A 141,181-nucleotide genomic window follows, 5' to 3' on the forward strand; every position below is an offset into this window, starting at 1 on the left:
ATGAGGCCAGCCAGGCGTGTCGTCCGCCTCGCCGCCAGAGCTTCCGCCAGCCGCCGCCAGGCAGCGCTGCCGTGCCGCGGCGGCGGCTCGCCCCGAACGCGATGCGTCGGTGTGTGACGCGCAGTGCTTTCAGCTAGGGTTAAGCGGTCGGAGGGGACGCGCCGCTTCTTCGGAGAGTCGGCGTGCAGAGCCGGGAGTCGCCGACTCGCGGCAGCCGGGATGCAGTGGCGACGTGTGTTTGGAATGGACTTGTGGCTGGTAGTCAACCCCTCATAAATTAGCAGATGCAGTGTGTAGGTCGCATTTTGGTGTTGCCAATGTCCTCGCAACTCGCAAATACTCCTGGACAGGAATGTTTGGGTCTCGTGGTAACTGTGGCAGTCCCCCCCCCCCCCAGCGCAATCCGTGGCCTCTGTCTCGCAATGGCTGCCTCGCCCAGCGACGAAGTGACGACCGTCATCTGTTGATCCCCCCTTTCCCCGTGTGAGCTGAGCCGACGCCGCTCGGTCGGGCGCCAGTTGACGCGCGTGTTAGCCGCCGCCGGCGGCGGACTCGCCCAGCGGCCAGGCTCCACCTGCGGCGGGGGGGGGGGGGGAGGGGAGGGACCTGCTTCCGCGAACTACAGCACCGCAAGCCGAGTACGAACTCCTGTGAGCGCTGTCGAGAGGTGGCGCTGCCCGGGCCGCCGCCTATGCCGAGCCGGGCTCCGGCCGTTGGTTACGTTTTGCTCCGCTGCACCCCGTCCGTCGCGTCACGTCCTGGCGCATTTGACGACGACCCGCGACGTCGCGCCGCGGTGTGTCTGCGAACTGTTGTTGACGAGCGCGGAGGTTGACCTAGTCACGCTTGGGGCCCCCGGCCCCCGCCCCGGGCTTCCTGTCTGCCTCCGTGGACGTCTGTCGTCGCAGCCCGCTCGTGTTTGCGCCGGTGTGCCCTGTGGCGGCGGTCTCCTAGGACACCTGCTGACGTGTGATCGGCGCGGCGGCGGACCGGACGGCGATCCGGTCGCCGGGCCAGAGCTGCTTGACGCGGTCGCCTCCCGCTGCTGCGCTGTCCAGCCTATAAACGCTGTCGTCGGAGACCAGTGTCTGCAGAGCGGCGGAACGGCCCGAAGGCGCGACCGCCCGTCCTTGGTCTGCCTCGATCCGCCCCTGACAGGGTCTGCCCTGGTTCGCTCCGGACAGGGGCGGATCAGGGCAGACCAGGGCGTCTGTCCATCCTGGACAAGGTCTGCTGTTGTCCACCCCTGATAGGGTCTGCCCCCGTTGACCCCTGGGCGGATCAGGGCAGACTAGGGCGTCTGTCCATCCTTGACAAATTCTGTTATTGCCCGTTCCTGATCGGGCCTGCCATTGTCCGCCTCTGGCTGGGTGTGCCCCGGTTGACCCCTGGGCGGATCAGGGCAGACCAGGGGGTCTGTCCATCCTGGACAAAGTCTGCCGTTGTCCGCCCCTGATAAGGTCTGCCCTTGTCCGCCTCTGGCTGGGTCTGCTCCGGTTCACCCTTGGAAAAGTCTGTCCTGATCCGACCCTGGCAGTAAATGGTCAGAGATCACTCTGGGACGGGTCTGGTGAGGGTCCACTCTGGACAGGCTCAGATCAGGGCTCATTCTGGGCGGGGTCTGGTCAGGGTCCATCCCAGGCGGGGTTTGGTGAGGGTCAGGTCAGGATCCACTCTGGGCGGGATGTGGTCATGTCCACCCTAGGCGGCGTCTAGTCTGCGCCTAGGATCAGGAATCCCCAAGGATCAGGGATGGTCAGGGATCACTCTGGGACGGGTCTGGTGAGTGTCCACTCCGGGCAGTCTGGCCAGTTTCCACTCTGCGCAGGGTCTGGTCGGGGTCAGGTCGGGGTTCGCTGCGGGCAGGATCTGATCAGGGTCAGGTCAGGGGTAGGTTAGCTGTGGGCAGGGTCTGCTAGGGTTCACTCTGGGCGGGGTCTGGTCAGGGTCCACTTTGGTCAGGCCCAGGTTGGTCCGGCCGAGTTCGGCTCGTGTCCAGACCCCCTTCAGGGCGTCACGCTGCCCCCTCCCCCCCTACACCCCTCCCCGCCGACGTCCACTCGAGGACGCCACTGGTGCGGCGTAATCTGTGCACTGGCGGCCGAAACCCACTGTTCGGAGGGACGGCCATCGGCTGTGGGCCACCGAGACAGTTTGGCGGATCTAGCCAGAGGATGTAACCAGCGGCTGAAAGGATGATTGCGAAAACAACCCAAATGCATTTGACAAAGCTTATACGCGTCATGCATGAATGAGGGGACAGGTGGGAAAAACCCTCTTCATCGCACCGTGTTTTTTCTACGCGGCGGGTAGCTGCCGATTCTGGCCCGCCCCCGCTCCCCCCCCCCCCCCCTCCCTGCGTCCGAGCCAGGCACAGCGGTCCAAACCGAGGCTGACCTTGTCTCGTCCTTGGGGCCGGAACTGCAATGGGGAAGGGAAGCGCTGATCGAGTGAACTGCCTCAGCTCATGAACGTGTTCCCATCGCGGTGCTCGTATTCGGTGTTCCGGCTCCCAACGTCAAAACCGCCGGCCACCAAAGAAGGCTCAAGTCTCAGTGACTCACAAGACTCACAGCTGGTTGCGCTGTTGCGGTGGCGTAAGGCCGCCAGTACACGCTAGGGGGTCGATTCCTCGAGATGATTCGGGGCCAAAGTTTGGAAGTAGCCGGCCGGGAAGGTAAGGTACCGAAACGGATTCTAGGGGTGGGGCATCAGTTATGGGGAGAAGGGAGAAGAGAGGAGAGAGAGAGAGGGGGGAAGGAGAGAGAGAGAGATAGAGGGAGGAGAGAGAGACAGAGCGAGAAGAGAGGAGAGCGCGAGGAGAGGAGCGCGAGCGCGCGCGAGCGAGCGCGCGCGAAGCGGAGAGAGCAGAGCGCGAGAGAGAGAGAGGAGAGAGAGAGAGCGCGAGAGAGAAGAGCGAAGAGAGAGAGAGAGAGAGAGAGAGAGAGGCTCTATCTCTCTCTGCTCGCTCTCTCTCTCTCTCTCTCTCGCGTCTAGCTCTTCTCTCTCCTCTCTCTCTCTCTCTCTTCTCTTCTCCTCTCTCTGCTCTCTCGCTCTTCTCTATCTCTCTCCTCTTCTCTCTCTCTCTCTCTCTCTCTCCTCTTTATTATTATTATATCTATATATCTATATATATATGTTTATATCTACATATTACTAACCAACCAATTACTACATTGCTTTCCAAAGAGTTCATGTGCGTACCACAAGGATAAGATTATGAAGCCTAGCGGTTTGGCATCAGCTTAGAAGCGCACACTGTTCTGGTTGTAGTGAGAGGGTGAGTTAGAAGTTAACATATCTTTTTGCTTGTGGAAGAGTAGAATCTGCGCGTAGTTTACCATTATGTGCTTATGGTCATTTGTGGTGCATTTATCTATGCATTCACAGGATAAGTGTCCGCAATTCATGTGGCTATCGCAACCTTTTTACGAGCAGGCTCTCGACCACACCAAAGTTTCGGTGATAAAATATATTAATTTCAGTCAATGTAAAACAAAACATAAACACTCCTTATATCATCAGTTCAGAAGATGACCCTCAACCTATCCCCAGATGGCAGGAGCAAATGCTTTCTTGTTGAGAACGCCTTTCCACGATCATTTCATTACTCACACAACTTTGCAAGCCTGCTGTGGTTCTGGGGTACGCTGTGCCAAGCCTTCGCGCCTCGAAACAGGAAGCGACCGTTGCGCTTCCGCTTGAATGTGTGGCAGATGAAACCCCTGCGGTGTCACTGTCATGCGCAATGCAGGCTAGATATGAAAGTGTTGCTCGTTGAGATGGCTATTCAGTGGCCATATGCGACTATATTGATGTACACGTACTCGTTACCCAATGAGCTCACCTACGCAGGTGCGCAGCCAGAATTTTGTAAGGGCAGAGGGACGCAGGGTTGACGAAGGGCCCCTCGTGGTCAAAGACCCCCTACCCCTAAAAACGTCGCACATCACCAGATATGACACACTTGATTTGGAGGAAAAGATTTGATTTGTTGTTGCTAAATGTTTACCATTTTTACTGAAACAAGCCAGATGGCACCCAATGATACAATTCTGGATGTACTTTAGTCAATTTCTGAAGAAACCAGACCCCAAATGATTGGATGAAATAAAACGCCGTCAATTTTCTATTCGTAGTAGTTCAGTAGACTCTTTTTAATTATTACACTCAGGGGCTCCGGCGGAATTTTTTGGTGCTATGCAGACATTGTGAATATGTACATGACGTGGACGTAGATGATGGTAAACGTAGGTTGCGGATCGAACTTGGGTCATAAATTTGTTTTGACATGTCCAGCCCATGCTTATCTCAGAATGTACCTTTGTCCAAAAGCAAAATTCACATACTTTTTGACCATGTGCGCTCGCAATCCTCACAGCAAAAATTCTTATTCTCAGCGTTGCAATCTCCGTAGTCCGTAGGACGCTAAAAACACGATAATCGGCCGTCGGCCCCCCCGTGGCTAAAAACCTCCCAAATAGTTGATATCATATGGATCCCCCAATTTTCATGCCCTGCTTTATTTAGGCGCCAGAAGGTTGGGGGCCAAAGCCACCGTTCGGGAGAGGGGGGGGGGAGGGAAAGTGATAGCCAGTGGCCCACCCAAAACACAAATCGACACTTATGCGTCAACATAGATAAGACCATGTGTTCTGTCAGGATAGGATGTCATGCTTTATTTTATATTATGTTTTATATTATATTAGTAGGCATTATGATTTGCATTATAGGATATATGTTCAGGGTGTTCTCGGCGACTTTCAGGTAGAATGTTGGAAGAAGTAAAAAAGTCTAGAGCGCTTCTGGGGATGGGTGGTAGGAAAAGCAAACACGTCCTATCGGAAGGCAGATTATTGACGCTACCTTGCATAGATGAGCATTTGCTTTGGAAAATCAAAGGCGTTGTTAAAATATCGGAACTGCGCGTACGCATAGCTTGGAAAAATGACAAGAAGCTTAAAAAGTCTCTGGTGAAATCTTCCATCTCGAAGCCTGACTGCCCGGGTGACAACAGATGTTATTTATGCAGTTCTGGGTTTCAAGGGGTTTACACGCAAACAACGAGGTTTACGAAATCATGCGTAAACTGTGGAAAAACATGGGAGGGACATAGTCTATGTCGGGAAGTCCATGCACCCTATTCGTTTAAGATGTAGCGAACGCCTGCGAGACGCGAAAAACAAAACAGGGAATACTCCTTTCGGTGACCACTTGTTTTTGCAAAACACATCAGTCTGAAATCGAGGGAGGCATAGACCCTCATGCCCCGTTTGGAGCTCAAAACCATCTACAGAGCACAGGACCACCCTGACAGGAAAACAAGTGAATACATTCTTATAAAAAGTCGGCGACCAAATCTTAACACCCAGGGCTCATCATGGCCAATTATGCGAACGTGTGATGTGTTATGTGCCTCTATATGTGATATGTGCTAGCTTAATATCGTTCACGTGTGTCAGTGATGCTTGTCGCGTGATGTGCGATGCCTGTTCGGTTGAAATCGTTTGCGTGCATAATTGGTGCGCGGTGTGTGATGCCTATTTACTTCAGCTCGCTTGCATGTTCGAATGAAGCGTGATGCGTGATGCCTATTTGCTTGAATTCATTTGCATGTACGCGTATGTCGGGGCATTCTAATTCTTAGATAGCCACTGTATCTTGGTAATGGCTGGCAATCGCTATTTGTTCAATCCCCTGCATGTTGGTGTCCAGTAAAAACTGTAGCTTGTTCTTTAAAAAAACCTGAAAAATCGAGTAGGAACATCGGCAGGCAATTTTGAATTCACTTCTGCTATTGTTTCGAGAAAGGCATGTTGCCGAAATATCAGCCTCACTATATCTCTACTCTTCTGGTTTTTCCGAGGAATAAGGCTAATACTACTGTCTTATCCATATGACTAATGTTCCTCGCTAATGCACTGAACAACTTACTTATGTGTACACCTATACGCACGCGTACCGTATACGTCACGCCACCATCAACAGGTCCCCACGCCACCATCAATAGGTCCCCGCGCCACCATCAATAAGTCCCCACGCCGCCATCAATAGTATTTAATTTGGCAAACTAGCGACGGCCTGGCAGACGCATAGTTGTTTCCACCGCCATTTAAATATTTTGTTTGTCGACGATGTTTAGCATTTGAATGCGAACTACAGATCGTATGAAAAATGCGAGGGTGGCGCAAGATAGCCTTCATATTTTGCCGCTGGATGAATGCGTTCAAGCATCTTTTCTTGAAAAGATGCATCCGCATTTTTTATAATTAAACATTTGCAGCGGCCAAAATGCACTAAACGCATCGATTATTTAATTATGACATAAACGACTCATTAAAAACTGGATAGTGCCGGCGGTTATTGGGTGCAGTCATTTGACGGCCGCTTCCTTCGGCTTATTTACTTCAAAATACAAACAGAAAGAATTTTCGCGGCGGAGTCTTTGGCTTTTATTCCAGTCAAGAAGCTAAAAATGAAATCAAAATTAAAACGAAGAAAACCGTGTCCCCTCGAAATCAAGCGGGAAAAAACCAGTGACTATTTTCTTCCGGGGGGGGGAGGGGGCTTTTACTATCCTGGAACCTCCGTCAACCCTGTCCCTGCCCCTTCCCCTCTGCCCTCTCAGGGTCCCGACAACGCCCTTGGCTCTAATCCATAGTAAAACATCCCGCTCTAATCAACACGGGAAAACCTCCCGCCCTTATCAGCTGAAATAAGCGGCCATCTATGTATCGCTGCAGCCCTTCGAAGATGCCAGTGCGCTCATCGCTTTGTTTCGGATCGGAGGGGAAGCTGTGTGCGTCGTGATGGCGTGTACGGTGAAGCTCGCGGTGCATGCCATCATCTCCGTGAAATTGTTGCTTTCTCTGATTGGTCTGCTCGTGGGACTGCTGATCACAGGCAACCCCAACTACGTGGGAAAAAGCTACTGCGGATTGAACCACATCAAAAAGCAGACACTAGGTTTGAAGATCCTGATGATCAAGAACGACACGACCACGCGACCTGACCTTCCGTGCAGCGGGCCGTTTGTGCTAGCCTTCCAAGTCCAAGATCTGGCGGATGCCTTGGAGACCAGCGCGGCGATGCTCGTGACAGTCGGGCTCCTGACCGCCGTCTTTGCGGCCATCACGCTGCACAAGCGCAACGAGGCCGAGTCCCTGCTGATCTGGGGCATTGGCAGTATGGTCCGGGCCGCGATGGTATTTTTCGGCGGCTTGGTGAGCCTGACCTACAGCTGGAGCAAGTTCACGGTGCTCTTCATGGACGTGCCCCTCGGCCTGCCACTCACGTTCGCCTGTGTGGCTGTCGCGGACCTTGGGACCGAGCTGCCCACATATTACCTCTACAAGAGCATGGCTCGCGAAGAGGCACGTGACACGGGCGGTCCGCACGTCTCGCCGTCGACCGCCGCCGCCACCGCCGCTGCCGCCGAACCATCGGACCAAGGCCAGAGTCTCCTGCCGCCGTCCACCACCGGCCGCGCCGCCACTTTTTGATTCTGGACGGAGGTTTGATTTTTTTAATTCGCGGAAGTTTGATTATTTGACCTTGCGACGGGCGGGGGGGGGGGTCCTGTTTCCCCCTATTCGCCTCCCTCCCCCCTCCCCGTTCCGTCCCCGTCGCCTGCACATGATGCCGAGCACAGGAAGCTTCACGGCCATCCGGACCAGGACACCGCTGCTTGGCGCAAGGGCGCTCTTGAGGTCTCGCGCGACGCCCACGTCTCCTGGGAAAACCCAACGGTGTCCCCGACCGACTCGAGCGGGCGACAAGCGTCCCAGCGCGTGTCGCCGAGCGGTGGAGCCCGACGTGCGACTGGAGCGACACAGGTGCCGCCGGGGACGGCGACCTCCGAACGTGAAGCGATCAGTCACCTGGGACGCGATTGCTTGTTATGAATTACGGGTGATACGCCGCTTCCTTGTGACAATGCATTACTCTGAAATACTCTGATGATAGCCGAAAACAAAATTTTACAAGAGATCGTATATTTAGTACAATCGTAGTGTAATGTGTCATACGTGTTTCAATATCCAAGGATTTAAAGGGCATCTCACACACACACATATATATATATATATATATATATATATATATATATATATATATATACACACACTATATATATATATATATATATATATATATATATATATATATATATATATATATATATATATATATATATATATATTGATATTGATATTGATATTGATATTGAGGCAAGCATTAGGTGTGATGAAGTTGTTGTACTTAGTACTATTGCTATACTTTTGAGTGCAAAAGACCGCTCTAAACAACAAAATTTTGCTATCTAATGAGCACGTTCCCCAACACATCATTATTTGATTGCGTCATGGAGCGTTTATATGACGTCAGAGAGGCTGCCAAACTGGCCGTGCGAAATTGCCACCCTAACGGACGGACTGAATCACTTGTAGCACTTCAACTCTCCAAGAGGTGTCGTGGAAATGATTGCAACGCTTCCAGAACCCAAATATTGTTGGGTGCGCGCGTTTTGGCCCATTGTCGTGGTGGTCTTGCGTATTAATTCGTGATTTTGTATGCTTGTGTTCACATGCTTGGTTTCGCCGTTATTTGTTAGTTATTCGAATACAACTCTATTCCGTAGTGACTGGTGCCACTGTCCAACTTGCTGTATTATGCAGCACAAAACGTGATTCGTATTTTAAGCTTGCGCTAAATACACAATATTGATAAAGAGCCAATTGTAGTCCTTTGGTCCCATTAATTATGCTCACGTACGCCAGACGCGAAAAACTCGACGATTATGCTTGTCTTGGCCTGGCACGCCGCCTGGCTTATGGGATGGCAGTATTTCAGAGACGTTGCTATGGTGGCATGCATGCTTGGAGGAATTTAAAAAAGTGTGCGCGAAATAATCTGCGCAACTTCGCAGATGTTAAATTCAGAAATCAGAGTACGCAGAGGCGTGGTTTCATAGAATAAGTTTTGAGGTCTGAACGGTAATAAATGACACAACGTAGCGCTAAAATATGCCAAAAGACAGCTTTCTCTCCAGATTTGGTCCACTTGCTTCCAAAAGCTAAGTGGATGAGGACCGCAGCCCAAGTTGCAACTGAGTAAGAAACCACACCCCTGTTTTTACGCCTCAAGAAAGGCAGGGATGTGAACCGTACCGAATGATTTCAAAATGGTTATCACAGTTCAAAACCTCATACAAATGTGGAAACTCCCTTCATGCCCGTGGAAAGAACCAAGTCGTACGCCACATCATATGCGCCTTTGATGTCCAAGAAAGAGCAACGGTGATTAATATTGTCTTTGGCTTTCAACGCCTGTTAGATATGTTTTCAATGGGATTGAGTGGTCCATGCCGCGATGTTTCTTTGCGAAATTCAATTTGAAAATGCTAAAAATTTGCTGTGTTTCGAAATCGCACGAAAGACGTGTACCAACCATGCATTCAACAATGCCATCAGGCGATAATTATTTGGGTTGGTATTGGGTAGTTAGAATATGTCATAAAATGTCCGGGTAGATATGGGACTAATACGCAGCAGACCTTAAGTAAATTCAGTCGATTTGCTTTGCCAACCAGGTGATTAATTAAACTCGTTTCGGGTGCAAACGTGTTTCAGTGCATAGTATGGGGCGGTATATCCAAATTTGGGATGGGGAGGGGCAAAGACTTAAAGAAGGTCCCCCGAACCGATGAGCCCCTTTGTTTCAGTGAGGCTATTTATGCAGTCGTAAATGTGTGTTCTTATGAATGTTCTCAAGCCTAAGACCAAAAAATGATCCTTTCCGGACTTGGCCTGTGAATTTCTGGGTATGAAAAACGACACTTCCCAACCCTAATGTGGGCCATTTCTCAGTTTAGCCAGACGAAGGTCCATCCTGGGCCTGGTAGAGGAGAAGTGCTTTTTCGGCACATGAGATGTTTACTTTCTTAAGCCAAACTAGACGGTCCCCTGATGAAGGTAAGCCCTTTTGAATGTAATATGGCTTTTCCATACCTGAGGGGCCCTTTCTGGACTTACCTTGGGTCCCCCCTCTTTATAAAAAAATGGGCCCTTTCTGAGTCTACGATTGGTCTTTCCTGATCGGAGATGGATCATTTCCAAGCCTAAACTCAATGGGCGTTTTGAAATAGGCTCTCTTCAGACCTGGAACGGGCCCATCCTAAGTTGAAGGCGGAACGCAGGCGGGGGGGGGGGGGGAGGACACCGGGAGCACACATGTCTCTCCTTTGGTCCACACGGGCCCTTAGGGCTCCTCAGGACCGACGATCAAGAGCCCGACAAGGGAGCCCGAAGAGTTGCCCAGAGGCTACACCAAGGAACCCCCGGCCCGCAAATGTCCGTCAAAGGGCCTCTTGCGTCGATTGGGGCCTCTGGGGCAGTGAGGGCCCGCCAGTCGATCCACGACCACGAATTTCGAACAGTCTGCTCCATGGCAGCCTAGGACCCATTTCCAAAGCACGGGCCAGGGCCGGCGATCGTCAGTGAGAGGACCCTTTGCATCGGTCGGGATCCTGAGGCAGTGAAGGACAGCTGCGTGGGTCAGAGGGCGGTGGCTACAGTACGCCTAACAGGGGACCCTATGTCGGCAAGGGCCCTGAGTCGGCCATGGTTCCGTCTTCCGGAAAGAGACAGGAACGCGACCCCGAATGTCAGCGAGCCTCTTAAGTTGACCGGGCCCGCTAATACTGAAAGAAGATAGGCTAAATGACAATGAAAGGGTCCATAATGAGACAGTGAAAGGGCCCTGCGTCAGACATGAGCCTAATAACGAGCGTGGCACCGGCCTCCATCCCATTTCGATTAGGGACCTAATAAACCAAATTAGTCATCGGCCAATTCCTGGACCCCCTGTGTCGGCAAGCGATCCTTTGACGTCAATGAGGCCCCCACGTCGATCCGGGATCAGCCGCTCCGGTCTGAGGGCCTTCCGCGTCAGGGCGGGAACCGATGCATGATGCATCCCTCTACGGTCCTTCTCCTCGACCTGATCGACCGGCCGCGAACGAGCTGGAGCGAGAGGGTTGCACAGCCCCGCTATATCTGGGGTCCGGAGGTCGCGCGCGGGCGTTGGCGGGGGCGGTGCAGTCAGATAGTACCTGACTCTGGTCGTGTCGATGACAATAGCAAGCAGATTAGTGAACGCCTCTGATAGCGGTCATGCAGATTGCAGCAGTCGTGTGGGCGTAGCACCCCCAGCTTCTCAGGCCAGTGAGAATCGCCTCGTCGTGCGGGCGTAGCACCCCCAGCTTCTCAGGCCAGTGAGAATCCCCTCGTCGTGCGGGCATACCACCCCAGCTTCTCAGGCCAGTGAGAATCCCCTCGTCGTGCGGGCATACCACCCCCAGCTTCTCAGGCCAGTGAGAATCCCCTCGTCGTGTGGGCGTAGCATCCCCAGCTTCTCAGGCCCAGTGGAGAATCCCCTCGTCGTGCTGGGCATTAGCACCCCCAGCCTTCTCAGGCCAGTGAGAATCCCCTTCGTCGTGTGCGGGCTATAGTAATCCCCCAAGCTTCTCCAGGCCAGTGAGAATCCCCTCGTCGTGTGGGCGTCCGTAGGCACCCCCAGCTTCTCAGGCCAGCTGAGAAGACTCGCCTTCGTCGTGCGGCATTCCGTATCCCCAGCTTCTCAGGGCCGAGTGAGAATCCCCTCGTCGTTGTGGGCGTAGCACCCCCAGCTTCTCAGGCCAGTGAGAATCGCCTCGTCGTGCGGGCATTACCACCCAGTTCTCCTGCCAGTGAGAATCCACTCGTCGTGTTGGCGGAGCATCGCCCCAGCTTTCTTCAGGGCCAGTGAGAGAATCCCCTCGTCGCTCAACAAACCTCATTCTGGGCTGCAGAAATCATTTAATTGATCGTGTTTTGAGTGTGCGACGGCCTACAGAGAGCGTGTGACGGCCTTATTCTGCAGTCTCCTCTGAAGACTATAGCATAACCCCGTAGTCTTCAGAGACCGTGTGGTGAACCTGAGAATATGCTCGCATTTTCAGCACGCATGGAGTTTGACCTTATTTTCACTCACTTCTCAGTGTAAGTGCGCCAGTTACTACCTGTTATTAGTTGACCACACACTTGTCGCGTCGTTGCAGAGGTAGATAGACGTCATCGAGTGGGCGCAAAATGGCCCCGATGCCGGCGCGCCCTAAAAAACCAAATCACCACCACCAGAGAAGCCTTAGTCTGGGCAGGGGCCTGAGCCTTGATGACGAATGAGCCTCTCGCTGGAGTTTCGATTTCTTGGTTACATGGATTGCAGACGACCTGAATTCGCTTCGACCGCCAACGACGCTGATTTTCTGAATGAAGCGTGCTGGTCCTGTGGCGGCACCGGCCGGCACGAGCCGGACGAGCCGTACGTATATTTAAAGGCGCTATCAGAGGACCGGCGTGACGTCAGCGTCAGCGTCAGCAATGGAATCGGCGGGCCGTGGATCAGAACTGCCTTGAGCCTGAGGCAGGCAAGGCTCAGCAGGGCCGGCAGGAAAATCAGGCGCGCGCGGGCCACCAGATGTGTCGTCGATCAAGTCTGAGCACAAAACGTCAGCGACCGAGTTTTGAACAGTGTTAAACCCGTAGGGGTTAACAAACAAAAAACAACAACAAAAACAAAAAACAAAACAAAACAAAACAAACAAACAAATTTGTATTTACTACGATTCACGCCCCAGGCGGTAAACTATAAAACCAAGGACATCAGAAGGGTAAAATATGGCTTGAAAACGAGAGCGAGAAAACGTGACGACAAAGTGTGAGCAGTGACGGCGAGGAAAAGGGGAAAACCCGGACACCCAGGCAAAACGACTGCTTGGCCAAAACCACGATCATTTTATTTTCTGCATCGACGTTCAATAATGAAAATCCAACGCACACGTACGCTTGCCACCAAATACAACCTGATCGTTGATCTAAGTTTATATCGCTCGGATGTTGATAGCAGTCACCCCGGACGCCGCCGGTACAATTTATGATAAACACAATTACCCGATGTTTGCCCTCCCCTGGCGTTGCTCGTCTCGTATCCAGCTTCAACTTGTTCCGACCGAGATACGCCGAGATAATTTCATGCTGACCAATTTTGAAAGCAGTCCAAACAAATGAAAAAGGACTTGTAAGGCTTCTATAAGTTTTCTACCCTTTTCTATCCCAATAATGGCATCAATGAATTATTTCGCCGTTGAATCCTGTTTCCATGTTGAAAGACAAACTACCCAAATGTACTGTCTCTGCAGCCGTTTATAAATATTGGTGTGCTTCGCGGGGAGCTTCGTACGTGGGCCAACCCAGCGCAGCCTGTACTGCAAAGCAGTGAGTGTAGACATTTTTTGGGGTCTGACCATCCAGGAAACATCCTCTCCAACACAGACACTCGGCCCATCCGGGATTATTCATCTGTTCGTGGCACTCACTTAAGCACTGCCAATTTTCCCGTCTTAGAGCAACGCAGCAATTATCTAGATCTCAAGGTTTTAGGACCACTCCATATACACCAAAAGAAGTCTCCGCTAAATATCATGTGCTTTGCATATCCCATGCAAATAAATTAGGACTTTCATATTTTTCTCCAGTATGGCGACCAGGAGATCTTTCGTTGCGCGACTCTGCACTATTTCAAGCTGCCCTGTTTGCATACGCATCTAATTGTGCCAACGTTTTATCATGGTCCTGATGTATGTGCATAAATGCCTGAATACCACATATCTTGCCTGGCACAAGCACTATAGGTACCTATGCAATGTCTGCCTAATTCGAGACCCCTAAACGGCAGGGCAGATGACAGACACCTTTAGAAAATTGGAGTAGGCTTCATCCAAGTTCTACGCTGGTTACAACAAGGATGTCTGCTTGCACGCAACGGAGGCTACAGGTTAGCACATATCGGCGCCCACATCACCCCTTGCGTCGTTTTTTGACCAATTAAATCTGGCCAGATCGCATCGAACTGGAAAAGCCGCAGTTGGAGACTCAGCCGCGATTCCTTTTTTGAGACTAAGTCCGGAAGAACAAAGCGGACGCACAATTGTACAGAAAATCAAGCCTTTCTCCACTAACCACAACGCAAGTTATTTGACCAAGATGACGGCTACCACCTGTCCGTCATGTCACCTGTCTGTCTGTCTCGAGCTCCACCTTTGTCGCTCGTCTCCCCCCCCCCCCCCCCCAGTTCAGATGCGGCACTGAGCTCCACTGGTCAGCTCAGTTTTTGAAATTAAAGTGACGCAGCGCGCGACGCCACGCCCGGAACGCCAGCATCAACACTGACATGGTATTGGAAGCCGACGTCAGCACTATGGTATCGGAACGCCAGCGTCAGCACTGATGACGTCATATCAGCGCTCAGGGCTACAGCGCAAACGGGTTTCGAGACCGGGTCTCCCCGTGGGGGCCCGGTTTAAGGCGCCAACCACTCGATCATTGTCCCCACGGCCGACGCACCCTGCGGGCACGCTGCTGGTGGGACAGCTCCGCTGCGGCGTCGAGTAATGTGTCATCGTAGTGTATCCGGATGAAGCTGAACGCGTCAGAGTCTTAGACGAAAGCGGTAACTTGATGTCCGATTTTGATCGCATTTTCCAAATCGCAGCAGTGTCTGCTGCGATACATTGTGCGTACTTAACGCTATAGAGCCCAAATTATTACCATTTCGACAAAACCGAAATCAAACGCCGCGAAAAGGCCTTGAAACCGATAGAAGCCGCGTCAACTTGCAAATGGAATGCTCTTCTCCTTGTGATGCGAAGTACGCAAAGTGTGTTCACGAGATGAAAATGAAACACCACAAACATATTCGTAAAATACATTTCACCATCAATGATCCACCGCCCACCACCAGAACTGCCACGCCCATGAATCGATACACTTCCGAGCAGTGGCACCATAAAGCTTTTTCAGACGACGACTGTAGCAGCACCCACAGAAACACAGCGGCTTACACGATAAGCTCAAACACATTCTCCCAGGACCGTATAGCACGTCGAGAAAGCACCAACATTGATACTCAGAATGGAATGACAAAGAAGAGCGAGTTCCATCGCAGTGCCTTCCTATCTCCCAAATCCTTGCCATTAACATACGATGAGAGTTTATCTGACTATGATGAAACCGCTGCCTGCTAGCAAGCATTCAACTGACCATCCACGGAAAAATATAACAATATTTAACAGCTGTCATAAAACAAAGAAATAAGTGCAACGAGCACCGCCGGAGATCAATCACAACAGGAAGGAACCGGATACAACTCTTCAACTATCACGACTAGCGGCCACTTAAACAGTCCTCACATAAAGCAGAGGCGTTCAGCCCCGGGCGACATCCATCGGCGACCAGACCACACCCGGTCCAGCGCACCAGCAGCAGTCGGTAGGGCTACACAGAGAGCCGGCCGGCCACAGCCGGACCCTTCTCCCCCCTCCCCTTCAGCCGTGCGCTTGGACTCAGCCTGGCAGCATGGGGAGACCCGACCGGGCAGCACCGGGAGACCGGGTGGCATCGGGAGACCCCACCTGGCGGCATCGGGGTACCGGGTGGCATCGGGAGACCCGACCGGACAGCATCGGCAGACCCGGGCGGCATCGGGAGACCGACAGCATCGGCAAGACCGGGTGGCATCGGAGACCCCGACCGGGCCGGGCCGCGCGGCAGACCGGGCCGGCAGCATCGGCAGACCGGGCCGGGCCGCGGCGGCAGACCGGGCGGGCCGCGGCGGCGGCAGAGCCCGCGTCTCTACATCCGCTGGATCTCGAACAGCTTCACCTCCGTGTCGAACCAGATGGGCGGCTCGACAGTTCCTGTGCAGAGCGCGGACAGACGAACGTCAGTGAGAGTGCTCGCGCCATGGAGTGCGTTCAGGCTAGGCTGACGACGCGCGGCACCGGGCGGGGCGGACGCGCCTTCTTAGCGCGGCCGTCAGCGACCCCCCCCCCCCCCCCCACTGCCATCCCTCACACGTCAAACGGCTCGGCTCGTGCCGACGCGGCTCCAAAAGCGCCGAATGCCTGCCGGCAATGCAGCGGTCGCAGCCCGTCCCTGATTTCTGTTCGCGCGGGTGTCAAGAGCTCGCGCGCTGGCTCCGAACACGCGCCCCGTCACGGTCATCGCACACACCCACATGCACGGCGAAATGGGTCATCCCGTACGACTCACGCCTCGCAGCTCCTGATCCGCAACAAGAAACAACGCCTACCGCCGACGTGCTGCGGCAGCATACACCTCATTCAACACAAGGACCGGTGTGCGACGCGCCGCCTCCGCGCACCGCAGCGCGCCGCGCCGCCGCGATAACCCGACGGCCGCGGCGGCCGGCCGGCGGCTCACCTGAGGTAGATCACGCCCCACATGTACGTGCGGAACCAGAGCGTCGTGCCCGAGTTGGCCTGGTACTTCCTGATGAGGATCGGGTGCGGCACGGGCAGCAGGCCCACCAGCGTGCCGTGCTGCAGGAACTTCAGGATCTCGCTCTCGTCGGTCAGGCCCCTGGCGCGGGCCGGCCCGTCAGGCTCACCCGCCGGCGGGTCGCGGGCACGCGCCGGGCGGCCGCGGTGCGGGGTCGCCGCGGCGGCGACGGCGGAGACGGCGCACGACACCGCGGCACAAGCGGCCGGCTCCTCGCCGCAGCGGACGCGGCATCGGGTCCTCAACACGCGCGAGGGTGGATGCTGGGTACTCCCGCTTCTACACAGATCGGGACGACGGGCAGGGAAATTATCTCTCCCCCCCTCCTCGCAGTTAACTGTTGTTCCTGCTGCTCCCGACCTTGTATGCGGTTTCCGGTCCCGTATTACATTCAACATAACATTCAAATCTTATATAATGTAATTATTGAATAACATACAACACAATATTTGAATATGATATAACATCACAGCTGAGTAGCATATAACATAATATCGGAACATTCTACTGTTTAACATACATCTTAATATTTTTCGACATAATATTGGAATATTGTGTGTAATATAGTCTTAAATATGATGTTACCCATATTACGCATATTACTTCCGGCCCCCAACCACGCTCCAATTGCTTCAGTCAGCGAAACCATGGTCACGCCCCCCTTCCTATGAGCGAGACCAAACCCGCGCAGCCCGCCTGTTTAACGGAACGGTCGGGCGTCCGTGCGATAACACATGGGCAGGGGCCGCATCAGCCACCGGACCATCCCCCCCCCCCGTCCTCGCGGCGCTGCCTGCTGTGAATCATGCTTACTCACAACGTGAGCGGGGGTCGCGACAGGTCCCCCGCCCTCGCGGCGCCGCCTGCTGTGAATCATGCTTACTTGTCGATGCAGATCTTCTCCACCTGGGGCACCAGCACCTGCAGCAGGCGCATGATGGTCTGCAGCGGCAGCTTGTTCTTCCACGAGTTCACCCACTGGCCGGAGGGCGTCCAGCGCTCGGCCGGCGGCCGAGCCGCCGCACCGGCCGCCGTCGTCACGGACGACCGCTGACTAAGCGGGGAGCCCGGCTGTGGGCGGAGACCGGGGCGTCAGAGGGGTGTCGGAGGGGGTGTCAGAGGTATCAGGGGTGTCAGAGGTGTCAAATGTGTCAGAGGGGGTGTCAGCGCAGGTTATTGACGGCCGCCGTCTGCGTGGGGAGCCCGGCTATGCACAGAAATAGGGGTATCGGGGGGGGGGGGGGAGTCAGGGGTCGTAGGTGTCAAGGTGTCAGAGGTACCATGAGGTCAGAGGTGTCCGAAGGGTCAGAGATGTCAGAGGGTCAGGGTGTCAGGGGGTCAGAGATACCAGGGGGTCACAGGTGTCAGGGGGTCAAAGGTGTCAGGTCAGAAGTGTGGGGATCAGATAAGGCAGAGGGCCAGAGATGTCAGAGGGTCAGACGTGTCAGAGGGTCAGATGTGTCAGGGGCCAGGGGTGCCAGGGGGTCACAGGTGTCAGGGGTCAGAATGTCAGGTCAGAAGTATCAGGGATTACAGGTGTCCGAGGTGTCAGAGGGTCAGAGGTACCAGGGGGGTCACAGGCGCCAGGTGGGTCAAGGGGGGGGTCAGAGAGGATGTCAGAGAGGTGTCAGGACAGGTTACCGACACGCGCTGTCCACGTGGAAAGCCCGGCCGTGGGCGGAGACAGCGGAAATTACCGCGGACTGCCCCGCCCCGCCGCTGGCCCGAGGGACCCGTCAGTCCCGGCGAGCAGGGTCGACGCGGGTGACCTTTCAACCGGAACCTTGCATCTAAACCAAGCGTTTTTTGGATGGATCCCAGCTCACCTGCCAAGCTGAACAGCCCTTTATTTCTCCAAACTTTCCCGCAGGTTGTCAGCCGCCACAGTCGTGCAGCGTGTCTTGGGCCATCGTACGTGCACAAAGACTCGGAGACAGTAGAACCCCCCCCCCCCCCCCTACAAGGAGACCCGAGTCAGGGCGATCGCCTGCTAGTTGAACCATCCTGTGATTTAGAGCGAGGCCCGCGTGCCTTGAACAGCCCTGACGCAGCCGTTTGTCCACAGCACGACTGTAGCATTCCCCAGCGATTCCCGGTCTGGCTCGCGTAGCACGTCTAACTTAAGCCTAATGTGCGTGATACGCGTGTGATGGGTATACTCACACCACCCGACATCTTTACAGCAAAAGGCATAACCGGCGCATGCGTGCACAGACCACAGGGCGGCACGCGGCAACCCGTCAACACGCCTGATGCGAAACACCAGCATTCATTGAGAAATATGTCAGCCTTGGACTGGGTTCGCTGTCTGCGGTATGCTTTGACCAGGCTCAGGTTCAGCGTTGTCCGCGGCCCCTGACCGGGCCCTTCGAACACGTCACCGGGGCTCATGCGTATCCGGCTCTGTCCGGCTCTATCCGGTGTCATTGGCCACCTAGGTGAGCTACATTGGAGCAGCCGGGCGGGCAGCGTTTAACACCAGCGCTGATTGTATGAAGGCGGAAAAGAACGCATGGCGAATGCGATATGAATTATAAACAGAGCGCATCACAACCGGTAGCAGTTAAGGTGAGCGCTACATTTAGCGAACCGCTTTCCCTCAGGGCATCCCTGACCCGACATTATGTCGTCCGTTGGAAGAGGTCATTTTGGTGACTATCTGAGTCAGTTCTGCTCACGCCAAGGCCATGTCTGGTTACGGGGATCTGTTGCCGGACACGAAAGGGCGCCACGCCGTCTGCGACCACCGTATCAGTCCCAGGCTGAATGCTATCAGCTGTAGTACATAATGGCTCTGCTCAACCCGGAGCTCGGGCCGCACGCCTGATACGCCGGAGTGCGACCCAACGCTGCCGAATAGCGCCTCCCGGGCCGGCATTTACCCTCGCAGCCGGACCATTGCGGTCATATCGCGTTCAGGCTACATTCCGTTGGCATTAAACGCCCGCCGATGATCCGGGGAGAGCCCTGCACGGTTTCGCACGCGAATAACGCGGCTACGCACCGAATCCGATTACCTTTGGGCTCTGCATTGCTGCGTTATGCATACAGCGAGGAAGCACTGAATGCGTGGAGACGCAAAAGCTGCAATGACGAGTAGTTTTGTTCCGTTAAATGCTGTGCCTCATTTTGGACGCGCTAACTAGCAGGCTGTAGTCACGGCAAGTTCCTTAAGAGAAATGCTTGTCCCAGCTAGATGAGAATGGACGATGACGCCCCACACCTGGCATAACGTGCATATGGGTTTATGGTATGAACGCCGACGCGCACCGAAAATGTAATACTGTTCCCAACAAACAGTTCAGATTGGTCACCAAGGTGAGCTGCAATAGAGCAGCCGGGCGAACAGCATTTTAACACTGGCGCTAGTTGTTGTGCTAAGGCGGATAAAACGCGTTGCGAATGCAACATGGATTATAAGCAGAGAGCAACATAACGTATTGCTACATTTAGCAAGCCACTCTCCTTCAGAGCATCGCTGAACATATTATATATCCTATTAAATTCCTACATCCGTCAGCAGAGGTCATTTCGGTGACAATCTCCGCCAGTTTGCCTCAGGCCAACTCCCTGAACGTCACTCGGGTCACTGAACAGTTGAATACACAAACATTAGTCGCCAGCTGGTGAAACCACCGACGCTTCAGTTCAAAAGACGGGGCATTTATCAGTTTTCCGATGCGTTTTGATTAACTGATCCACCTTTTAGCGAAGAACAGCCCGGTATGGTAGCTACCGTGGTGTTGTGTTGAGTTGGTTGGGCAAATGACGCCATTCTATGGATAATTGGTTGCTGAAAAGTCATTTGTCGTATTTATCCCTCGCACGTAAATCCGTCATATGCTGGTACTGATGAATCTTAGTGCCGGGGGGAGGGGGGGGGGGATGAATCAAGTATCCATCTCTGCATTCTCCCCTTCCGAGATCCAAGATCCACCAACAAAGCACTCGGGCACTTCTAATTCCAGGTTTAAATCGTGCCCGGTGTGCAACAATTCATGCACACTAAACAGCATTGATTTCGCGAGGATCTGGTAAGGTCTGGCTGAAGACTCCCGCAATGCAAACCGGAGAACAGGACCAGAGGGACGTGGCAAGCGAGGGAACGCCGTCGCGTCGCGGCGGTGTCTGGCTGACCTGCGCGGCGGACGAGGAGGCGGCAGACTCGGCCGGCGCGTCGCTGGCGCCCTCCTGCGGCCGCGAGACGGCCGCCGGCTCGCTCAGGGTCAGCTCAGCCAGGTTAGCCGGCTGCGGGTGCGCCGACTCCTTCTCCGTCATCGAGTCGATGCCTGCGCAAAGCAGCACGCGGACTGGGTCAGTGGCAGTCCCCTGATCAGAGACTACGCACAGGCAGGCGAATACTCAGAAGTTTACGACGGAATTGGGGAACGGGGCAGCTGAAACCCGTAAGTGCCAGCGCGCGCAGTTCGGGCGTCGACATTGGACCTACCTCCTGCATATCGACCTAGGTCAGCCTCCGGAGGCTCACACCACCGTCCGCGGCCCAAGCACACGAAGACGTGCTCATCGCAATCCCAGGGAAACGGACCCGCACCACACCAACCCCGTCAACGTCCCGTCCACGCATCCCACGAAGACGTGCTCATCGCAATCCCAGCTTAACAGATCCGCATCGCACCAACCCCGTCAACGTCCCGTCTACGCATTCCGCGGCATGCGCCTTCACCAGCTCCGCGTCAGGACCCCTCCATCGCAGACCGCGTGAACTTCGAGTTCCCCAGCGCGTCCACAGATGGCTCTGCGCGCACTCACGCGGCGTGGCGGCCAGCGTGGCTTTGAGCAGCGTCGGGTCTGGCAGCAGCCCGTCTGCGGGCGGCGCGCGCGAGCCGTCCAGCGACGCCTGCCGCGACGGCTCGCTCTTGGACCTGCACGGAGAGCGGCAGAGGAACAGGGTGAGGGCGAGAGGACGGACGGCCAGCGCCGGCCTCATCCACAGACGCGAACAGCCCAGTCTCAGCACCGACTCGTGACCTGCTCTCCCCGCCAAACGCGCGCGTGATCCACCCCTCCTGACGCGACAATCAGTCGCGAACACTGACGACGTCCCGCTGTGGACACACCGACTCGGTCAACACACGCCTGCCAGGCAGACGTACCAGTAAGAGCACACCTTGAACACGCCGGGCGATGACCATCCAGGCCAGGCATGCGATGCCGCGGGACTGGGCCGGTATCTCAACGTCCGCGCCGACAGACCGCGACACGCGGCAATGAGCGGCACCCTGAAGCGCACACGCGGCGCACAGCCTGCCACGCGGGGCAACATCGCGCCCAGCCCTCCGAGCCCACCGCCAGCGGGCCTGCACTGCGACTCTGCCAGCGCCGGGGCTCGCAGGGTTGGCTCTCGTGACGTCACAGCAAGCCTCAGCGGCCAACCCGCCCCCACTCGTTCCCTCGCTCCCCCTCCCCCCCCCCCCCAGTCCACACGCGTGCGTGCTCCAGCCGACCAGCCCACGGCTCGCTCGTGCAGCGGTGTCCAATCCCTACGGCAGACCCCGACCGTGGAAGGGGGGGGGGGGGGGTACAGGTGCATCGGCGTCGAGGCCATTCCGCAAAGCAGCGGCCGGTCTATCACCGACTATGCTCCGCAGGAAGGCCGGCACATCAGCGCATGAAACACAGGGCTACGGTTCAAACATCCGTCTTCGCTCCGCCGCGCGAAGCAGACCGGGGTCGGCAACGCGGTCGGCAGAGCCGACCGCGACACGTACCGCTTGCTCAGGGACTTGTCGATGGCGCCGTGGTCGGTCGGCAGGTTGGCCAGCGCGTGGAACACCTGCCGCTTCCTGATGATGGTGTACACCAGGTTGGAGTTACCTGCCGGGGAACGAACCACGTCATTCGCAGGAACGCGGAGACCGAAGAGCGACACGCACGGGCGGGTTCCGGGGAGCACCTGCCGCGCCGCGGCCGGCGGTGAGCACACGTGACCGTCTGCGCAGCACGTGAGCCGCGCCGCCCAGCGCTGCAGCGGCGCGGCTCCTCTGCCGGCCCGGCGCTGTAGCGCCGCCCGGGGAGCAGCCAGGTCAGAGTGCAGTCAGACCAGGCGACCTTGCGGGGCAGCGACGGCACCCGGACCGGGCGCCGCCCCGTCGCCGCCCCGGCCTCGACGCTTGGATTCGGTGCGTGAGATACACCTCACGTCATTACGCCTCCCTCGCCATCCCCCACCCGGTGCAGGACGACGGTAGTATTACCACGTCCGCGCCAGCAGACTGCGACACGCGTCAATGAACGGCGCACTGAAGCGCACACGCGGCGCACAGCCTGCCACGCGGGGCAACGCGACAGGCTGTGCGCCGCGCCGTCAGATGCCGTAACGACACCGACGCCGCTTGTGTCGCCACGGCGGCTGGGAAACGGTCCGACCCCCTTCACGCACGGCCCGCTAATGATGGCCACCCAGGGGTGATGACCAACACGCTGGCCCGACCCGAGCACGGGGGTCGGGTCAGCACTGAGATGATGCACGCGCGGCTGCACCGGTTCTTGGATGGCGCGTGCCAACGCGCATTTGTACGCATCGCAACTCTACGCAAATCATATGCTACACGGGGTTGATCGAAGCAACAAGCAGCGCGCGAGGCGCCGGGTCGGAGAGCCGGAGGACCAACGCACGAAAGGCGCGAGGGAGTGAACTCACCGTCGAATTGGTACTGGATGATGTTGTTGAAGATCTCCAGCAGGAAGAAGACCAGGTGGTGGTTGTTGGGCGCCGAGAACAGGAACCAGGGCGTGGTGAAGGCCTCCAGCAGGTGCAGCAGCTTGGTGGCCGACACCATGGACAGCGTCTTCAAGTACGGCGATACTGCGGTGACGGACTCTGACGTCAGCTCCGAGGGCGGGCGGAGTGGCGCGCCGCGACCGACGCCGGGGTCGAAAATCATCGCCAGGGATAGCGGCGCAGACCGAGAGCGTCAGAATCGCACGCAGGAGCTCACAGCGTCGAGGGTTTCGGCTGTAACAGCTTTGAGCGGCTGCGGCTACCTAGTTCGGCGCTCTCACGGGACCCAGCGGCGCTTCAGTGACGGTCACACAGCGACACCTGCGTCACGAGCGACACCAGACTGGCCCTGCTCGCGGTCGGAGCCACCCCAGTCGCGACCCCAGCTCGGTGGCCACCCCAGTCCGGCGGCCACCGAGCTGCGACCAACGCTGACCCGAGCGGCGCGGTAAGGCGCGGCACCACCTCCAGCCGCACCGTTCCAAACCAGGCAACCCGTCCGGTACGAAAACATGGGGACACCGTCCCAGGGATGGTCTCCACACAGGGATGCACGCGAATGACGGCTGCGGACGTCTTACGCGTCAGATTAACGACGCTACAACACTATGTGAATCCCACCAGGGCTTCATGTGAGCACGAAATGTCCACGTCTCTCCCGAGTGCTTGTTTGTTTGTTCATTGGAGTTTTCGGGCGCGTCGACTGCAGTCCCTCCCGAGTGCGTGAATTCACGAGGAAGTGGGGCGCGTCACGTACCGTTAACCAGGATGGTGAGCAGGCAGTCAAACAGCGGCTGCAGCCTCTGGTGGCCGGTGGTGATGATCTTGTGGAACACGATGATCAACAGGTCGCCATGGGTGCCTGCCACGCCAGGACGCTCAGACACGCACGGAATGACAACAGAGGCAGGTAGGTCTTGGTCGCCGCAGAGGCACACATATACTTTATACAGCATGACAACTTACGCTGAGTTATGAGTGGTATCGCGTGCATTCATAAGCCCTGCTTACAACGCAGGGCAAATGCAGGTTCAAGTGAATGTGACACCACCAGCAAACATGCCATGCAACTCTTTTTTACAATGCCGACCACGCGAGTGGAACCTGTTGTAACATCCCAACTCCCAGACCCGCAAGTGGATCATATCTTTCCTAAACCGCGTTAAAACCATTGCCTTTGCATTCTTTTAGGATTGCTTCCGTGCCACGCTCTGCTGCTGACAACACTGAATAAGATTCTGCAAGAACTTGGATAGAACATTACGTGTTACCAAGCGTTAAGCCAAATACTCTTGAATCATTCCCGTTGGAAAGCAAACTTTGTCAGTGTTTATCACTACAACCTCACCTATAAAAAAATGACACAAAGTTATCAAATTGGGGACGCCCACCGAAAACAAGCCTCCAAAAACGCCTGGGGCGGACCGCACGGCAGCGCACCCCCACCAAACACCGTCCACAAGTGGCGCACCGCCTGCACCCCAGCCCCCCCCCCCTCCCCCACGCACGCACGCGGCCGGCGACATCTACCCCACGACACCCGCTCGCGACGAGCAGAGCCCTTTCACAACGGCTATCACCGCAGAACTCACACCTGCTGCACCTCGCATCCCCCCCCCCCCCCGGAGACAGGATGCGGCTCCCCTCCCCCGCGCGGCGTCCGCGCCGCGCCGTCCCCCGCAGCGAGGCCGCCACCTCGCCTCGCCGCGCTGCCCGCCGCCGGCGCCCCACCCACCGGAGAAGACCGGCACGTCCATGGCGACGGCGGCCGTGTACGGCTTGTTGAGCCTGACGCCGAAGTTGCGCTCGCCGCTGAGCAGCAGCAGGATGAAGACGCCGATGTGCATGAGGCCGACGCGCGCCGGGTCGGCGCGGCACTCGTTCAGATGGTACAGGATCGGCACCGTCACCTGCAGCACCTCGCTCGACTTCAGCACGAAGAACAGCAGCTTCTGCGGGCGAGGGAGGGCCGGCGGTCAGGGGGCGATTGGCGCCGCGCGAGGGGTGGGGGCGGGGGGAGGCTATGGGGGATGACGATGACGACGACGATGACGATGATGACGTTGAGATGAGGCTGGGAAGGAGCCACGTTCTGGACACGAGTCAAGAGGGCCACACTGACGACGACGATAACTGGGGGGTTTGGGGCGCACCGACCATGATGGTCACTTCGTGCCCGGACTTAGGACAAGGCGTCTGTCTCCCACTCACTGTGCAACAAGAACGGTGTACTCATCACTGTAACAACGGAACACAGTTAAGGCGAAAGACATCTCCTCTTTTGATGGGCTAGGAAAATACGCCCGCACCAATGCAGAATGCTCAGCTCTCCGTTATGCAATCACCGTTTCCAGCATCAGACATAAACATATCCGTAGATACCAGTGTTCCAATTCTGCCAAGAGAAAGCATCACAGTTTCCCCACGATGAGTCACGTGATCGTCCCCCATCAGACACTCAACCATTCGTTAACATGTGCTATTAAAAGTAAACATGAATACCCACTTTTGATGGGCAACTGGCTGCGATGTGGGCGTGGGGCATCCGATAGTCGGGCAGTCGGGCCTGTTACCGGCGCCGTTATGTGCACTGGGCAGGCACGCCTCCAAACGTAGTGCAGGGCTCACGTCTCCCACGCGCAATCGTAGTGCGAACTCACCTTCCCCAAGGTGCGAACGTAGTGTGAGCTCGCTGTTACCATAGTGGCAATGATTCTACGATTGTTTCGACTTTTGCATTTGAACAAGCGTCAAAGGTTACACATTTTCCTGAAAATGAAGTAGTGGCCTGTGTCATCGTAGGGCAGTGATCTGCTCTGACCTTTAAGAAGTTCATGAGAGGTATTTGTTGCAGGCCCTGATATTAATAAATTCGAAAAGAGCACCAGAAAATACCCCGTACAAGCTCTCGAGTAAAAAGGCAAGCTAATTTTGATTTCGGCCTGACCTTCACAACTGACCCTAGGCCATTGGAACTTGTTATTCCATATTCAGTGGTTTCATTGCATTAAAAACACTCCGCTGTCGTATCAAATTGAACGATTTCCCAGATTGCCTTCTTTTGGCCTGTCATAGGTCAGCGACCTTATCACTTACATATAATTTCTTACGCCAAAAAATCCGCTATTCAGTTGCTTACAGCTATGCAGAGGTTGGCGCGGCTACGCCCTGCTCTTCAGAAATTATTCTGTAAAAACCTTCGGAGGGTCAATTTGGCCCATGGGCGCATGGTAAGGCACGGGGAGGATGAATCCGAGACTGATCAGACATCCATATGCGGTAACAAGCTGTGCATCCTACGCTATTTCTTGCACGTGCTGCTCTATCTACATGATATCATGATCACCGGTAAGATCGGACGCCATCGGACTGTCGATGACGTCACACTGGGCACGCTGATATGGTATTACGTAAAGCGCACATGCAACTGTGGAACTTTTCTGGTACTTCATTTGTTTGCGTAATGGTATTCGCCCAACCATGGCTACATCATTTAAGGGGCGACATGCATATGTACGGAGGGTCATATAAAGCTTGCAGATATATGCCTGGATCCCCAAGGTGGATCCAGAATCTCACATAGTTCCATGTTTATGTAATCGTGGGAATGGATCCTGGGTCTTTTTTTTTGGGGGGGGGGGCTTCAAGCGCATGCCTGATGGCCTGATTATGTTTCATCATTCGAGGTCTGGCATTGCATTTACAATGTCTAAAATAGTGAAAAGGGCCGTATAATACAACACGTATCACCGATGAAATCATGTAACGTTGCACATTTAAACAAAATGTCACAAAAAAACGTTTCGCTCCAATACCATGTAACTCCTCCCGTGTCTCCAAGCGCCCGGCATAAGATGCCTCTCGGTGCGCCCAGACCCGCTGAAACGTCCGAACATCGCGTGACCACTAAAGTATTCGTAAACATACGTGGTGTCATGTTCGTCCCCATAGCCCAGTTGGTTAGAGCGCCTGTCTTCCAGTCCACCCACCTGTAGCGGGTGGGTTCGAATCGCTATAGGGGCTCGCTGTTTGCCCCTGACAGATATGACCTACGGACAGTGACAGCGGCCACGCTAAAGGTCAGGTGGGGTCAGACGGAAGGACGGACATTGCGGCGCGTTAAGCTTTCGCCACCAAATTTGGTCGTTAACCTGGGATTGTATGGTTGAATGATAAGAGTCGGGGCTTACGCAAAAAGCACTGCTTAGCGTGTGCTCTGATCCCAGAAATCCATCCATTTCAAAGGTTCGGATTAAATATTCAAAAACACGCCCACTGATTATGAAACAAAATGGCCATGTCTCACCTTATACCGACACAATTATGCGGAAAAATGCTTCAAACCCACGCGCGTTTGCTCAACATTGTATTACGACTCAATACAACTGGCTTATGCTGCAGCCTGACTCCGGCTGAGGTACAAAGCCACAACCAACAGCAAACTTCGCACATGTACATACGACACAACAGCAACGTAGTCAGCTGCATTGAAGCATCGGCAATGACTCGGACAACAAAACCAGCGTCAACTTTTATGTAACAATGCCACTTATCAATCCACGCTGACCATCCAAAACATCCTCAATTCCAGTACCGCCGACTTCATGCGCAGCCACGTAGCCTTGGAGGGCTTGCGTTCTCCGCGGGGTCCGGCCTCGGCGTCCTACAGTCTCCCATTCTCCAGCGCGCCCTCTTAGCACAGCGTGGCGCCGCCGGCCCGCGTGTCGGCTCCCTCCCCTCCCGTGAGCCCCCACGCCGCTAGAACTGGAGGTCGGGGTGTCGAGGCGTAGCTAGTGGCCGGCCGGTCCGAGACAGCCCGCCGCGCCACACCCAGCTCGCCGCGACACGCCGGCTCCGCCCATCACCCGCAGCCGTCCTGCACGCCGGCTCCGCCCATCACCAGCAGCCGTCCTGCACGCCGGCTCCGCCCATCACCAGCAGCCGTCCTGCACGCCGGCTCCGCCCATCACCAGCAGCCGTCCTGCACGCCGGCTCCGCCCATCACCAGCAGTCGTCCTGCACGCCGGCTCCGCCCATCACCAGCAGCCGTCCTGCACGCCGGCTCCGCCCATCACCAGCAGCCGTCCTGCACGTTCTCCTTGTAGTCGAGCTGGTGCGTGTTCAGACCCAGCTGGTCGGCGAACTGCCGCAGCTCCTGCAGCCGCTCGGCCGGCAACTGCGGCGTGCGGCTGATGAAGTGGATGCAGTAGTTGACGCCGAACAGGCCGGCACTGCAGTCGTACTCGATGGCGGCGTCCTCGGCCAGCAGCACCAGGTTGTAGTCGGTCACAGGGAGCGAACGGAAAGCGGAACTGCTGCGCGAAGTTGCCCGGCGTGCCGGCGTAGCGCAGGTCGGCGGTGATGTTGGTGAAGGCGCCATCTACCGTCTTGTGTCGGCACGTGTAGGTCACCTCGCCGTCGCCCAGCTGCCGGCGGCGGGACGCGGTCAGCGGGCAGCCAGCCGCGGCGGTGTGAGAACGACAGAGCGCCGCGTGGCGCGAGCTCGCGAGAACGACAGGAGCGTCGCGTGACGAGAGCTCGCGAGAACGACAGAGCACCGCGAGCTCGTGAGAACAACGGAGCGCCGCGTGACGCGAGCTCGCGAGAACGACAGAGCGCTGCGTGACGTGAGCTCGTGCACGCTCCTCACCGACGATGAAGCGACTATGCCTACAACTTCACCACACTATATGACCGGTGAAGTTGACTTATTCACGAGGCACGGAAGAGCAGTATTACGGAAAATGAACTACACTACATTCATTTGCTGCTAGACTGCCACTGAAGAGCACCACAAACATCCGTGTCTAAAGGCAGAACATCGTATTTTGGCCAGACGGTCGGAACAGGCAAACCCGCTGAAGCTTACCACCATAGTGAGAAACACCATTCATAAACGTGCCTAGACAACTCTGTCAATATATTAAGACAAAATTCCGGACTAGTTACCTTTAAAATCACACCAATAACTCAAAAACCTAACAAAACAAAACAAAAAAAGACAAGAAAGAGCCTAACGAAGATTCTTACATCCACACCAGCCACTAAATATAACGCGGACCTGACCATCACCCTGACGCACCTGCGGCTCATCCGAGTGGAAGTTCAGCGCGTCGCACACGCAGTCCTTCTGGAAGGCGGCGCCGCCCGGCGTCTGGATCTTCCCCACCTCGTACCACATGCCCTCGTAGCCGGCGTTCGTGAAGTTGGCGTCCGTCACCGGGTGCATGCACTGGTCGGCCGTCGCCGCCAGCGGCAGCAGCGGCAGCAGCAGCAGCACCAACATCGCGAGGCGGACTCGGTTCGGCAGTGGCGCGAGACGCGGCGGCGGCGGCGGCGGGTGGGAACGCGACGCGCGAGGGACGGCGGTGGAAACGGCGGCGGTGGCGGGCGGCCCTTATACACGAGCGGCGTTACGTAACGGCCGATAGGCGCGCCGCCAGGTGGCCGACTCCCGCCGCGGCCCGTGGGAGCCGCGCCGGTGCTCGGCCACCCCCAGCGCCCCCTGGCCGGTGCGCACGGACGTGCACGACACGACCGGGCCGCCCGCGTACTGCGCGAGGTCAGGGTACCGGAAATGCGTCTGAGCGTCGGGGCTCTCGTGCGTGATGGACGCTATAGCTTGCAATGTTTGTATATGTTATAAGCTCTAAGGAGCTGGCGACAGGGGGAAAACAAGACGGGACTCAAAATACGCCGTTTTCCGCGTGACGACTGCGTGTTTCATCAAAAGCTTTCTGGCCACCTCTGTTTCAATCGCAAGTTATCACGGGAGGCAGATCACAGTTGCCATCGATTAACTGACGATACTCTATGCCCACAGAACTTAAAAACCGCATACGCCGACTAGAAAAATTGCCAAACCGACTGGCATCACTGAACCATTTTGTTTGCATGTAAAATAACGTTGGATATTTATGTGGTATATTATATGGACCCTCCATTTGTCAACTTACCCTACAGCCTACGTGTACTAAGTTGTAATTGCGCCGAGGCACTAAGCCACAGCCAATAGCAAGCTCGACACACGCATCACTCGCTTAATTGAGGTACTAATGACAGCAATTCCACGAACTGGGGCCATAGCCATAAAACCAAAACGTCGTCAATGACGGCACTTCGCCTGAAATAACAATTAATCGCCATCACACGCAAGCTGCAAAAATACATCTATAAAAGGACACAATATCCAAAGAATATACCCACCACGCAAACTGTTCCAAACAGTCTGCCATCACGGATGTCGGAGACTCGTGTGAACAGCGTGTCCAGCGACGGTACCATACGCTGTACCCTAACGACCTCGGGTCACGCGGGGCTTGACATCGTTCAGCGGCCCACCGTGGATAACTGACCAGCCAGACCACGTCACAGCAAGGCACTCATCCGTCACTATGACGAATGGAGCGCTTTGAATGCGTGCTTTTCTCGCGAATCTTTGTTTACGTCGACCACGAGCATCGTTCTGCATTTGAATGAGTTTTTAGTGCACAGCACAGGACAGTTAGAAAGCTTTGTGGTTCAGGAGCACATAACCGTTCATACCGAATGAAGCTCAAGAATACCCCTGCATTTGAATGGGTTTTTAAGCGCGCAGTACAGCATAATGAGGAAGCTTTATGGATCGGAATCACACAAGCAGTTAATCGCATGCTGATATTTCTCACAGCTTTCCGAGGAGACAATTGCCGACTGCGCGTCCAAGCCCGGTGGGTTCACGTTCATTTCTTAGATCATTCAACCGATAGCCAACCGATTACGGTCCACAGAGCGTAAGAACAAATACAAACTTGGCATTCTCAAGCGTGAATTCCACATCAGCTCCCAGAACGCTGCGGACAAAAACAGCCACTTTTCTCTCCTCGATGGGATTACTTTTAACGTTTACTTGTCCAAAAAGAAATTGTACCGTTCTTATCGAAACGAAAGTGAGACGGTTCTGGTGGACGAGTCACGGCACACGTAGTAGATGCCACGAAATGTGGCCGAGCCAGATAACAGCATTCGTTTTGCGGGGGACTGCTTTGAACCACCGCTGACTCCCACTGCGCGGCTGCAAGCTATCACACTATACTTAACGTTAACCGCTGACATACCGTGAAGGTCAAAGGAAAAGCCACGTCCTGATACACAGAGCCTAGAAGGGCGCGATTTGCTTGCATACCGCTGACTCATGGCAAGATAACACTACTTGCTCGTAAAATATGCAATATTCGCGAATGTACATGAAAAGTTATACGGAAAATGCAATACATGCTTACCTGTTAACTAGATGAGAAGGCTCAGGCACGCCACGTCAGTTCCAGTGGATGTACACGGCATTGGTCCCAGCACCGTGACTGTCATTGACATACCAATCGGTCACGCAATGCGTTGGGGACCATCAGCACGCGCGCTGGGACTCCATCGGACAAACGTTGTTAAATAACACAAGGCGACTTCTCGGCTGTGCGAAAAAGGCGCTGGAAAAAGCAAAAGAAAATACGCCACCTCCACCGAAGATCCATTCTTCAAATCCCGTCCCAGCTCGTCCTTTCACAAATATGGCACATCAAATGCACCGTGAGTGAAATAAGTCACGTGGCCGTAGCCCGTTGGTGGCTCATTGTTGTCTTTCTCGGTTTGGTTGGAGTAAGAGCCCTTCGGTCAGCACTGACCATCTCAGGGCTGCGCGGTTAAGAGGAGAGGTCGGCGATGGGCCAAGACTACACTTATCTAGGAGACACCAGTTCCGAATCGGGACGGTAGTGGTGGTCACACGGCACATGGGGCGGTGCCGGAATTCAGCGTGAAGCGATGAGCGAGTATAACACAGTACGGACTGTTCGCCCGGATCTGAATATGGAGCTGGGGTCATAAGCCCGGACAGGAATATAGAGTACCGGTTATCGGCCCGAACACTAATAAAGAGTGCAGATTACTGGCCCCGGTGCGAACAAAGAGTCGGATTTTTGCCCCGGATACGAATGTACAGAACGGACTATTGGTCCGGATACGAATATAGGGTACAGATTACTGGTACGGGTACAAATAAAGATTGCGGATCATTGATCCGGATACGAATAAAGAGTACGGATTATTGGTCTGGATACGAATATAGAGTACGGATTATTGGTCTAGATACGAATATAGAGTACGGATTATTGGTCCGGATACGAATATAAGTACGGATTATTGGTCCGAATACGAATATACCGCATGGGTTATTGGCCCGGATACGGATATAGAGTACGAATTATTGGCCCGGATACTAATAACGCGTGTGGATTATTGGCCAGATACGAATATAGAGAACGGATTATTGGCCAGGATAAGAACGTACAGTACGGGCTATTGGCATATGCCGACGGCCGGGAGCAGCACGTGAACACGAGTCATGCGGTCCCACCACCCTAAGACATTCACAACGCCCCGGCCTGCCATCAGCAGTCTCCGAGTCAGCGCCCGCTCCACATCCACCAGCCTCAGTCCCGCACCCTCTCCCAGCCGCCGCCCGACCCAGCTGGCTCGGCGGCGCTGACGGCGGCGCACGCCGGCCGATCGGCGCCGAGCGAGCGGCATCGGTGACTTCTGTCGCAGCACCGCGGGCGGCACGGCCCAGGCCACCGACTTGAGACGGCTCACGGCAAGAAACTCCTCCGACGCCCGGTCAGTCGAGGGGAAGTCATCCACCATCGACAGCCGGCAGCGAGGCCCCCCCACCCGACAGAGGCCACACCCCGTCCCTGTCCTAGCTCGGCGCGCTCTGCCGGCCCCGGAGCCGGGCCGGCCCCGGCACCGGCCTCGGCTGGGCCCACGCCCCGGCCGGCCGGCGCGCGCGTACCTTGTTGTAGTCGCAGCACTTCCAGAAGAACACGAGCAGCTCCTGGTGGGCGTGCACCTTCTTGGTGGAGTGCGGCAGGTAGGTCTGCGTCAGCGGGTTGTTCAGCAGCCGGGTGAAGCCTATGGAACGCCACGGGACGCAGCTCAGCGGCACCGACGGGGCCTGCCTGCCTGCTTGTCGTACAGGCGGCACAAGGAGCCGGCAGACGAACGCGGCGAGACAGACAGCACACGGCTGTAGGGAACCAGGAGCGCTTCACCGAGCTGAGAGTAGCGTGAGCATTGAATGGCATGTGTGTGTGTGTGCGTGTGTGTGTGCGTGAGGGGGCGGGGGGAGAAGGGTGCAGCAAGACGCGATAGTAGCGTCTGAGGTGGGAACCGTCTGCCGACTTTCACAAGCCAACCGCCTGAGACCCGGCCACCCCATCGCCTGCAGAGACACCCCAGCGCGGTCGCGACCGAGCCTGAAGCCCGAGCCAGTACAACGAGGCCAGCCACTCAGCGCCGACGAGACACCGGGCAGCACGACAGCGAACGTCTCGGCCACGGCTTCCCCGCGGGAGATATCGATACCCGCCCGCTGCGGCACACCGCAGGGTATCCGGAGGCGTCAGCGCCCAGGACGACGGCACGAACCCACCAGACACTTGGCAACATGACGCGGCGCGCGGCCCAGCCCCCACGCACCCTTCAGGATGAAGTCGAAGTCCTCCTCGCGGTGGATCCTGGACAGGTAGTTGATGAAGAGGTTGTCTGGAGAGCCCTGCAACGCCGTCCGTAGGCACGTGACCCGAGGGCTGAAGCGATTCGAAGGTGTGCAAAGGTGAAAACGACGGGTGGTCACGTGACAAGACATAGACGCACGTGGTGTTTACGCCCACGTTCGGTGTCGCGGACGCTCAAGTGCTCAAACAGCACGTGAAACGGCGCTGAAGCCAGCTGTCGCCTCTGACGTAGAGCCCAGCTGCGATTCTCCACTAATAGCCCAATATATGGGCCCCATCGAGGTCAAGACATCGCCTACAGAAGGTCACCCCCGCAGAGACGCCATTGGCAGAGCCCCAGCACTAGTCCAAGCCTTCCACACGAGCCGACCCACCGACAGAGCGCCGGCGATCCCCGACCTCCCGCCGGCCCGTGACGTCACGGCCGACGTCACACAGCAGGGGGAGGGGGAGGGGCTGACCTCGTCGTCGGCGCGGCCGGCGGCCGAGTCGTGATCGAGCGTGACGATCAGGATCTGCAGGGCCGTCTCCATCAGCGCCTCGCGCTTGTCGTTAAACAGCAGGTGGTTGTAGGGTAGCCCTGCGACGGCGCCGGGACGTCAGCGTCACTCTCCACGGGAGGCGGATCATGCTCGCGCGCGCGCGCCGCGCACCACCGGCCGACGTGGGATGCACGAATGCTGACCAGAACACTTCTAAACAAAGATACATAGCGTGGTTGCGTCAGCCGTTTGAAGACCCCGGGAAGTAGCGTAATAATAATCATTGTCGCTTTACGTCTCACCGACCGCCGGCCCATTTCAAGACGGGATGGAAGAAGCACAAAGCATGATGATCCAAGTACGCTAAGAATCAGCCAAAGGTAACGAGAGCCAGCATCCAGCACTGTGATCAAATGACGCCGACCAAGCCTGACACGCTGTCGCTTGGCCCGCCACCTGGACAGCACCGGCGTGAAGCATCGGTAATCTCTGCACGTCACCATCTGCGCACATCCCACCACCCCACAACCACAACCACCCCACCACCCAACGCCGCCCCCCTCTTCCCACAGTCGCGGCCGGAGGTCTCTCCACGCTCGTCGCTCCGGTCCTACCGATCCCGACGGGGTCGTAGGCGCAGACGAGATTCAGCAGCGAGGTGAAGAGCGGCAGCGCGTGTCGGTTCTCCGACGACGTGAAGAAGCGCACCCACCGGTTGGGCCCCGCCTGGCCGGCGTCTGAAGCACAGCAGCGCGCGCGTCACGTGCGGCTGCGACCGGCTGCGGCCGGCTGCGGCCGGCGACGGCCGGCGGCGGCCGGCGGAGCGGCGGAGGAGCGGCGGCGGAGCGGGGGAGGAGCGGTGGCGGAGCGGTGGCGGAGCGGTGGCGGAGCGGCGGAGGAGCGGCGGAGGAGCGGCGGAGGAGCGGCGGCGGAGCGGCGGCGGAGCGGCGGAGGAGCGGCTCGGAGAGCGAATGAGAGGGAGAGAGGGAGCGGCAATCTCTGAGGGAGCAGGTCACTGAGGGAGCGCTGAGGGAGCTCCGCAGGTCACGGGCGGCGGTGGGCAGCTCTGCCGCTAACCTGACCTGACCGGCGCCGGCCCGGGTCAGGCCTCACAGGCAGAGGACGAGGAGGCACTCAGACCCGAGAGGTGGCGAGACCCAGCAACGGCCAGCTGGATGGTGCACGTCCGCACGCGCGTCGACACCGATAGATCGCGACCAAGCAACAACGTCAGATGCAAATACTGCGTAGCGCGCTCGATACACCGTCACCGCCTGGTTCAGGATCCTCCCGTAGCTTGCAAGAATCCCTGAACACGCACTTCTAGCTTTACTGAAATTCCTCCCGAATGCAACCTATTCCAAAAATAATGACCGAAACCCGTGACCGCAGGCGCGCGCAACACCCTCCCTCGGTCACTCCATACCCTACCGCCTCAGTCCCTACCACATCCCGCACCTCCACGGCCACACGGCCGGCGCTCGGTCGTGTCCCGCCGCGGTGCCTGGCCTGAGCCCACCCCTCCGGCCACCCGGCGCCGGGCCCGCTCACCGGTGGGGGGCAGGTACATGGTCTGCGAGAAGCACGTGAGCAGCAGCTTGAGGATCTCGGTGCGGTTGGCGTCGTGGCTGGAGTTGTGGGTGACGGTGCTGGAGAAGCCGACGCCGGCCTCCCAGATGTACTCGCAGCTGTCGATCGACTGCACGTCCTCGTGCTGGTCCTGGCGGTCACGGCGGCGCCTGTCAGCCGCTGGCCGGGTCGTCCCACACGACATACAGACGCAGACAGACACGCACGCACGCGGCACCGGCCGCCAGGGGCCAAGGGTCGAACAAGGGGTCAGAGGTCAGACGGGGTCAGGGGTCAGACGGGGTCAGGGGTCAGACGGGGTCAGGGGACAGACGGGGGTCAGGGTCAGGGGTCAGACGGGAGTCAGGTGTCAGACAAGGGGGTCGGGGGTCAGACAGGGGGGTCGGGGGTCAGACAAGAGGGTCGACAGGGGGAGGCAGGAGTCAGACAGGGGGTCAGGGGTCAGACGAGCGCGACGCGCGGCAGCACCGAGACCAGAAACGAACACCGACGGCCTCCGCGCACAGCGGCCTGGAGACCAGCTGGGAGCCTCCGCACAGCGCGCCACCATAGAAAGCCACCGACGACATCGCAACGCGACCACCCGCCGCCGACGCCTCGCCAGCGAACTGGTCACCCCTCCGCCGCCGCCACCCGGCGGCCGCGCGCCACTGACCGGGCCGGCGCCGGTGCGACTAGGCGTGACTGTGAAGTCGGGGCAGAAGAGCAGGTCGCAGAGCGCCACCGTCAGCGTCTGCGCCAGCGGCGGCGCGTCGGCCACGCCCTCCGGCTCGGCCGGCCGCGCGCTGCTCCAGAAGAAGCCGCTCCAGTCCGAGTCCTCGAAGATGTACGGCAGCAGCCGGGTGAGCACGCGCACGCAGTTGAGCACTGCCGGCCGGGGGAGCCGTCATGGCTGGGGCGCCGCCGCCGGTGACGCCTTCGGCACCCGGCGCTTCGCGCAAGCGGGCGCCCGCCGCATGCGTGACGCCGGCGAGCCTCCCGGACGGGGGAACGGCGCGCCAGGGCCTCACACCGTCGCTCAGCCAGACCCCGCGCGCTGCTCTGGTCACATCGACACAGCACCGGCGCCACGCCCCCCCCCCCCCCCCCCTCTTCCGCCCATCCCCGGCACCACGGCACCACGGCACGCCCTTCCGTGATGCCCTTGAGGAGGTTCGGCGGGAGTGTCTGCCGCTTCAGCCGCGTGGAGCTGGTTACAGCTGTGTTGTTTTTGCCCGAGATCTGTTTACCAGCGTGATGTTATTGCAGCTGTGTGGAACTACTTACGTAAACACCCGTGTTCCATTACTGCTAAATCTAACTGCCAGTCGGTGTTTTCTCCGTTAGTCAGCGCACTGCTCCTCACTCCTTCAGTTGTTCTGTTAAGAGCTATCCCAGTCCTATCCCCGGGAAGCAGACTGCACCCAGGACCTCCGTGGAAACGTTCACCAGTTGCCGTTGCCGGCGAGCGGCGCTGGTTACCTGTGTGCTGTTCCTGCTGCGTGGAGCAGCCCGTCTCGGAGGCTTTGAGCAGCTTCTCGACGGCCTTGAAGCAGACAGTGGCCATGTTGGAGGGCATCTCCTCACGCAACGCGCGGATGTCGGCCGGCGGCGTCTGGGCGAATACATCCTCCACCGACGTCACCGACTCGGACCAGAACTGGTCCCAGAACCGGTCATCGGAAGGGTCCACCGGCTGCCGACGCGGGGCATCGGGTCAGGTCACCAGGCCGTCAGGACAGGTCACCAGGTCACCAGCAGAGCATGACAGACACTTTTACCGTCCTCTTGCATGGCAGACACTGTTACAGCTCTGTGCAGACACTGTTACCACTCTGTGTGGTAAGGAAAACACTTAAAGCATCCTGTAGCATGGCAGATGACTGTTACCACTTGACCATTATTTCTTATGATTAAATATTCATTCTCATAACCAATCTACTTACACTGCAGGCACATGGTTGCACACTAAAGCTCTGACAAAAACACTCGGTCTACTGGGCCTACAACCAAATGATCAAAACTTGTGTGGATTTTGCCTAGCACTATGCACTATTTTTTAAACAAAGTTGTTGTTAGACAAGGCATGGCAATGGTGGTGAACAACCAACCTTCCTAGATTTGTGGACAAGCCAATTACACAGGTCATGCAGAATCATCCACCATCAGACACTCCTGTTTTCATCTGCTTTCTAGTTAGTGTAAAAGCAGAGACACCAAGCTTTACCTGAGCCTTGGATGTTAACTGCATCAAAGCCTGGCGAAAACTGGCCTTTGAGTCTGCATTACCCATGATTCTTACACAGAAGTGTCAACAACTTTCTTGGCTATCAACACTGAAAGGAGGTAGACAAATGAACATTAGCTTAATGGTTGACAAACAGAGGCCAATTTCATTAAATACCATCATTCATGTTAACATTGTTTTCCCATTCATGCTCAGTGGCACATAAGGGGAGAGCTTATAGAGGCTACAATGCCTTCCTGAACAAATAAAAAACCAAGCCCCATGAAAAAACAAACCTCTTAAGCGGCCTCTGCCGATAACTAATGCACGCAAAACAACCCTGCTCATGTGGTCCATAGCATACTTAAGTGAAGGGGCATACTTAAGTAAAACAGGAGACCTGCCCCTGGAATGACAACTTGGCCCCTATGGGACTATATGTGACCCAGCTGCCCACATCACCCCTTGGGTCACATGGTACTATATGTGACCCAGCCGCCCACATTATTACTGGGGCCACATGGGACTACATGTGACCCAGCTTCCCATGTCACTATATGGGCCATTTGGGACTGCATGCCACCTTTGGAAACATGAACATAACTGTTGGCTCTCTGATATCTCCATGGAGTTGAAATGGCACCTATGACATCACCCACAAGTTTCCTAGATCTGACAAGACTAATGAGATAAAGTCTCATGTTTTCACCAGAAGACTAGATGAAACCTGTGATAAAAAGGGGCCTTGGATGCAGCAAGTTCATGGACTTCCAGACAACCTATGCAGCTTGAGCCCTGGTGATGACAGAAGCTGTTAAACTGCACAGGGCCTGAAAGACTGAAAACCACAGGGCAAACTGACTGCAAGGAACACAACAATAGTGCAGTCACCATCACTGGCATATCATGACTTAATAATCAAGAAGCTGCTAATGGGGTTTGGGTTCACAACCTCCCAGTTCTAATGGCTTCTCAGAGCCATCACCTCCCCTAAAGCTATGGGATACAATCATGATAAACTTGCTCCAGCCAAAAGCGAGGCAGACCAAATTATGTAATTTTACATAAACTATGCAGCATAAAATATACCTTGGTTTGTTAGGAAGGTCTTGGTTGTTAACCAGTTGCTATTAGAGTGCCTGGGATGGGGTAACAAGGCATCCTCTAAGAGGGCTGCTGGTGTCACAAATGGTGACTTGCCTAAAAAGGTCTAATAAAACAGGAGACTAGGACTTAGGAGATCTAGCAAGGCAATGTCAACTATTTCCACAGCAATGCACAATAGGCAGATACTAAAATTCTGAATGCTGACACCTCCAGTTTTGAAGCAAAACATTCATCAAATTTCATGATTGCATCTTTCAGTGCAAGTCTGTCTGAAACTAGCAACCATCTTTGTCTTTGAAGTGAGATTCTAGAATTGTTGCATATATATATATATATATATATATATATATATATATATATATATATATATATATATATATACATCAGTGACCAATCAGGACATGAGTTTCATGTCACAAGCCAGCAGACATGAAAACATCTTGACCAGAAATCCATTGAGCACAGCAAGACAGGTGGATATATCAGGAGATAAAACAGTAAGGTAAGGAAAAAGCTCGCTTATGACCTGGACAAATTGGTGCCCACCAGGCACTACCTACCAGTATACATATTACTGTTGCAATTTGGGATGCTTGACATCTACCTGTGGTTTCTTAACACAAACAGATATTATCCATGGCATTGCCCATATGGACCAAGCAGGGGGAAAGCCTTTGTTGACATATTTGGGTGAGGGGAGCTAACCCCATATTTGGAGGGGTGGGGGGGTGGGGGGGCACCAGAATTTCTCCTGGCCCCCTCCCATGTTTTAGCATTGGGGTCAATATGTGCTTAAGGGCATGAATGAATAAAACACATGCAGGGGGACAGCCCTCCCACAGAATCCAATTCCCACGCACGGTGCAAAGTGCGAAGTATGTCTTGACACCCATCTGGCCTATTGGGAGCGCCGGCTTCCGCCTCAAATTGCGTTAGGAGCCCCGTTCCAGTAGTACATCACCCTTCTCTAGAGCCCACGTCTGACACAACCGCCGTTCCACCTAACTCGCAGAAGCTACGGATGCACCCAGTCACACACGGAAAGTCAACACGGCCTTGTCTCCACGAGCAGGCCAACAGCAGAACAAACGCGGCCTTGAACACAGTATGCGAGCGTATGGTACGAATTTCTTGCACTGCCATCTAGCAACTGAAGAAGAAGTTTGGCTACCGATACCGGCCAACGCAGGACACATCGCCTTATTAACAACCATGTGGCGGGCCAGCATTGCGTGATACGTAATTCGTTTCCAAGTACCTTTTATGGATTTAGGTCATTGCTTGGCTTGCAGTTTTAATGCCCTTGTGTTTTTATTCCTTGAGAAGCAATCTTGACGTGAATCTTTTATAGTCTGCGCGTATTTTATTTCTAACCACTCTGCCTGCAGTTCCGGAATTCCTCTGTGGAATGTGCTACATTAGCCGATTTATGCCAGATTTATACCAGGGCCGATTCATGCCAGCTGGGTCATGCATTGTCTTAGTTCCCTTAGATACACATTGCACTTTACGGTGTGTAACAGCCGCGTACCAGACCGGATTGCGCCAAATGTCATCACAATTGCAGATGACGTCTATCTGGCTGCCAAATGCCCAATCGCGCGTCCAGGGAACAGACGAGCTCTCCTCATCCGTAATACGCTTAAACATCGCTGCACGCGTCATGTGCGAAAATTTGTCAATCCACCCATCGCAATCCACAGCTCACGGCCGACTGAATAACAGCATATGGATATGGATATGGATATGGATATACAAATAATAACGGATATGGGCGCGCGCGCAACTGCTTGATTCGCCTCAGCCGAGCTGTTTCGACATTATATGTTGAAGCAATAGCTGAACGCGCGATTCCAATTCAAATGACTGACACACTGGTGTGAGATGTTGCGGCATGTCGTGCGGGCGGATTATAGTAGCACCCTTTTAACACGCGCTCGGGCGGGAGTCAAATTGCCCCCCCACCCCCGAAGGTTTTTCCGAAATGGTTTCCAAACAGCGTGGCGTAGCAGCGCCAAATTTTGCATAACTGTACACAGTTGAATAGTGGATCGTCTGAAATTTAGTCAAAGCCTGGCGTCAAAAATTTAGATCTACCTTCTAAGGTTGCCGACCTATAGCAGGTCAAAGTCAGTTCATAGTTTCAGCGAACGCAACATCTAGGGAATCGTTCAATCTGATCCAACAACAGAATGCTAGACGAAACAATACATCTCTGAAATACTTTCCTAGGCAACATAACAATTGAATGAACAAATTACATTGACCTATGGTCAGGTGTGAAGGTTATCCCAAGGTCAAAATCAACCTGTTTTATTACTGTAGGGCTTGCTGTATGGGGTAGTTCCTGGTGCTCATTTCATATTCATTGATGACAAGAACCACATTATACACCTTCCATGGACTTCTTAAAGGTCAGAATAGGTCACCGACCTTAAACGACCTAGATCAAAATTTTGCTTTAAGGAACATACTGCCTAGCGTAATCTTTGTTGCCTATTCAAATGTCAAACTCCGAGCAGTCTTGTATGATTTCAGTCATCATGGCCTTCAAAAGATCAAGCAAGGTCACTGAGCTTAAACGAACATGTAAACTTTTGCTTAGGGCAGTTACCTAGGTTCTAGGGGCCTTTAGAAACCAACCTGGAATTTGACCTTGTTTTACCTTATTAGAGACCCGAAGGTCATAACCTAAGAACCTCAAACTTTGACCTGAGTGATTTCACGTACAGATCAATACACCCTATGAATTTCGGATCTCTAGCTCTCTTAATTCCTAAGATTTCAGGGGGTCAAATTGACCCCCCACAAACCGACCACCCGGCGTGCGTTGTAGTTGTTGTAGTTGTTGTAGTTGCGTTGTAATGTAGTGCACCCCTTGCATTACTCCAACTGGCGAGAGAGACCTGAATACCATTCTGACATCTGAACACATGCTGTACTGAAATAATGTGCAAACAGCTATCTGGAGGAAATGAGCCAAGCGCCAGAAACCAAGGACCGAACTGAAGCTCAAGTTTTTGATCCGATACATTTACGTTTACCGATGCAGCGTACCTCAGACACCAGTCCGGATAAAGTGACACACACTTATTAGATATAAACACACTTTGCCGAGAATATCGGTTAGGCTCCAACACCTTAATACAATTAATAGAGTCATAAGCTGCTATGAGACGCTGCGACACTCGAACAAACGCACTGTAGTAGTGCCCTCTTAAAGTAGTGCACCTTTGGTATTATTCCGGCTTGTATGGCATGAATGCTTCGCTAAAATCGAAACATATACCATACCAATATGACATGCGAACACATCCGAACAGCTTACCTAAGAAAAGCAGCTAAGCATTAGAAAACGAATACCGAACCAAAGCCCACGTTCATCGTACGATCCACGCACCTCATTGGTGCAGCACATCTCGGAAGCGAGTTCGCATAATGCGATTCACAGTGCTTAGGTGTGAGCGCATCGTGCCGAGAATGTCTTAAAGGCAGTAGCTTCAGCACTTGAATTTAGTTAAGGGAAGCGTGCCACATTTCTACGAGTTTTGAACTGAAACAGTCATCTTGAAAAACTTTTGATGCAGTTCACAGTCCTGCCCCTCTTTAGACCTAAACCCCTCTAGCTTCCAGGCTATACGCCTTAGAAAATAGGCGTACATCGTCTTGCGGCGATCAATGCTGATAATGGTATGATGGTCGAGTCGTTCGTATCTGGCGTTCGTGAGCACGATTTACAGATATAAAGGACGTCAATTGACTCTCGATCATTGTTGTGTAAGGTGCAATGACGCAAAGTGTACCAACACTTATAAGTGAGCTTGCTTCATCATATCTGATGCCTGATTCAATATCTTCAAAGTGAAACATTCCGTTGATATGACTCATACCCTGGCGCGAGATGCACCAGCATGTCATACTGTCGGACTGCGGTTGTGCCCTCTTAAAGTAGTGCACCTCTTGTGGTTAGCCGATTCGTCAGACTTGGAACATTGTTCAACCATGATAGCAACTCTTTGGAAATGTATCCAGGTCACACAACCTGAACTGATACAAGAGGCGCGTGGCCCGCGGCGTGTCTATCCGCCGCGGTCCACGTACCGTTGGGTTTTTAGTGCGAGTAGGGTATTCTTTTAACGTGTGTGCTTTTGTAATCTCGGGTACGGGACTGAAAAGGTCAGCTTCAGATGCGGCGCGCGGCGTATCAATCCGCCAAGGGCCACATGCTGTTTTTTCGAGGTGTGAGTACGGTTTTTGTTTGTTACGTTTGGCCCGAGCACTTGCTCTGGACATGCGCGCCAGGACGATCAACAGGCCCTTTAAAACGCCCACCCCGTCGGAGCAGACACATGTTCAAGCAGTTCATGGGCAGGGTCAGACAGCACAGTAACAGTGAGAGTCGGCTGTGGAGCGACGTTGGGGCGGACGCGGTGATGGGAGACCGTATCAGCCTGGCGCGCCGACGGCCGGGCGCTCGGCGCCTTCACCTCGGCAAAATGTAAGCCTGGCGGAGGAACCGCCGACCCTTCGGCGATTCTGAGATCCCCGGCTCCTTTTCCTTCTTAAAGACAATCAAGAAGACGCCCTCTGCAGTTTTCTTTTTTTTGTTGGGATTACGTGCTCGCACATTAATTTTGATCTGCTATGCGTCGTGCACTCTTTTCGTGCTTTCACTGCATCGTGGTTATTAGCATATCTAACATGCAAATATTGTCGCTAATGTGCGCTGTTCAGTGGTGTGCTGACTCCTGCCTGGTACTGCTATACGCTTAAATGAACAATCTGTGGAAACATAGCAGATCAATGAATAATGTGAGGCCTGAATTTTGTGCAATGGGACAGAACGTGTCGTGGTCAGATATATCCTTTTGGCGTTAACATCTCTATCTCGCATAGCTCATACACTGCGCGCAGCTCGAATTTTCCGCGAGTGTAATGAGGAGACCTTTGTCACCAGGGGCTAGATGCGTCACAGATGATTTGCGTCATCACTCCTCGCGGAGAGCGATGGAGAAAAGTTCTGCGCAGCACGAAGCCAGTTGTCTAGCCGTGGGTTGAAAGGTCTCACTCCCCACAGAAATGAGGAAGTTGGCTGTTGGTTGTTCCCTCCGCGACTCACAGATGAGGTGGGACGCATTTTTGCACGTCGCTGGCCGTTAGTGAGGGTAGCAGCAGCACGTGTAGGGTACAGTTGATGGATTCGCGAGTCGCAGAATGTGAGATTCGCTTTTCAGCTGCCTTCTCGCGACTCCCAGAAGGTAGAAGTCGGAAAAGGGCGTTGGGCTGTGGGAAAAAGTTGGCTGATTTTTTGCGTTGCTGGATTGGCTTGCGGCCACAGACAGGGGCCCACTAAGATGACTATGAGGAAGCCGGCCCTTAGCACCGGCAGTGAATTCGGTCACTGGGCGTACCATCGGTAGAATATTTCCAGTGGTCTCAGAAGGCCAGGTTCGCACACATACGTCATTTGAATTGGATTCACGCATTCAGGTTGCTGCTTCTACATATATTTTCGCATGTTGTGCTTGCGCCAGCTAATTCGGATTCGTATTATCCAGGTTTTTTATGGACTCTCTCTCTCTCTCTCTCTCTCTCTCTCTCTCTCTCTCTCTCTCTCTCTCTCTCTCTCTCTCTCTCTCTCTCTCTCTCTCTCTCTCTCTCTCTCTCTCTCTCTCTCTCTCTCTCTCTCTCTCTCTCTCTCTCTCTCTCTCTCTCTCTCTCTCTCTCTCTCTCTCTCTCTCTCTCTCTCTCTCTCTCTCTCTCTCTCTCTCTCTCTCTCTCTCTCTCTCTCTCTCTCTCTATCCGGACTCTATGTATTTATCATCCGGAATTAAAATAAGACCATCATTTTATGTGATATATCATGTACGTATGTCGGTGAGCTGGTGGTTGTTTCACCCTTTTGGTACATCCTTGATGTTTATCTTCAAACTGTATGCCATTAACTGAATTGATGGGATCTTTCAATTATCGTAATACTAACGTGTCGCAGTTTTGTGAAAATGTTAAGCAATTTATCATACAAGCACTGTGAGCATCAATGGTCAGAACTACGATATCGCTAACGACTATGTCTATCATTGCTTTGGTGCTAAATACGTCGTTTGAATTATATGATTCTAGTTGGAGCAATTCTGCTGACGCTAACTGATTGTGTTCGTTGCGTGCTGTGCGTAGAATGCTCACGGTGGTGATTTTCTTCCTCTAAAAAGGTGAACTTCTCGAAGAAGAATGTTTTTTTTTGTAGCGAGCCTCAAATTCTAGGAGACCCACAATGTTGAACCGCCCCCTCCCCCTTTTGACGAAATCCTGGATCTGCCTCTGATTATATCATGAACGTAGTTTTGCAAAAGGAATGAGGGAGGGGGGGGGGGCTAAAGGCGAATACTAAAAAGCGACAAAGCCTTCCAAAACATGCCAACGAACTGGTTTCTCCTACATTTGCTTCACTTCCTTCTCAAAACTGATTCGTGGGGGGGGGGGGAGGGTTCGGATCTCACCCTGCAACCGGAGAAGCAGCTATACCCCTGCATGGCATCTTATTCAAAAAGGTAATTAACAGAAACCTAATGTCTCCGCAAAATTTGACACAAGACAAGGCTCAGAATTACATGTGAATAGACGATGAAACCAATAAAATAAAGCCAGAAAAATAGAAGAAGCGCCCTATCGTTTGGAACCCACCCCCTGTTCCAATACTGCTAAAGCGTCCCGCAGGGCGGCAGTGACAGCGGATCTAACGCTGGCAGGGGTCAGTGGTGGGTGTAGCCAGGTCAGTCAGGCCACCAGTGGTGGGCAGAGTCAGGGGGCTGGAGAGCGGGGAGAGGGCTCTCGGCGTTGGCCGGCGCGCGGACAGTCAAGTGCAGCACCTGCTCCAATGCTTACCGTGGTGTCTGAAGTCGACTGGTGACCCGGCTGCCCGCGTCAAGCGGCGGATCAGCTCTTAACCCGCGGTGCCTGAACATCCGCTCGTGATCTCGCGTCCGTTTGAGTCGCTTCGTTCCACATCCTCCTTTGTTTTCCTCCCCAAAAAAGAGAGCCGACTCGTTTCATGCACAACAACCGCAGGCATGTATTCTCAGAGAGGTCTCAGCATCGTCGCGGGCGACGCTGGAGCAGGGCTGGCTGCCGCGCCAGAGAGGCGGGAGAGAGAGAGAGAGAGAGAGAGAGGGGGGGGGGGGGGGCTGGACGAACGGTCGGAGGGTCGGAAGAGAAGGGGGCTGGACATAGACGGTCAGAGACGCCGGTCGAGCTGGCGGGCACTGCAGACCGGCTCACAAGCTGCGCGTGTGGGCTGGTCCCCTCCACAGCCGCTGGAGCCGACTAGACCGCCGAGTTCGCAGGCTTAATGGTGGTAGTCGTGGTAATTGTCATAATCGTGGTTTCCGTTTCACCAGCGACCATGGTGACCACTGTGGTCTCCCCAGTCGCCATCGTGGTTCGTGGTTTTATTCTCCCCAGTGGCCATCGTGGTTTCACCAGCGGCTACCATGGTTTCCCCAGCGGCTACCACGGTCTCCCCAGTCGCCACCGTAGTCTCCCCACTGGCCATCGTGGTTTCCCCAGCGGCGACCACGGTTTCCCCCGCGGCTACCGTGGTTTCCCCAGCGGCCACCGCGGTTTCCCCAGCGGCTGCCGCGGTCTCCCCAGGAGCCACCGTTGCCTCCCCAGCGGCGGCTTCCCCAATGACCATTGCCGCCTTCGCCGCTGTCTGTGCCTCCTCTGCTGCTGCCGCGAGCGCGCCGACTGGAGCTTCGACGATTACTGCGCCAAGGTTCGGTCGCCACCAGGGCGATTACGGCCACCATGACGACGAGCTGCAGCGACAAACGGAAGCCGGTTAGCCCCGCTGTCGCCTGAAGGAGAGGCCGGTTAGCCCCGCTGTCGGCTGAAGGACGGGGCGGTTAGCCCCGCTGTCGGCTGCAGAACAGGCCGGCTAGGCCCGCTGTCGGCTGAAGAACAGGCCGGTTGGCCCCACTGTCGCCTGAGGGACAGGCCGGTTGGCCCCACTGTCGCCTGAGGGACAGGCCGGTTGGCCCCACTGTCGCCTGAGGGACAGGCCGGTTGGCCCCACTGTCGCCTGAGGGACAGGCCGGTTGGCCCCACTGTCGCCTGAGGGACAGGCCGGTTGGCCCCACTGTCGCCTGAGGGACAGGCCGGTTGGCCCCACTGTCGCCTGAGGGCTGGAATCTGGGGCGCAGGTGACACGCGTCCGACAGCGAGCGGCGCAGTTTCATGAGTTGGGTGGAGGGGGGAGGTAGTGAAAAACCACACAATCTACTCCTAAGATGCGCCAACAAACGAGCTTCTCCCCCGATGTTCTCAAAGTTGGGGCTGGAACTCAAGTTGGGAGAGAGGGGATCTGAAACTTCCCAACTGAATAGGCCTTTTACTCTTCTGCCGACAGCCCGGTCGCCGGCGTCAACATTTGGGATTTCACGACGCATCCATCCTCGTGGCTGTACGGCTTCGCCTGCCTCTCACCCTATCAGGAAGGTCGGGGAACGCAGGGAGTCGAAACCTATACCCCTGGCTTCCCAGGTGCGAAGTTTAACATTACACAATCGACATCCGAGTGGAGATGAACAAACATGCCCTGCGGCGGTACGCGTCCTGCATTTGCGCACCGCTTTGTCTTTGGTGTGAAAGCTCCACACACTGAGCTACAGCACTTGGGAGCTATGGGCTACGGACATTTATTATGGAAGGTGCTCAGCGCCGTCGCACCCACCGACGGGCTGTTGCCATGGAAACTTTTCCGAAAAAAATAGTCGGTTAGGCGCGTTTTGCGGGCGAGCAAGCAAACTGATACTCCATCACTCACCACCAGCTTGAGGTTCATCGCTGCTGGCTGAGGTGCGCTGAGGGCAAGCAGGCACCAAGCACTCTATACAGACCTCGCCGCCACCGGCTTATATACACAGTGGAGGGTGTGACCTAGAGCCATAGCATCTCAGTGAATGGAGGATAACGCTGCCTCAGTGCCTTCAGTCGGTCAACCAGTCTCATTAGCGCGAGGACACCCCTCGAGCGCAACGCACGCAGGCCGCGCGGGTGGATTACGCGCAGGACGGAGCGGCTTATACTCAGCACGGGTGGCCTCTATCGCCTTTGCGACAACGTTAGCGCGTGCTCAGCCTAGTGGACCGGGAGGAGGGAGAAGGGGGGGGGGGGGGGAGTTTCGCAATGTTGGAGACGCAGCCTAGCAGGGTTCATGTCCGTCCACTGTACGCGGTGCGCCGGGCCGGCTTTCATGGGCACTCTTCACCTCAACACTACGTGTGTGCCGGTAGGACAGATACATGACCTCGTCAAGGGAGGGACCACGCTTCTCTGCGATGCTCTGGAACTTGGTTACCCGCCCCCCCCCCCCCCCACACACACACACTCACAGAAATATATCCGGATTTCGGTTGCTTTTTCTTTTTCTGTGCACCGTGAGGTGCTCGATATGCAAATGGCACGTTTTCATTTCTTCCAAGGGCTGACGGATCCTACCACTCTGAGTTGAGTACGTCGGAGAAGGAATGGGAAAGCTAGTCAGAGTTGGCTGCTAAATACGATCGAAGTCAGGCGCGATAACATGACTTCAGTGACTAGTCATTGTTAACTCTTGAATGTCAGCATTTACTAGCATACAAGCTGTGTCCATAATGATTTGCCATTGTTAACTCTTAACTTACCCTGAATGGTTACAAACGAAAGCAGTAGCTTGTATATTACTTTTAAGCTCGAATGACGCAGAAGGCATCGCATGACGCGAATAGTGAAATGTTTGTGGATGCAGGCAGTGAAATACATAGACTTTTGACGAATAGACTTCATCAGCATAGACTAGTGCATAGTGCACAGGCTTTCGCCCGCTGTTCCCGACATCCGTTCTCACGAATCTCACGGATCTCACGGATCACGGATCCGCTCTCCTGGATCTCGCAGATCACGGATCCGTTCTCACGGATCTCACAGATCACAGATTCATTCTCACGGATCTCATGGATTACGGACCGCTCTTACGGATCTCACGGATCTCACGGACCTCACGGATCTCACGGATTCACACAACTGGGGACCAGTCGTCACACGCACCGCTCTCCGCACCCGTGCCGTGCGGCCGCGTTCTTAGTCGCCACGGGTCGTGCGTAGTTGGGGTCATGAGGCTAAAGTGCGGTTCGCCGGTGTATCTCCCAGCTCCGTCTGCTCCCGACCGCGGCAGCGACGGGCCGTGCGCCGCCCACCAGCGCGCCGCTCCTCAGCTGAAGTGACTGCCTGCTCTGATACACCCTGGCCTGCGATGAAGGATGCGATTTGTGCACTAGAGCAATTTGCTGTCGCCTTTTCACAGTGTCGCCTTATAGGCATTGCACATCGGGATTTTACCTCACGCGAAGAGGCGAAAGCATAGTTGTTCGATCCTTGTATTTGATTTCATGTCTTTCAGAAGAACTGAACGGGTTTTACATTCGGCAAAATGATAACTGGAAAGCCACATTTCTAATGATGTTTAATGACAACGGTATTTTCTTTTAGGCATTTGCTTTACTGAAGGCGCATCCACGTGGTAGTTGTCCTGACCTAAAGAAGTCTGAGTTCTGAGTGGTAAAATAAAGCAATACACAGCACAGAGAGAGATAGATACACATACACAAACAAGTAAGAGCAATTTGAGCCAAGGAGTCAGCGATTTAAAACAGTCAAAAGCCAGGTGCGAGTGGGTGCGGACGGCCGCCACGGGCGACCAAACCAGTTCCACGCGACGGCGGCGCGGTTTGGAAACCACCGCTGGGTGGCGGTCAGTCGGGCGCACGCTACAGCGCGCGACGTTGATATGCGCGTGGGACGGCCATTATTTAAGTTCCACGCGATGGCGGCGCGGTTTGGAAACCACCGCTGGGTGGCGGTCGGTCGGACGCCCGCTAAAGCATGCGACGTTGATATGCGCGTGGGATGGCCAGTATTTAAAACGCACAAACTGTCCCACTTGTGAAGACGTTGCCGTTGTGAAGACGTTGTTGAGGAGAAGTCTCCGCCCATGCAGTTGGCAAAATCACAGCCCCTCTTCGAGTCGCGCGAGTTAAAATCGCCAGGGACCACGAAAAGGGGTGATACCTGGTGGGACACGGTCCCGAGCGATGATCCATGTATGCCTGCATTGGTGGCAGGTGCATGGGGCAGACTGTCGGCTTCATAAGGCCCAAGACGTAGTGACTGTGATGGTTCGCAGTTCAGTGCGCAGAGTGAGTGTAGAGTACGGTACGCTCTTAGGCATGCACCAAAATAGCTACTCCGTAGCTGGCGTTTTTCCCCCCAAATCACCCCCTGTTTATTGCAATTCGTTGCACATGACATGCAATTGCATTTCACACGATGCAACTGACGGTTGTGATTTCCATATTTCCACATTCAGGTGTTGATACCTGTAAGAGCAGATCAATCCCCCTACCAACTGGTCCAAAATGGTCGACCATGTTTGAGTGAACTCAGTCAGCTTTCTCGTGTCAAACGCCACTCATCGTTCCCCTTCGTAATACCTATCACAAATGATTTTGCGAATTGACGGAAAACTTAAGAACACACGGTCCGTCCCGGTGGCTCATTTGGTTAGAGCGCCTGCCGCCGACGCACTCACCCGTGACGGCGTGGTTCGAGTCACTTTAAGCGGTCGCTATCTCTCCTTGACAGGTATGGCCTGCGCCCAGTGGCAGCAGTCGCGCTGAAGGTCAGTTGACGTCAGAGGGCAAGACGGACCGTGCCGAGCATTGCGGCACGTTAAACTTTCGCCACTAAATCCCGCCTGTGTTTCACAATCATTTCCTCTAATTTAGAGTGTAAAAATGCCTAGTGTCTTTTTTAGCAAACTGTCGCCAGTTTATTAGTCAACGAACATATCGGTCCTGGTTAGGAGAGCGATCAAATCCTCACGATTTTATCTCCATCTCCATCCTCATTACCATCCCCTGGTAAGCCGTAATTCATCGCGTGATTTACTTCCGTTTTCACCTGCAAAAACCTCCTTTCAGCATTTTTCATCTCGTGGCTAAAGCATTGCATAATTCAACACCCCAAAGCGCACAGGACAGCGGACAGTAAAGTTGTTCTAGCTATCTCTGAGTTAATTGTTGTTGAAGTGACGTTAATTGTCTCAGAAATTTAGGCCGTTGGCTTTTGTCACAAATCAGTCGTTCACAGGCAGCGAGTTATGAAAGTTCGCAAAAATATTGCGACCAACGCCTGTCACACGGTAATGTTAAGTCTGTACATCATGCGGTCGGCCAAGTGACCATCTACAATTGAACCCAAATGCTTAATTTCTTTTTTTGATCAAGGGTTTACCTGGCAGGAAAAAATGGATGCTCGGTGGATTGAATCTATGGTGCTTAAATTGTTTTACGGTTGGATTCATGGACCTCCGTGCACCCATCAGGACATTTTCATTCATATCATCCGTTGCTAATCGCGTACACCGTTCGTTGTTTGATAATCTCCTACCGTGTACTTCCCTCACCTAACGACGCACCAAACTCGAAGTTGAAGTCTCCTCCTGTGCACGTGTGCCCGTTAATTAGTTTATCGCAGCGGTCTAACAAATTTTCGAAGCGGACAACTGTGTCACTGTTTGGATCGCATTTACACCCCAAAGTGAGCTGAGAACCGGAAATGATTACTTGCATTCGAATTTGCAATTGCAATTGAATTTGCCTCACCTCGACTGTAAATCGGGGTCCGAGCAGTACGGCTTCTCCTTGACTCTTCTCGTCACCGTAAAAAATGACCATTACCTCCCCATTCATTAAGTCACATCCCTTCTTCTGCTTCAACATAATGCGTCACCGTAAAAATGAGCACAATATGGTGGCTGCGGTGTACAGAGCTTCGGTGACTGGCAGCAGGGACGCAGTCAAAAGGGCGGGGGGAGAGACTCTTTTTGGGAAGGGGGAAGAGGCAGTAAGCCCGGATTCCCCCCCCCTTTTCAACATGCGTGACGACATTCCATAACATAACACGACATAACATAAGGAATCACATCATATCGACACGACATAAGGAAGACGTGGACATCGCCATCTCCTATGGCGGAGCTGAAGTCGACGACGGTATTTTCAACTCAGACCACCGGGTGGTGACGACTCATTTTTTTGTAAAATGTGGGTCGGCCCCCGCCCTTCCCGATCTAAGGCTTACAATTACCAGCAGGCAGACTTCGACGGTCTGCGCACTGCTCTCGGGCTCATTCCTTGGCGTATTTAAATGATTTCAGTGTCGATGATGCCGTCCACCTGTTCTATGATCTTGTATTCGCCGCCGCTGCAGACCTCATACCTGTTGTTGGGCTCCGAAAGAAATTTCCTCCATGGTTTGACCGGTCCGTTCGAGACCTGCTGCGTGACAAGGAAATGGCTCACAGGCGCAGGGAAGTGCTTCCGACCGCCGAAAATATTGCTAGACACCGTACTGCTAGAACCGAATTCAAAAGAGCAACTGATGCTAAATATAGCGATTATTTGCTGGGTAAGTCCTTGAAGTCATCAGCACACATATCTCCCGTTCTTGCGTGCGATGGCAGCGTGTGCAAGGGTGAGGAGGAGGAGCGTACCAACTGTCTGAACATGTATTTTGCTCGTAAGTTCTCAGACCCTGACGTTCGTATATTGCCTGACCCACCTTTGCTCGATGCGCCTGGATTAGGCAGCTTTACCGTACCACATGGTCGTATCGCACACTTGTTACATGATCTCAGTGCACACAAGACTTGCGGTCTCGGCGGGATCAGTGCCCGGGTTCCCAGGGAATGTGCCGAGGAGCCAGCTGCTCCATTAAAACTAATACGCAAGCTTTCTCTAACTCTGGCGTCTTCCCCGCCATGTGGAAGCAAGCGAATGTGATGCCGGTGCACAAGAAGGCGTCCAAAAAGCTGTCTAAAAATTACATGCCTGTGCCTTTGCTTCCTATCTGCTCAAAAACATCAGAGAAAATTGTGAACGAAAGCCTTTTACAGGTTTGCCTGCCCGCCCTTCCCCCATCCCAACACGGATTCCTTCCAAAGCGCTCTTGCATCAGAAACCTTTCATGTTTTCTTGGACACCGCTGGATATCTATCTCAAAAGGTAAACAAACAGATGCAGTTTACACTGATTACTCTTCAACATTCACCAGTGTGAATCACATTCTTTCGCCACACAAGCTTCGCTATTCTTTTTGCATCACTGGCCGCACGTACAGCTGGCTTCAGTCGTACTGGACCAATCGTTCACAACGCGTAGTACTGAACGGCAAGCAAGCCTAACTGGACTTCCAGTGCGATCTGGCGTCCCGGAAGGCAGCATCCTGGGACCGTTGCTGTTCGCCTGCTTTCTGGCTGATGCTTCCTGACCAAACTGAGGATGAGTGCCTTATGTACACTGATGATGTGAAAATTTATCACCGAAGTGGACAACGTAACAGATTGCCTTACACTTCAGGCAGATTTGGATCGCCTCTGTGAATGGTCCGAAAACTGGGTACTGAAACTGAACCCAGCTAAGTGCGATACCATCTCATTCACTCTCCGCGCGTCACCTGTTCACTACTCATACGTACTAGACGGTCACCGCTTGGATAACTGCCAGCAGATTCGCAACCTTGGCACCTTCCTGGACGCTAAACTCTCCTTTGCCAATCACATAGATTCAACTGTCTCAAAAGCAAGCAGGGATGTTGGGCCTTCTCATGCGAAGCGTGCAAAAGCCGTCGTGCCCTCGTCAAGCGCGGTTCAATGCAGTGCTTTGCTTTGTGCATTCAAGGCTCATGTGAGATCATTGATGGAGTACGGTAGCGTTGTTTGGAGCGGTGCTGCCGTTTCCCATGTCGCCCGGTTCAAAAGACTACAACGCCGGTTTTCTCATGTGCTTGGGTTCGAGAAGCCAGTCCCGGTGTCCTTCGCTGGGTCATGAGCATCTTCTTGCTTTCTTCAAAACAGCATCTATGGAGGCACGCTTTGCTCAGTCTGACGTCTTATTTCTATATAACGTATATCAGCACAGGTTTGACCGCACTCACCTGCCATCACTTTTCAGTCCCGCATCACTTGTCCGGCGCCCTCGGCATATCAGCCTTTTCCACGAGCCATTTGCAGAGTCAACACTGTTAAAAGTGAATTTGTCGCACGACTGCCCGCTGCTGCAATCACTTTTTGCAGCATTCTCCATTAGCTGACTTTTCCATCCAACAAAATCATTCCGATCTTATTTGTTTAGGTTCGCCGGCACACGTGGCATGCGGTGACTGTGCGGATCGGTGGTAGTGCGTGTGCGTTGCGTGTGCGTGTGCGCGGCGCTGTAGCGAGTGAGTGCTTGCGTGGTGCGTGGTGCGTGCGGCGTGCGTGCGTGCGTGCGTGCGTGCGTGTCGTCGAGTGCTTGCGTGCGTTGCGTTGAGTGCGTGCGTGCGTGCGTTGCGTGAGTGCTTGCGTGCAGTGCGTGCGTGCGTGCGTGTGTGTGTGGTGTGTGGTGTGGGTGTGTAGTGTGTGGTGTGTGTGTGTGGTGTGTGTGGTGTGCTGTTGTGTGTGTGTGTGGTGTGTGTGTGTGTGATGTGTGTGTGTGGTGGTGGTAGTGTGTGGTGTGTGTGTGTGTGTGTGTGTTGTGTGTGTGTGTGTGTGTGTGTGTGTAGGTGTGTGTGGTTAGTTTTTGTTTGGGTGCGTATCGAATATTTATTGTTTTTAAAATTGGACTGCTTCCGTAATTGGGATTCTGCCTGTGAAATGCTTATGTCCTAAATGAACAGATAGGAAATAGCGAGCAAAGACCTTCCGGGAAATGTCCATACATGACCACGGATTCAATCGTGCATAACTTGACGAGCGTGGAGATATATGCAGTCAACTCGTGTAGACCCAATGCGCTTCAATCTGATGCGGCCGCGTGCGACGGCGCCGTGCCTATCGGCCGTCGCCACCAGCTAGGGCGACCTCCTTTCTGATGTTGTCACCACTGCGGATGCGCACGCTCGAGTTTGAGGCCCTCTTCCTAAAGAGGACGGGCCGGTACCAGGGCGCAACCGGGTGCCTGCTCGCTGGTCCACAACGAGACAATCCAGCCTCGACCGCCGGACCGGGCGCCTGCTCGCTGATCCGCTAGCGAGACAATCCAGCCTCGACCGCCGGACCGGGCGCCTGCTCGCTGGTCCGCTAGGGAGACAATCCAGCCTCGACCGTCGGACCGGGCGCCTGCTCGCTGGTCCGCAACGGGACAATCCAGCCTCGACCGTCGGACCGGGCGCCTGCTCGCTGATCCGCTAGCGAGACAATCCAGCCTCGACCGCCGGCTCGCTCAAGAGCGGGGGATAGACGAGTGGGATGTGGATAGCTGAGTGATGCGTTAGGCACTGCATGCACTGGCGTTTGCGGTGTCTGCATTCTGATTGCAGCGCTCACTGACTGGGAACGGGATGAGATTCGGTGAAAGGAATCCCAGCCTCCATCGCCAACCTTGGAAGCACCCTGCCTCCGTCGGAAATCCCTTCTGCGCCCCCGGGCTAGACCGGCCAAGACAGCGGCGGCGGCGTGAGCGGCGCGGTAAACAGCTGAACAGATCGCCAGCATGCAAGGGCCTAGCCAGCCATCCGAATCCCGGCTGGTCAGTGGAGATGTGTCCTTGTTATGCCTCTCAGCATGGTTGATGCACTTCGTTTTAAGGTCTCTATGTTGTTTGTGTGTTCGCAGAGCTGGCAGAATGGGTTGATGCAGCGATGTGGTGGGCGTGAAATGGCTGCTGGCCTGCACGTAGCGTCGGAGTACGTGGTTCTGAAAAGGTCAGTTGCTTTGCAGACGTGTCGATCGTAAACCCTCTTTGACGCGCCATGACCATTCCTGACTTAAAACCACTCAGGTGTTTGCATCGCAATGACGTGCTCAATATGCGAATCCAGAGGCCTCGTGGACCTTTGCACTTGCTGGCTGCTATGTACATCTAAAGATGTTATCTTTCTGCCAGTGACGACAACTTTATGCATTCGACTCGTCCATATCATTTGCAAGCCGACTGCCCAGTTACTTAAGATTATTCGTGCGTCTCGGCATCGCTGATAGTGGGAGGAAAAAATGATACGACCGGGCAGATCAACTATCTATCATCTACAACACTCATCACACTATCACATGTCAACTATCACACCGTGGGTGCTGCTAAAAAGAGGCGAGTGGGTCCAGCCACCTTCGACAGCCCATAACAGTGGGTTGAGCCCCACAATTTCATGAGGGCGATCGGCCCGACGTACAGCCATCGCTTCATCTACATCTAACACATGCAAATAAATACAACAATGCCCAGGAAGGCAAAGGTCATGCAACGCCTTCCTCTCGCACGTTGCAGGACCCAGGGCCACCAAATGCAAAGCACCACCTCCTGCCATGCACCCCATCGAAATGTCAGGAGCGCAGCATCTGCAGCACGGAACATAGCCGCGCGCTGACCTTTCGCCGCTGCCTTTTCAAGAGCGACGACACGGGTCGCGTCAGCGCTGGAGGATACTTCGCGCCTTGTTGGCTCGCGCTGTCGGGTCCGCAGATATATCTTGCAGGCCTTCCCGCGTCACCGCTGCAATAACGCCCGACTCTGGTCGGCAGGGGCCCGGGTTGGCGGCGAGCAAACGGACGCCGGAGGCTCGTTGCAGAGAGGTCAGGTGTCGGTCGTGACATGACCATCGGATGACCCGCTGTAGGGAGGTCAGTGTCAGTCGTGGCATGACCATCGGATGGCCCGCTGTAGGGAGGTCAGTGTCAGTCGTGGCATGACCATCGGATGACCCGCTGCAGGGAGGTCAGGTGTCAGTCGTGACATGACCACCGGATGGCCCGCTGTAGGGAGGTCAGTGTCAGTCGTGGCATGACCATCGGATGACCCGCTGTAGGGAGGTCAGTGTAAGTCGTGGCATGACGATCGGATGACCCGCTGTAGGGAGGTCAGTGTAAGTCGTGGCATGACCATCGGATGGCCCGCTGTAGGGAGGTCAGTGTCAGTCGTGGCATGACCATCGGATGGCCCTCTGTAGGGAGGTCGGGTGTCAGTCGCGACATGACCACCGGATGACCCACTGTAGGGAGGCCAGGTGTGGAAGACGCAGCAGTTGCCTCGGGCGACAGAATGATCTTTTTTCAAGAGAATGGGTCCGCCGAGGGCAGGCCCAGCACTGGTGTCGAGTACGCGAGTGTGGCGGTTGTGGCGCGTCAGCTTCGATGTCATGTAGCACCCAGGTGCGCGAGTCGACGATTGAACTGGGTGCTACATGAACGTCTCGGCATGGCCTGTTTCATGAACATATCTACACCGTCTGTGAGGTTCCTGGAATGCATCCCTTTTGTTGATGACCATGAACTCGTTTCTTGCTAGACCATTCAATGTTAGCAGCGGTATATTCGGCATGATCGGAGCGGATAAAAACAGCAAGGTCCGTACAATAACAAGCATATCACACACGAATGTTCATCCAACATTGTAACTGGTATATTGCTGATTGTTCGTGTCCTCTCATAGGGCAGAAACCTTACTGAGCATCGTTTCAGATTGTTTCATGGCACTGCATGGAGACGCAGGTTAAGTAAAACATGCATAACAACAAGTCGCAACACCAAATCTTTCTGACATACCTATTCCAATGCTAGGCTTTCCTCATCCGGTTTGACACCCAACCCTTTGTCCACGTCCGATGACTCTCCCGACACCTTGTTTGCTGATTGAAACATCTGCTGAATCTGTTCCAGTGACAGATCCTTGGTTTCAGGAAGAAAAAACGTAGCGAAGGCAACCTGCACAAGACTAACCACGCCATTGATGACGAAGATACCCCCGAGGCCAATGGAACCACTCAGCAACGGGAAGGTCTTCAGCAAAATGAAGAGGTCTGTGTACACCATGCCCATGGTAATATTCGCGCAGAAGATTCGTGTACGGTTCGGCAGAAGCTCGTTGACGTAGGTGAGAGCAATGGGGGCGATAACACACGCGAACGTCAAATGCACGATCACCGAGCCCACCAGCACCAACGAGCCCGATGTTTGCTGCTGCGCCTCCGGCAAGAAGAAGAAGGTTACGATGGCCGCACAGCCTGCCGCGGAGATGGCGCCGCTGCCACACAGCAGTGGCAGGCGGCCGAAACGTTCAATGACAACGCTGGTTGGCACGCACAACGAGGCGGACAAGGCCATCGGCAGCATCGCGCTCTGGTACTGGTCCAGAGGTAGGTTCACATGTTTGAGGATAAGGGGCAGGATAAAATTGATTCCGTTGCCGCCGCTCCAAATGAATATGACCATCTGGCCGGTTACGAGCAGCAGGGGCTGCAGCGTGTCTCGCCGCAGGATCAGCTTACGCATGGGGATGGAGACGCCATCGACGTGGGTCTCACGGAGGGAGTCCTTTGTACTGCGTATCTCGGCATCGGCGTCGGCCTCTTTCCCGTGAAAGAAATGGATGGCGCGGCGGGCCTCCTCCTCCGAGTGACCGTGCGACAGCAGCCACTTGGGTGAGTTGGGGATGAAGTACAGGCCTGCTAGGCATACAACAGCGGGGAAAAATCCCGCAATGAGAAACATGATCCGCCAGTGCGCATAGCGACCGAGGATGGTGAATATTGCTTGGCTGGCGAACACCATCGTGTTCAGGATGGCCGTGTAAAGTGTACGCTTGTTCGGCGGTACGATCTCAGATACGTAGCTTCTCGCAGTGCCCTCCGACATACCGATCGAGATATTGGTGAGAATCCTTCCCAGGAGTACCCAACCGAGGTGCTTTCCAAAACCAGCCGAGAGTGAAGCTAGAGCGTAGATTGGCTGCGTCAGTACCAGCAACCGTCTCGCGCCCAGCACCGGTGCGATGGGCATTGCCAAGCAGGAGCCGACCATCAACGCCAAGGCCGTCACTGCGATGGTCCAGTTGAGCTGGTCGTCGTCCATGAAACGGTCCTCGTCCTGAGGCACCTGGATGAGGGTGATGCTGTGCAAAGCACAATTCACGCCCATGGCTACCAGGACCTGGCCAACAATCATCGTCGCGAACACCTGCGAACAGAACAGAGAGACAGACTCATGGCCAGAGATTGTAACATCAGTGTGTGGGAAGAAGATTAACCTTGGTGCATCTGACACTTAATAACCTATTTTTAGCTGCTGCTGCGGCCCATTGCAGCCAGCACGCGTATGGAGAGTGGAGAGCTGGGAAAGATGCTCTTTATGATTTTGTCACGACAACAATCAATCATTTCAGTTAACAATACAATATTTGGGGGTCGGGAGAGGGGCTGACTTTGTGTGCTTCAAAACAACGTGAGTTGGGATTTGTCAATATTTTCTTCTAACTGTTAGTACGAAACCAAACATCGAGAGAGCCCTGGGCGCGTTCGACCTGCGCTACAACGTTTCGAAGGGATTGTAGGATATCTGGTTTTAAAGAAGACAAAATGCTTGTAAGAGTCGGACGCTTGGGGTAATGAAAGACAGGAGCAAGTGGAGAGTCATTACGCCAATCGCATAAAAACATAGGCGGATCACACGCATGCAGACACTACCGCCACCGCACGCCGAGTAAACATTAACTCCTTAAATGATCACGTGCAGTTCGGTGGATTTTAATGATAAATGCTTGAAGGCACGGGCTCCAACCAGTCGTAAGTGGCAAAGAAGAACAGACACACTGCATTTGGTCTCCTCTTCGCCTGTCACGCCAGGTCCACACTGATAAAAAAGCCCTTATTCCGTTTGGAAATCACATCTGGGAAGACCTTAATTGTTCTATCCTCTGCTTTGTATTCCTGCCCCGTCACCCACATGTCATGGCTACGTGCTTTGCAGGGAGCATTGCCATTAATAAAAGCACCGGCTGATTCTTGTAATGCAATAACGCACACACGATACATACTGAGCGCTATGGTTGACTAGAACATACACCCTGTGGGCCCTATTGGATGGACGACGCTGTTCTAACGCCACTGGGCTCGTACTCCCGCACGCGATGAGCACAACGCTCGTCAGTAGGAGCGGCTCAATGAATTTTGAGTTAGGGGCACGGGATTCTAACGAGGGCTTCCTGGACAAAATAGGGCCTGCTCGCAGGGGTCCCCTGGACAGTGTTGTAAGAGCTCTCCATCCTAAAACAGCCCCTCCTGTTCCAGAAAAGTGTCTCCCCGATCTGGAGGGGTCTCTCGATCCAGAACCAGATGCTTGCGATTCATGAAGGGGTCTCAAATCTAGTCAAAGGACCTCCGTTATCTCAAAACAGAGCGCCCTGATCCGGAACCGCGGCCACAGGATGCATGAAAGGGGACTCCTGTTCCAGAAATTGCGCCTCCTGAGTATAGGGTGTACCTCCTACCTCAGAACATAGGCTCGCTAGTTGGCAACGGAGGCCTCCGAAGGCTTCGAAAGTGCCTCCTTAGCATAGCATTAGGCCTACTAGTCCGTATGATGCTTTTTATAAAGGTGGTCTCATTCATAAAGGTGACCTCATGACACAGAAAATATGCCTCTTGATGCAGACAAAGGGCCTTTGAACCCCAATTATTAATGTCTAGCTCGTGTTATTGGGGCCTCATTGATCTCAATTTTGGTGGCCTAGGGATGTCTACAATACCTTGAACTAGAGAAAAAGGGACCACCCAAAAATTTAGAGGGGTCAAAAACCAGCCTTCGCCTCCCTGCCGGCGGACAGCGTGGTGAGGGGGGGGGGGAATCTGCCAGCTCTGTACACTTCCCCTGCTGCGTTGCCCATGGTTGTGAACAGAGTATCACTGACAGCCCAGGAAATCCTTTACGTAGCACCTTTGTTCAAATCTAGCGACCACGCTGCTAGCGGCAGGCTACATGCAGAGTTGTCTTTCATCTGTTTCGCGATTACCGAATGGTGCGTAATCTGCTCGTGTCTTATCCGGGAATCTTGTCTTATTGAATCTTGTCTTGCTCTTGTCTTATCGCACTTCTAGCAGCAAATACAAATTGGTTTATAGTTGTTTCCCTGAGCCTAATTGGAGACCGATTCCTTGGTTCGGTTCCGAACCAAGAGCCGGTCCTCGGGCCCTCCCCCTTCCCCTGATCCCTTATGGGGTCACTGGATATGGAAATGAAAAGCTGACCTATTCCAATTTCTTGGAAAAACTAACCTTTGACCTGGTCTAGCGGGACAAAAACTGGTCTGACAGCAAACCAAATTAGGCCAATCGCAACATTTTGCTCGGGACACACCACTATCCACCGTTTTTCCGCGATTTTCTCCCACTCTTAATCTCCTAACGACAGGGGATCCGCCCCCCCCCCCCCCCTTCGGACATCTCCATATCCGTTCGCGGCATGAAAAGCGAGGAACCCGGGCGAGGTTAAAACCTGATCTATGCTTACGGAGCAATGCTCACCAATGTCATCCGGGTCGATGTCACCTTAGGACCCTTCGGACTTGGGGGTCGTCACCCTGAAAGGTCAGGACGCTGGAAGTGTAGCGGTTTAGCTGCACGTCTGGGAAACCCGTGGTGCGGAGTTCGATTCCCCGCAGTGCCCGCCCTTCCTGCCAGGCTGTGACCTAGGCGACATCACACGGCCTCAGCGGCTGAGTGCTTGGCCTGGCCCTACTCATGACACTGCCCTGGATTCCCTTTGCCGCATAGACTGCACTGAGCCCTGTTGCACTTGGAGGTGAACTAAAGTTGGCTGAAATGGTACTCAAACACGATTAAAAATTTTGAGCAAGTAACGGGCTGTATACTAGGTCCCCTGACACAAGAACGCAGCCACCGCCCCTGCACGCCACGCACTACCAGTCGCCTCCAGTCATGTCACCTGCTTGATGGTGCCATCCATCTCTGGTGGAGCTGGCTGCGCAGCGCTCACTATGGGTCTTCCTTACGAGGCAGCCTCGCCGGATCTGGCACCATCCACGCACAGCTGTCGTATATAAGGGGTAACCCGTTTCGCTGGCGAGGGCTGAGCCCGCCGTCGGGTATGCATGACCCGTGCCCTTTGCCCGCTCGAGCGAATGTCGTTAATGCATGCCCGAGGGCGGGCTCGGACACCGCCAGCGAAACGGGTTGTTGATTACAGATCACGGCAGCACGTGAAAGGTGCCAGGTCCGGCGAGGCTGCCTCGTGAGGAAGACCAACAGCGAGCCCTGCGCAGCCTGCTCCACCAGAGATGGGTGACACCATCAAGCAGGTGACATGACCGGCGGTGACTGGTGGAGCGTGGCGTGTGGGGGTGGTGGCTTGTCCTTTTGAGTTGACCTGCTCTCGGCATACCTTGACCGCCGCCTATGGGCGGTCTGGTTGGGAAAGGCTTTCACGCTGCCAAACGCTCTAAAAGACGCAATAAGCTGGTATTTCCCAATGTGTGCTTTTCGGCTTCCATGTATTTCACATCGTCCTCTCCTTACCACGGTGCTTAAAAAATATGCGTCACATTTTGCGAACCTTCAGGCTGCTCCACGTACGACTATTAAACATAAAAAGTTCATATTAGCTCTGCTTCGACCGTTCATCGGTAGCTTTCTTTGGTGGTATTGCACGGCTAACAACATTTTACATGAGTGTGATTTGTTCACTTCTCAGTGCTTACGCAGGCACGAAATGTGCTTTGAGCACTCCTTTGGTTCGCACTGTTACCCATCACATGCCGCATGGTATAAAGCCCCCTACTTGCTCGGAATCTTTAATCATGTTTGTGCACCAAGTCGGCCAATTTCACCTCCAAGTTCAGCAGGGCTCTGTGCAGCCTGCTGGCAAAGGAAATCCCTTCATGGCAGTGTCGTCAGTGGGGAAATCCCTTCAGGGCAGTGTCGTCACGGGGAATCCCTTCAGGGCAGTTTCGTCAGCGGGGGAATCCCTTCAGGGCATTGCCGTCAGCGGGGGAATCCCTTCAGGGCAGTGCCGTCAGTGGGGGAATCCCTTCAAGGCAGTGTCGTCAGTGGAGGAATCCCTTCAGGGCAGTGTCGTCAGTGGAGGAATCCCTTCAGGGCAGTGCCGTCAGCGGGGGAATCCCTTCAGGGCAGTGTCGTCATGGGGGAATCCCTTCAGGGCAGTTTCGTCAGCGGGGAATCCCTTCAGGCAGTTCGTCAGGGGGAATCCCTTCAGGGCATTGCCGTCAGCGGGGGAATCCCTTCAGGGCAGTGCCGTAGTGGGGGAATCCCTTCAGGGCAGTGCCGTCAGCGGGGGAATCCCTTCAGGGCAGTGCCGTCAGGGGGAATCCCTTCAGGGCAGTGCCGTCAGTGGGGAATCCCTTCAAGGCAGTGTCGTCAGGGGGAATCCCTTCAGGCAGTGTCGTCAGGGGAAATCCCTTCAGGGCAGTGCCGTCAGCGGGGGAATCCCTTCAGGGCAGTGCCGTCAGTGGGGAATCCCTTCAGGGCAGTGTCGTCAGTGGGGGAATCCCTTCAGGGCAGTGTCGTCAGTGGGGGAAATCCCTTCAGGGCAGTTTCGTCAGCGGGGAATCCCTTCAGGGCAGTTTCGTCAGCGGGGAATCCCTTCAGGGTAGTGTCGTGAGCGGGGGAATCCATTCAGGGTAGTGTCGTCAGTGGGGCCAGGCCACGCACTCAGCTACTAAGGCTGTGTGATGTCGCCTGGCTCTCCGCTTGGCAGAGCATCTTGACGTGTGGGTGACGGGGCAGGGATGCGAAGCAGAAGCTGAGACAAGTTAGGTATTACCAGATGTGATTTCCAATTAGAGAACGGGTTTTTATCAGTGTGGACCTGGCGTGACAGGCGAAGGGAGGACCAAACGCAGGGCGCGTGCTCTTCTTTCTCGCATACGACTCATCGAAGCTTGTGTCTTCAAGCGTTTGTCATTGACGTCCACCGAATTGTACACGACCATTTATTAAATGAATTTATTAAACCATTTATTTATAAAACCATTATAACCATATTAATTAATTTATATTAATACCATATTAATTAATTTATTATATTAAAAATATTAATATAACCATAATAATAACCATATTAATTAATTTATAAAACCATTTATTAAATTAAATTTCGTCGGCGTACCGTGGCGATAGTGCCTGCATGTGTGTGATCAGTCCTGTGTTTTATGCCATTGCCGGTCTGACCCTCTGCTTGCTCCTGTCTATCCTTATCCCAAGCGTCCGAATCATGGAAGCATTTCACTGTCTTCTTCAAAACTAGATATCCTACGATCCCTTCGAAACGTCGTGGCACAGGTGGAGCGCGTCCAGGCCTCTCCCGATGTTTGGTTTCGTACTAACAGTTCGAAAACAATATTGACAGTTCCCAACTCACGTTGTTTGGAAGCACACAAAGTCAGTCCCTCTCCCGACCCCCAAAGATTGAATTGGTAACTGAAATGATTAATTGTTATCGTGACAAAATCGTAAAAAATATCTTACCCAGTTTTCCACTCTCCATGCGCAGTGCTGGCTGCAATGGGCTGCAGCAGCAGCTAAAAACAGGCTATTAAGTATCATATGCAACAAGGTTAATCTTCTTCCCAAACATGATGTTACAATCTGTGGCCGTGAGTCTGTCTCTCCGTTCCGTTCGCAGGTGTTCGCGACGATGATTGTTGGCCAGGTCCTGGTAGCCACGGGCATGAACATTGCTTTGCATAGCATCACCCTCATCCAGGTGCCTCAGGACGAGGACCGTTTCATGGACGACGACCAGCTCAACTGGACCATCGCAGTGACGGCCTTGGCGTTGATGGTCGGCTCCTGCTTGGCAATGCCCATCGCACCGGTGCTGGGCGCGAGACGGTTGCTGGTACTGACGCAGCCAATCCACGCTCTAGCTTCATTCTCGGCTGGTTTTGGAAAGCACTTCGGCTGGGTACTCCTGGGAAGGATTCTCACCAATATCTCGATCGGTATGTCGGAGGGCACTGTGCGAGGGTACGTATCTGAGATCGTACCGCCGAACAAGCGTACACTTTACACGGCCATCCTGAACACGATGGTGTTCGCCAGCCAAGCGGCATTCACCGTCCTCGGTCGCTATGCGCACTGGCGGATCATGTTCCTCATTGCGGGATTTTTCCCCGCCTGTTGTATGCCTGGCAGGCCTGTACTTCATCCCCAACTCACCCAAGTGGCTGCTGTCGCACGGTCACTCGGAGGAGGAGGCCCGCCGCGCCATCCACTTCTTTCACGGGAAAGAGGCCGACGCCGATGCCGAGATACGCAGTACAAAGGACTCCCTCCGTGAGACCCACGTCGATGGCGTCTCCATCCCCATGCGTAAGCTGATCCTGCGACGAGACACGCTGCAGCCCCTGCTGCTCGTCACGGGCCAGATGATGGTGTCTATCTGGAGCGGTGGCTTGGGAATCAATTTTATCCTGCCTCTTATCCTCCAACATGTGAAGCTACCACTGGACCAGTATCAGAGCGCGATGCTGCCGCTGGCCTTGTCCGCCTCGCTGTGCGTGCCAACCAGCGTTGTCATCGAACGTTTCGGCCGTCTGCCACTGCTGCGTGGCAGCGGCGCCATCTCCGCGGCAGGCTGTGCGGCCATCGCAGCCTTCTTCTTCTTGCCGGAGGCGCAGCAGCAAAGATCGGGCTCGGTGGTGCTGGTGGGCTCGGTGCTCGTACATTTAACGTTTGCGTGCATTGTCGCCCCCATTTCTCTCACCTACATCAACGAGCTTCTGCCGAACCGTACACGAATCTTCTGCGCGAATATTACCATGGGCACGACGTACACGAACCTCTTCATTTTGCTGAAGACTTTCCCGATGCTGAGTGGTGCCATTGGCCTCGGGGGTGTCTTCGTCGTCAATGGGGTGGTTAGTCTTGTGCAGGTTGCCTTCGCCACGCTTTTCCTTCCTGAAACGAAAGATCTCTCACTGGAGCAGATTCAGCAGATGTTTCAATCAGCAGACAACGTGTCGGGAAAGTCATCGGAGGTGGACGAAGCGTTGGGTGTCAAACCGGGAGAGGAATGTCTGGCACTGGAATAGATATGTCAGAAAGCTTTGGTGTTGCGACTTGTAGTGTTGTGCATGCTTTACTTAACCTGCGCCTCTATGTAGTGCCATGACACAATCTGAAACGATGCTCAGCAAGGTTTTTGCCGCATGAGAGGACACGAACAATCAGCAATATACCAGTTTCAATGCTGGATAAATATTTGCGTGTCACATGGCCGTAACTTTATGAACATTGGTGTCTTGTATCTGCTTCGATCATGCTGAATATACCGTTTATTAATTTATTTATTTATTACACGTCATAAGCCCACTCCAATCAGAATGTGGCTTTTACAGAGCCCGTGTTATGGAAATAAAACACTGTAGGTCAGGGAGGCTCGCGCAAACACGTGCACATGCAGGCACCTAAACGCAGAACCCACTTTCTCACATTTGCTTAAGTCATTTGAAGTAGGCGTCGCTATCCGTCACTGACCTGCCGCTGCAGGATATAACTCAGCTCAGCTCAGCTCATATATACTGCGGTAGTGCGCTGTAGGCGGTCACATGGAGTAAACAAAACGCCGCCTTCCCGATTAGGATCTGATCACCGGCACATGTAACATATCATCCTGCCTCGTTGTGTGATGGTGAACATGGCGTCTATGGATGAAGTGATCAGATAGCGACTCTGGCTGGTATCTTTCCAGGATACGTTTCAGAAGTGTCAGTGTATGATATAAGAGCGTGCTGTCAGCAGACATCCACTCGAGATCTCGTAAAACATCGCTCACGTGATCATATTTCCGACGCCCAGAGATGACTCGTGCTGCGAAACTCAGCAGCTTCTGCAGTCGTGATGTTTGAGTAGCATTACATGTTTCGTACACACAGATGCAGTAACGGATGAGTGAGATGACTAGACCCTGGACTAGAGTGATGAGCGTGGCCTGAGGCAGACTGTGCTGGCTGTGGCTGAGGCCGATAAGAACGCCAGTGCATCGCCGCACGACGTCATCAGTGTGCGCAGTGAACGTCATGCACTGGTCAAATACAACACTCAGGGTTCGAACGAAAGGAGAGCTGTCTACAGCGGCGCCCATAAATTTGATACTAATTGGTGGTAGGTTCCGAAGATTTTGACGCGAACCGAGGATTATGAGCTGTGTTTTTTTGTGCATTAATTTTCATTCCATCTTTGCCAAACCACTTGGGCAGGTGTGAAAGATGTTGCTCCATGGATGTGATCAGCGTACCAATGTCACCGGGTCTCCCACCCACTAAAACCTACGTGTCGTCTGCGTGCTGCACAACACATGTGTCACGAGCATACAGCGGCATATCATTAGCATAAATGCTGTACAGCAGCGGTACGAGCGCTGAGCCCTGGTAGGTTCCGATCGGGTTGTGCAATGCTGCGGACAGAGAGGAAGCGCCACCTGGGTTCTGGACGAAAACTTACTGAAAGTGGTTTTGGAGGAAACTCGCAAACCAACGTACATCAACATTGTACAGCTGGAGCTTTCTAAGGAGTCCATCACGTGGGATAACTTGGATAGGTCCAGCATGCATAACAAGGTGATTTCCCTTTGATCCATGGCCTCAAAAACTTTGTTAGTTTCCGTGAGAAACGCCGTGTCAGTAGAGTGATATGATCTAAAACCATGTTGGCTAGACGAGATCAGGTGATGAGAGGTAAAATATGTGAACAGCCGCTCGTAAACTACACGTTCGGTGACCTTAGCGATAGTCGGTAAAGTTGAGATAGGCCTGTAATTAGAAACATCAGTGAATTTTGGCGTCTTTTGGATAGGATGCACTATTGTCAGCTTCCACCAGTTGGGAACTACATGGGCTGCCAGACTGGAATTGAAATGTTACGCATGCGAGCTATGACGCGTCGCAGTTGCTCCGGTACAACGGGCGACACCTGGAACCGGCCGGTGGCCGCCCGCGGCAGGCGTACCGCCAGCTCCGGCCTCGAGTACTCCACCTGGCGGGCGGTCGCGGTACCAATGCTGGCGAAGTACTGGTTAATGTCGTCCGCGTCCGCATCAGGTGTGGACCTGGTTGGCTGCTTAGACGAGACGACAGGCTGCACACTGCGCCACATCGAGCTCGGCCCACCCTCTCGTACACGCCTGTCAACCTCCTCCCGTGTGTCACGACGCACTGCCGACCTGACCTCCCGTCGATAACGCCGAACGGTCTATCAAGGACCTAATTCATTTTCATCAAGGTCAAAAGGGGGATGCATGCCGGGGAGCTCACAGACGGTGTAGACACACTCACGAAACAGGCCATACCGAGACGTTCGGACGCAGTGCAATCGTCGACTCACGCGCCTGGGTGCTAAATAACCTCGAAGCTGACGCGTCACAACCGCCACGCTCGCGTATTCGGCACCACTGTTGGGCCTACCCTTGGCGGACTCGGTGTCTTGAAAAACATCACCATTGACGACTTTCTTCCGATGGCCTTGACCATTCTGGCCTTGACCATTCTGACCTTCTTTGCTACATGACCTCAAAGCCACGACCGCCACACTCACGTACCCGACACCAGTGCTGGACCCGCCCTTGGCAGTCTCGATGTCTCGAAAAACATCCCCACTTGGCGACTTTCTTCCTGGGTGCTAAATCAAGGTCACGTGGTCAAGGATGGCCTTGACCACTCTGTCGCCTGAGGCGACAGCTGCGTCTTCCAGTGAAGGAAAGGTAGCGTCGCTCCGATGGCGCCTGTGGCGGTGGCCGCGCCACTGCTGGCGGCCCCCTCACCGCCCCACCCGTCCCTGCAAACCCGGACGGGGAGAGAGGCTGGGGAGAGGCTGGAGCGTTGTCCGACGTGACAGGGGGCCGCGCGTGACTTCGACGCAGGCGGTGCCTTCGCACCCTCAGACGCTTGTAAACAACCGCATGTTCCCAGGTCCCATGCGCGAGCAGACGCTTCTCATAGACAGCCTGGTCGGAGACGGGGACTCCCAGCGTCGTCGGACCCACTGAAAGAGTTGAGGTACCCGGCCAGTAGCTTTTAGTAGCTCAGTAGCTTTAGTAGCTCTAGTAGCTCTGTGCTGATGCATTTCACCGATTGCATCAATCCACGGATGGCCGATGGATCTGAGGGCGGATTGGGCCAGATCAGACCATTGAGGTTACGCACGGAAAGCTCACGGGCACACACGGTGACACGCGCGGAAAAGGATCTGATCGGATTTAGAATTTGGCAGGCCACATCCATTAAACAGTTGGAAAATCCATTGCATTTCAAAAGACGCTAACTAGATTGCATAACACCCACTGCAAGAGTCCTATGAAAAGCTTTAATCCTACAAGGATGGTGATTTAAGTTATGGATAATGGAAAGTAGTCATAGTATTTTATGTGAAGATGCTACCGAATAAATTATTTCACAGATAACACCAAGAATTAATGACAGAAGTTTGAGAGGTGTCTTCCAACTTATTATCCACTATTTATACATGTGGCATGGTATACCGTGGCTGATTGCTAGTAGTGTGCCTAAACCACGTGGTGGAAACGTCATGATAGTCACGCCATTACTAGTCCGATAAATGCCTATTTGATACCATCGCCTTAGCGGTGCATGAGGTGCCGTTTCCGCCGTTGCACGCAGCACCGTCTCCGCCTCTGAACACGGCGCCGTCTCTGCCGCTGCATGAGGTGCCGTCTCCACCCATGCACGTGGCGTTCAGAGCACCGCCTCCGCTGCAGTCGAGCCTTGAGATTGGGGAAGCTTCGGAACAAGTGACCCGGCCCCAACGCTCCCGCAGGGCCACGACACGGTTTGACCTATAACTGTGCCGAGCGCCAGCTTTCGCGTAGGGCCGGTGCGTTACCGCTTATGACTTCACGGAGAGTCGTGTTCTGTGTTTGTGGTCGCCCGGCGTGAAATGTAAGACTACAATGGACGTGTGGCTCGGAGAGAAAGGGTGTTCCGCAGCAGGAGTCTGGACTGAGTGTCGTTCTACGGCTGGCGCCGACCAGCCCGCTGGCGACATCGGGGTTTGCAGAGAACACCGGCAGAGACGGTGGAAGCCGGGGCGTGGATGGCGTTTGTGCATTTGCGGTGTGTGTGTTTGCCTTGTTCCGGTAATAAAGCAACTGCGGACGGAACAATTCCCGTCGCACCAAAAGTCACAGAGCAACTCTATGTACCCCCGCAAGGCACCTTTGTTACATTCTGCCATCGGCCAAGCTTGATGCAGGAAGGAATTCATTTACATGTCAACACAGTCGTGTATGAGACTGGACCGCCTTTGAAAGTCACTGAGGTGCCCCTCGCCGCTTGGCAACAAGATGACATCTGAGCTGCAAAACGAGCCCAGTGCATTCAAAAGACGCAGAGTATCCAGAGTGTCATGCGGATAGAGAGGACTCTGAGCGACTGACAAGACCCTGAGTGGCACATGGGGCACCGGATGGTCCAGAGAGGCACCTCAGTGGACAGAGGGCTCCTCAGTGACCAGATGGCTCTTCAGTAGCCAGAGCGCCCCCGGTAGCCAAACAAACCCTATGCAGCTAACAGACTCCTGAGCGACCAGAGGAGCACTGAACGGACAAGACAGCCTTGGTTGGTTGCTGAGAGCCCTGGAGGTCCAAAGGGCCCGGGCATCCACAGGAGCTTGTGCTTAAACAATCCTCAGCACAGGCGAGAAGGGCTGTGCGCGAGTCAAAGCTGCTTCGTGGCAGGTATGTGTGAGAAACATCAACTGTTTTACACCATTTTCGCAGACGTGGAGCCGCATTCACAGAATTCGTGCCAATGTCCGTTCGTCCCAAGTCCAGTTCTTCAGGTACGGAGCACCACGGATGCTGACACGGCTAGCGTGGCCGACGAGCTAGCCAGCGCGTTGTGCAGCGCTGCGCACTTGTGCCTTCGGATCCCAGATCTTTACGGCGCAAGGCGCAATGCGAGAGACGCCCTGTGGCCTTCGGCGCCGCCAACCATGAGTCCTTACAGCGCCATCTTCACAAATGGGGAGTTAAAAGCTACCCTTCTCATGACGCAAAACGTCGCCCCGGAACCCGATGCTGAAGTGAACGCAACGCCCAGGATTTGTAGTAACTCGCTGTTGGACAACCTGTTGTTGAAATTTAGCTTCATCTGAGAATGCGATGCATTTCCGGACAACTGCAAGGAGACGATAGTGGTTCCTATCCCAAAACAGGTAAAGATGGTACGGGCACGCCTCATTGCAGGTCTATCTCGCTGACGTCTCGCACCTGCAATCTACTCAGAGAGCATCAGCGCTCGACTGATGTGCTTTTGGAGACCAGGAGCGTACTCTTTAACACGCAGTGTGGCTTAGGAAAAGCTGAAACACCCTGGACCATCTCGTTGTTTCAGAACAGGGCAACATGGGAGTCAATCATCGTCGACATGTCGTAGTTGCCTTTTTGACACACACAGGTCATTCGACGCCGCATGTCATCACGGCGATCTAATGAAGCTCTATGCGTTGTGCTGCACGAGTCACATAGGCAAATTTTTCTCCCAATTTTTTTCTTCTGTTTCTCTCCAAATTTTGGCGCGACCGTCACTTTCGAGTGGGGGGGGGGGGGGGGCACACCTTCGCAGCCTATCCCCGTGCAGTAATGGGGCTAGCTCGGGGGGGGGATTCTAGGCGTCCCACTGTTCACGATTATGGTGGACAATGTTGGCGACATACTGCCCGCTAGCTGCCTTTGTCGTTCACTTTTTGTCGACGATTGCGTCATGCGTGCGCCCACGTCCCTGTCGACCCCAGCCGCGCTACGGAGTCAGCTCTGCCTGGACAAACTGACACAATGAAGCTTGACAGAGAGGAACCCTGTTTCCTTTCGCGGGAGAGGAAACAGGGTTTATGTGCGTGTGTTTTGAACCTTGCTTGTGGTGTTCTTGTAGATTTGGTCGCGATTGTATTTTGTTTACTTGCATTCACCTACCTGGCAATAGATCCAGGTTATTTGATTCCCATACAGTCATTTCCATTCGTGATAAGTCGTATTATCTTCTAGCTTCGTGTATTATGTGGAACAAAACGAGCTTCGTGTTCGAAACTTGTGCTAAGCACATAACTTTGATTGGGAAGCAATTGAAGTCCGTTGGTGCCAGAAACAGGCGCGGAGTCGGAACGTTGGCAAGGAGGGGGGGGGGGGGGGGCACGGGGTTGGGGGTTGACAAAGGACCCCTGATAGTAAAAGCTCCCCTCCGTAAAGAAGAAAATCACCGGAAACGGTCCATTTATTGATGAGGGCATGTTTTTCCTAGATATTCTTCATGTCTTCCCTCCTTATGTGGCATAGAAGCCAAGATCTACCGCGATATCAATTCTGCCTGAATTTTACGGTCAATAAACTGAAAAAAATCATGCATTAAGCGACTGTACGGGATAAATCATCGGCGCTGTTCATGTTAGTGGTTCAGTGGACTCAGAACTCAGAATCTTTGTCAGAGTCTTTTGCTGGACTGCACGGAGTTATTAAGGACCCCGCGAATGTAGATCGAAATGGGTCAACAACTTATATGAACATGGCGAAACCATGTTTGTATGAAAATTTTCAACACCCAGCCAGAATTGATAACTGATGCAAATTATGAAACGTAGTTTAGGGCATTCGCGCTCGCAAATCTTGACAACCAGAGCCCCGATGCCAGGCGTTGCAGTCTCCGTAGGCCACCAGCTTCGACCCTGCAGGTAATACTAAGTCGTGGCCAACGGGTGGACGAGAATGGTGACGCATTTGAAAGAAATACTGTTGAATGCTTTAGCATATCAAATCGTAGTTTAAATTACAGTCCGGGCGTATCTTTCCCTGATGCGATTTTTAGACTGATGATAAGAACGGATTGGCCGTTAGCGAAGTACTGGTGGAATCTAGTTGGGACTTGAAGAGCAAAGGAAGAATCTCTATTTTTCGTGTTTCTGTAAGTGTTGATGTATCCAGAGTACACCGAAATAGTGGAAAAAGATGCGTCCAGTCTCATCTCGAAAGATGCGAACTCATTTTGAAAGACATTCGTAACCATTATTAGGCGGCGTGCGCGCGGCGCCCGCTGCCTAATAATGGTTACGCCTGGTGTTACTTGCAATGGCTAACATTCTATGTAACCATCCAATCTATGTTCTCAGACATACATTGGGCTGCTTTGTTCTTTTCTGACCAATTTCAACACACTTGTTCAGCACCAATGAGACCCCTTATTTCTTGCCTGGGAAGGGACCCCTTTAGTAAAACACCGGGGAGCACATTACTGTTCTCGGTCAAGGGCTGAGGGGCCATTCCGTCCCACCGCGAGATGCCCTCCGACTGCCATTCTTGCAACACATGCAGGATCCCTGACCGATCTAGAGGCCTTTAGACGGATATATCACATCACAGTGGCCCCATCCCCGACGCGAGGCCTTCTAACCCTCGCGGTTAGCCCTGGATCGACGCAGGAGCACTCATTGACGCAAAAGCATCCCTGATCGCCGCAGGTGGCCCAGTGATTGACACGTAGACTCCAGTTCGGCCTAATGGGCCCATGCTGAAAAAGAGTCGGAGCGCCCACCGTTCGGCACTGGGGGCCCTGGCTGGTAAAAGACCCTTCCATTGCCTCAATGTAAAAATATCATGAGTTCTTACGTTTCCTTTCTTTGTCAGAGGCCCCGGAAAATACAAGAGACCCCCTGTCGTCCGGGGTCCCGTCCCCTGTCCCTGACAAGAAAATCTTAACCTTACCGACTCCAGGCCCCCTGTTGACATAGAATACCCTGTTGGGCACTGTGGGCCTCTGAACGATGCAGGAGCTCCGCGTTGTCGCAAGGGCACCGACCAATGGAAGTCGTGGCTCGACCTTGTCCTTTCCTGAGAAATGGGCCCCAGAGCTCAGACCGATACGGAGCCGATGGTTCGGTGTTCGTGATCTCTGGCCGAAACAGAGGAACGCACAGTCTTAGGGTTTCCGAATCGGCTAAAGAAGCCTTCTAGATGATATTTGAGACCAAGGCCCTCCAGGCGGGAGCCCTTTATGGGACATACAGCCAGCCATTGTGCCCTTGATTGGCTTGGTGCCCCTCGCGAGCACAGGGCCTTCTGTTAGGTGCTGTGGGCCCCTGACATATACAAGGGCCTGGACTAGTGTAACTCACTGGCCCCGGCTTTGTAGCTGATTGGGAAGTGGGTCCTCAGGCCCATGCCGACAAGGAGCGACCGTGCAGTACTGATGATGCCTGATTGACATACAGGCCAATATCGACTCAGGGTATCCTCGATCGGCGCAGAGGGCCCTGACTGTCATTTGCGAGCCCGTCCCCACAGGACTCTGAATAAGGCTCCGAACAGCCCTCGTGCCCTTAGACCCTCCAATCAGGCCCTTGGTCATCGGACCCGGTGGGCCCTCCAGGCTCTTCGGGCCTCCTTGAACACTGCCTGCGGCCGACTCGGGGCCGCTCGCCAACACAGGGCTGCGGCGTCCGGACCAACATAAGTCGCTGGCTCCTGCTTTGCCCCCGTTTGAGAAATAGGCCCTCAGGCCCATGCTGATACGGAGCCGGCTGTGCGTTGTTGATAATGTCTGACCGACAGATAGGTCCTTGTCGATTCAGGGGGCCCCTGATCAGCGCGCAGGTCCCTCTGGATAGCATTGGAGTACACGGCCGTGCGGGCCGGGCCCCTGAATACGATCTCTTGCCAGACTTTCGGGCCCCTCGGACACTCAAATTGGGTCAGCAATCGTGAGTCACGAAGGTCCCGAAGGGCCCCTCGGAGCTTAGAGGGGGGACGTGCCCCCTGTGTCCCCCCCCCCCCCTCCTCCTACTCTGCCTGTGCTATTGGCCAGAGAGGTCATAGTGACAAACACCAGACGCGGATAACTCTATGGTCACACTTGTCCCGGTCTTGAGCATCGCATGACCAATCACGTGGCAGTATTCGCTTGACGTTTTTATGGCGTTATGTATGCTTGGGTGACCTTGAAACATTCTGCACAAAAAATGTGTACAAAGTCGCGGGCGGCAAGTTCAGAAACGCGGGAGATTCTAAAACTTTAAAAAGGGCAGAGCTGTGGTCTGCACCAAATGGTCTGGAAAGTGGCCATCTCAGTTCAAAAGCCTCATACCAACATGTAACACTGCGAAACTTGTTCAGTGCATTAGCGAGGAGCATTATTCACATTGATAAAACCAGATCTTCTGCCATTGTTTCGATAAAGGCATGTTGCCGAAATATCAACCCAACCTATATCTCCATTCTCCTGGTTTTCTCCGAGGAATAAGGCTGTTACTACTGTCTTATTCAAATGTGGAACACCATTTTTTAAAAAAAACCCTATTCGTTTAAGGGTTAGTGGCCGGATATGACAGCAGTTTTAGCTGCTTAATTTAGGCCTCGTGACTCAGAACGCTCGGCGCGCCGTCTACGCATGTACCAAATAAATAAGCATCGCTCCATGTAGTAACGGGCGCAAAATGACCGACTCAGTCGAAACGACCATAAACACAATTATTATTATCATCATGAAGACGTTCGCAATTTTTTCCGTGCTATTCTATTTCATGTTGTCCTACGTGCCCATATGCTGGCCATTACGCAACATTCCTGACGGTCGCATTTGGTACTGCGGCCTCAGATGGTCTCTTAAAAAAAGAGGCGATATCGACCGATGACCGATTTCCATTCCTGGCCGATCGTGCCACCGCAATAACATCGCGTGCATGACCGCGTAGCCGCACCCACCACGCACCGCCATAAGTACTTTACATCAGACATCGCAGCTTTTCAAATCTCCGCTGCCACCGGAAAGCCAGCGCGCAGTGACCGAACGCCGGAAGGTCAACCAAATATCACGGATGCCTTGATCAGACAAGGTGTTACAGAAGCAGCCAGCGCCCTGCAGCAGCGCTGTGAGGTGCACACGAACGCACTCTGCGCGCGGTTAAACCCGTTCTCCCCGGGTAGCTACATGTATAAGAGTTTTAACTGAACACCGTGACTCGGCAAAACAACGCCGCAGGCTGGCCTTCCAGCGTGATGTGGTGACAGTGGGCCAATGAGTAAAATGGATGCCTTGATCGGACAAGTGTGTTGCAGTGTCAGATGCTAGCCCTACAGCAAAGCTATTGAATGCACGCTAAGGCGGTTTTACTCTGCCGTCCAAAGATTATCTGGTTATTTAATTGAATTTTGTTATTTTAACCATAAGTTGAAAGTTTCACAAACTTTTACCTGAATAAGGGGCTAGCAGTTTGTGTAAATTTTAAGTTATGCTTAAAAGACTGGATTCAGCTTGAGAAGACGAACTAAGTGACATCGAAAACGAAAATCGGCCAGCAATGAACACGGGGTTTTACCTTTAAACTGCAGCACTCTTCCCGCGCGATTTGAAGTTTTTCCGTGCGGCCATATGTTGATCACCAGGCTGCGAGCCAGCCGGCGGCATTTACAATTGCGTCATGCGGAGCCACGTCAAAAAAACAGGTAATTTCGGCCCACAACAAATTTACATCGCCGGCTGAAAGTGTGCCCACAATGACATCACGTGTATACGGTCGTACTCACCGCGCACGACGCCATTTTGAATGCTACGCCGTAGGCTTGCAAATCGCTTCCACGACCGGTCCGCCAGCATTGAGTGGCGCACTGTGAGGTTATCAATCACATGAAATGGATGCCTTCATCGGACAGGTATAGTGTAGTGTCAGCTGCTAGCCGCACAGGAGCGCTGATGAATGCGCATGTTCGCGCTCTTCGCGTGCCGTTTTAGGCATTTCTCCGAGCGGCGGTATGCTAGCCATTACATGACGGCCGGCCTACCGCGTTAAGTGATGCGCCGTCAAGGGGTTATGTGGACAAAACAGACTCACTCCTTCAGCCGATGGCGGAGTTGCCGGATGACGGTACCTCCACAATGATATCTCACGATGTCATTGTGGGAGCACTGTCGTCTGTAAGCGAACGTAGCGCGTACCCGCCTGGACTCGTCCAAAAACGACTGGCGCTGCGAGCGTCGGGTCCCTGCCGCCCCTCAGCGGCCGACCCTTGACCCCCGGCGAATCGGGAGACCCGCGGTCACGTGACACCTCCGGCACCCAGTCAGATGTAGAGCTCGGAAGACAGCGAGGCTGCCTTCGCGACAGGCCGCCGCCGCCGCCGCCAGGTGCGCGTCTCGGCCCTAAAAGCACATGGTGGGAACCGTAGCCGTCGTCCCATGGCTCCGTCGCCGGCGCGGCCGCTCCCACGAGCTCACAGGTGCCCCCCCCCCCCCAAAAAAAAAACACGACTAACTGGTAGCCGGGGCGCACACCCTGCACAATCACACCACATCGTCATTCGTCGTACTCGTGCACGAAAATGGGTATTTGTAATTGGACACTACCGCAACTTTGCAAATCGCCGCTGTGGCAAACTCTCCAGCGTTGAGAACTGCGCCAGCTGGGAGCCAACGGAACAAGATGAATGCCTTGATTTCACAAGTGTTAAGGTCTCGCGCCGTTGGCCAGCGCGCCACCCCAGCCGTTACCGCGAAATACCACAACACACCACTTAGGTTCTGTCAACGCATCATGGTTCAGTGCATGCACTACTTGCTTCCGCCTGCCGCACGGTATGAGCGAGCGGGTCCGGAAGAGTTTGTTGAGCGTTCACCGCAGAGCAACGCCGGCAGAGCGCACCCGGACGGGGTATATATGCTCACTGCGTATGTACGTTTGATCAATCGCCATATTCAAACGATTCTCGTACTTAACACGCCACTTCCTAGCGCCAAACACAGGTGCTCGCCTTAGATTTCATCTTGATCAAAGGACCAGTATTAGACTCACATTTAACGCAAGTCAAATTTCCGTGTGCACACTTTTATAACACGCGAAGGAGCCCCATAAAGGCCGCAGAATCAGAGCCCTCTATGGCCCGTCCCCCCCCCCCCCCCCCCAGAGCCTGCCCCAGAGAGGCCACGGCACGGAGTGACTCGAGAGCCCGTTCATCACGTCCTACATCGTGCTCGCCCTGGAATGGGACGTTAGCTCCCTCGCGCATGCGCATGCCTCGGCTGCGGCACCTCGGACGCCTGATACGGCTGCCTCCGTCACCTAGTGACCGGCCGCGTCTGCAGTGCCGGCGTGCCCGACATGCCGAGTGGCGGCCGCCTGGAGACAGGCCTCCCAACAAACCATCCCAGGTTATTGGGCGCGATCGGGCCCTCACCATACACGGCACGACGCCGCGCTCTCTCCCGATTGTGCATACAATGCCGGCCGGCGGTGGCAAGCGAACCCCGCACCGCGGCGGCTGAAATACTTAACACTGTGCTGGGTGACGCATCAAGGATTCAGGAGACAGGAGACACACGCTCACAAAATCTACGCCCAGAAGTCCAACGTTCACAAAACTTACGCCCATAAGACCTACGCTCACGAGACGTACGTTCAGAGGACATACGCTCAGTAGACCTACGCCCAATAGATCTACAGTGAGGCCGTGGTCAAATTAGCGAATCAGTTTTTGCCTGACCGTAGCCTTCCGTCATAGAGGTAGGGCATGGAGGAGGTTCCTGGCGCTCCTACACAAATGTGATATTAGCATGTAGGATGTAAGGGAACCACGGCAACGGTTTAATAAGAAATAACAGTCGCAGTCATGCAAACTGTAAGTTCCGACCAGCTTAAAAGGAGTGTTCCTCATTCATATGGGGTTTTGAAGTGAAATAGCCATCTTGAAGACATTTTGGTGCATTTGCCAACCCTGCCCTTCTTAAGACGTAACCCCCTCCAGTCTCTGTGCTATACGTCAACGTGAATGGGAGACAAATTTTCGGGGAGTATTTCAAAGTCACCTTGGCATTCATGACGTCATAGCAATGTCATTGAGATCCTGCCATTCTGTAAGTCATGCGGTAATTAATACGAAAAATACATTGCCGAGGCATTCATATCTGGCGTCCGTGAGGACGATTTGCAGACATCACGGCCGTCCAGTGACTCTCAATCAATTTTGTGCAAGGTACGGTGACGTAGTCAAACCGTGATGCGTCGAGGAACATCCTTACTAAACGGAGAATTGTGCGTCTTATGGCACTTTGCCGCTAAAAAAACATGTCAATATTTGTAAGTGTGGGTGCTTCATCATACCTAATACTTGCTTTCATATCAGAAAATGTGAAGCGTTTCAACAACCCGATTCAATTTATGCCCATCCTTGGATCAAGTCAGCAAACACGTTGAATCCCGACGCGCTAAAAGAAGCGGCATTGGAGAGAGGCGTGCGAGTTTTGAAAAAGGGAGGGTGCTTCCATATATATATATATTCCTTGAGCCAAAATTGCTCGTTAAACTAGGGTATGTGCAGTCAAGGCCTGTTTGGTTGCTGAAGGAATTGTAATTTTATGAAGGTAAGAGCGATGTTTTTCGGTGTGGGCATTGACCAGGGTCGGTAAACGTAATGTGTGTGTGGATAGACATACGCTGTAACGGTGTATTTCTGTAGTTGTGTTTTCTTGTAATAGATTTGAATAGATGAATTTATCTGCTTCCTGGGTGTCTTACTTGATGTAGGTTGCAGGGTTGTGACTGTGACCACGACAGATGTGCGCTGAATGTGGACTATTTGTGCTCTGGGCGCAGGCCAAAGCAAGACAGTTTCTTGAGTTGTTTTTGCATATGAAATATTTGCTGTGCATTTTTGATGGAATTGCTTTATTAACATCATACTTCCTTGAAACATGCTGCACCAAAAGTTGTAGTTGCATTCCAAAGTTGCCACTCTCTGACCAATTTTACCACCTTTCACCATTGCAGGCTTTTGTGCTGTAGTAGGCTGGCCTGTGCTATAAAATGGTGAATTTTGCACGCAGTGTACATGCTGCTGTTTGCTGCTAAAATGTGCCCAGACCAGCTGCCAATATTATTTGGGATTTGCTGTGCATTCAATGGATGAAAAGTGGTATGCTGATTGATGTTGAGATAGAATATGCCTGCACAACCCACCTGGAGTGTTTCTACATGTACGCATGCCTTCCCACTTGCTTCCAGCCCAAGCATGAAGTGCTATAGAAAACAGGTCCAAACTGCCATGCATATGGGTAAAAAATAATGTAAATGACACAATGGGCATCTTGTAGTAAAAGTGAATGTCAACACAATAAAAAGTTAATACATTTAATATTATATTATGCAGTGAGATGTCAGAATAATCCTCCTTACTACTGATGTAACAATGTGGATGGTTGTTGCCACTCATGACCAGCATTCAGAATTATATCAATGTTGTGCCAAAGACTTCACTAAGTCTGGCCACAACACATGGGAAGTGGCATGGATGTTGAAATGAACATGAAGCCAGATATTCAGTGAACAGTATAAAAATGAATTAAATGCAAAAATGCTGCCAGATGTAGTAAATGCTTGTGATGTGCAATCAAAATTACATGACTGCCCTCATGAACATACAGCTGGACCAAGATGACATGCATCAGTAATATTGAAATGAACTTAAGATATGAACTAAATAAATAATGAAAAGAGTGTGGATTGTTGACAACTGTTACCAACCCACCTTTTTACATAAATGGCACCTTTTGCTTAAAACTAATATTACCTTTACGCCACTTCAACGGTGGCATGTGTCAACTTTTCCATGAAAATGACACCCGAATGACACACGAGTGTTTGCATGTTCAAAGGTTTTGCACTGTGTTTGTTTTGAAATGATGGTCAAATAACAAAAATTGGGCTGATGAAATGTCTCACATTTTAAAATGTTCTTACCACACCCCATCCTCTGGAACACATGTTTCCCAGTAATGCCATTGCTAGTCAGATGCCCACAAGTTGAAAAATGATGTGTTATCTGGTGATTAACTCATCTGCATTAATCACTGCGCATCTGAGCAACCAGAGGTACGGAAATCGATTCCTCGCGGTGCCGGCCCTTCCTGCCAGGGTGAGAGGCAAGCGACGCCATACAGCCTCAGCAGCTGAGTGCGTCATAAAGTCCTAATGACACACAAGTTATCTGGACCACTTTTTGACAAGAAAGTTATATTCTTTTCTTACCATTCTACACTCACTATTGGCTGATGATCCATTATTGGGAATAATGCCATTGCTTTCACGGCAGGCTTTTTAACCTCCCACAGCAGATACAACACATGACATAATTTCGTCACAGCAGAACAATCACGGGCCGAATCGGCGTCCTTTCCCTCACCAGGTGCGTACCTCGTGCCGCAGATGTCGGAGGGCGCCGGTTTCTCGGACCTGGTGCAGCAGGCCGGTCGGCTGACCACCGACATGGACACGTCGGCCGAGCTGCCGCGCGTCGAGCGCAACCTCAAGCAGCTGCTGGAGGCTGGCCAGCAGCTGTGGGCGCGCACCGCGCAGGCGGGCGCGCAGGACGTCAAGGCGTGAGTGCGGGGGGAGGGGAGGGGCTGTGAAGATGGCACTCCAGGCCACCGCGCAGGACGTTCGGGCGTGAGTGCGGAAGGAGGGGGGGGGGGGGGGGGGTTGGCTGTGCGGGTAGCACCTGAGGCTAATGACGCTTGCTGGTATGGAACACCAAATGGCTCTCGACTTGTGGTGACATTGATGTATTCATGAAATTGATATTTTCACTTTGGGCGTTTCATCCACGGTATTCACTGTACATTCACACTTCGCCACCAGTTTTCTATAGAGTTCGTCGTGCTGCGTTTTACTGCGTTGACAGGGCCGCGTTTAGAGCCGTTTCTCATAAAAGTTGGCCGTTAATGACGGTAAATAAGGAGTTGTCTATGTCACGCCTAGTCAGCGACGGCGCTACATAGCATCATGTGACTCCGTAGGTTGATCAGCTATTTCGCGCTCCCTTACATCATAGAAGTCGTACTACATATAGCCTCGCGCGACCTCTCCGGGCAGATAAAGGCGTCACCAGTCGTCTCTGCTGCTCAGCTCGTGAACAGCCCTGGCCGGCCTCGCGCAACCCTATAGCCACGCGTATGAAGCTTGCGTCACCGCAGTTTCGTGTCTTCCCTCTCCCCTCCGTGGCCTTTGTAGCGATGTCACGTCGGCTCGGACCTGAGAGAATGCCCGGCTCGGGACCGCCGCCTCCGTCGCGCCGCGCTGCATCCGCCTCCGCTTCCGCCTCCGCCTCCGCCTCCGCCGCGCCGCCCGCCGACCGTTGGCCGGTGTCCGCAGCTCGATCCTGCTCGGCTCGAGGGGTGTCGACCTGCCGGCCATCTCGCAGCGGCTGGAGTCGCTGGACGCGTCGCGCACCTTCCAGCCGCTCGAGCCCGTCAAGGACACCGACATCGCCGGCTTTCTGCGCAACGAGCGCGAGAACGCCGTGCTCACCGTCATCGAGCAGTCGCGCAAACAGGTGACGTCATCCAGCCGTCCCGCAGACCGGTGACGCCATCCGGTCGTCCCGTAGAGCGTGGTACTCTCGCTCAGATGCTGGCGTCGATCTCTGTCCGCCTGTACTTGACGTTAAACGTGCTTTGGTGAGCGAATGGCATGCGCGCTGGGGCCTCTCGCTCGATGCTTGCAGAATTTCGGCGGAAACCCCTGCCTGGGCTGGCGCCTGCAAGGGCGATGTTATGGCCGTCCTATGTGCTATGTGGCTGGGACGTAAGCTACAGTTGTAGAATTTTGGCATTCAGCCGTTTTTACTGGAGACAACCATGGCCATTTTTTTGTGAGTGGCGCACTGTAGGGTTGTTATAATCCCAGTGCCATCAGTTTTCGGTTTTCCAAGTCTGCTGATTTTGTAACACTGCTGTGTGGGGGATTGCCACGAGTTTTGGCGTCGCTCCGTCGGCCCACACGTGGCTGGTAGCCTGAGGGTGCGCTGTCGTTGGCAGACATTCGACGAGGTGGACCGCTTCCACTGGGAGGCGTTTCAGTCGTGCTGGGAGTTGGAGAAGCAGCGCATACTGAGCACCCTGGCCACATCCGAACAAGGTCTTCTGAACGACACCATACAGCCTGAGGTAAGACGTGATGTCGCGATACGGCCTCAGGTAGGGCGTGGCGACACTATGCAGCCTGAGGTAGGACGTGACGTTGCCATACAGCCTGGGGTAGGACGTGATGTCGCCATACAGCCTGAGGTAAGACGTGACGTCGCCATACAGCCTGAGGTAGGACGTGACGACACCATACAATCCAAGTAGGACGTGACGACACGATACAGCCCTGAGGTAGGACGTGACAACACCATACATCCCCAAGTAGGACGTGACGTCTCCATACAGCTTGAGGTAGGACGTGGCGCCGCCACACAGTCCGAGGCACGACATAACGTCACCATGCGACCGAAAGTAGAACCTGACATAGCCATGATGTTTCGTGTAGTACGGAACGTCGCCGTACTTCCCAGCTTTGTGTCACACATCATCGCATAACTTGCGGTGGAATATTGATGGCGTTGGCCTCTGCCTCATCATCTCCGTGTTGGTCGCTCCTCTGATGGCGTTTTCACGGCGTGCGCCACTCGGGCGCGACGTAATCGACGCGCCGCCGCGCGGCGTCGGCCGTCGGCGCGCGCTGACGCCGCCGCCGGCCCCGCTGCCGCAGCTGTCGGTGAGCTCCGGCACCGGCCCGGCCGCCACCCGCAGCTGCCTCACTGCCCAGGAGCTGGCCTATGCCGGCGCCGTGGGCGACTACGTCAAGCAGAAGACGCAGGATGGCTCGCTGCCAGACCTGGGCCGGCTCTGCCGCGACGCCATGACCGAGCTCAAGGACGACGTGAGTGGGCTGGCGGAGCGGCTGGGCGCATAGCGGAATGCGGCTAGGATGAGAAGATCATCATTACGATTGGCTGGGCTGGTATCTGCCAGTGTCCGCAGCCTCCTACAAGCCAGGAGTCCACCGCGCAATGCCCTCAGCGACAAACCGGGCCGCGATAGTCTGTACGCATTGTCGTTGTTACGCGCGTCGGGCGCGCGCACGAAGCCCAGGCTGTCTACCGCGCATCTGTGTACGTCATACTTTGCGGAATGCGTCATACTTTCTGACGGGTATCGCCGCTGCACGTCGGATGTTTTCTTTCCTCTCCCACCACCCATCAGGCCATGCTGGGCTGGCTGGTAGAGAAGAGAAGCTCATGCGGTCGTGTTGCGTGTTTGAATTCACCTGCACGTGACTTATTTCTTGTCCCATTTATAGACAATGGGCGGTGGTTGAGCGATTGCTGCGATCGCGCATGTCCCAACATTTAAGATGACGCAAGCAAAGCCTTTAACTGCATGTGTGACGTGCGTTGCGACGATCAGACCGTCGTGTTTCTTAATTTGAACGTGATTGGGTATATAAAACACGTCACGTTTTGTGACGTCATCCGGATGTGGCGTGTCCTACGCGCCGAAAACTACCGTGTTAGCAAATAATTGGTAAAATATGGAAATAATGCAGCTGAATTTCCATTGCAAATCACTCATGGACCCCCCACAAGAAACAATGATATGCAGTTCGCCAATACCATACTTCGATAAGACAGTAGTCATAGCCTTAGTACTCGGAGAAAAAAACGAGGACAATGAAGATAAAGGTGCGTTGATATTTCGGCAACATGTCCTTATGGAAACCAATAGCAGAATTATTTCACTTAGATACGGACACACACACAGATAACGCTCCTGCTATTTGTTTCGATAAAGGCATGTTGCCGAAATGTCAAAATATCTATATCTCCATTATCCTGTTTTTTTCTCGGAGGAATAAGGCTATTACTACTGTGTTATCTATATGCATAATTTTTCCTCGCATATGCACTTAACAACTTACGTAGTACTTTACTGCATGCGCGAAGCCGTCCAATGAGGAACGACAGCTGGCCTGACTGTTCTACGATTTCGGCGATTTTTTTTTTTGTCCAACTGCCCAAAGCGTCAATTTCTTCTTTTATTCTAAACTCAGTGGAAGTAAACACATAATACATTTTCCAAAGATGGCACCCAAATGGGGCAAGTTGTATGCAAGACTTGATCTGACTGAAGCACTTGTGAAGCATTCTGCATGCCTGTAATTGCTTCATTTAGGTGTGGCTTTCTCCATCCATTGCCAGCATTCTGACATGTGACAACAGTCATGACCGTGGCATGTTGAGAGTAACATCGTGGCGCTGTAATTGATGAAAACGAACATTGCGACTGATGGTCGATGGTCCAGCTCTATGTCCACATGCGCCGTGCGTGACCTGAGCGTTCGGAAATCTTTAGCCCACGTGACTGACTCGAGCGGACCAATGACATCAGCGTCACGCTGAGCGCATCGTTACAACATCTCCCCCGCAACGTATAACACCCCGCTGGTAATACGCATCTCCCACGGCAAATGACGCATCGGCGGTTGGCGTTCGCCGGACCGCTTGCGCCAACATGGCACCGGGACTGTGGCCCGCGAGTGAGGCTCCGCCCGGCGCCGCCAGGTGGCCGAGGAGCTGTGGGACACGCTGCGCTGCGTGACAGAGGCGGAGGTGCGCGCGCAGGTGGACCGCTTCTCGGGGAAGGTGCAGGCGGCGCTCATCGACAGAGCCAAGCGTCACCTGGAAACGAGGCGAGTGTCAGCCGTGCCGCCGACGCGCGGCCGGGTCGGGCCGGCGCCTTTGTGCGGCGTCGGCGGCACCTCTCCCTCCGTAGTCGGTGCTTACACCGACGCTGTGCGCGGGCGTTGAGCCACGTTCGACCGCGACGCAGTGCTTCAGGACTTGTCTGTATAGGCTGTCCGCATGCACGCTGATCTATTGGGTGTTGATCAGGCGTACGTGCAGGGATCTTTTCAGAGAAGTCACTTGCAACTCACGGGAAGCAGTGGTCAATCATTTCCTGGGCGTTGCGCACATTCGCACTGTTCATTAAGTGTGATCACTGATGCCATCTTCCCACCGCCGCTGAAATACCGGTGCGCAAATGGGCAGCGAGTGAAACGTTTGAAGTGCGTCAGCGTCTGGCGAGGCGTCCCACCCCATCCAATTTCGGTGGAGCGAGGCGCGCAATCGTCGGCCGTAACGCCATGACATTTATGCCGGTGCGCGCGTTTCAGTTACGTGACGCGCCTGCAGCGACTGGTGGAGGCCAACCTGGCGGCGGCGCGCCGCGGCGGCCAGCCGGGCACGCGCCAGCTGGTGCGCGCCTACCTGGTCGTGCGGCCGCCGACGGGCGCTGCCGACGTCGTCACGGCCGACGGCCAGCCGGTCTGGGGCTGTCGTGCGCTGTACCGCGCCCCCGCGACTGGCGCTGAGGTGACGGGATCCTCGGCCTGTCGTCTGCCGCTCTGTCGTTGTCTCGGTCGTCGGTCTGGTCTCGGGGTTCGTTCTTGTGTGTTCTCTGTCTATCTCGTCCTCTCTCGGCCTGTCTTGTCTCTGTCGTGTCTCTGTCTCTGTCTCTGTCTCGTGTCTGTCTCTGTCTCTGTCTCTGTCTCTGTCTCTGGTCTCTGTAGTCTGTCTCTGGTCTCTGTCTGCTGCTGTCTCTGTCTCGTCTGTCTGTCTCTCGTCTCGTCTCTTGCTCTGTCTCTGTCCTGTCGTCGTCGCTCTGTCTCTGTCTTCTCTGTCTCCTGTCGTCTCTGCTGTCTCGTCTGCTGTCGTCTCTGTCCTGTCTCTGTCTCTGTCTGCGCTGTCTCTGGTCTGTGTCTCCTGTCTCTGTCCTTGTCTCTGTCTCTGTCCTCTGTCTCTCTCTCTCTATCTCTCTGTCCTCTGTCTCTCTGTCTCTTCTGTCTCTCTCTTCTCTCTCTCTCTCTCTCTCTCTTCTCTCTCTCTCTCTCTCTCTCTCTCTCGCTCTCTCTCCTCTCCTCTCTCTCTCTCTCTCTCTCTCTCTCTCTCGCTCTCTCTCTCTCTCTCTCTCTCTCTCCTCTCTCTCTCTCTCTCTCTCTTCTCTCTCTCTCTCTCTCTCTCTCTCTCTCTCTCTTCTCTCTCTCTCTCTCTCTCTCTCTCTCTCTCTCTATCTCTCTCTCTCTCTCTCCTCTCTCTCTCTCTCTCTCTCTCTCTTCTCTCTCTCTCTCTCTCTCTCTCTCTCTCTCTCTCTCCCTATCTCTCGCTCTCTCTCTCTCTCTCTATCTCTCTCTCTATCTCTCTCTCTCTCTCTCTCTCTCTCTATCTCTCTCTCTCTCTCTCTATCTCTCTCTCTCTCTCTCTCTCTCTCTCTCTCTCTCTCCTCTCTCTCTCTCTCTCTCTCTCTCTCTCTCTCTCTCTGCCGCTGCTTGTTCGATGTCGCTGTTTGGGGTTGCCCAGGGGGTTGACGGCGTCGGGACTCACACTGACGTATTAGTCGGCTTGTACACTGACACAGGTCAAGCGTTAGGCCTCGAGTTGGATATTGATCAACACTGACAGGTTGCTGGCTGTGTCTGTGTGGCCCCCCGGCTGGCCCGCTCGGCACGGCCCGTGCGCGCGCGCGCGGCTGTTGCGGCCGTCGCTGACGGCGACGCCGCCCGTGTCGCAGGCCGGCGCTGCAGGAGGTGGCCGACCTGCTGGCTAAGCTGGCGGAGGGCCGACCGAGGTCGACCGAGGACCTGTCCGTCGTCCGGCTGCAGTACCGACGGAGCGGCGGCGCCGGCGCCGACCCCTACCGACGGTCAGTCCAGAGCCTGCCTGACGGTCAGAGTCTGGACCCCTGCCGGCGGTCAGAATCCAAACAACTACCAACGGTCGAAGGCCTTACCCCTGGAGATGGTCAGAGTCCAGACTCTGGCAGGTAATCAGAGCATTTCCAGACCAAGCTGCACGCACTCTCTCTGGCGCCAGGCTGCGGTGAGGTAGCAGAGAGACGCTGGTGCGTTTTTCGCAGTGCGCTGCATTAATCTATGCAGGCTTAATGTCTGTTTCTGGTATTCGCGTCCTTTCTTTGGACGTAGCTTGTCTACTATCGGAATGGAAGGCGAGGACCTCAAGCGACCAGATCCAAACCGCAGAACACCCTCTCCCTTTCAAAAACAAGTGCTGTAATCCCATCCCAGGCGTTTAAGCAGCACTGCCACTGGATGCATCTAAACATTGACCGTGGTAAGGCGTGCTTTATGTCGCGCGCACGCCGCCGCTGGCGGTGTTTTACTGGGGCAAGTGTGCACCGCACACGGCGCTGAGGGTGACTGGGTTTTCCCAGGGCGGTGTACGCGGCTCTGGGTGCGGCGGACCCGGCGGAGGACCACGCCGAGGCCACCAGTGACCTACACACGAGCACCGACGACTTCCTCTGGCTGAAGCTGAGCGCGCTGACGGCGCTGGGCGGCGAGGACCAGCTGGAGGCGCTGGCGCAGCTGCAGACGGCGCTGCTGGAGAAGTACGGTACGTGTCCCGTCACGGCCCCGGCCCCGGCCCCGGCCCCGGCCCCGGCCCCGGCCCCGGCCCCGGCCCCGGCCCCGGCCCCGGCCCCGGCCCCGGCCCCGGTCCCGGCCCCGGCCCCGACTCTACCGGTCCCCGGCTGACTGTGGCGGTTGGTGTTTGTGGTCGCGTCGATTCCGATGGTGCTGCGGTGCGTCACCCCAGTGCGGGAGACTGACGAATGGGAGGCGGGTGGCCTGCGATCCGAGACGTTAACCTGTGTGTGGACTGACGGCTGCCGGGGAGGGTCGTAGGCCGCGCAGCGCTGGGCAGAGGGCGTGCCTTGGTCTGGAGGGTCGTGTGGTTGAGGACGTTCATCAGCGTCGAGTGCAGGCTCTTCTGCTACATTTGGCGTAAGGGATGTGACTCCACTGGTTGTGGTTGCACTGGTTGTGGTTGGCTGTGTTGGTGATGCCCGACTGCGAGGGCTTCTCGGTGGCAGGCGGGTCCCACGAAGATGGTTAATCATGCGGACTCGTACCTTACCTTGAACAGCAGGCAGTGTTTCAGCTTGTGGCGCGGGTTTCGGTTCCAAGACGTGAAGTGACGCACCCTTGAGGAAAATCGTCAGCTGTTCACGCTCCCCGTCACGCAGGCGAGTCCTACTTCGACGCCTACAACCAGCCGACGCTGTACTTCCGTGTCCTGCTGCTGTCCGGCCAGCTGGAGGCGGCGCTCGAGTTCCTGGCGCGCGTGGAGCAGCTGCGCCCGCACGCTGTGCACATGGCGCTGGCGCTGCACGAGCTGAGCCTGCTGCAGCTCGCCAGCTCCACCCAGGCGGCGCTGCGTGAGTGCTGTCGTCTGAGTTTGGCCGGCCGTCGCACACTGGAGCCGGGCATGGGGCGTGCGGACATAAGTGTCGAAGAGGGATGGGGGAGGGGGGTTGACAATGTTCGTCGTTCAATCCGTGCTGTCATGTTACGCCTTAGGTGCGTACGTTACAGAGGAGCACTTAGTACGGAGTTCGATTCCCCGCGGTGCCCGCCCTTCCTGCCAGGGTGAGAGGCAGGCGACGCCATATAGCCTCAGCTGCTGAGTGCGTCGTAAAGCCCCAATCACACACACGCACACACAGAGGAGTACTTACGCCCCCATTCCGCTGGAGGAGTCCTTCGTGAGTTTGATGTAGTCGATGCAACATAATGATGAAGATGCATTCGATGATGTACTCGATGGAGTTCGACGCGTGCCACACCGTCACTCCTTTCACCGATGGCATAGTACCGCCACGTGACTCGTCGAGCCTGCGCGCGCCCGGGAGTGACAAGCGTGGCGCGCGCGCCGTCCGCAGTGTCGATTGATCCGAGCGGGCGGCAGCCGCGGCGGCGCCTCAACCTGGCGCGCCTCGTGCTCATGTACACGCGCCGCTTCGAGTCGGCCGAGCCGACGACGGCGCTGAACTACCTGTTCCTGCTGCGCCGGCTGCCGCACAGCCGTCCCGACGACACGTTCTTCGCCGCGGCCACCGCCGAGCTGGCGCTCCAGTCGGGCAGCTACGACCAGCTGCTGGGCCGGCTGGGGCCCGACGGCAAACACCAGAAGGGCGCGCTCGACCGGTGAGCGATCGACGCCGCCTGCGGGGGGGGGGGGGTGGGGGGGTGGGGGAGGGGTCGGCCGCCGGACGGCCCTGGCGAGGCCGCACCAGTGGCGAGCTGCGCAATATGTCCCCTGGCGCTGGCAGCCGTGGCTCAGCACGCTGGCCGACGGCTGCGGCGGCCAGCCTGATCCACGGCGGCTGGTGTGTGTGGGTGTGCAGTCAGCTGGTGTGTAGGTGTGCAGTCGGCTGGGGTGTGTGTGGGGGGGGGGGGGGGCTGCAGTCAGCTGGTGTGTGTGGGTGCAGTCTGCTGGTTTGTGGGGGTTCTCTCAGCTGGTGTGTGTGGGTGCAGTCGGCTGGTGTGCGGGGGTTGCAGTCAGCTGGTGTGCGGGGGATACGGTTGGCTGGTGTGTGGGGGTGCAGTCGGCTGGTGTGTGGGTTGCAGTCAGCTGGTGTGTGGGGGTGCAGTCAGCTGGTGTGTGGGGTGTGCAGTCAGCTGATGTGTGGGATGTGCAGTTGGCTGGTGTGCGGGGATGTGGTTGGCTGGTGTGTGGGGGTTGCAGTCAGCTGGTGTGTGGGGGTGCAGTCGGCTGGTGTGTGGGGGTGCAGTCAGCTGGTGTAGGGGGGGGGACTGCAGTCGGCTGCTGTGTGGGATGTGCAGTCGGCTGATGTAGGGGGGGGGGGAATTGCAGTCAGCTGGTATGGGGGGCTGCAGTCGGCTGGTGTGGGGGTGCTGCAGTCGGCTGGTGTGTGGGGATGCAGTCAGCTGGTGTGTGGGGGTGCAGTCGGCTGGTGTGGGGCAGCAGTCTGGGTGTGCGAGGGTGCAGTGAGCTGGTTTGCGGGATTCTGTCAGCTGGTGTGTGGGAGTGCAGTCGGCTGGTGTGCGCGGCGTGCAGCCGGCTGATGTGTGGGGGTGCAGTCGGCTGGTGTGCGCGGTGTGCAGTCGGCTAGTGTGCGGGGTGCAGTCGGCTGGTGTGTGGGTCTGCAGTCGGCTGGTGTGCGGGGTGCAGTCGGGACGCCCCAGCTCAGCCTTGGATACTTGGTTTGTCTCAGTTTGCGGTGCTGTATCTTCAGTCGCGTTGTCGGACAGGTTTTTACGGACGGTGTGACGCGTGCGATGTGACAATTGCGGTGTGACAAGTACGGTGTGACGAGTGCGGTGAGTGGTGGTGGCGGTGCCGGTAGGTACGACTTCGACACGCGCCCTGTGATCGAGCGCGTGGCGGCCGAGAGCGAGAACCGCGGCCAGCTGGAGGACGCCGTCCAGCTGTACGACCTGGCCGGCAACCACGACAAGGTGCGTCCCGCGACGGCCGGCGGCGCGCCGCCCCCGCTCGGCGCCGCTGCGGGGCCTCACCTCGGCGGGCTGGGTGCTGGTCAGAGAGAGCCAGAGACGGGACACGACGGAGGCTGGGTGCTGGTCAGAGAGAGCCAGAGACGGACCCGACAGAGGCTGGGTGGTGGCCGGTGAGAGCCGGAGACGGACCCGACAGAGGCTGGGTGCTGGTCAGAGAGAGAGCCAGAGACGGACCCGACAGAGGCTGGGTGCTGGCCGGTGAGGGCCGCAGCGGATCTGTCGGGCCGGGAGCGATGGTCGGCGCGTGGGAGATCCGAGACACCAGACACACGATGTCCTGCGTGGGAAGGCGGACCGCTTCGCTTCGGCGGTGTGATCTCTCGGTAGCGTCATGAAGGAGGGCGACAGGCAGGCGACGATCCGGAATTTGACTCCTAGAAGACGGAAGTCTGTCGCTAAAATTATGTTCCGACGCCTGAAAAAGCACGAAGTGTGGTGCAACAGGCATCACGTTATTTGTGCTATCGTCTTGACATCCCTAACTGAACCGTGCTCAAATTTTCATGCTCGAAGGTTAGGTGGGACGTGACGTTCGCATGGTGTGACGTAGAATGCGCGGCGTTTTTTCGTTGAGGCCAGCTGACGCTTTCTACATCGCCAGGCTGAGATCGAGATGAGGCGTAACTAAACTGCAGCGTTTATAACCTTGAGACGTACAAGACGTACGTGCGTACTTACACGACATGGTCTTTCTTTAAAGTGAAGAAAAAGGCGCTGAGCGCGGGGCAGCGCCGCTGCTTTGCGCCACATCGGGCGTGTTGCGCTCGCCGCGCATGAACCCAGCACTACCACCTGGTGAGAGCGGCGACAAATGACGCCGCGGGCATGCGCCGCCAGAGCGGCCTGCGCCCGCGGCGTCCGAGTGTCACGGCGCCGCTGCCGCAGGTGCTGGAGCTGCTGAACCGGCTACTGAGCCAGCTGGTGTCCCGACCGGCGGCACCCGGCTCGCGCCGCCAGCGGCTGCAGCAGACGGCCGTCGCCATCGCCAAGCGCTACAAAGATCACGGCACCAGCGCTTCTCCCGAGGTACGCCGCCGCGGCGGTCTCTGTCTGCCCGGACGGGCGCTGAGCCTGCTCAGCGCACGGTGGCTTGACTGACGACGGTGTGACGGCGAACGGCAGTGGCTCTCCCTCATCCGGCGCTCACACCAGCGCTCGGTACGCGCCGAGGCGTCCCGTTCGCAACCACTTGACGCCCCGCGCACGCGGTACGGAGTGCGCTGACCTGATGCAGACGCGATACAGAGTACGTGGTACAAGGCATGCTGGCTGGCTGCGCTGACCTCGGCGCGCTCCGTCCCGGCAGGCCACCGGCACGCTCTACCTGCTGCTGGACCTGATGTCGTTCTTCGACCTGTACCACCTGGAGCGCGGCGACGAGGCGCTGGAGGTGCTACGCCGGCTGCGTCTGGTGGCGCTGAGCGGCGATGAGCTGGAGCGCCGGCTGGCTGAGTTCGACCGGCTCCAGGAGGAGGTGGGTGACTCCCGCGCGGTCCTCATGTGTCCCACGTGGTACCCGTGTGTTCCGTGCGGCACCCGTGTGTCCCGCACGGTTCCCACGTGTCCCGCGCGGTACCCGTGTGGCCCGTGCGGTCCCCATGTGTCCCGCGCGGTTCCCATGTATCCCGCGTGGTACCCGTGTGTCCCGCGCGGTTCCCATGTGTCTTGCGCGGTCCCCCATGTGTCCCGCGCGTACCCCCCGTGTGTCCCGCGCGGTTCCCACGTATCCCGCGTGGTATCCGTGTGTCCCGCGCGGTTCCCATGTGTCCCGCGCGGCCCCATGTGTCCCGCGCGGCCTCCATGTGTCCCGCCCGGTCCCCATGTGTCCCGCGCGGTTCCCCATGTGTCCCGCGCGGTTCCCCATGTGTCCCGCTCGGTCCCCCATGTGTCCCGCGCGTTCCCCCATGTCCCGCCCGTCTCAAAGAAGGAAAGCCTGCTGCATTCGGGCTAAGTCCAGCTGCACTCCTCAGCTGGTTCAGGAAAAGTGACGCATATCAAAGGTTCACACAGTGGTACCACTTCCTTGGCGGAACTCACCGTCGTTTGCGCGGTGGCGAGTTGTTTGAGGTTTCTGGTGTGTGTGTGACGAGCACAGCATGCAGTGTTCTCCGGGACGACGCCCCCCCCCCCCCCCCCGCTTGTGTGGCGGCGTTCACGTGTGTGACCGTCTCCGCCTGACCCGTGTGTGAGCATCTCCCGTCTGACCCGTGTGTGTGACCATCTCCGTCTGACCCCGCGCCTCCCGCGCCTCCGCGGCCAGGTGCGCCGCTGCGTACCGGACGTCCTTCTGGCGGCCATGACGCTGCTGCACGGCGCCCAGCGTCAGCTCGGCGAGGTGCGGCCGATGGCGCGCGCTCTCGTCACGTTCGCCGGCAGCCTGCCGTACCGGCTGCCTGGCGACACGCACGCTCGGCTCGTGCAGATGGAGGTGCTCATGACCTGACGGCCGGGCAGGCCGCGCAGGGCCGGCTGGGCGGGTCGTCATGTTGGCGCCCGCCGTGTCCACTGTACCGTTTTTTTGTCTGGAATACACGGCGGGCCTTGCTGAACGGCTGTGACGCGCGCGGTGACCCGAGAGTCATGCCCGGATACGAGTGGCCTGGATTGACTGGACTGGTCGCGGGGAAGGAACATGCGGTGCGGGTTTTGGGGTGTTCTGACTTGTTCGAGAGCGTCAGCATGTGTGCGAGAATCAATTTATCCAGTGTTGCAGGGGTTAAAGACTTGACGCCATTGGGAAACACAATGGCGAAGATCAGTGCGTGAGGTAGGAAATAGTACATTGCCACTGAATGCTTCCACCAACCCGCCCTTTGCCAATTCGCAGATTTAGAGGTGGGCATAGTAGCAATTGTTGGGCGCATTATGATTCTTCTGGACGCCTCTAACGTTGCTGGTAATCGCAGGTAAACTAGACAGAGCAATCGAAAAGAGCCGCGAATGCTTACTGCACGTGCGCACAATGCTATTTCTACACGTGCACATTGCAATATATATATATATATATATATATATATATATATATATATATATATGCATCTCTCATAACTAAAAGTGGTGAGATCAGGACGACGTGCTGCCAATAACAGCAGCCCCACCTTTTGATTGTACCAAATTAGTGCTCCCGCAGAGTCAATCCCTTCTCCGTGCCGGTTACAGAGGTTACCCAATCTAATGAGCTCGGGGTTCTCACGCTAAGCTATCGACCTTCAATATGCCTGGAGACACTGCGTAGAGGGCGGTGTGGAAGGAGCATGAATAGCGTTGCCAATACTAGACGTTTAAATGTGTGTTAGTGATAACAAGTGATTACAGCTGATCTATCATGAACAAGCGTGATTAAACGTGATCTCTCGTAATTAAAACCACAGCTTTGAAGCTTAGTGTTCACAATACAACCCATGTTCTGTCTAGCGTCGTTAACCTAGGAACTAACTCCTGTTAACTGAAGACCTATAAGTCAGCATAACAACTGAATTCATAATGCCGACAACAACAGAAAATGGAGGCCTTTCGTGCTGATATCTAGTGTTTGGTAGTTTTGTTTGGTAGCGCATCCGGTACAATGGCGTGCAAACTTGCAGTTTTGAAATAGCTTACGTAGGGCGACAGCTGTGATCCCATCCTTCCACTGTCTGCACGTTTTCTTCTTCCACGAGGTCAAGGAAGTGTCATCCTGAAAACACTGGCAATTGACACTCCATGTTAGCGCGCAAAATTTGCCGCATTGTACGTTACGCTTTCCCCTCCCTCCTCCCCCCAACAAAATCAAACGCGAACGGTCTCTCACCCCACGACGCCATCTCAAAGACTGGGGCCCGTCATGAATTTCCAGAGTGTGCTCCTGACATCTGATTGTCATTTGGACGTAACGTAGCGACAACAAGGTGTGCTCAGCTTAAAGGGAGTGTTCAGTATTTGTATAAGGTTTGAACTGAGATAGGCCTAATATCATTTGGTGCAGCCCACATGCATACCCTTTTTAAGGCGTAACATCTTGTTTCTGGACTGAATATGAAATTACACCACTGAATGCAAGTAAACTATATGGGACCACTGACCAATGTGTAAGTACACCACAGAAGGGGTCAGAGCACGCGCACATAATAATATAAAGGTTTTGCAAACACGCCCAATTCGTACGTCACCTCTCGACGGGTTTAAGTACTACGAGTGAGTTAGCCTGTCCGCTACAGTGGCAATTCTGGCACGGCCACCTGGCAGCCACTTCGACGTCATAATATAAGCGCCCCATGATATAATAAAACGGTGACATATTGAGCGGATTATTTTTCTAAACAGTGAAATATTTTTGTCCAGAGCGGTCTTGCGCGCTTTAAAACCCTTCAATAGTTATAAATGAGCTTATTTAATCATATCTGATGATTGCCTTAATATCCTCAAATGAAACATTGAAACAATGAAATGAAACAATGAAACATTTCCTTAAATCAGACAAAAGCGCAGCCCCTTTGGGATGTAGTACTCGCTTCATTTAGTTTGTTACTCCTCCACCCGGCGCACCCGGTGGGTTCAAATTCCTTCGACGTTGCCGATATGTCGGTGTGTTAATAAGCTGGACACATCTTTTCGATCACGCGGCTCATTCACACAGCCTCTCACCAGTTCCGATCCGAAAGTGTCATTTCAGACAAAGCCTGCTGCTCGCTGACTGCAGCAGGCATCGCATGTACGGAGATACTTGCCGGTGCGGGTCAAAATATAATACTCGTTGTCTAACCCGGTGTTGACCGGGGTATTCAGCCGCCGCAGGCTGCTTGAGCGTGGGGGGGGGGGGGGCGGGCGGGGGAGTCAATAACCTACTGGGAAGGCGACTCCTTAAAGCATCGCAGTCGCTGCAGTTGATGGAGCTTTGTTGTCATTAGGGCTTTACGACGCAGTCAGCTGCAGACGGTACATGGCGTCCGCCGCCGCTTACCCCGGCAGGAAGGGCGGACACCGCGAGGAATCGAACCCGCCTTGGGCGAATTTGGGCGAGAACTGTGCGGTCACGGTGGGGGATCGCGGGCCGCCCTCGGCGCCCGCCACGAGTTGGGGCGGCGTCGGGGGGGGGGGGGGGACTCGCGAGAGTCAGCACCCCTACCGCTCACCTTCGACTGGAAGCAGGGGAGCGCCGCGGCCCGGCGCTGCCACACCATCGTACCTTAATAACTATCCCGAAGTTAGAGCATCCTTTAACCGCCACGGCTCGGCGTTGTCCATGCCGCCGTACTCTAATAACTGCCCTGAAGTGAGAGCATCTGTTTATCAAACAACGCCTGGTTGACCTGTTTGATGTATTTCGCACGCGAACCAACAAGTTTGGTGTTGAATCACTCTGCCTGCCTGCGGGTCAGACATCAATCAACCCACACAGCACAGCGGCTTTCCGTGGACGGGCCCGCGAGCGAAAACAATACCCATCCACGCGCACGACCGCCGTCAGCAGCCGAGCTGGCGAGCATTCGTGGGAGCGCGGCCGGGGGAAGCGGACACCCTCAGCAGTAGGCGGCGTCCTGCGTGGACTCGACGATCCAGCGGTAGGAGTAGTGCAGCTGGTGGAAGACGCCCGGGATGACGGGGCCGCAGGCCGGGCCGCCGTTCACTACACCGTCAGCCACCCAGCGGTCGCCGACGCGCAGGATCAGCGCCGAGCCGATGTCGCCCTGTCGGGCGCCCGATGCGGCCGGTTACTAGGCTTGCACCCGCGGCGTTGGATAGATCCGTAAGATCCGTGAGATCTCAAAGTTGGTCTGTAAGATCTCTGAACTCAAGGTAAGATTTCTAAACTTGTTGGGTAGATCCGGAGGATCGAAAGATCTCGAACCTTACGTAAGATCCGTAGGGTTTGAGAAACCAGTCCAGTCAAGCGTCGGTAATGTAAAACAATGGTGAAAAAATTAAAGGTGAAGCACAAGACACCACACAAATCCAATCAAATCGCCTAGATAATCGGTTTAGACTATGTCCTTTACACATACTGGTTGAGTGAGAGGCTTAAATAGATGCAATGCAGAGACGGATGCAGACAGTTGGGCGGTTTCTGATGATTTATAGCGGATTCGCCCCTTTGTGTACCAGAACATCTGCCCAGATGTGTTCGAGGTGGCCGATAACTTCCCACCTGTTGGACCCTATGGAGCCCAAGCAGTGAGTCTTCCACCCTAGCCACCACAGAAGAGACCACGGCCTGTGCAAGGTCCCCCCCCCCCTGCTCACGTCCGCCACTTCTCGCTCACGTTGCATGAGTCGTAGATGAAGCCGCCATTTTGACGCGCTGCGCGCGCGGTGGCCGACATTGTTCTGTTGGCGGCATCTCTCTGGACGAAGCCGAAGCCGAAGCGGAAGCCGCACATGTTGGTGTTGGGGAACATCCAGAGGCCGGGTAACATGGGTGAGCAAGCGGAGAAGAACGGCGTGATGATACGGTTCTCCTTAAGCACCAGACCCCTGAAACCGGCCTGTCGGGGGGGGGGGGGGGCACTACGTGTCAGAGGAAGGTCCGAGGTCACAAATGGACAGGTCAGAGCAGGCAACGAGCTTAGTCAGGTGGCGCGGAGCAAAACCAGCAGGGGATTAACCGTTGGCGAGTGCAGCGCAGCTGCAGCAGTGGCGGGACTTTCCAAAAGACTGGGCACCAAAGGAGCTTTTTTCTTGTTGACATAATGTTGTTCATTCATCGCCATTCGCCTGATAGCATAATCCGATGCATGGGGTGGGGAGGGGGGAGGGGCTGGCATTCCAAAAGTGTACGAAACATCACCGCTGCGGCGCAATGAACTATAAAGAATTCGGTGAACAACTGAAGCGAACTCGATAGAATCGCCACAACAAATGGCGCAGCCTGGGAGGGTGCTGCAGCAACACCAAACTGCACACCGACTCCCGCCACTCTTGTGGCAGCCTGTGTGACATATCTAACGCTCGTCGCGGGTTTGGGATCATTAGGGATGAAGTAACTGAGCACCTACTGCTGAAGCGAGCGCCATTCGCATCGCAGGTTTCTTGCCAGAAAGAGTATCTGGCAACTCTCGCCTGGTGGCTAAATCTTAAGTGGCGTACCCTCGGAGAGAAAATGCTTTAGAATGGTTGATCCAGTCCGTGGCCTTAGAGCACCTTTTGAACCTGCGCCCTGAAAAACGACATGTGAATCTCAAGTGCATTAGGTTTGCGTGAGATATAATTGGCGAGTCGATGACAGTACTTAATCCAAGTGCTTCTTTGGGTAACTTTAGCACTGGGTCTGGTCAGAGGAGGAATGCCTCAGAGCGGGTGTAACCGCGGCAACCTCAACGCAGCGCGTTCTGCTAGGGAGGGCACCTGAAAGGAGGCCCCCAGGTCGTGACCTTAGCGGAGAGTCCGCTCCTAGGGTGAGTACCTGGGGGGAAGTCCCCAACTCGCGACATCTCTGGAGTGCCTGCTCCTAGGAGGGTGAGTACCTGAGAGGAGGTGCCCCAGCCGGTTATGGTGTGCACGGAGAACCTCTGGTAGGGGGCGTCGCTCAGGCAGACGGGCCGTACCCTGGTGGTCAGTGGCACTGGCGGCTCGAAGCGCAGCACAGCAATGTTGTACTGGTCGAAATACTCCGAGTACAGTGGATGGATCTTTACCTGCCCGGAGCACCACCGATGAAAAATGTCAGTCGGGAGATGCTTGACGTCTGAGCTTGGTATACATCGTTACTCTGTACCCACCCTACACCAGATAAACCAATCATGGGGCGAGCAAAAAAATCCAACACCACGGATTCGAACGGTCCAACTCCAAGCGCTTTTCCCGACAACACCAAATATTCCTCGAGCCTCTCCATCCAGCGAGAAAACGTCCTGTTGTCCAGCAGCTATGCTGCATAATCTGACTGACTGACTGATCAGACTGATCTCTCCGCCCCTGGTCACCGTGCCACACCGCCTCCCAAGCCCACTCACCGTAGTCACGGTTCGGCGCAGGGCAGACGATTCCGGCGCGCCCAGGACGTGGCGCCCGAGCAGCACCTGGCTGCCGCTTCCGGCCTCGCCCGCGCACCACGCGGATGTTACCACGTACCGGTCATTGATGAGGGCGGCGCCGCAGAAGGGCACCCCTTGGCCGTAGCGGACGAGCGCAGCCTGCAACGGCGCTGCCGTCACACGCGCGTCATAAAGGGCACCAGATGACCGCGTTCGACCAGAGCTGTCTCGATCCGTGTTATGTCCGTCACGGCATCGTAAACGTCGCCAAAGTCTCACCGCTTGTGTCGCCTTTGGTAGCACCGCTCTCGCCACCTTTGGTACCACCACTGCCCCCGAGGTACATACAAGTTCCTAGCAAAAAAGGATGCGGTCTGACATCCCTTGTAAATCGCTGCTAAAGAATGACGGACAAACTGTCTTACTAAGCCTGGTGATCTTTGTTTAGGGCGGCCGATTTTGATAACGCGGACTAATGGGGGTGGGGGAGGGTGTCGACGCGAACCCCTGACCTTCCCAGATCACTAGAGATAGAGCTAAGCGGAAGGCGCCAGTGGACTCGTCTCAATGAGATCTCGCAGCTTGAATTTGTATGTTGTTGGATAATTAGTTGACCACATTTTGTCAGGTCAAAGGTTACATTTTCGGAAGAAATCCCATTTTTCAGCTTCACATCATACATACAAGACCACGCCTTCTGGCGACAAAAGCGCTAGGCAGGTATGCTCCTTATTCAGCTCTGAGCACAATGATGTATACGTGTTTGTGTATTAAGCGCATGTTCATGACACATGGCCCCGTTAATGTAACAAGGCTGGCCCGCTGCACGCGTTCCACGGCGTCGTCAGTTACCACCTGCCGCCCTCGCCGGCCATAGATCGCTATGCACTGTTCCAAAAAAGCGTAGCTGCTCCGGAGCCAAAAAAGCTAGAACAATGTTTGTGGTGTCAGAACACGCGCAATGAGTGTTTCATTGGCTGCTGAAAATTTGCGCGCGGTGAGGCCAGAGAGGCATCGTCAAAAACGCTATGGAAGGGTCACATTAGCCTCCACTATCAGGCAGAGGGTTGCAAAAGCGAAATCAGCCAACGTCTTCGTAAGAGTGGTTAGAAAATTTTTTAGGAGACCGACGTATTCTACAGGCATGTGGTTCTGAACTGCATAAAAAGCGAACAAACGGGCGCAACCTTTCGGTTATTACAAGCCTATCATATTGTATGTCATCTTTCTTGCGCTTTTTTTGGCCATTTCAAGTTGGTACCAAGCTAAATTCATGTTTCGTGCATAATGCTTGCGAGGAAATGGGTTTAATAAACAGTAGGGAATGGTTTAAGTCTGAATAGGAATCCACCTAGCAAATGTCATCAGAGAAAGCAGTTTCAACTCCTTGCGTTCAGGTCTCCATTGTAAGGGAGTCACAAATGTCCATTGAAAAGGCGGTACGCAAGATTCCTGCTGGTTGTGCGTGGACACTGGTGTGGAGTGACTGTTGACGAATGAGCGCTACTGGCAAAAAAAAAACAACTTTAAACTGTTAATGTACCCTTGCCTCTCTTGTGGGGACTGGGCTGAGCGAGGCACTCACTGGCAAAACTATCACGCAAGCTGTTAGAAATCTGCTACACAAATGCAGTACCTCAAGCTCCTTAACAAAATAGCTGCCATTGCTGTTATGCGTTGCTGGGACAAGCACGACTTCAACGCCGAAAAGGTAGAATAAAGGTTTCCTGAAGCACTCGGCGTTTAGCGCGTTTTATGCGTCCCCACCTGAAATCTTTCCTGCTTTTCATAAAATAAACCTACGACCCGAACAATCTTTTAGCGGCCAAGTTATCAGCGTGACTGATGTGACTTCCTAGATGCTCAATCTATCACACATCGGCAATATTTTTGACGACTGTCATTGGAAAGAACATGGCCAGTTACGGAGACATGCAGAAAACTGGGAAATATAACTGCCCAAATGTAACTAGCTTAACGTTTATAACTAACTAAATATGATATCATCTACGCCCCGTGACGTCACAGACGAGGGTACCGTGCCTGAACGCATCACTATCGTATGCTCGTCACTCATAGGGTCCACAAGAAGGCAAAAATGTGCCTGATTTTTGGAAGCGTCAAGACCAAACCCCCGCCAAACAGAACAGCTCTAAACATTGAGATAAGGCAAGTTTTTCCGCATCTAATTCAGAGACAATTGGCGATCTCCGTCGTTTTGTAGCCTCTGGCTGTGACGTCACGTCCACACGGTGACCGAAATCTCGCCGCCGCGGGGCGCTGCTGTGACCTCTGCACTCACCGCCCAGGGATACTCGTGGGGACTGGCGTAAACTCCGCCGGCCATCCGCCGCCGCCGTCCGTAAGCGCTGGAGTAGCCGCAGCAGCTCGACGTCTCTGGCGTGCCCTGGTGGGGCGGCGCCGCCCGCTGCCGCTCGGAGCGGCGGAACGCCACCACCCGGCGCAGCCAGCGCCGCAGGGCGGCCCGTGGGAGGTCGCCGCCAAGCGGCGCCAGCTGCGGGCGCGTCAAGCCGCCGCTAGGCGGCGCCAGCTGCGCGTCCGTCCACCCGGTGCTCGCCGGTGTCGCTGCTGATGGCGTGGAGCTGTTGACTCCCGTGCCGGTGGCTGTGATGTTCGCCGGGGACAGCCACCCGGCGCCGTTGTCCGTGTCCGGAGACGGCCGCCCGGTGCTGTTGTCCGTGTCCGGAGACGGCCGCCCGGTGCTGTTGTCCGTGTCCGGAGACGGCCACCAGGTGCTGTTGTCCGTGTCCGGAGACGGCCACCAGGTGCTGTTGTCCGTGTCCGGAGACGGCCGCCCGGTGCTGTTGTCCGTGTCCGGAGACGGCCACCAGGTGCTGTTGTCCGTGTTGATGATCTCTTGTGGCGGCGTGGCGACATTTGGGTCGAATATCTCTTCGTTCAGAGCGGCTGTCTGAAAGCAAAGCTTTTGTCCTGTAACGTGCTGGGACGGGACGTCAACATCAAAACTGTCCGGTTTTTGCCGTGACTTTTTATTCCAAAAGGTCACGGTGAAGTAATGAGTCAAAGACGGCAGCATTGTCCACAGCACCAGCATGTTGTAGTCAGGGCCATCGTCCAACCCCCTCATCATCTTTCTCTTGCTTTATCCTGAATCTTCGCGTCGGCCACGAGTGGACCGAGAGGCCCCCTGGAGAGAGCCCCGACCGGAACCTCAGCGCACGCTCTGGAGGCCCCTGGAGAGGCCCCAACTGGACGCTCAGCGCATACTACGAGAGGCCCCCTGAAGAGAGCCCCCAACCGGACGCTCAGCACACACTCCGAGGGGCCCCCTGAAGAGAGCCCCCGACCGGACGTTCAGCACACACTCCGAGAGGCCCTCTTGAGAGGCCCCCGACCGGACGCTCAGCGCACACTCCGAGGGGCCTCTGCGCGGGTCTAGGTTCGCGGTTGGGCCCTCAAGCGCATGTAGTCCTGCCCCGCCGTTACCCATTCTCCTCCATTCCATGACCCAATGATCATGTCTGGTCGAACGGGCTCCAATTTAGACATCCCAACAACCAATCCTCGTCGTGTCCAGATAGTGACTCCGGGACACGCTCCCCATCCTTTGTTTTTAACTGATTGTCTGTAATGCCATGTTGACACTTAAAAGGAGTGTCCCACGTTTGCGACATATTGCAAAAACACACTCTAGTGGAATTTCACGACTAGTTATGTCTGATAATGGCACTAGGTAGTGCAACTGTAGCACCGTCAAGGCAAAACAAAGTTTTAGTTTTAGTTTTATTTGCATTAAGGTTTTTCAATTCGAATTATCTTCATGTCCAAGGTACATTGTCAACGCTCTGCAACAACACTTCGTCTTTTCCTTGCAGTCGCGATCCCCGTCTCCATGACAACCACCGTGTGCTCCTGGAGCGAATAAAAGAACATTTGTCATTGGCCCGGCGGCCTTCGCTCTGTTACCGAGAACTGGTTGAAGTTTGAAATGCGCCTCGAGAAGACCCACTGGGGTGAACGCCATAGAAAGCAGACCTTTAATGAGGGTATGAAACAAGGGAGAAATGAAAGGTCATAGTAAAACACTTCGTTGAAATCGCGGGGTAAATGCTTCCTGTTCGCATGTCTTTTTGTCTGAGAGAGTGTTTGAGTGTCTGAAACAGAGTGTTCCAGGGTTTCGTAGCATTTATTGCATAAACATTTTGACGCATTAATATGTTTCAAACATGATAGAACACACACGTTGGAAAAGGAAGGCAAATGAAACGCATTACTTTCGAAGTGGTGAGCAGGGAGTGAAATGAGATTTCTGCGGCAAAGGGTCGTCTGCTTGAAATCGCAGTTGTGAGCTGTTCAGAAGAATTTCGAGGAAGCTGGTATTACTGTTCAAATCGTACGCACCTGACGTAAAAATATGTGAAAAGTACAGCAAAAAGGTGAGATACTCCCTTTAAGCTATTGGGACGGACTTGCAAAAACAAGCAGATTAAGAACATGCCATATCATCTGAAGTCGTGCAACAAATTTTGCGCGCATGACTTGCACGAAATTCGTCGCACATTCAGTTTTGACCAGACCCGAGTTATCTCTCACTGCAAAATTTTCTGTTTCCGTTCGCTACAATGTCATATAACATGCGTGAGTCGGCCCTAGCAAATTTCACGTGCTCCAGATTGGTGAGGCCCGAGGGCCTTCGCTTTATTAGCAATACACGAGTTGGGTATTGATCAATACACTTTCGCCAACTGTTTGAAAGCAGCGTTCCAATTTCATTCGCCTCTCACCGTCAGCGTTGCAAAGACAGCAGTGGCCAGTAGGCAGAAGTGGCCAAGGCCAGCCATTCTCTTCTCTTCAGCCAGTCCTCAGCGGACTCCCACTCCCATACTACTGTGAAGATGGACCTCGTCCACCCCAGGTCCGAGACCGCCCTGGCACGCACAAAAACTGGACCAGGTCCTTTCCAAGTGGTCGGCGCGCTTGTCGTGTCTCCACAACATGCCGCCTCAATTAACCCAAGAAGACCGGTGAAGCGTATACGCTCCAGCCCCAGTCACGTTTACCATAGCTCAACCTGATACGCCGCTGGTGTGTAGGCGATGATTTACGTGGACCAGTTTTTAGTCCACCTAACGGCTTCGGAAGCATTAAACTTTCAGCCAGGGCAATGTACCGACTGCCTGGTAAATAGTCATATAATGTGTCACAAAACACGTGGATATATATATATATATATATATATATATATATATATATATATATATATATAATGCGCACTGACACTTATGCACAGCGTGAACATCGTTCAGCAGAGGCCGTCACTTTGCGTACAGGAAACATATCCTTATAGAGAAGGCAGTACTGCAAGCTGTACTTCTCAAATTCGTTTCGTGTCTGCCAATATATCGACAGCTCGACAGGGAATCAAATGTGGATTCGGCTGGCTGCAAGTTTGTGGTTCACGTGCACATTTGTTGGAAATATGACATTTGCCGTGTGTGACGGATTTTAACTTTTTCGGGCACATCTCGGCACTCCGTGCAGGTAGAGGAGTGAACAAGTTTCCGAACGTTGACAAAAGTACCTCCTACAATTTCATTACGCAACGCAAGTTTATGCGACGCACCGTCGTGCACACAAATTTTCGTAATATTTGTAAACGTTAGGCTTTCAAAAAACACCGCTGAATACCAGACGCGACCGTCAATAGTGCGTCAACGCACGACTTACGCGCAAAAATGTATTTACCAAGCAAGGATGTGCCAGTGCAATGGAACTACAATTGCGTAAACTATTCACAAAGGTTGATGGTATAGGAACATTTACCACAGTCCACGAGCCAGATGAAAGAAGCTTTTTCCCATCTACGGCAGAACGCACGCGGTCCGAAAAGTAGAGATCTGGTTCAACAGTGTCGGTGGACGGAAACCGCGCTGGGACGAGGAAAGGAGACGTTTGGAAAATAGCTAGTGGTGAAGCTGATGCTGTAGCGGCTGCTCCACCACCTTAGAGGTGCCAGGCAGGATGAAGAGCGGACGAAAGTTGTGATGCCTAAAACAAACCCGAGTATGTCTTCTTAAGTATGTCCGTCGCCTTCTGAAAGTCATATGGATAGAATATTCTACTTTTATGAGTTTCGCTTGCAAAGGTATACTGATCTTTAGCGTCCACACGCCAGATGCCATAATTTGAAATATCGACAGGCTTCCATGGTTTGCCAAGGTCTGGCAATTGTAATGGGGAGGCGAAGTATATATATATATATATATATATATATATATATATATATATATATATATATATATATATATTCAACATATATATTCAACATATATATATATATATATATATATATATATATATATATATATATATATATATATATTGTAATGGGGGGGGCGAAGTATGCATATATATATATATATATATATATATATATATATATATATATATATATATATATTGAAATATCGACAGGCTTCCATGGTTTGCCAAGGTCTGGCAATTGTAATGGGGAGGCGAAGTATATATATATATATATATATATATATATATATATATATATATATATATATATTGAAATATCGACAGGCTTCCATGGTTTGAGGCCTGGCAATTGTAATGGGGAGGCGAAGTATATATATATATATATATATATATATATATATATATATATATATATATATATATTGAAATATCGACAGGCTTCCATGATTTGCCAAGGCCTGGCAATTGTAATGGGGAGGCGAAGTATATATATATATATATATATATATATATATATATATATATATATATATATATATATATTGAAATATCGACAGGCTTCCATGGTTTGCCAAGGTCTGGCAATTGTAATGGGGAGGCGAAGTATATATATATATATATATATATATATATATATATATATATATATATATATATATATATATATTGAAATATCGACAGGCTTCCATGGTTTGCCAAGGCCTGGCAATTGTAATGGGGGGGGGGACGAAGTATACATATATATATATATATATATATATATATATATATATATATATATATATATCGATATTACGTGTACATATGTATTGGAAAGCATATTTTGGTACGGAGAAAACAAATGAGGCATGGGTAATTAAAGTAAGACAAAATTCTTTTTCACTTTGATGCATATCAAATACACTCATAATGGGAACACTATAAAGACACAAACATATTGCCAAAGTCACATCAGTAGTGCTCAGCGCCCACCATCTCATAGTTAAAGGGCTGTACAAGAATTTGTTTGTCTGTTTAGGGCCGGAGGGAGATTATTAATGAATATACTTTCCAAAATTTGAAGGCGTCGTCTGTCATTGCACGTCCGTAAAATGTCAGTGTTGTGTGTCAGTTGTTGTTGCGTTAATGTAATGTGTTCGTGTCGCATGTGGTCCAGAGGTGTCCCGTCACGTAAGCGCACTGTCAGGCGTCGTGAGAGTGTCGTTATGACCACACCAATGTAGTGTATGAAACGAAGTTTTCAGCCTTCGATGTTGCATTTGAATTGATACACTACATTAGTACATTTTAGTTTGTCGGGTTTGTATATAATGCTATGCATGAATTTCGAATGCCGGGTGTCACCACGAAATATAGCACATTTTTTTGTCCCCAAGTCCTTCAACCGTAAATCAAATTAAAAAATATACTTTCAGCCAAAGCGTGATGCATGCAAATTCATCCTCATACAAAATTAAAATTGCAAACATCTGTCACGCTTGATGCTGACGGTAACACGTGTATCAAGCGTCCTCCTTTGCATTCAACATACGTGGTGGCATGCCCCTGTGCCTCCTGGGCCACGTTAACACCCGTTTGACGTCATCCCGCGTGTACTTCATTTTACGGAATATTTGGTTACGGAATATTTGTATTCTGAACACACGTGTATGTATTAATGACAATATACCTTTTAAAATTTTGGACACCTCGCCAATTCTTATGTTTCAATACTCTGTGCTTTTGGTGACTGGTGAGGGTGTTGTGGAAGAAAAACCGGACATCATGGTATTGATCACGAATGACCGGGTTTCGGGGCTATGCAGTGTTCACGGCATGATCTACCTTGATTTAGCCCACAGCCTGTGTCTGAGGCCAGCCACGCAACAGGTGGCATTGGCGGCTTTCCGGTGCGTTACTGGCGCGTATCAAGTCGGATAATGTTGAATCACTGGGTGTTTTACTGATGATGATGATGATGATGTTCAGCCTGCGTCGCACAGCTCGTGTCACGACTGTACCTGCTCCGGTGACCAAGAATTGGTCTCAGCCCTTAGCAGTCCCAAACCCAGCGTAAACATGTCTTACTCACCATTATGTGTGAGAAGCCACGCACTATGACTTGATGTTTGCCGGTATGACCGTCTGCGCTCGCCGTCAGTGTTGCAATCTTAGCCCACTGTAGCAACCGGTCGCCGAGATTCAAACCTTTTATAACAGGTTATAACAGGCTAAAATGTTATTTGAACCTGTTATATGTTCCTGTGTCGACCCCGGGCCCCGTTTTTTCCCACCTTAACGCTTACCAAATGCCGAAAATAAGCTCAGACGGGACACTGGATAATGCTCATACCACAGACTGTAAGTGGCGCGAAAAAAATACTTCTGCTGTGCAGAGATGACAATTTCGTGAGATTGTGAACTTGAGCTCAGGACCCGTCCGACTTTCAATGTTTGGTCGTGTGCAACCTTGGGCAGCAGTCTTGACACAGCCGGAGGTAGCAAAAATAACAACTTAGTTCTTTTATCTTTTGTTCTTTATCATTACTGTCACCACTAGATAATGGTAGATGAAACGCCTTCAACAAGAATTGTCTCGATTTGTCCCGCACGAAAACATACACAATATTCTTGTTGTATTCAACAATGCGGATGCCTGGTATGGTTTACATGACATGCACATTGCACAGACACTATAGCAAGTTTCTGCTGAAACTTTGGGGACGGAGGAATCCGCTGATTTCAGCTAAATAGTTATTTACGACCATTCACACCAAAACAGTGAAAGGCTGGCGTATATCTCAGACACATAATCCTACCCATACGCCAATTTCTCAGTTTCAAGCTACGCACCACGCACGCGGTGTCCGACGCAGCGGACGCTGCATACACGCTCACTCCGTTAACATGCGAGTAACAGCCTCCATTTTGTTATCTTGGCGAGATAAACTCGCGAAGGACGGGGCTTAGCTCCATGGGCGTGAGCGCGCGCACCTCGAACACGGACCGTATGAACGCACATGCGCAGGAATGCTCGCTTTTCTGGGCACGGCCCGTGAACCCACACACTTCAAGCGGGGGGTTGTTATGACGCCATGCACATGTGAAACTGTCATGATCTGTATGCTCCTGAACAATCGTTTACAGGTCGTGAGTTAAAAGAGCGATATTTGTATCACTACTCCTAAAAACCCAGCCCGAGTGAACTGGCATCCCCTACACTCGGCTTTCACATTGTTCTACCTGCACAAAAACGTCTCACCGTTTACGAAACGCACAATAATTCACCTCATCACACGCCAGATGGCACCACCAGTCATCCGGAGTCGTTCTTAACGATTTACAGACAAAAACATGACAGCGCTCGCGGTCAACGCAGACCGTCGTAATTAACCGCATCACCTGCTAGATGGCAGCACATGCTGTGCTAAGCACAGTAGTTGGCTCGGCAGACGCTAGATGGAACAGGCGACGCACAAAGCTGTTCTCGTCATCGCGGCAATGCGCTGTTGCGTACAACAGGGCATCATCACAGCGCATGACGGGCGGCACGGCGCTGGGGCAGCGATCAGCCCGGCACCACGCTGGGGACGTCCGGGAGCCATTGCTGTCCCGGGAGCCGCCGCTGCTCCGGGAGCCACTGCTGCCCCGGGAGCCGCTGCCGCTTCGGGGGCCACTGCTGCCCCGGGAACTGCCGCTGCCCCGGGAGCCGTTGTTGCCCCGGGAGCCGCCGCTGGCCCGGGGGCCGCCGCTGCCCCGGGAGCCGCTGCTGCCCCGGGAGCCGCTGATGCCCCTGGAGCCATCGCTTGCTGCTGCACCTGGAACCTCCGCTGCCCCGGGGAACCGCCGCTGCTTCGGGAACCGCCGCTGCCCCGGGAGCCGCTGCTGCCCTAAGAACCGCTGCTGCCCCCGGAGCCGCCACTTGCTACTGCTCCAGTGACCACCGCTGCTTCTGCCCCTGGAGTCACTGCTGCCCAGGTTGTCACTTGCCCACGTCGCTAGGGATGCTTCAAGGCTACGGCGGCGCCGCCAGGGGCAGCGGGCAGCGGCGCGCTGCCAGGGCGGGCCACACGCACGGCGTGAGAAGCGGCGTCACGCACGAAGGAGAGCAGCAACACGCGGCACGAACCGGTCGGCAGCGGCAACGCCCCACAGCGTCAAAGGCCGGCTAGCTGCGAGCCAGCGTCAGTGTTTTCGTTTCACTTCCAACAGCTGGGGGTAGTTCTCCACAATGTTGAGCAGGATTCCGTCAATGTAAGCGCGCAGCTGCTGGTTCACCTCCTGCTGCTCCAGCAACGACTTCTTCAACTGAAACGTTGGAGACGTAGTTGAGTTGCGAACCGCGGAAGAGTGCATCTACCGGAAAACTACAAACAATGATGAGAGTACTACAATGTACTAGAGTACTACAATGCGTCTCTTGGTGGAGGCTTCTACACTGAATGACAGTGGGTACCGGACAGTGTGCACTACTTTTTCAGCACCATACATTTTGGATAGTGCTGCTTCTTGAGTAGAAATGTCTCAGTACGGAAATCCGGACAAGGTTGATCAGATGACAATAAAATATTCAAATTATTCGACTTGGACCACATGAACACCCAGTTTAAATCATCAAACAGTTTTTTTCCTTCTTCTCCGTGACATGCGCCAGCACCTCCGCGAAAAGCGAATGTAATGGAAGGAAAAGATCCTGGCACCCGAGCTCAAGTTCATGCCGTGATATTTCCCTGCACTTGGGACGTTGCGGGCCTACAGGAGCCATGGTCATATCAGCACGCATCGAAAAACGTATCCAGTGGCAGCACGTCGTGAATGACGCCCTTTGACACAGAGGTCAGGAAAGCCCTGCTAAGGTGGTTTCCCACAGTTTCGACCCTTTGTTCTCTTAAGGATTCATCGTATGTTACCGTACAGCGGAAGGAAGGCTGAATAATTCTTGGCTGTGGTTATTGTAAGGCTGGTGAAAATATACACATTTTAACTATTCATAAATTCTGCAGAAACAGTGCAAGGTACCAAGTTGTTTCAACCGAGCATTTTCCGTGGAAAATGGCCCGCTAGTCAGACAACCATTCAAACTAAAAAGTCGTTTCAGTTACTAAAATCCTGCATATGTCTGCATAAGTTCCCGAAGCATGCCCTGAGCCGCTCCATGTGCAAAGCCTTCGCCAAAGCGCCAAACCCAGGCCTTAACCAAAAATCAAAGGAACAAAAAAGAAACAGCAACAATACTCCGCATTCCGAATCTAGACTCAGCGCATTCGTTGACCCCATACGACATCCAAAGAACACCACGCTCATGGTCCCTCCCGTCTGATGACGCGTCGGAGCCACACCAACAGGGGTCCGGCGGCATGCGAAGAGAGATGCGGGCAGAAGAGCAGCCATGCACCAATGCCCACTGCCCTTCGCCCGGCGCATGTGAGCCCGTTAGTGAATTAGTGGCACACATAGCAGCTGTTAGTGGCTTCCAGCGACGAATGCGGCCGCCACCTCACCTTTTGTGAGTTCTCCGCACTGTCAACCTTAAAACAGAGGACACCGTTTATCATTAATGACGGCTAGTGGAGTTATCTAGTATTTATATGCTACGCCAAGTACGTGTGTGGCATACTGCATGACTGAAGTGGCAGGGAAAATTTCAGTGGCTTCACAGGGTCCCGATTCCTCCGCAGGCAAGATTTTATCCTGTCTTGTCTCAGTTCGGTCCCCGACCCTACACTCACTCACAAGCACATTCATTATCAAACCTAAGCAGGTCGATGTGGTCCAGGCTGTTTTACTCCTAATCACCAACCTCCATTCAGCATGCCTACTTGTTCTACTACCTCGCCCTTCGCACGCTCTAAGCCGTCGTCTACTTTCTCTCTTGACGTTCCTTCTCTACCCTCGTATCAGTATCGATTCTATCGACGTACACAGGAACAACCTTACTTTGCCTGCGCCAACCATCCGCCTCTGCGAGGTATCTCCTGTGTCTAACCGCCGGGGGGGGGGGGGGGGGGGAGGTACTGCGAGCCTGTACGTCACGTTGGGGCTTCGTCTGAGTCCGAGCACCCTGGCGCGTCTGTTACACCAGCAGCAGCAGAGCCCCGGCCCTCATCCCGGCACCAGCGGCGGCGCGGCCCGCGCCACCGCCGCTGGATGGCGCGACCGCGTACGGCCGCCGCCACCCGCGGATGTCCGACGGACAGGCCGATGCTGGGCACAGGGACGGGGACGGAGACGGGGCAGGGACGGGACAGTGGCGGGAACGGTGGCAGGGACAGGAACAGGGACAGGGACAGGGACAGAGACAGAGACAGAGACAGCGACGGGGACAGGAACGGGTGACGGGGACGGGGTCGGTGGCTGGAAAGGGGACAAGGGACGGGCACAAGCACGGGCACGGGCACGGGAGCGGGCACGGGCACGGGCACGGGCAGGGACGGCTGGGCGCAGCGCGCGCGAGGTCAGCCAGACCTCCAGACAGCGCACTGCAGGAGACGGAACAGGACGGGAGCGCAGCAGGACAGAGGTACGTCACTGGGCGAGCCCTCACGCACCTGGTCTCCCGACATGTCTCCCAGCTCGGCAGCCAGACTCTTGGTGCCCGAGTTCAGCAGCTGCATGCCCTCGTGCAGACCCGTGGTGAGTAGCTGAGCCTGCAGCTCCTCGTTCGACTCCTGCAGCTCTGGGGACGGACAGAGCCACGCGACGCTGGTGTCACAGGCGGCGCCGGTGTGGCAGTTCTAGCACGGCTAGGGGCACCAGGGACCAGGGGTGCAGTTTCATATTCAGTTAGGGAGATGGCCAAAGCCCCCCTCCCCAACACAGGCTACAGCCGCTCAACTTTGTGGAGATAGTGGGCTAGATCTGGGGAGAAATATTTTTGTTGGCATATTCTGGGGGCAGTGTAGGTTATTTTTCACTGTTCAGGCCCTTTCCCAACCCAGGTTGTGAAACTACGCCCCTGTCAAGAATAACACCTGGGTACCAGATCTCCAAGTTCATTGCAAGCATCCTTCTCAGGCACAGCAAACGTGCACGCTACATCTCATCTCATTACAAACATCCTTCTCATGCACAGTAAACGTATACACTACGTCTCAGCAACACGCTTTGTATCGATCTTCTCCGAGTAGGCCCATCGTTACGTGACTCAGCCCACGTTGCTTTGCTACTTGCCAGCTATACGCTCCAAACGCACACGGACACGATACAGCTACGGTAAGCTTTGCAAATACCTCACAAAGTCTGTTGTTGCATAGCCTGACGTCTGACCTTTGTCCTGTCGGACCTGGAGGCTCCACTTCGTTCTCCGGACAGAGCTGGCGTCTCACCTTTGTTCTCCTGCTGGAGCTCGCGACTCACAATTATTCCTCGCCAAGGTGGCGCCTCAACTTTACTCTCCCGCCTAAGCTGACGCCTCACCTTTATGCTCATGTCAGAAATGATGCTTCACCTACGTTTCCCCGTCACATCTGGCGCCTCACCTTTGTTCTCCCGGACCTGGCACCTCACCTTTGTTCTCTTGTCGGAGCAGGTGCTTCACCCTTGTTCTCCTGCTGGAGCTGGCGCCTCACCTTTGTTCTCCTGCCGGAGCTGGCGCCACACCTTTGTTCTCCTGCTGGAGCTGGCGCCTCACCTTTGTTCTCCTGCCGGAGCTGGCGCAGCTCGGCCTCCAGTTCCGAGTGCTGCAGCCGGATCAGACCGGACTCGTCCGACTCCGTCTTGAGGCGCAGACTCGCCGTCCGCTGCGTCTCCTCCAGCTCGCGCGAGAGCTCGGCCATCATCTGATGGCGCCGGCAGAGCACAAAGGTCAGCGGGGCACGAGAACACACTTACGTCATAGGAGATTTGCACGCCACCGAGTCACGCGAGCTCGGCTCAGCAGACATCCGTCCGGCTCCTGCCATCGTCACAACATAGGCTAACGATCGTCTGACGTAGACATCTGAGATGTGTTTGGCAGACCACTTCCGCTTGAGCACATCCTGGCCTCCTTTCGACGTTCTCTTCTCTACATGCCGGAGTTTTTCTGGCACATCAAAATTTGAACAAAAAGGCTCCATTCATAGTCATGGTCCCCTTCCCGTTAGTCCTATTCGCATCCTACGTGAGTATGGTATGCATTTCTCTCTCAGCTTTTGTTCATAGCCCCAAGATCATTTACACATACCGAGACCTGGACATTGGTTGCGGGACTTACGGGGTTTCGTACTTTGCACTACCTATTTCACCTTTATTCCAGTGGACACCCCTACAGCTCCTCAATGGGAGGGGGAGGGAAATGGCCACAGCGGCGGGAGCCACCCTACAGTGTGCCCCCCCCCCCGAGCCTCCTGCTCCTGACCTGGGCCTGTGCGCTGCGCTGGCTCTCCAGCTCCGAGCAAGCCCGCCGCTCCAAGTCGACGGCCCGTCGCGTCTGCTCGCGCGCCTCGTCCAGCGCCGCCTGCAGCTCGACCAGCCGCTCGTCCAGCGCGGCACGCTCGTCGGCCGAGCCGCGCAGCTGCTGCCGACAGCGGTCCGCCTCCGCCTCGGCGAACCGCAGCTCTTTCTCCAGACTCAGAGACCTGAAGGAGTCGGGCGACGTCAGCCGAGAGTGGGAATCGAGCAGGGAAAGGGGTGTCAAAGAGCGAGGCCAGAAACAGACAGAGGTGGCAGGGAGCAGGGGATGGAAACAGACAGGGGTGACAGAGAGCGAGAGACAGACAGAAAGCGGGTGACAGACAGAGGCAGGGGTGACAGAGAGCGGGAGACGGACAGGGACAGGGAAGACAGAGAGCAGGGAACGGACAGGGACAGGGGTGACAGAGAGCGGGGGACGGACAGGGACAGGGGTGACAGAGAGCGGGGGACGGACAGGGACAGGGGTGACAGAGAGCGGGGAAAAGACAGGGACGGGATGGCAGAGAGTGAGGAACGGACAGGAGCAGGGGTGGCAGAAACCAGATGAAAGATAGGATGATTTCGCTAGCAGTTCGCTCAAGAAACGTGACATGTGAGCACCTGACCACCGATGTGCCGAGCAGCCTCAAAATTACGACCGTCTTTGGGACTGCTCTGATGTGTCGCGGAAGCCGGCTGTCATCAGAATGTTACGTGGCCGCACCAGGTGTGACACGCCCTGACCTGATCTGGTGGTTTTCCACTTCTAGCAGCTTCTCCCGTTCGAGCCGCTGCATCAGCTCCCTGTGGCGCCTCTTCTCTGAGTCCAGCTGCTCCTCAGCCCGCATCTCCGCGTCTCGCAGCTGAAATGGGCCGCGGGCCGGCGCCGGTCAGCCATCTGCTGATCCTCAGACGCGCCGGTCAGCCACCAGCCGACCCTCAGATGCGCCGGTCAGCTGCCAGCCAACCCTCAGACGCGCCGGTCAGCCACCAGCCGACCCTCAGACGCGCCGGTCAGCCGCCAGCCGACCCTCAGACGCGCCGGTCAGCCGCCAGCCGATCCTCAGATGCGCCGGTCAGCCGCCAGCCTACCCTCGGACGCGCCGATCAGCCACCAGCCGACCCTCAGACGCGCCGGTCAGCCACCGGTCGACGCTCAGACGCGGCGCACACGGCCCCTGACGGACCTCATCACACGCGTTCTCGTCTGACGTGGCGTCGTAGATCACCGCGTTCTCAGACACGCCACGAGACGTGGGAAAATACGAGGACAGGAGGCACTGTCTGACAGTACTTCTGAGCTCCGTATTCATCTAGCAAACCTGCTGAGCGATTGCAAATCGCACAGTAAACGAAAAAAATGATTGCTCATGAAAGTATTGACTAATTATTTAGTGCAACGAACATGCTAAACGAGAGCATGCTCTCGCAACGGCTTGACGTATGCTCGGAAGCCCGACCACAGGCCCGGAGCCCCGCCGGCCGGTGCCCTGCTTCAGACCCGGAGCCCCGCCGGCCGGTGCCCTGCTTCAGACCCGGAGCCCCGCCGGCCGGTGCCTTGCTTCAGACCCGGAACCCCGCCGGCCGGTGCCCTGCTTCAGACCCGGAGCCCTGCCGGCCGGTGCCCTGCTTCAGACCCGGAGCCCCGCCGGCCGGTGCCTTGCTTCAGACCCGGAGCCCCGCCGGCCGGTGCCCGACCTCAGACCCGGAGCCCCGCCGGCCGGTGCCCTGCTTCAGACCCGGAGCCCCGCCGTCCGGTGCCCGAAGTCAGACCCGGAGCCCCGCCGGCCGGTGCCCTGCTTCAGACCCGGAGCCCCGCCGTCCGGTGCCCGAAGTCAGACCCGGAGCCCCGCCGGCCGGTGCCCGAAGTCAGACCCGGAGCCCCGCCGTCCGGTGCCCGAAGTCAGACCCGGAGCCCCGCCGGCCGGTGCCCTGCTTCAGACCCGGAGCCCCGCCGTCCGGTGCCCGAAGTCAGACCCGGAGCCCCGCCGGCCGGTGCCCGAAGTCAGACCCGGAGCCCCGCCGTCCGGTGCCCGACGTCAGACCCAGAGCCCCGCCAGCCCGGAACCCGACCTCAGACCCGGAGCCCCGCCGGCCGGTGCCCGACGTAAGACCCGAAGCCCCGCCGGCGTACCTGTTCCTCCATCATGATGAGCCGCGCCTGCAATGTGGCGTTCTCCTCCTTGCTCCTGGTATAGCGGTCGTCCGTGTTGTTCTGGTTCTCGGCCAGTACGGTGACCTGCCGTTCCAGCACCTGCACCTGCGGCAGGAGGCAAGGTCAGGAGAGGTCAGGCGGGCGGGGAGGCAGGCGTCAGCTGACACAGGTGAAGGTTAGGTTAGAGGTTAGATGGCAGAACTCTTGGTTAGAGTAATGGTACATATTGCATAACGGGAAATGAGACATTCTATGTTCCTTTTGCTGCGAGTTGGGAGCTCGGAGATCCGCTTCGACGAATAATTGTCATAATACATGGGATATGAAGCACTGCACACTTCCGGTGACAGACGGACACCTATGCAGACAATGTCCCAACGCTATCGTAGTTTTAGTTCGCATCACGACACTGTAATTAATCTCGGCACCGAATCGAAACATTCCTAGACGTTCGCAGGCAAGCACCAAGCTCACTCCTGAAAAAATATATTTACAGCAACACAGAATTCTCCACGAGAGGGCCGTGCATGGGCACAAAATCATGTCCGCTAAGCTGAGCCCCTGGAGGACGCGCTACATCTGGAGGACACGCTGCGAGTCGTGTGTGCCAGGTGGCGCGACACGCTCCCAAAGCGTGATCTCCCGGTATTGTTATCCGCACAAAATTTTTTGAACGCCTATGACGTCATAAATGACGCGGCGTAGCACATCGACGAGCTGCCGTTACTTCGAAGCTATCGCCAACCTTGCCCCATACATGACGCTCAGGCCATTGGCGTTAACGCTACGACGTGTCCATCATGACGTCATGAGTCACACGTTGCCTAGCGACGGCCACTGTCGGGCAAGCCTCAGCTTGCCCGACATGTCATATCCGCCGGCCCGATAACTTCACGGGATCAATGGCGGCAAGAGTGTCCTGACCAGCGGCCCGGGGCGGCCTTCCTCGGCCACATCGAGCCGGCGAGGGGGTAAGGTTTGTCGGCCGGCCGCCGGTAGCCACACGCGGCACACGAGGCGGCGCGCTGCGCCGGTCTAGTCGCCCCTTGACCAGGTCCTCGCCCGCGGGATGGGCTCCGGCAGGATTGAATACGTTCCGACCATGATCACCGCAGCCTCCGCGCTGCACCCGAAACACGGTCAGCCCAAGCGAAATATTACGCATCTTGTAAGTGAACTGCATAATGCATTGCACACATCGAGACGTGACGTTAGATCCGCAGTCGATGTGCAGTTACTTCAATTCACACGGCGCCTCCAAATAGTTCTCGTTCGTTCGCCGGAGAGCGAGCGACAGTCGCGAGAGGTGGCGTGGGGCGGAGAACCTCCCGCGCCTCCCACTCACTTTCTCGTGCGTGTCCAGGTACCACGAGTACAGGTCCGTCTCCCCGAACGCCGTGCCGCGAAAGCTGAACAGGCCCTCCCACCAGTCGTACTCGAGTTCCCCGCTGCCATCCGCCCTGACCTCCGGCGTCGACCTGGCCTCGGCGTCACCCGCCCGGCGACGCGTCTGCGGCGAGCGCGCGGAGCGCAGAAACTGGCGTAGCTGCGACGACACGACGCTGTTGTAGACGGGCACCTCCAGCAAGCCTTGGCCAGTGTCCTCCAGGTCCAGGTCGCAGAGTGACCTCAGGTCGCCGCTCGAGGAGACCAGCTCATCTTCCAGGCCGCTGTCGGCCACGTCGGCGGGGTCAGTGACCCGGATGGCCGGCTGGTCGGCCGTGAGCTGCGGCATCTTCTCAGACATTGGATCTCCACCGATGCCGTCTTCTCATTCCAACACCTGTGCACGGCGCCAGCTGTGACAAGGAAGTTGGGCAAAAGCGTGCGCCAGCTGCTTGACGTCGAGCTAAATATTCCGAGCCTAGATTTGTGAACACAGGATGCTGTTTGTGGAAGGATTCCTATGCAAGGCCGACCCTTAGCTTTGACCGTGACCTCCCCGTCCACAGCAGTTCTCCAGCCCGAGGGAGGGGTTGAGGGACACCCGCTGTGAATGTGGAAAGCGTGACCCGATTTCACGAGAACCCTTCCAAATCCCCTGCAGGGCAAGGTCCGACCCACCGCCGCGTAGCAAACAGCGAACGGAACTGCCGAGTTTCGCTCGCCGGGTGACCTCCTGCTGACCTTGGAAGTCGGGCATCCATCCAGCCGCAACACTTCCGCAGACAGCAAGACAGCGGGCACCATGGACCGCGATTGACGTCTTTGGTTCGCACTGAGCACTGGCAGCAAGCCACCTGGTGCCCCACGCATCCTTGACGGAGCGGCGACCAGTGACGTCAGATAGCTGTGTGGCGGCACGCAAACTGAGAGATGCCCCACGGGACGCATCATTATGGACCTAAGACGGCCACGACGCATGTGCCACACACCATAACTGAACACAACGAGCGTTTACAGAACATCTTATCTGGGCCATACTTCCCCTTGCGACACCCCCAAAAACGTCACTGGGTCTACCGGTGACGTCATATCCGTTGCAGGTCAGACCGTGACGGCGACAGACGCTCATTGTCTAGCTCATTCCAGCACCTGCCCAGTGCTAACAACCACGTGGAGCTCAGTCTGCTGACGGCCCCCGGGCTGCCGGAGGGTGGACGCCATCTTGGAAATTCTGGGGCACAACTGGGGCAACCAGATACAGACCCAGGGCAGCGTGATAGACCTAGAGCACGCTGAACAAGACATAGGGGAGCTTGAAGCATACCTGCCCGGGGCAGCACGCGTTGGACCTGGGTGGCTGGCATCAAGCAAGCCTAGGGCAGCAAACGATCGAGTCGGAAAGGCGTGCACGCAACCGAGAGACTCGAAATTGTCCGGAGAGGGAAGGTTACAAGCACTGGGCTCAGCTGAGGGGCAGGGTTGCCCTGAAGACTGGACTGAACAGAGGGCCCGGGATTCTCATCTAGACGACCGTCGGCTCAGACGACGAAATGGTGCTTATCCGCCGAGCTATAACGTGAAGCTGGCATGCTTTTGTCCAACCTTGGTCACTTACGGACATTGTATGTAATCGTAGCACAAAAAGCTAAGCGCAGGCACATGCAAACCATGCACCCAATGTCGTCTCTGAGCGGGTACGATTTCACGTCCCAAACCATACCAGAGTGAAAAATCAAGAAAAAGCTGACCGAACTGACACGCTAGCTGGACTTGGTGCCGTCAAGCAGCTGGCGCACACTCCGGCGTCTCGAATCGAACGCTTGTCCCATTTGCCTGTGGTCGTCACTGACGTCGTACCGTCCGCACGCACGGAGACCCGCACTTCATGGGGTTATTGGTGCTCCAGCGCCGGCACAGCGACTTCTTGCCGTATTTGTCCCACTCCGACGTGTAGCTCCCCTGGACGCGTTCACTGCTCTCCCACAATCACTGCACTGACGCATGGGGCCGCTCAAGCACCGCCACCTTCCCGCACTTTCACGAAGTTGATGTCGCTCGCTACGCCCGTCTCGCCGCCGACGTCGCCCTCGACACACTAAAACGCTGCTGCCTCCCTGTACTGTCACGGATTCAGCGTTGCTTGGAGCGACCACTCCTACCAACACCAGCACCAACACCCCGAGTCCGCACAGCCGCCGTTCGTCCCGGCGCGACGGTGGCGCCACCTCGCCCCCTCCGCAGTCTGGCCCCGCCCGCGCGCAGCTCTCTCGCCCACGGGCGGTGGCAGCCCCCACAGTGACGTCGGCGCACCCCGCCGCAGGCGTACGTGACGGCCACGGCCGCAGCCCGCCGCCCTGTGGCCTATTTTTAACGCGCCCCGCAGCCGCCGCCAGCGGCCGCGCGGGGGCTGTGGCGGCGCTGCCGTCGCCTGGCGCCTGACCCGGCTCTGGCGCGGGTCAGGTCTGCGGCGGCCTTAACCGGATGATGTGACTGCACGGGATCTGCCAGCCGCACGGGATCACCGACACCCGCAGGGTGATATCTGTGGTTTGGACTGCAGAGGCGCCTCGCCAGCAGCCCCAGCCTCGCAATCTTGCGTCAGCTCACCATCCATGCTGTCTTATGTCATCGCACCATAAAAACAAAGAAACAAACGGACAGCCGCACGGCCCATGGGCACATGACGACGGAAACCGCGCGGTGCGCCCGTCCGCCGGCCGCGCGCAGTAACCATGACGACTCGCAAGCTGTGCCGACCGGCCACGCTGACCGGCGCCGGAGGTGGGGGGTGGAGGGGGAGGGGACGGATGTCACGACCTCGGCGCCGCGGGCCGCCGCGAAGCTCACGGTCGGCTGGCCCGGCGCACTGCAACGGCAGCCACCGCAGGCGAGGCAACAATGAAGAGCTGCCCGAGCCCGGGGCGGGGATGTGAGGTGTCTGGGCCCGGGGCGGGGGTGTGACGTGTCTGAGCCCGGGGCGGGGATGTAACGTGTCTGGGCCCGGGGCGGGGATGTGAGGTGTCTGAGCCCGGGTCGGGGATGTGAGACGCCATGTCTGGGTCGGGAGTGTGAGGTGTCTGGGCGCATGGCGGGGATATGAAGTGTCTGGGCCCGGAGCGTGGATGTGGTGTCTGGGCCCGGGGCAGGAATGTGAGGTGCCTGGGCCCGGGGCAGGGATGTGACGTGTCTGGGTCCGGGGCAGGGATGTGAGGTGTCTGAGCCCGGGTCGGGGATGTGAGACCCCGTGTCTGGGTCGGGAGTGTGAGGTGTCTGGGTCCAGGACGGGGATGTGAGGTGTCTGAGCCTGGGGCGGGGATGTGAGGTGTCTGGGCCCGGGGCGGAAATGTAAGGTGTATGGCCCCGGGGCGGGGATGTGAGGTGTCTAGGCCCGGGGCGGGGATGTAAAACCCCGGGTCTGGGTCGGAAGCGTGAGGTGTCTGAACCCGGGGCGGGGATGTGAGGTGTCTGAGCCCGGGGCAGTGATGTGAGGTGTCTGGGCCCGGGTCGGGGATGTGAGGTGTCTGGGCCCAGGGCGGAGATATGGGGAACCTGGGCCCACGGCGGGGGTGTGGGTGTCTGGGCCCAAGGCGAGGATGTGGACTATCTGGGCTCAGGGTGTGAGGATGTGAGCTCACTTGCCAGCCGGAGCCGGCCCCGGCTCCGGGTAGAAGGGGTCCTTGTTACGGCGCTGGAGCCAGCAAGCGCTACAGGAGGTAGACAGTGCTCGAGTATGCCCACTTAGATCGCGCCAGTATTTGAGGAGGTCCCCGAGGAGGTCAACGTAGAAGCTTATGCGCCGCCGAACTCGCCGACGCATTTTGATCGCAGATAAGCGATGAGGTAAGACCACGCTATCGTGATGTCCTTAGTGCCTTCAAAACCGCAGCTCACGCAGACCGGCAGATACTTCCCGGGACCGAGCGGCGGCCTACCGTCCTCGCCGGCCGCGGCGGGCGGTGGGAGGGGTCAAAGGGCCGAACCTTGGTTGGCCAGTGAGTCGAGCTCAGCACCGCATGCTGTGCATGCCCTGGATGACGACCTGGCGCAGAAGACCGGCCGAGGCGAAGCGGAAGAATGAGCACGTTTTTTTGGCAATGTCTAGTTTCAGACGGAAACTAATTATTCTCCCAGGTCAGGAATCAGAACGAATATTTTTCACAGCATATGTACACAATTGGGTGCGACCAACTTACCTTATGATTGAGATCATTGACATCATCTTCTATTGAGATGTCGGAATACATGTCTTCTCCATCACAGTTGGAGCTACGACCAGATGAATTAAAGCTAGGTGTTCGGAACACGGGGCTGAAACGGACAGAGACATCTAGTGAGCCCAACGTACACTTGTGTTGTGCTTTGCGACCTCGGCGGCGTGCACCTGGTGGCAGCGAACGTAAGCTACAGTGCTATTATTTCACCACCACATTGTCCACATGCCCAACTACGCACCTGAAACAACGCAGATCCGAGCGAAGTGAATCAGATACAGCCTGTTCGGTAATTGACCGGGCGACCTAGGTTTCTGAACGATACGACTGACGCCTGTCCCTGAACTTCCACCGTCCGGTGACGTCATATAAATCATTTCCAACTCGAACACAGCTGACCCCTGCGCCGAAGTCGGCAAACAGCCGTCCGTCCACACTGTGATGTTGATACGTTAAGGCCCAACTTCGACGGGAACAGTAGGCGACCACATAACTAACGCACTGGCACAAGAAAAACATTAGCACGTTAGCGGGTAAATGCTCTCGTTTACCCGGATCAAAGCCCACTTCCCTTTGCGGTCACTGGTCTTTGTCCACAGCTCAGTTTGCTGTCGGGCCCGACCGAGCGCGGCGCTGTCTAGGGAAGGGTGCTTGAGTAAGACGTACTAGCCAGCATCGCCTGCATTATCTGTGCATACAACATCTTACATTACTCGACTGGCTCGACTTGAAAAAGTGCGTAGCCAACTATCTCATTTTTTCCTCTACAAACGCTCCCGTCTCGCAGCTCCCACTTGGTGCCACACCTCTGCAGCGGCCGTCTCACCGGGCGCGCGTTAGGGCCGTCCGTCAGGAGTGGACACCTCGCGGTCGCCCTGGTTAGCGGTCCCGCCCGAGCATCCTCACATTCCTGGCCTGCGCTTCCCTCCCTCGTCATTAGCATAGCTCTGGAATAGCTATCGATGGCTGAACGAATCTAACTTACTTCCTCTAGCTAACCTCACTAAAAACAACGAAACAAAAGCTTTCTTTTGCAACCCAATAGCCCTACAAAAAACCAAACGCTCGCGAAGTTTCGATGTTCGGGCCATTCTTGAAATGGAACACAAACTACGGATCACTTGTCGCCACACCCGTGGCTTGACACTCCGTACAGGGCAGAGGAAATCTCTCTGTTCACCACGTCACCGACGACCAATGTCACGACCCGTGGGACTTCGCCGAGCACGTCCGCCCGCCACCCACGTGAGCACAGCGCGTCCAGCCCACACCTGCAGCGTCTCCCCGCGGTCGGAGGCTCCCTGCAGCGAGACTCGCGGTGGCGACAGCGGGGCGAAACAACACCCCCCGGGGATCAACCGGATCAGCGGCCGGCTACGACAGCTGACATTACACGCCGATCCGCTGGCTGTGTGACTGCTAACCCCGCGAGGAGATCCTGCAGTCGAGAGAACCGGGCGGGAACTCGGCGTCTCCGGCCCGGTCTCAGGCGGCGGCGGGCCTTATAGGGGACGGAGCGCTGGCGTCCAACCGCAGGCCCCTGGGCATTAGGCAGGTCCCACACCTGCGCAAATGTTTTCTCCGAATCACGGAATCGGAAAAGCGTCCGAAATGCAGCCGGAGAGAAGAATGCCCACATATTTCATTGCCACAACCACGCGGGACCGCCGCGCCTGAGGCCATTCTGGACGGTCGTTCGGAGAGGCCGCTGCGCCGAAATCAGCACGCTCAACCAAGCGGTGTCCGTCACACATCACACCCACCGTGCACATCAACAGCATGTCGGCCTGTCATGGGGCGTCAACGTTGTTCCAATGACTGACACGAACAACATCCGGACCCGTGCACTAACCGCATACCTTTGTTAGGAAAGTCAACGCATCCGACATGGCAAGCATTTTTGCGAGGCGAGGAAAAGAACGCTCACGCGGCTCGGAGCCCGCTCGCTTGCTGCGGAAGGCTAACGTGCAGATCTCAGCTCGATACATTCTATACATTTCATGAATCAGGTGCCATTCACCATGGGTTTCCTGTGTGGTACACGTGATGCATGTGAGGCGTGTGACTAATGTGAAACGTGTGACGCAGGTGACATGCGTCGAGCAGCGTGTGACCAATACGATGTGTACGCCCGGCAACATGTGTAACACATGTGGAGTGTGGACTAAGTAAGAAAAGCGTGTTGAGAACGTTGGTCCACGTCACGTGTCCCGCCCCTCCCCCCCACACACAGACAGGCGCGACCCACGCTGTTCACGCGACAGTGTGAGCCGTTTGGTCCGTGAAGCCAGACTCACCTGCTCAGGCCAGTGGGCGCCCCGGGCCGCTTGCTGGACCTGCAACACAGAGACCGATGTCAGCCCACGATCGGTTCGCTGAGATATGACATCAGAGGCCCGGGTCGGCTCTCCGATCGGCTTGCTGAGATATGACATCAGAGGCCCGGGTCGGCTCTGCAGGGCAGCGGGCGCCGCCCTCGCCACCGTCAAGGTAAATGCCTGCCTTCACCACGAGTGACACGAGCGGTAAGTAAACACATTCTGGTCACAGCCTATTTCACCCAGTAAGGTGAAGAACTGGTGCTTAAAGGTCACCTCTCCCGCAGCCTGTCTGTTCCTCGGCGCGTTTACGTGCACCAGGTTGCCGTCTCCGGGGCGAGGCACGCGCAGGGGTTTGACCAGCGCTCCTCGGCAGCGTGCCGCCACATCCTCAAGTGGGACACACCTGTGACGGTGCTCGGGAGGCGGGGGACAGCTTCTGGGGGCTGATCGATCCCGCAGCTTTGGGACATTCATCCCCTCCTTTCTGCGACGCAGCAATGGCGACACGAGAATGCAAACAAAAAAGCACAGCTCTTCCCAGTCTCGATGTTTCGTGGGAACGCAACCTTTCGCAGCGGCTTTTGTTCCTTTCCTACTGCCAAACTCCTACCAAACACGTTTGCCGGCGTCCGGTTCAAGACTTCCCCACCGCGCACGCCACCTACGCAGGCCGGTGCGGGCGAGCCGCGCCGCACAGCCGGCAGTAACCATTTAGTGGTGTCCCGCTCGGCTGCACAGAGCCCGGGCCCAGTAAACCATGACAGGATGGCCACGATTCCAGTCCCGCCTGTTAAAAAGACACACACTTTCATCCAGACCGCTTCACGCCGCGCAGCGTGTGACCATCAAGAGCCGCACTGAAATGTGAGCCGACCTGGACCGATCAGCAGTTGGGCAACGTCACAGCGACAGCGCACGCTCGCCTTCGCGCGGATCATCTGTAATAATGGAGAGGGAGGAGGGGGGAGGGGGGGGGGGGGCAAGAACGCCGTGCTGTGGCGCGCTGCGGCCCCGCATACGTACGGCGCCGATTGCGGCAGACGTGACGCACTCCGCGCCGGCGGGCCTGCGGAGTTCGGCACCAGCCCAGGGCCGCTACCACCGACAACGCTCCCAGCTGGTGTCGACTGGGGCGTAGGCGCTCAGTCCGACCCACCTCACGCCAACCGCCCGCATGAGCGGAGCCGGTACGGCGGGCGCAGCGCTGCCGTCTGCCCGGCTGGGGCGGGCTGCTGGGGCGTACCGCAGGACGCCGAGGAGCGCCACCGCTCGAACGCCGTCCCACAGGAGGCCACGGCCCCGGGACCGACCGTCGCCTTGCTCCCGACCACAGGCTCGTGCGCCAGACGAGCGTCCGGACTGTCGGACCGGACGCGTGGCGGCCGGGAGACTCGCCACCGGACATCGAGGACCACAGGAGATGGCCAGCGCACGTGGGAGGAGAGTGGGGAGGGGCGAGACCAGTCCGGCAGGTTGCGGCTTCGACTCAACTCAAGGACGACAACTGAGGAGCGAACGCAGCTCTCCGATGTTTTCGTGCGGCTGCGCAATTAGTCGGTCAATGTAACCGGATTTGCGACCCAGTTCAAAACATTGGAAAATGAATTACTTTCGGCATCATATTTGTGTTCGCCAATTGACCATGCTCCGCATCTGTTTGATCCACAGAGAGAGCTGAATAAAAAACCCCAGTCAAATGTTAAAACTCCACGTCTATACTGTTCAACCCGGTAAATATCCCCTCGTGCTGTTCTTTTCCAATGACACCTATATTTAAGCGCACGCTCAACCAATAGCAGGCCTCAGCCAAACCGTCAGAAGCCTGTTTATGGTCGCCGACAGTGACCGTCATTACGCTCAAGGCGTCCCACCACAGCTCCACTTACGGCCGCCGGCTGCCAACGATAATGGCCGGCCTCGCGACAGCGGCCGCAGATTAGGCCCCGGCCGCCGCCGTGACGCCAGGCCTCGGCGACATCACGCTCTCTCATCACGCTCTCTCCTCTCCTCTCTCCTCTGCACTGCCGTCGCGGGCAGAGCGGCGGCGGTCCCGGCTATACCAGCTATCAACGTGCATCGATCACGATGAACGATTCGAGACGAGCTGGGCGCTGCAGTGGACGCGAGCACAAATGCGGGCAGGTCCACGGGGTGCCTGCAGGTCCTCTTCTCTGCATGCACCAGCCGCCGCCTCCCCCCCCCCCCGGCCCTCTTCTCTGCATGCATCAGCCGTCCCCCCCCCCAGGTCCTCTTCTCTGCATGCACTAGCCGGGCTCCATCCACCTCCTGACCTCTGCATGCGCCAGCCCGACCCCCCAGGTCCTCTTCCCTGCATGCACCAGCCAGACCCCCTCCCCGAGGTCAGCTGAGATTACCAGCCAGAGCTCTTGGAAAAGAACACGGCACGCAGATCAAGTCAGAGCCGTCTCGCCGGCAACGCAGCTCAGCTCGGGGCAAACGCCATTTTTAACCTGGTTTCTGTTCATGCAACGCCATTACCAGGGGTGATTTGATACGGGTAATTTTAAACCTCCGCTAACGGTGGGGAACAACGGCGTCCCGTGGGTCCCTGTACCGTCACCCCGTGGGTCCCTGTACTGCTCCTGTACCGCCTGTACCCTGTACCTGTACCTTGCTCCTTGTGTGACAACCAGGCAGTGCAACCGAAACCAGACCGCCGCCGTCGACATAACCAACAAAACGGCTGCTAGATGGCGGCACTGGCGAGCCCGCCGTGCCTGGCCAACCCGCGTCAGCACGGCCCTGCGGTCAGACTGGCGGCCAGATACGCCATTGTCCACGCCTGCTGGAAGCCCGGCCGCCACGGCTCATAGCGGCGGCGTACTCTCGGCTCTCTACAGACGGAGGGCCAAGCCGACTTTCCCAGCCAGCCACCTGTTGGGACCGTCGCGTGTCTCTGATCGGCGTGCAGTTTGATGGAGAGGAGTGTATTTCGCTGCGCTCCGCAGCCGGCAAGGGGCGTACGCATGTAGCAGCCCTCGTGGGCACGCCCGTTACCAATTTTACGGCATGTATTAATATGCACGTGATCAAATCTTGGCCGTTAACAAATAATATCGAGATCATGAGATGTTCTTTTGCAATATATTGCACGCTTTTACAGCGCGCTTAGCCTGGGTTTCATTAAAAAAGCTTTACCCCCTCCCCAATCCACCGTAAAATCCTGCGTGCGTCCATAGGGGCCGGCGAACCGGGAGGGGCAAACGACGCGATCACTTGACAGCAACGTCACGTTAATGATGATCTGGCCGTACCTTACGACGTGGTTACCTGCCATGATCGCAAAACATTCAGCCATTCGCTGGTCAGCGGCCTATGCTGGACCATTTCCCAGTAAGGAACACGTATGTTGTTTCAAGCGAAACAACATCCCCTCCCGCTGAACGCATTGCCAACAATCGTTCCTGCACGGGCCATCGTTCACAGTATTGTCTTCAGCTACGGCGCGACAGCGACATTGCAGACGCGGCAATTAGCGACAAGTGAAGCGACACGACACACGTCAGGCGTTCCGCACCTATTGCGAAAGTCACATGCCTTAGCGAATAACAGCTGAGTCCGGCCAAGCGGATATCTCCATGCCACAAACAGCCGTTTTCGTACTGCCGCCGCCCCAGCCGTCCAACACGGAACCCGCCATACGTAGGACCTTGCCGCCGGCCACCGCCCGCGTCAACGCACGGGAGGGGGGGGTCGATCAGCTGTCCGTCACGTGACCAGCGCTTGTCACGTGACATCAGTCCGATGACGCAACGTTTTTCGGCGGCGGTTCCCGTGAATGGTCTGAGATGAAAGTATCCGCAACGCAATCCGAGCGCCTGTTCAGCCCGTGCCCACGGCCGGCCGTGAGGCAAGCGACTGCCGTCGACCGAACGTCCAAAGGCAACCACGGGCGTAAGCGTAGCGGGCCTCCTCTCCGGGCACGCATCGTTACCCGACCACACCGCTCATAGTTTTGAAGGCACGTTGTCGGTGACCTTGGAATGCACCCATCGATCGCTGAAAGTGACACAAACAAAAAGATCTCTAGAGTTTCCTAGGTATTTCCGATTTCGCGCTTGCCGCATGGGACGTGCCATAAAGGGCTGCCAAACCGCGATGACCTAAAGCTAGCACCAGAAGTAATGCCGCTAGAGTATCTAAGCCAAGTGTTGGGGAGTTATGGTACACGTACAAAATACAATGTGTTCTTACGTGCACACGCTGTTGGGTTTATAAGAATAGGTCAGGGACAGAGAAGGTGGTTGGTCAAGAACAGTAAGAGTGCAAAGAGATTCGGAGGCATGAGGACAGGGGGGCATGATGTCATGGAGGTGGCGGGGGCCCGCGTGAGTCAGGAAGGCGTAAATGGTCAGGAGGGCGTGCATTTAAACAGGACACATGCAAAGACGGCACGATTTGGGCCACCGCAGCCCTGAAAACATCAGGACGGGAGGAGAAGGGTACAAAAGGACACGACAGGAACCACACAAACCCACTCCCATGGAATGGGAACGGCAGGCCGGGAGACCTGAGGGCAGGCTTGTCCACAACAGCGGCCGTGTTTCCAGCCGTGGCCAACTGCTGCCTTGCCATCGGCTGTGACGTCACACCAGCGGCTGAGTTTCCAGCCGGGGCCAGTTACCGCCTCGCTATCGGCTGTGTGACGTCACCAGTCACCATCACACACATCGGGGAGCGTGACGCGCTCCCCTGGCGCCCGCCCTGTATTGCTCCGCTTGCAGCGTGCCAATGTCGACAAAGCCGCGCAAGGCTGCAAACGCTTGCTCCCTGAGAGCAGCAGGCCTGCACGGTGCACGCCACGAGGGGGGGGGAGGGGGGGGGGGGCTGCTGGTGAAGTCCTCGGACTGACCGCGCGCTCCGTCGTCACCCCAACACTCTTCCATCGACGCCTGAGACGGAGGGGCTCAAAACTGGACGTCGACATCCGATTTTGAGCCTCTGTCTCGGCGCCATCGCGGGAGATCTCTTTTACCCGATCCACCCGCTCGTCAAGGTGCTGTGTCCGAACTCACCCACTACCCACTGCTAATCAGTTGCACCCACCCGTAGGCTTTTGTCTATAGACTTAGTTGCAGGTGACAAAAATGTGTCCCGAATGTTTACGCATGGACCTGCCGCTTTGCGTTGATAACTGCTAAATAAGTGTGACTAAAGCAGCTATGGCTAACCAACCATCCGCTGCGTTGTATTTCCTGCCGTATCTATCAGATATTGTGCGAAAACCTTACCCGTACCCACACCTGTAGTTTTCCCGGATTGTTTTACCCAACCCAGTCATTACCCATTCCATACGGGTACCCACGACTCAATGCGGTCCATGGAGGCCCGCACCCCGCTGGGTTTAGCTCCCAACTCTGCACGATAAACCCACGAACCTACAGCTGACCATCACGCAGTCAAAACCGCACACGGAGAAACTGGAATGCTGGAAAATCCCAGCCGATTATATCTGCAGGAGGCACCTCCACCGGCTGCGCGAGTTTATCCAATGTCGACAAAGGAGCGGCTATGATGCCATGTAGCATCAGCTGCGATTACATGCCTATCTGGCTGCCAGTGACGTCAGCCGGTTCGGCCGCAATCCCATGCAGCACCAGCTGTGTTTACATGCTCATCTGGCAACAGCTGACGCCAGCCGCATCAGCTGTGTTCGCACGCTGGTCTGGCAACAGCTGGCGCCAGCTGCATCAGCTGTGTTTACACGCTCATCTGGCAACAGCTGAGGTCAGCCGGCACGGCCCAGGCGCTGATGCCAGCGACACGACCGGCGCGGCGCGGCAAACGCCGGCCAAAGGTCGAGCAACAGACGCCCCAGCCGGTGTGGTCACGCCGCGGCCTCTGTCATAAATCAGGCCTGCGTCATAAATCAGCCTGCACCCAGGGGTCATAACATTGCCGCTGCAGGTTCCAGGCCGCAGAATCGCGAACGTCCCTCCCCTCCCGCAGCCTCGCCACTGCCAGAGCGCCCGCATGAGATTATTACCACGCCGGCGGCTCCACCGCAGCAGAAGCCGTCCGACTGCCTTCTGCCCGGCGGCATCGCCGCGGGCGCTCAGCAGAAACGGCCGCCTGCGCCGGGGTTCTAAATACCGGGCCCCGTTCGCCGCCGGCGCCGTGGCGCCGCCCTCTGACCCGGACCACATTTGCGGACCGCTGACCCGGCCCGCGCCGCCGTTCGGGATCCGACGGCGGCTTCTGCTGACGCGCCGCCGCAGCGGCGCGGTGATCCTTGGCGCTACACGGGGACAGGTCGTCTCCGCTCGTGTTGCGCAGCGGCGAGACCAGACCACACGTGCTCGGTGTGGCCGCCGCCTCTGCTCCTGCCGGCTCCCCTGGACTCTGTAAGGCAGAGTATGATGCGCGCGCCACGAGTTTGACACGAAATATCGCATCAGATGCTGGCATCCATCATATTGGTGCCGACATCCATCATATTAGATACCGGCATCCAATCACAATAAGATCGTCGGCGCGTAAATTTAAGATCAAAGCACTCCGATAATTGGCGGATACCATGTCAAGGCCATGCCTGAACATTCCGATCACCACAAACACAATATGTAATTGCCTCCCCATTGTTATCTCAACGAAGCAATCGCCCCTATAATGTCATAATTCAGAACGGAACGAAGCTATATGTAGAGGACTGCGCCGGACCCTTTGTCAGCAGGAGCGTTCACTCACACATTTCATTCACCCGGAGACAACTCTGAAATGATCCTCGCAGCCAGGAGACCATGTAGGGAATCTCCCCTCCTATCCGCTCAGATGCTCTGGATAGCCGCGGGCCTCTACCTCTCTAAGGGGCAGGAAACCCTTGCTTATATAGCAGTAAGACGGATAATTTCTGATGATGGTATGACGGGATAATTATTCCAGAGGAAACCGCGATGCCATATGACGCCGTTTCTTCCACGCTGACGACACGGCGTCAATTTAACTGTTATGTACCTGAACGTCAGTAACGAAAATGCACCTGGAGAAAACAATTTCCAATGTCATGGTTCTTAGAACGCAGAGAAAGTTGTGCTCCCCCCCCCCCTCCAGTGAGCTTTTCAACGACAGTCGATGAACCACGGAAAAACCACCAACTGACAGCCAATACTTTCATTTGCTGCGCAGGTACGAGAAAGCACGAGTACGACGCCAACACAAGTAGACCCTATGCGTTCCTCATGGCAGGTATCCGCAGAGCTCTGCTGCCTATAAAACTTACACACCAACCTCAAGCGTTCAGAAATACCAGCTCGAAAAAAGATGCCATATGACTACAACAGATATATTTCTATACAGATAACTTATTTCTTTGGTGGATATAGTTTTTATATGACACGACAGTACATTTACTGGCGAAGCGTTTTCTTGAATATAATATCAGATGTAGTTCACTAGAACATCAGATCAAGAAAGATGACCGCCTGTCACAGCAACTGGCCTAAATTTCGCGATCTTAGACTGCATACGTGCTGATCGAGCTCATCTGACCCACGAAGAATATCTCATGACCCAAGAAAAGAAAAGAACAAGATCAATTAGCACCAGTCATTTTCAATGGTTAATGTTGCCATTACAAAACCTAAAATGACGCGTAAATAATGCTCTTCTGCCATTATCTCTGCCAAAACTAACCCAACTTAGGTCGTGTGAAAATATCGCTCCGACAATAGTTAGCAAAGCAGACAAATTAATCCGCTCTCATTCAAGGTCGCAACGTCAGCTTTAAAATCAAGTATCATATGCTACCCACGCCGAGGGACAACACCACAATGCAGACAGCCTTCTTGTGACAGCCTCGTTAGCCACTGCGACCACCGCCAGACCCTCGGCCGACACCGGATAGCGGTCCCGCTCGGCGGGTTCCGTCGTCATGCCGACCCGTTGCACAAATGTCTGCCCGCAAATTGGCCGTCACAATGGCACGCCGAATTGGCCTCGGAAACATTTGAGAAACGGTAAACACGAGCTGCGCGGCTCATGAGGCGGGCATGACGCGCGCGCCCCCAGCCGCGGCCCCACTGTCGGCCCCGAGACCTGAGGTGCCGGGCACCGATGGGCCACCCCGAGGCGGCCGTCAGGCGGCGTGGGACGAGCGCTCTAGCTGCTGTGGAAGCACGCTGGGGTCGGCGAGGGGACACGATGGAGACCAACCAAACCGAATAGGCCAACAAGGGCGGAACGGATCCTTCGTTGCCGTCTGCATTTCAGAACGCGAGCTCCATAACTTCCCCGAAACTGACTCGAAACAACGCGCAGAGCATGCAGACCAGCGTAGAATGCATGGCGATCTCAATCGATGTGTTTGTCTGCATGTCGGACAGCGCGAGACATTTTACATCGAAGATAACGTTTCCCGAGGAGGAAACTACCCGACCAAGAGCCTTGCCATTCTTCCGCTGCAGGAAATTCGTGAGTGCCAACGAAACCGATTGATCAACGAGTGATTTGGCCTGGAACAGCACGTCAAGGAAATATCCAGCCGCCGCCGCTGCCCTTCTCGTATCTCTGTGTCTCAGTCGACATAATCGCGACAACTGGCCAAGGTTAAGTCCAGCATGATCCCAGTCCTTTTTCGTTCCTCTGTACTTCGACGCAAGGCAGATTTGCATCCCTTTTGTCACTGTGTACGGTGCAGCCATGCCGACACAACGCTGATAGCACTCCACTGCCAACAAGACACCCCTTTTGTCAGAGTGTGTATCGTGCACACATCTCAACACAACGTCGAGATTCCCCCCCCCCCCCCCCCCCATCTGCCGACAAGAAAAAGACGCGATGACCCTCCCGAAATCTCACAACGCGACCGTTTTGAAACGTGCATGCCTGACGAGCCAGGATGGAGAACCCTTACCGTTCATTAGGGGCCTTGGGCTGATGGGAACCGTTCACTCGAGCACTTCAAACGTCTAGGCGACTGAGCCGTTTCGACGAAGCCTCGAGCGTCATTCCAGTGCGGCTCGACTGGCGGTTGCGTCAACCGCTTCCACCCGTCGTGACCAGCGCAGCGCCGCCGCCGCCACCCAACGAACCTCGCCGGGTAAGCGGAGCCCCGCCACAGGCGCCCCACCCGACCGCAGGCGGTGACCGAGCGGAGGTCAGCGCGGCGATCGTGGTCGGCGCGGGCGTGGTGAGGTGCGGGATTCCGCCGGCCGCCGGGCCGGCCGCAAAAACCAACGCCCCAGCCTTCATCGCGTGCCCGTCGTCACGGCTGTCGACGCCGAGGTAGGCGGCCTTGGCTGGACATGGCGACATTGGGACACAACTTCGCTTGACGGCTTATTGGGATTGCCGAGCGCGTACCGGCGCGCTGCGAGGTCGGTGCGGATTGGGCTTCAGCTCGCGTCGGACTGGTGTCTCCTGTCCTGTTCCATGCGTTGCTGAGCGCGCACCGGAAATATCCACGGGCGGGCAGGGAGAGGACGGAAACAGACCGGAAATGAGAGGCGGACACGGCAGAAGCTCACGACAAACGTCTCGCGTGAGCTTCCAAACGTGACACAGAGTAGATCAAGCGCTCCCATTGATCACCCCCCCCCCCCGTAAAAATAACGAGCAAAGGTGTCGGAACTCGCGTGCTTGTAGCACAACACATACATCGGGATGGCTGACGCACGCTTCGCAGTCGGACCAACAACGCTGGAGACAGCGCGTGCGTGCCATCGCGGCGCCGTGCATGTCTTCACGCCGCGGGTACGTGCCACAACAGCGCCGTGCATGTTTTCAGCCGGGGAAAGCATTTCACGCCACTGGTGACATTGGGCGTAGGCGCGGATGGTGTTCCAGAGCACGTGCGTTTCGTGCAGGAGAGTTCGCCGTCGCCAGTGAGCTTCCACCGGCCATGAAGCCAACTCAGCCGCCGCACCTTTCAGCGTTCCGGACGCACCTTCAACCTCACCACCTACCCAACCCCGTCCCTGGGCGCGCCCCTGTGACGACATCGCATGTCACCCGCGCCGCGCTCACATCCGCTCATGCGGCACGGCCAGACAACACCCCTTCCCCTCCCCCCGGCCGAGGTCACGGCTGCCGACACATGCCACAGCCGGGTCACCTCGCGCGCACTGTGGGTCAAGGCTCGCGCCGCCAGAAAACAAACGCCATTGTCACGAGAAGCGCACGCGCCAGCCGGGCTTATGGTCGGGCGCTGCACACAACACCGGCTGTAGAAATGGGCTCACTGTGTGTACAAGTGACATACGCACAGGTAAGTACATATGTTACGTGTGTATACGATGCATGCGTATGTAAGGTATGAGAAAGTTGCACATTCATCTATACATATGGTGTTAAGATAAACGTGCCAAAAAGACACGTTTATTCATCATATACACATATACGTAAGTCCGTCATATCCACATATACGCGGCGCATATTCATATATCACGTACGTGACATATAAACGTAAGCCTTTTTACACAAACGCACGATTCAACCATACCACTCATCTTAAAGCGTATGTGCATGTTACAGCGTAAATGTACGCCACATCTATGTTACAGGGTAAGTGTATGTTACACCGCAGGTGTATGTTACAGCGTAGGTGTATGTTACAGCGTAGACGTGTGTTTCAGCGTAGATGTATGCTACAGCGTAGGTGTATGTTACAGCGTAGATGTTCGTTTCAGCGTAGATGTATGTTACAGCGTAGGTGTATGTTACAGCTTAGGTGTATGTTACAGCGCAGGTGTATGTGGCAAGCACACACCCCAAGGTCAGCCGGCACTACGGTATGCACCAGGATGTGCCGGTTAGTGGAATCTAGCTTTTCTCTTTTTTGCACGAGACCTCTCGGGCTGACCAGCAATCAGCGGTTGGCTCATCAGCGTCCTCCATCCAGCAGATGTGCCAGGTGCACGTCCCGCGGTGAGTGATTACTTTGCGCTTGTGCAATGTAGGGATTGTGAAGCGGATGAGCGCGATGCCCAAAACCGAAAATGGACACTGGACAAAAAAACGGAGATGGACAAAACAATAAATGTTCCACGGCTGATAAAGACAACGTACTTGGTGCTTGCAATGCACGTAAGACGAAAACCCGCTATTTTGCCGCCCCACTTTAGCAGCGGGTTCCGGGGTTCCTGTCCATCTCCGATCAAAAGCTCTCACCGAGTGTTAGATGACCTCTTGTTGCACGTCCCCGCCTGATGCTGCGCCGCTCCCCACCCACGTCGTCCAGCACACACTCTCGCCAACGCCGCAAGTCCGGTACTGAACACCTGCAGCTGCCGCCCGGCGCATGGAGTGACGCCCGAAAGCCGCCTCCGGCCAAGAAAGCCTCCCACGCACCGTCCCCCCCCGCGCCTCCGAGTGCCCCTAACTATCTGAGAGGCATCTCACCGACCCGCCTTCTGCTCGCCAGGTCACGAAGGTTCTCGGCCCACCTGGCCAGCGTTCTCAGGCTGGTCTTGCGAGCCAGCGGCGCCGGGCGAGCAGGCCACGGGCGGTGACTCATCAGCTGATGCTCTGCGCCACGACCCACGCTTGGCCTGGACTGCAGCGTCGCTGACAGCTGGCGCTTAGCCGAGCCAAAACCGACACCCGGCCGTGCGCTCGCCATGCCAGGCCTGTTCGATCGCCGCACGGATCGGCCGAGCAACGTTCTCCAGGCCGTTCACACCTCAAACCGCGCGCTCCGCCACGAGCTCGCTCGCTCCCTGCTCTCGCAGAAGACGCTGTTTGACATGTACCGCGAGCCGCTCTCTACGGGCCGCCGTCGCCGGGCGCCGGACAGATTCACACCAGAAGAGCCTTGTCGGTACACGTCCGTCAGCACGCGCCCCCCGGCGGGCTGCCGCTCGGCGGGGGGGGGGGGGGGGTAGTCGCACCGAGGCGGCTCCGGAGCCGCATCGAGACGGTTCCGCCCGCCGGCGGGCTGCCGCTCAGCCGGGGGTGTAGCCAAATCGAGGCGACTCCACCCGCCGGCGGGCTTCCGCTCAGCCGGGGGTGTAGCCACCCCGAGGCGACTCCGTAGCCACATCGAGACGGTTCCGCCCGCCGCGGGCTGCCGCCAGATCGGGGGTGTACCCACAACCCCTCATCGAGACGGCTCCGCCCACCGGCAGGTTGCCGCTCAGCCGGGGGTGTACCCACAACCCCACATCGAGACGGCTCCACCTGCCGGAACCCCACATCGAGACAGCTCCACCCGCCGGCAGGCTCCCGCCAGATCGGGGGTGTAGCCACAACCCCTCATCGAGACGGCTCCGCTCGCCGGCAGGCTGCCGATGGCTCCCACCCTGGAAGTCAGCGTTAAAAGCGCCAGACTAGAGCGGCAGCGGCCTCGTCGAGACCTTCACAGTGCTGCTGGAGCGCACACCGCGGCGTGTGTATGACTAAAGGAGCGGGAAAGGGCGTCGGCGGTACTCCCTCACCCCGCAGACAATTTATCAACACTACCGGAGTCGCGGCGGTCACCCGAGGCCAAGGCTTCGTCACTACTTTGGAGCAGGAGGACGCTGCCCAGGGCCGGAACGTCGGCAAAACTAACGTCCAAATCGATTTTCCACTGGCATTCCCGCAAGTCTCCAGCCTTCAGTCCTCAACACGACCTAGCGCTCCTCAGTCTTCCACCAGCATTCCCGCAAGTCTCCAGCCTCCAGACCCCACCACGACCCGGCACTCCTCAGTTGTGTCACGAACGACTGACACACTCTCTCTCCAGCTGCGGTCCACTCCTCCACCCCCTCCAGCCTGAGACCTGCTGTCGCCATCCCACATCGGAAACCTCCAATCTGGTCACATCCGGACATCAGTAGGCGCCAACAAACCCCACGCAGCAGCCGCCACCGCCCCGCCCGGGCCGCGTCCAATGATGCGACGACCAGATACCGTGTGCGCCATGTAGGCCGCGGGACGTACCCGGGAGAGGAGAGAGGGGGGGGGGGGGGGCGGCAACCCAGGCAGCATGTGGCTATTGCCGGTCTGCGACCGTTCTGCGTGTTGCACGCCACGAAAGAACGCCAAAATGGTGCAAACAGACCCGCATTGCCGAACTTTGTTTGATGCGGGGACGCCGATGTGAGCTGTGGCATCAACATTTGTCACGGAAGTTCACGGCCGCCACCGCTCGCGGTCCGGCCCCCGGCGCTGGGGCCGGCGGCGACCTCCTCCCAGGTCCCCGGCAGGAACGGCAGGGAGCGGGCGGCCCGCCAAAACAGGAGACGCCTCTGAAAGCGACCCGTGGCGGCATGACCTCCTGCACGCACGGACTGCCCACGTTGGTCCGATTATCCAGGATGAAGACGACCGCTAGCACTGACGTCATTGCCAGTCGAGTGGAGAGCACCTTCGTGGCCTTTAATACAGTAACGGGCGCGAATATCCTGCTAACAGCGAGGTGTGTGCATCGGGATGATTGGGGCACCACGCCGGAAGTCTCGGAGCTCTGGACGAGCGTGCCAGCGCCGGCCTTCTGCCGGCGGGCCTGTTGTCTTCGTGCCGCGCCACGCAGCTGCGGCGCTTTCGCCTGCAGTCTCGTGCAAGGTCGGACGACAATAGCGGCTGGAGGCGACGGAATCGGCCGAACGCCGGCAAAAATTGGCGCAGCTTTCACTGCCCGCAACCCTGCCGGAACTCGACCGAATCGAGCGATTGGTCTCCGTCCGCCGGGCGGAGCGCCTTCTGGAGAAGGCAGCTAACCATCGGTAGAGCACGCGCCGTAGAGGGCTCGGAGGTGGCAGATCAAGAATCGAGGCTCACAGCTTCGAGGAAACATCCCCAATCATCGCAGCTAATTTAGCTGATCGCATGCATGCACGGAGCTTGCGAAATTTTCAGCCGGAGCGGGCGGGCGGGCATTCGCCGTTGGAGAGACTGTGGCACGACTGGCCCCGATGATCCGCCGATCGGACAGTCGCCCGTTCGACTGGAGATAGCGCTCACGACCGGCGATCACGTCACGACGGTGCTCGCCTGAAGTCGGCGCGCATCCCGATTTCCCAGCGCCTCACGCGCGATGTGAGTCCCGCGATCTCACCGGATTCTCACGGCCGCCTCACCGGGCGCCGTCCGTCCGCGGCGGCGACCGCGGAACCCGCCCGTCGCACGTCGCCTCGATCATCGTCCTGGTTTCGATGCCGCCGGGCGCCGGTCGGCATTGGCGTACGCTCTGCTGGCGGCCGGCGAGCGTGGCCGGCAGCCGAGCGCGGCCGGCCGCCGCCTCCCCCTCCCCGCCCGCCCCATGCCAGGGCGCACCTGTGCCGCGACCCAAACCAGACTAATTGCCGGAACTGAGGCGGTCGATCTACATACCGGTCGGCGAATGACGAGCCGGCGGTGCAGTCGTGCGGGAGGCGCTAAACGCGTGAAAGTAAGCAGGGCGGTTGAATGGACATCTCCTTTTCAGGCGAGGGGCACGAGTACCGCCCCAACGCCATATCGTGCCGACTTTCTATCGTGCGACATGGTATCCATCGGGCCTGTCCAGCGTCTGCCGCACCTCGAGCTCCACCTGTCCGGCCTCAACAGCGCTGGATCGATGCATACCGACCAGGATGCATCGGTGCTATGCATCCTGTCCGGCTCAGCCCAGTGCCTGCCGGAGCGGCGCTGGCAGAGGCTCGGGCAGCGTCACTCGCAAAACACTGCCGGCTCAACACGGCCAGCCTTTGCCAAGCGCCAAGCCAAGCGGAGCCAAGCTGAATACATCAAACTAGCCTGCGGCCACACGACGACCGGGCGTTTTTGTCTCCACGCTTTTCACGCCGCCAGCAGCCCCGCAGCGGCCCCTGTCCACCGCCGAACCGGAGACATGTGGAGCAACGGCCGGCACTTGCGACACAGGCGCCGGCGCGATCACATCGCCGACGGCAGCGCCCGCCGACGCCGCGCCGTCGCCAGCTCTCCGGCCCAGCCGCCACACGTGGGAGCCGTGCGTGCGCGCCAGACGCCGCGTGACGTGTGGTGGCGCACGGGACGTGCGGTGGCGCACAGAACGCGAGCCGACGCGATCTGTCCGGGGGCAGAAAGCGTGCGCGGGCTTCCGCCTCGCAGCACGGCCGGCCCCAACCGTCCCCGATTGGTGGCCCCAACCGCCCCAGATTGGCGGCCCCAACTGCCCGGGACCCGGACAGCTCACCAGGGCTGCGGGCCGCGGTCACGTCAGTTGGGGGGTCGCGTGGACAGGAGGCCGTCGCCCGGCACGCTGGAGCCCAGGTCCCTGACGGCGCCGCACACGCCGGTGGCTTTGACGTCGGTGATCTTGACATCGACGACCTTGACATCAGCGGCGCCGGCCCTGGCCTCGAGCTGGTTCGGATGTCGCTGGACCAGTTCCCAGGCGTTGGGGCGGTGCCAGACACAGGGAGCAGGTGCAACCCGGAACAGCGGCACCTCGGGGTCCAGATGAGACCGCGTGAGTCCGAACAAGACCGCGAGGACCCCGACATAGCGTGGCGGTCCAGCGGACCTCACGGGAACAGCGACCACCGAGCGTCCGAATCAGGCCACAGGGGTCCGGGCTGGATCACCGAGGCACTGAGGCGATGGATCGCCGAGGCGCTGGGGCAGCCCCACGCCTCCTCCACATTTCAACCCCATACGTCCGAGGGAGGCGGGATGGGTAACACATGTCACAAGGGAGGCGCGGTAGGCGGCGCACGTCACGAGGGAGGCGGGGTGGGCAGCGCACGTCACGATGGGCTGCAGCGCCTGTCTGCGGCGTCTCCGCCACGGTCGGACCACGGCGGGGCGACGCAGCGGCCTCCATTAATCAACGCTGCCAGCTCAAGTCTCTGACTGAAAACAATCATCTGTTCACGGTAGCGCCCGCGACTTATGAGGACATCCGCGATACGGAAGCGGGAATTGTTCCAAAGTGACTTTGAAAACGTCATAATTAATTTCGAGAATTGAGATACTTAGCCGGTAAGGACATCCTAGGTTCCCCGCCGATGTTGCTGTTGCTGTTTTTTTGTGTAGGCACAATCCTGAAAACGTGAGAAGTGCAGCGCCGCAGACTAGTTCAGTTAGAATGGCACAAGGTATCAGCGTCCAAACGTGCGGCATCGTTTAGTCAACAGAGGCAGCAACCGTTCGGATCAGGAACTAAACGCCTCGTGATGTTGCAACTGCCAAAAAGCAGCCGAGAAAAAAAAACTGGGTCGCTTAAAACGAGCACGTCACAGAACAGCCATGTCTAATCCAAGACCGCATGTTTTCAAGTCACTCTCGACACCTCAGTGACACATCAACGACAGCGACGGTTGCCACGCCAACGCGTCATCGGCTGCACGGACCAAAGATATAAACGCAGCGCTGCACCGACCGGCCGCTTGCGTTCCTTTGGCGCAATCGAGACATCTCAGGCGAGGTCGACCCCGCTTTGGAGGAAACGCTCCCGATCTGCACGGCTTCGCCCACGGCCCGCAGATAGGATCTGGGGTATGCGGCACCGTTAGCCGCCGACAAAGTGTGTGCGCGCCACCTGGTACGTCGAAACCATCACGGGAATTCGGGGTCTCAAAACAAGACGGCGTCTCTTGAAGCCCTTATGGATTACCGCGTCGAGTGTGGATACGCGCATCAAGTCGCGGCCAGAGTTTCCGTGTTAAGGGCGGCGCGCGGACTGAGCTCGCGCGAGGGTCGCAGTTTGCTGCCAAAACGCGGCACAGCCGCACGCACTGTGCAGAGCTGACAGACATCCCGGGGCGGACAAACCGACCCCGTCTCAACCGACCCGCAAGGTCTGGCGTGTCCGTGGAACAGCTCAAACCACAGTCACAGTCCCACGCCTTTGACCCTTGAGCCAGCACCGGGTTCTGCGGGGTGACGCGTCGTCGGAAGCGTACACAAATGAGCCGGGTCGAACACGGCCGCATCGTTCCGTCCGTCGCCGCCGGCCGAGGCGACGGACGGGTGTCGTCCGGCCCGGGCGCCGGAAGTGCGGCCCCGATTGGTCGTGACCCCGCGTGACCCCGGGAAGCCCTTCTGCCCAGGTACATCCCTCCGGTCGTCGCCTGCGCAGCGGCCGGCTGGGAAGCCTCGGCGGGCGACGCTGGGCCGGCGTTCGAAGCCGCGGTCACCCCGCCTGCAGACGCAGGCTTCGGCGACGCGAGGCTGCTCCACCAGCAGCTCAGAAATGTCCGGCGTGTTATATAAGCACGGCCGACCGAAGGCGCTATCAGCACGACCGGGGGAGTCTGGATAGGCTCCAATGTGGATACTGCGTGCAGAACAGATCATCGACCCTCTCGCGATGTGCCCAGGGTGACGACGCTGTCGTCGTTCAAAGCAGAACGACGCGTCGCAGTCCACCGCGATTTGACACAGAAGAGACTCCATCGCCGTCAAGATCAGAGTCCTCGCAGTCGGAGTCGCGGCGCCATCGAGTCACGGAATCGTACAAGGCGCCAGAGCCCTCGGAGGAGGACTCGCGTCCTCACATCCTCGCCTGAAGCACTTGCTACTGCGTCCTTCTGATCGACCGGGCGGCCCGCCCGGCATA

The 141,181-nt window shown here is 55.5% G+C and overlaps 8 protein-coding genes across 10 annotated transcripts in view; 4 read left to right on the forward strand and 4 right to left on the reverse strand.

Moving 5' to 3' along the window:
* Positions 1-384, forward strand: part of LOC119113704 (glucose-induced degradation protein 4 homolog) — a 5,960-nt gene extending 5,576 nt beyond the window's left edge. Inside the window, 1 exon segment of the mRNA XM_037237973.1 lies at positions 1-384. This exon segment is cut by the window's left edge and continues 60 nt beyond it. Coding sequence (XP_037093868.1) covers positions 1-4 — 4 coding nt within the window. The 3' untranslated portion in view covers positions 5-384.
* A 15,931-nt stretch (positions 385-16,315) lies between these two features.
* LOC119113382 (protein HID1) lies at positions 16,316-40,156 on the reverse strand. Its single transcript, XM_037237702.1, has 17 exons — positions 40,085-40,156; positions 37,968-38,076; positions 37,223-37,436; positions 36,417-36,628; positions 35,723-35,891; positions 34,786-34,908; positions 34,151-34,269; positions 33,652-33,727; positions 32,966-33,084; positions 24,878-25,094; positions 23,900-24,004; positions 23,062-23,226; positions 22,130-22,235; positions 21,171-21,283; positions 20,562-20,686; positions 17,281-17,375; positions 16,316-16,478 (listed from the first exon to the last, which is right to left on the reverse strand). The coding sequence occupies exons 2-17, from the start codon at positions 38,031-38,033 to the stop codon at positions 16,316-16,318; spliced, it is 2,187 nt and encodes a 728-aa protein (XP_037093597.1). The 5' UTR covers positions 38,034-38,076; positions 40,085-40,156.
* A 17,295-nt stretch (positions 40,157-57,451) lies between these two features.
* Positions 57,452-61,935, reverse strand: LOC119114226 (facilitated trehalose transporter Tret1). The gene is made up of 2 exons (XM_037238426.1): positions 61,861-61,935; positions 57,452-59,097 (listed from the first exon to the last, which is right to left on the reverse strand). Exons 1-2 carry the CDS (start codon positions 61,879-61,881, stop codon positions 57,688-57,690), a joined length of 1,431 nt encoding a protein of 476 aa, XP_037094321.1. The 5' UTR covers positions 61,882-61,935; the 3' UTR covers positions 57,452-57,687.
* Positions 61,936-62,161: 226 nt separating this feature from the next.
* Positions 62,162-66,501, forward strand: LOC119114002 (facilitated trehalose transporter Tret1). The gene is made up of 2 exons (XM_037238237.1): positions 62,162-62,233; positions 64,576-66,501. The coding sequence occupies exon 2, from the start codon at positions 65,024-65,026 to the stop codon at positions 65,984-65,986; it is 963 nt and encodes a 320-aa protein (XP_037094132.1). The 5' UTR covers positions 62,162-62,233; positions 64,576-65,023; the 3' UTR covers positions 65,987-66,501.
* A 14,642-nt stretch (positions 66,502-81,143) lies between these two features.
* On the forward strand, positions 81,144-86,137 carry LOC119113383 (nuclear pore complex protein Nup93). Its single transcript, XM_037237703.1, has 7 exons — positions 81,144-81,260; positions 81,294-81,316; positions 82,089-82,269; positions 82,754-82,882; positions 83,526-83,639; positions 85,321-85,448; positions 86,134-86,137. The coding sequence occupies exons 1-7, from the start codon at positions 81,144-81,146 to the stop codon at positions 86,135-86,137; spliced, it is 696 nt and encodes a 231-aa protein (XP_037093598.1).
* A 1,196-nt stretch (positions 86,138-87,333) lies between these two features.
* Positions 87,334-93,604, forward strand: LOC119114279 (nuclear pore complex protein Nup93-like). The gene is made up of 8 exons (XM_037238476.1): positions 87,334-87,460; positions 87,989-88,170; positions 88,802-88,993; positions 89,498-89,762; positions 90,926-91,037; positions 91,983-92,123; positions 92,404-92,571; positions 93,358-93,604. The coding sequence occupies exons 3-8, from the start codon at positions 88,930-88,932 to the stop codon at positions 93,538-93,540; spliced, it is 933 nt and encodes a 310-aa protein (XP_037094371.1). The 5' UTR covers positions 87,334-87,460; positions 87,989-88,170; positions 88,802-88,929; the 3' UTR covers positions 93,541-93,604.
* A 2,991-nt stretch (positions 93,605-96,595) lies between these two features.
* Positions 96,596-103,869, reverse strand: LOC119113384 (serine protease 27-like). Its single transcript, XM_037237704.1, has 5 exons — positions 103,813-103,869; positions 99,026-99,205; positions 98,537-98,707; positions 97,337-97,558; positions 96,596-96,763 (listed from the first exon to the last, which is right to left on the reverse strand). Exons 1-5 carry the CDS (start codon positions 103,867-103,869, stop codon positions 96,596-96,598), a joined length of 798 nt encoding a protein of 265 aa, XP_037093599.1.
* A 5,440-nt stretch (positions 103,870-109,309) lies between these two features.
* LOC119114280 (rab11 family-interacting protein 4B) overlaps positions 109,310-141,181 on the reverse strand; it is a 47,978-nt gene continuing 16,106 nt past the window's right edge. The window contains exons 6-14 of one of the 3 annotated variants that reach the window (XM_037238477.1): positions 123,694-123,732; positions 121,379-121,493; positions 115,779-115,904; positions 114,389-114,507; positions 113,610-113,829; positions 112,902-113,049; positions 111,820-111,947; positions 110,773-110,799; positions 109,310-109,579 (exon numbers count right to left, since the gene is read on the reverse strand). In XM_037238477.1, coding sequence (XP_037094372.1) covers positions 109,457-109,579; positions 110,773-110,799; positions 111,820-111,947; positions 112,902-113,049; positions 113,610-113,829; positions 114,389-114,507; positions 115,779-115,904; positions 121,379-121,493; positions 123,694-123,732 — 1,045 coding nt within the window. In that variant the 3' untranslated portion in view covers positions 109,310-109,456. Of the gene's footprint in view, positions 109,580-110,772; positions 110,800-111,819; positions 111,948-112,901; positions 113,050-113,609; positions 113,830-114,388; positions 114,508-115,778; positions 115,905-117,144; positions 117,583-119,042; positions 119,351-121,378; positions 121,494-123,693; positions 123,733-141,181 lie in introns of those variants that run through there. The other 2 variants (XM_037238479.1, XM_037238478.1) reach the window with 2 other exon arrangements.

The sequence above is a fragment of the Pollicipes pollicipes genome, unplaced genomic scaffold (assembly GCF_011947565.3).
Source record: "Pollicipes pollicipes isolate AB1234 unplaced genomic scaffold, Ppol_2.1 Scaffold_7262;HRSCAF=8765_pilon_pilon_pilon, whole genome shotgun sequence".
Taxonomy (NCBI): domain Eukaryota; kingdom Metazoa; phylum Arthropoda; class Thecostraca; order Pollicipedomorpha; family Pollicipedidae; genus Pollicipes; species Pollicipes pollicipes.

Coding starts and splice junctions, on each gene's coding strand:
- LOC119113382 (XM_037237702.1), bottom strand. CDS start 38,033: ATGGGTAATGCAGACTCAAAGGCCAGTTTTCGCCAGGCTTTGATGCAG. Junction 37,437..37,967: donor AGTTAACATCCAAGGCTCAG/GTAAAGCTTGGT, acceptor CCGCGTCGGCAG/CCGGTGGACCCTTCCGATGA. Junction 24,005..24,877: donor GGACGTGCCGGTCTTCTCCG/GTGGGTGGGGCG, acceptor CTGGCGTGGCAG/GCACCCATGGCGACCTGTTG.
- LOC119114226 (XM_037238426.1), bottom strand. CDS start 61,881: ATGGATGGCACCATCAAGCAG. Junction 59,098..61,860: donor TGGATGGCACCATCAAGCAG/GTGACATGACTG, acceptor TTCTGTTCGCAG/GTGTTCGCGACGATGATTGT.
- LOC119114002 (XM_037238237.1), top strand. CDS start 65,024: ATGCGCACTGGCGGATCATGTTCCTCATTGCGGGATTTTTCCCCGCCT.
- LOC119113383 (XM_037237703.1), top strand. CDS start 81,144: ATGTCGGAGGGCGCCGGTTTCTCGGACCTGGTGCAGCAGGCCGGTCGG. Junction 81,317..82,088: donor GGCGCGCAGGACGTCAAGGC/GTGAGTGCGGGG, acceptor CGGTGTCCGCAG/CTCGATCCTGCTCGGCTCGA. Junction 83,640..85,320: donor TGACCGAGCTCAAGGACGAC/GTGAGTGGGCTG, acceptor CGGCGCCGCCAG/GTGGCCGAGGAGCTGTGGGA.
- LOC119114279 (XM_037238476.1), top strand. CDS start 88,930: ATGGCGCTGGCGCTGCACGAGCTGAGCCTGCTGCAGCTCGCCAGCTCC. Junction 89,763..90,925: donor CAGAAGGGCGCGCTCGACCG/GTGAGCGATCGA, acceptor CGGTGCCGGTAG/GTACGACTTCGACACGCGCC. Junction 92,124..92,403: donor GCACCAGCGCTTCTCCCGAG/GTACGCCGCCGC, acceptor CCGTCCCGGCAG/GCCACCGGCACGCTCTACCT.
- LOC119113384 (XM_037237704.1), bottom strand. CDS start 103,869: ATGGCTGGCCTTGGCCACTTCTGCCTACTGGCCACTGCTGTCTTTGCA. Junction 99,206..103,812: donor CTGTCTTTGCAACGCTGACG/GTGAGAGGCGAA, acceptor GCGCCGTTGCAG/GCTGCGCTCGTCCGCTACGG. Junction 97,559..98,536: donor GCTGGGGCACCTCCTCTCAG/GTACTCACCCTC, acceptor CCCCCCCGACAG/GCCGGTTTCAGGGGTCTGGT.